We start from the raw sequence: 139990 nt of genomic DNA, 5'->3' as shown, positions 1-139990 counted from the left end.
TCTGCTCTTGAAACTTAATAAATGCCAAGCAGCTAATGTAAGGGAAGAATTTGTAAGGACTGTCCACACCCTGACTAATGGAAGCTAGATGGGTTTTTTCTCTAGTCCAGTCTGCCTAGTCCATCCAACTTTCCTTAGAACACTCCAATTCCCACCCTATTTCCTCTAGTGTTGAATTCCTTGAATCTACAAACTAGATAATAATATTTACCTATAGAAAATCCATTTGAGCAGTGAAAAAAGTGCTGATTTTTATGGTAAGGTGATACATAACTAAACATTCATTCATCCAATCAATAGATATTTATTCTAGTGAAAGGGAGAGGTGAGAGGGTCTATTTTCAGATCATTCTTCTGCATAATAACAACCACACCTTCAACATTTTACAATTATTAAGTTTTTTCTTTATGCTGAACACTATTGTAAGCATTTAACATGTCCTAATTTCATTTCTAAAAATTCTATGAGGTTTTTATTGTTTCTTTTGTACTAAAGCAGAAATTAAAGTAAAGAGAGAGTAAATAATTTTCTCAGGGTCATACAGCTGGTTAACTCATCAGCAGGATTAATTTCAGCAAGTAAGTAGATGGTTTTAAACCTTCAATAAATATCTTTAAATTAGGAAGGCACAATATGTCAAAAACTAGACTTTAAAAATACTTTTATCAGTCTGCTTCCAAACATCTAGTTGATTCACCTTGCTATCAAGGCAATGTTAAAAAAGGATTAGGGACTTCCCTGCTGGCACAGTGGTTAAGAATCCGCCTGCTAAAGCAGGGGACGTGGGTTCAATCCCTGGTCTGGGAAGATCCCACATTCTGCAGAGCAACTAAGCCAGTTTGCAACAACTACCGAGCCTGTGCACTACAACTACTGAGTCCGTGTGCCACAATTACTGAAGTCCGTCTAGAGCCTGTGCTCTGCAACAAGAGAAACCACTGCAATGAGAAGCCCGTGCACCGCAACGAAGAGTAGCCCCCGCTCACCGCAACTAGAGAAGGCCCGCGCAGCAACGAAGACCCAACGCTGCCAAAAATAAATATTTTTTTTTTAAAAACAGGATTATCTAGGTGTAGATTATTCGTCCTGATATGTTTGTGACCCCCAATTTCTAAGTTTTATCCTATCGCATGTGGCCATTATACCAGTCGATCAAGGCATCCAAAACACAGATAACAATCTAGGAAAATAAATAGTCTTTATTTTTAACTGGAGCAGCAGCCTCAGATCACCATCTCATAATCTACGCTATTGGACCAGACTGGAAATATGTCAGTTTTATCTATATCTTTTGCTCTTCTTCATAGGTCTGGAATGGAGCCAACCTAAATAATTCATTCTTTATTCTAGAAATCATTTTGGTTATATATACTTGGCTAGCAAAGATGGGGATGATCAACCTAGAAGATTTCCCCAAATCCAGTTACTCCTCCAGAGTCATGGGGTGGATGCTAAAAAGAGTACTGTGGCCCCAATCCAGTCCCATTTATAATTCACATATTCTGTACACCGGAATCTCTAACCCCTAGGAAGGGCCCAATTTGTGTTCTTTTGAGGACTCCATGCTTTCCTAAACCCATCTCAGAGCCTTTTATTATTTTAGGGGTGTCACAAGGGTTTGAGGGACAGCTATGAACACATTATTTTGTGTGACCTACAAGTAGTTTTCCTCAATTTCCGTCTCTTCTCATGGGATTACTCAATTGAGGTTTTTAGAATGATAGTGGCTGCAACTTTCGCTGAATTAGGTAAATAAGAAATCAGACACTCATTGACTATGCTACATAACTACTTGAACATCAGAGTACTTTAACAGCAAGGCATTGACATACTGTTTACTTTGTTGCAATGCCCTTACTGCCTTTCTTCACCTGTCTGACTCACACTACTCAATTTCATAAGATCATCATCTCCTCTAGGAAACCTCCCCTAGACCCCAAGTTGAGCTAATTATCCCTATTCAATGCTCCCAAAAGACCTTAAACTTATTTATGATCATTTTACCTATTTTCATTTAAAAATTATTATCAGTCATGTAAAATAAATTACTGAAGTTATTACAAAAATGCTATTGAAAATCTTATTTTCTACATCACTTTAGATCCTTCACATAAAATTTCAGTGAGATATTTCCTGTATAATTCAGTACTATAAATAGATTTTGTTTCTTCTGAAAAACTCATATGATTCCTCCTTTCTGATAATGAGAATTATATAACAGATTATGTGGAGTTTTTGTGTGGAAAAGGTAAGGCTTTGATAAATATTTAAAAAACAAAATGTAGATGAAGAGGGCAACCATCCAGTGAATTCTATAGCAAAGATGGATTATGAAGTCAAAATCCTGATTTGTTTCTCTCTTTAGTTCAGGTTCTTTGTTTTTGAAGTCAATTGTGTCAGTTTAGACCTGTTTAAATATTCCTAGTGAATCTGATTTCAGTAAGGGATGGATTTATTAAACCTGAAATTGTATTCCAAGGGCTTAATTAAATAGATTTAGCCTCATACAACTTCTCCTGAAAGCAACACTTCACGATTAACTTCCTTTCAAGTTGTTTGCACTCATCTCTTTTTGTCCCTCAATCTCCCTATGCAAGTTTCCTTTTGGCCTGGGAACACATATATGGATTCTCCATATTTCAAAACTGTACCCCTGAAATGCAGGGAGTGGAGGTGGGGTATTGTTGTTGTTTCTTCTCTGTCATTAAATTACTCCTAAGCATGTCACTGTTTTTTGCGATTTCCCATTACTTTGCTTCTCAATTTTAAAAAAATCAGTATTTAATTGGCTTTAAATCCTTTAGATTGTACGAATAAGATTTATCAACATAGCAGTGTGATGATAGAATTCAAGCTTTGAAATTTAGAAGCAGAGATCTGAAGATCTCTATTATATACAAATCCAAAGATCTCTATTTGGGTAACACAAAGAATGTTGTTAGTTTTTCATCTTTTTCATACTGCACAGATGTTATATCTCAGACTATGGGTAACTATAAATCATGAATAATGTGAAAGCATTACAAAGAAATGAACATGCGTTTTAGAACTAAACCTAGTGATGGATAGAATGCCTGGAAGGGGAGAAAATACAAACACGCTCTGCCGAGAGAACATATTCTTCAGGAAGTCATCACTCACTCACCCAAAACATTGTTGGTGGTGAATGCCATTTTCCCTTGTGATTAGGTGGTGCTCTCATGAACACTATCAAATCAAATCAAGCATTCTCTTGGAAGCACCTATGAGCCACATTGATTCATTCATTCAAATATGTATTTATTGGATGCCCACTTTTTACCAAGCACTCTTCTAGATGCTTGGAACACATCAGTGGACACAACCAACAAAGGTTCCTAGCTGGAGGTGACAGATAATAACAATAAATAAGTAAAGTATATGACTAGCAGAAGGTGATAAATGGAATGAAAAAATTAGAAGAGGATAAGAGAGATATAAGTGCAGTATATGTAAAATTGATGTGAAATGTCTCGAGGCAGAGACATTTGAGTAAGGATTTGAAGGAGGTGTGAGAACATTAATATTAGTATAGAAAAGTTGTTAGCAGAGATATGTCAAAATCATCAGGTTATGACTAGAGAGAAAAAAGCACAACAAACAAACAACAAAAAAACCCAACTCCAAGTCATTCTGACTCAATTTTATCTTCAGTTCTGAATGTTTCAAAGTGATTGCAGCCCTAAGGGAAGACAAGTAGGTTTTTGATTAGTTTTCAGCCCCAAACACAAACTTCATTTAAGGTCAAGGAGAGGTGGTTGTCTCATACACCCCCTTTAGTTATCATGAGCTGGAGCAAAAATTCAGTAGATGACCTTGAGAGCATAAGCAACTCACACCACATAAATGTGATATACATTAGATATCCAACATTAGATGCTCAAAGCAGGTACCAAAGCTTGACAGTTCATACAACACTTCCCAGGAGATTCAATAACAATACATCAAGATGTAATCTCCTCCAGAACAAATTCATCCTTCCCAAGATGCCAGAAATCTTTTATCTGCTTCGCAATGCTTGAAGTAATATATCAAAGAGTCATGAAAATGCCATGAATGTGAAACTAATTTAAATGAATCAAAGAAGGAAGGCAACATGTCCATAGATGTGTAGTTTAGGAACTGTGATCACGCTGAGACAATTTAACTTACTCAATGGAGAAGTGACAGTTGATAGATTAAATCACAATTATAGAGATCATATTATCTGAAAATATGAAATTAATAAATTCAAACACAGAGCTTTTTAAAATGTATTTCAGATAGTTCAATCTGTTGATGTTGTTTAACTTGTCCCCAAGGTCACTAGATACGGGGGTCTTCAATTACTGGCAAAATTTCAGCCATGTTCAGTCTTCTGTTCATCTTTGGTCTGACTTATACTGTATATCTCTTTATTCTTTTAATGAATTAGATAGAAAACTACCATTTATGGAACATGTATAACATAGGCACCATACCTGATGCTTTACGTGTATCATCTCACATTCTGATATGTATGTGTGTGTGGTTATGTAGGAAAATGCGGGAGGAGAAGAAGGAAGAGTAGCTACATTTTACAGGAGTTCAAAGAGGTTAGATGACTGCTCTAAATTCACTAGGAAATATTAAAGCCTGGATTCTCTCAGGATTTCTAGCACTGTTAAGCTGTCTGCTACTAGACAGAGGCTACTATAATAATTACTATTTCCATAGAATTTTATCGTTTATATTATTTACATACTTTGATTATATCATGATCCTAAGATCATTTAATTAATCTTGGTTTTCTTCAAAATTATCAAAACGCACTAAAGCCACATGCCTATCTTTTAAGTATAAAGTTTCATAAACTACATTTATATGACCAACTCTTTACATTTGCCTCTATCTCATGATGAGGAAAGAGACTGTATTTTTAGTAAATACAATAATGCAAAGTATGGCAAATTACTTCTGTAAGAGTGTTTCCTCAACTATAAAATGAGGATAATAATATCTATCTACTTAACTACTACCTCACAGGATTGTTGTAAAGATAAAATGTGGGGGCTTCCCTGGTGGTGCAGTGGTTGGGAGTCCACCTGTCAATGCAGGGGACGCGGGTTCGTGCCCCGGTCCGGGAGGATCCCACATGCCGCGGAGCGGCTGGGCCCATGGGCCATGGCCGCTGGGCCTGCGTGTCCGGAGCCTATGCCCCGCAATGGGAGAGGCCACGGCAGTGAGAGGCCCGCGTACCGCAAAAAAAAAAAAAAAAAAAAAAAAAGATAAAGTGTGATAATACTGTGTATATGAAAGAGTTTTGAATGTTATTTATAATAATGCATTACATTATTTAATGATTTTTATTAAAGGTCATTTCTAGGTACCTTTATAATACACTTTCTTCCTGATTTTCATTGCTTTTCAACTTACATAAATATATGCTTGATATTAAAAGTTTATCATGTATCAAAATCTATAGAGTAGAAAGTTAAAATTCCATTTCATACTCACCTTTCTCAATCCAACTAATTTTCCTTTCCAAGAGCTGATAATAGTTACTAGTGATCCTTGTTCTTGCAGATCTTTTAATATTCATTTATATTCATAAATTTAAATATATTCATTTTTTTCTAAATACATATCAATCAAATATATTTTACTTGACAATTTTTTGCTTACTTTTGTTAACATGTCCTAGAGATCTTGAATAGTTGTGTGGTAGTGTAGTACTTTATAATGGATAATTGAGCTATTTCTATTATGCATGTGTCTGTAATGAACACCCTTTAACATATATATATATATGTCTTCATGTACAAGTAAGCATATTTTAATAAGCTGAACTCCTATAAGTGGAATGTCTGGATCAGCGAGCATATTACTAATTTTAATAGTTATGGTCAAAAAATCTTCCAGGGCTTCCCTGGTGGCTCAGTGGTTGAGAGTCCGCCTGCCGATGCAGGGGACATGGGTTCGTGCCCTGGTCCGGGAAGATCCCAGATGCCGTGGAGCGGCTGGGCCCGTGAGCCATGGCCGCTGAGCCTGCGCGTCCGGAGCCTGTGCTCTGCAACGGGAGAGGCCACAGCAGTGAGAGGCCCGTGTATCGCAAAAAAAAAAAAAAAAAAAAAAAAATCTTCCAGATAAGGCTGTGCCAAGTTATACAGTCTCTAACAGTATACAAGCATCCTTTCCGGGACCTTTGCAAACATTAGTTATTATCAATACGTTCAGTTTTGCCTATTCTATGAGTGAAAAATACATGATTGCTATTTTCATTGTCATTTATCCTACAACCAATGAGGTGTTCTAATATTCTAATGTGTATATTATTGGATAATTGCATTTTTTTCATGAAATATGTTTTTGTGTTCTCTGTCCATTTTCCTGCGGAGTTGTTGCCTTTCCCCTGGTTTATAGGCACTCTATATATTATGGTCATATTTCTCCTTTTTATTTTATACATAGCAAATATCTTATTACAGTCTGTCACTTTTCTTCTATTTTTGTTTATGGTGTCACACACCAGAAAGAAGTTTCATAGGTTTATATAGTTAAATCTGTTAGTCTTTCCCATTTTGATTTCTGTTTTTCTGTGTTGCTTAAGGTCTTTCCTATCAAAAATTATAAAAATAGTCTCTTGTGTTTTCTTCTAGTACTATTGCTTTCACTATTCTTTGTGAGAATATAGGTAGCTAGTTTCTACCTCAAATCATATATAAAAAGAGTTCTGATTGATTAAAGATATATGTATCTGTCTATCATCTATCTCTTTAATGTTTCCCCAAATGGATAACCAATTGTATTAGCACCATTTTTTTCCATAATTGTGCAAGATTTGTATGTTTGTTTTGTGATTAACACTGCCTCCGATTCTAGGAGTCACTGTGCTGACAAATCACTTGTCTATCACATCCTCCACCAGCTTCTATTCTCCATCTTCTACAGAATACAGTATTCCATTAATACTCTCTGGATGCAATTTTAGGTACCGAGGACAAGTCACTGGGGGAAATGTTTGGGGCAGTAGCACCATTTTTTGAAGAGTCCATCCATTCCCCACTGATTTGAAATCACTTCTACCATATAATTAATCCTCATATATATTTAAATTGGTTTTGGATGACACTCTAGTCTTCATTTTGCCTTGTAATATTTTCTTGTCTAGCTCTAATACATATGAGTATATATATTATGTAATTGTAATAAAGGGGTATTTATATTCTTTCACTTAATACTGTAAACATATTTTCATGTTTCTAAATGGTTTTTCCTAATTATTATTTGAATGGCCATAATCTATTATTTACATGTTCTGTACCTTATTTCTCCCCTATTCTTGGACATTTCTATTGTTTGTTTCTAAAGATAATGCTACAATTAACATCTTCATTCTCTCTCTCTCTCTCTCTCTCTCTCTCTCCCTTCCTCCCTCCCTCTCTCATTTTATGGCAAATCCTTAACAGCAGAATTACTGCATAAATTGGCGTGAATATCTTTATCGATTTTGCGATGTCTTGCCATATTACTAACAGGACTTCTTCAGTTTTCAATATTCTCTGTAATATATGAATTTACTTATTTCACCGTGATCTTCTCAGTATTGAGTGTTATTTCTCAAAAATGTTTAATAATTTTTATTTCCTTATAATTTTATTTCCTGATAATCCTGTATGAAGTTGGTTATCTGTCCCATCATTCTGAGTGTATCTTGATTATTCTATATCACAGCCAGATAATTTCTCATTAAATAATGAACAACTTAATCTGTATTGTGAGCTTGAAAATGACATACAATCTTTTATTGCCACATGCTTCTATTTGTTAACTCACCAGAATAGACAACACATTGTGGACTATGGGATAATTGAGTTCCAGTCCAATAAAGTCCAATTTTAGACATTTACTTTTCTGGTTACCTGTGGCTGTGTACCAAAATCATCCCCAAATTTAATGACATATAACAACCTTTTGTTATGATCACATATTTTCCATGTTTTCAACAAGGCACCGAGGGCGTAACATTTTTCTGCTCCACTATAACTGGATAACTCAAAGGCTAAGCGTAACTCAGTGGCTGGGGGCTACAGCCATTTGAATGCTTAGTAACTCACATGTCTTGCAGTTGATGCAGAATGCTGGCTAGAACCTCAGCTATCGGTATTGGCAAACAGCTGGAACATCTCCACACGACTTCTCCAAGTGGCTGGGTTCCAAAGTCAAGTATCCTGAGAGAGAAAGTCAGGTGGAAACCATATCATTCATGACTTAGAAGTTGCAAAATGTTACTTATTTTGGTAGTCATAATCTCACCCAGATTTAAAAGGAAAGAACATAGACTCCACTTTTTTAAAATTTTATTTTATTATTATTTTTATACAGCAGGTTATTATTAGTTGTCTATTTTATACATATTAGTGTATATATGCCAATCACAATCTCCCAATTCATCCCACCATCACCACTCCCCTCACTTTCCACCCTTGGTGTCCATACATTTGTTCTCTACATCTGTGTCTCATTTCTGCCTTGCAAACCAGTTCATCTGTACCATTTTTCTAGATTCCACATATATGCGTTAATATACGATATTTGTTTTTCTCTTTCTGACTTACTTCACTCTGTATGACAGTCTCTAGGTCCATCCACGTCTCTACAAATGACCCAGTTTCGTTCCTTTTCATGGCTGAGTAATATTCCATTTTATATATGTACCACACTTCTTTATCCATTCATCTGTCGATGGACATTTAGGTTTCTTCCATGACCTGGCTATTGTAAATAGTGCAGCAATGAACATTGGAGAGCATGTGTCTTTTTGAATTATGGTTTTCTCTGGGCATATGCCCAGTAGTGGTATTGCTGGGTCATATGGTAATTCTATTTTTAGTTTTTTAAAGAACCTCCATACTGTTCTCCATAGTGGTTGTATCAATTTATGTTCCCACCAACAGTGCAAGAGGGTTCTCTTTTCTCCACACCCTCTCCAGGATTTGTTGTTTGTGGATTTTCTGATGATATCTATTCTACCGGGTGTGAGGTGATAACACATTGTAGTTTTGATTTGCATTTCTCTAATAATTAGTGATGTTGAGCATGTCTTCATGTGCCTCTTGGCCACCTGCACATCTTCTTTCAAGAAATGTCGGTTTAGGTCTTTGGCCCATTTTCTGATTGGGTTGTTTGTTTTTTTAATATTGAGCTGCATGAGCTGTTTATATATTTTGGAGATGAATCCTTTGTGCATTCATTCATTTGCAAATATTTTCTCCCATTCTGAGGGTTGTCTTTTTGTATTGTTTATAGTTTCCCTTGCTGTGCAAAAGCTTTGAAGTTTCATTAGCTCCCATTTGTTTATTTTTGTTTTTATTTCCATTACTCTAGGAGGTGGGTCTAAAAGGATCTTGCTGTGATTTATGTCAAAGAGTGTTCTTCCTGTTTTCCTCTAAGAGTTTTATAGTGTCTGGTCTTACATTAAGGATTTTAATCCATTTTGAGTTTATTTTTGTGTATGGTGTTAGGGAGTGTTCTAATTTCATTCTTTTACATGTAGCTGTCCAGTTTTCCCAGCACCATTTTTTGAGGGGTCTGTCTTTTCTCCATTGTTTATCCTTGCATCCTTTGTCATAGATTAGTTGACCATAGGTGCATGAGTTTATCTCTGGGCTTTCTATTCTGTTCCATTGATCTATATTTCTGTTTTTGTGCCCATACCATATTGTCTTGATTACTGTAGCTTTGTAGTATAGTCTGAAGTCAGGGAGTCTGATTCCTTCAGCTCCGTTTTTTTCCCTCAAGATTGCTTTGGCTATTCAGGGTCTCTTTTGTTTCCATACAAATTTTAAGATTTTTTTGTTCTAGTTCTGTAAAAAATGCCATTGATAATTTGATAGGGATTGCATTGAATCTGTAGATTGCTTTGGGTAATATAGTCTTTTTCACAATGTTGATTCTTCCAATCCAAGAACATGGTATATCTCTCCATCTGTTTGTGTCATCTTTGATTTCTTTCATCAGTGTCTTATAGTTTTCTGCATACAGGTCTTTTGTCTCCTAGGTTTATTCCTAGGTTTTTTATTCTTTTTTTGTAATGGTGATTGGGATTGTTTCCTTAATTTCTCTTTCTGATCTTTCATTGTTAGTGTTTAGGAATGCAAGAGATTTCTGTGCATTAATTTTGTATCCTGCAACTTTACCAAATTCATTGATCAGCTCTAGTAGTTTTCTGGTGGCATTTTTAGGATTCTCTATGTATAGTATCATGTCATCTTCAAACAGTGACAGCTTTACTTCTTTTCCAGTTTGGATTCCTTTTATTTCTTTTCTTCTCTGATTGCCATGGCTAGGACTTCCAAAACTATGTTCGATAATAGTGGCAAGAGTGGGCAACCTTGTCTTGTTCCTGATCTTAGAGGAAATACTTTCAGCTTTTCACCATTGAGAATGATGTTTTCCGTGGGTTTGTCGTATATGGCCTTTATTAGATTGAGGTAGCTTCCCTCTATGCCCACTTTCTGGAGAGTTTTTACCATAAATGGGTGTTGAATATTGTCAAAAGCTTTTTCTGCATCTATTGCGATGATCATATGGTTTTTATTCTTCAGTTTGTTAATATGGTATAACACATTGATTAATTTGCATATAGTGAAGAATCCTTGCATCCCTGGGATAAATCCCACTTGTTCATGGTGTATGATCCCTTTAATGTGCTGTTGGATTCTGTTTGCTAGTATTTTGCTGAGAATTCTTGCATCTATGTTCATCAGTGATATTGGTCTGTAATTTTCTTTTTTTGTAGTATCTTCATCTGGTTTTGGTATCAAGGTGATGGTGGCCTTGTAGAATGAGTTTGGGAGTGTTCCTTCCTCTGCAATTTTTTGGAAGTGTTTGAGAAGGATGGGTGTTAGCTCTTCTGTAATTGTTTGATAGAATTCACCTGTGAAGCCATTTGGTCCTGGACTTTCCTTTGTTGGAAGATTTTTTTTTTGTTGTTGTTGGAAGATTTTTGATCACAGTTTCAATTTCATTACTTGTGATTGGTCTGTTCATATTTTCTATTTCTTCCTGGTTCAGTCTTGGAAGGTTATACCTTTCTAAGAATTTTTCCATTTCTTCCAGGTTGTCCATTTTATTGGCATAGAGTTGCTTGTAGTAGTCTCTTAGGATGCTTTGTATTTCTGTGATGTCTGTTGTAACTTCTTTTTCATTTCTAATTTTATTGATTTGAGTCCTCTCCCTCTTTTTCTTGATGAGTCTGGCTAGAGGTTTATCAATTTTGTTTACCTTCTCAAAGAACCAGCTTTTAGTTTTATTGATCGTTGTTATTGTTTTCTTTGTTTCTATTACATTTATTTCTGCTCTGATGTTTATGGTTTTTTTCCTTCTAATAATTTAGGGTTTTGTTTGTTCTTTTTTCTCTAGTTCCTTTACTTGTAAAGTTAAATTGTTTAGTTGAGATTTTTCTTGTTTCTTGAGGTAGGGTTGTATTGCTATAAACTTCCCTCTTAGAACTGCTTTTGCTGCATCCTATAGGTTTTGGATTGCTGTGTTTTTGTTGTCATTTGTCTCTAGGTATTTTTTGATCTCATCTTTGATTTCTTCAGTGATCTCTTGGTTATTTAGTAATGTCTTGTTTAGCCTCCATGTGTTTGTGTTTTTAACATTTTTTTCCCTGTAATTTATTTCTAATCTCATAGCATTGTAGTTGGAAAAGATGCTTGATATGGTTTCAATTTTCTTAAATTTATTGATTCTTGATTGGTGACCCAAATCTGATCTGTCCTGGACAATACTCCATGTGCACTTGAGAAGTGTAATCTGCTGTTTTCAGATGGAATATCTTATAAATATTAATTAAATCTATCTGGTCTATTGTGTCATTTAAAGCTTCTGTTTCCTTATTAATTTTCTGTATGGATGATCTGTCCATTGGTGTAAGTGAGGTGCTAAAGTTCCCCACTATTATTGTGTTACTGTCAGTTTCCTCTTTTATAGCTGTTAGCATTTGCCTTAGATATTGAGGTGCTCCTATGTTGGGCGTATATATATTTATAATTGTTATATCTTCTTCTTAGATTGATCCCTTGATCATTATGTAGTGTCCTTCCTTGTCTCTTGTAACTTTGTTTATTTTAAAGGCTATTTTATCTGGTATGAGTATTGCTACTCTAGCTTTCTTTTGATTTCCATTTACATGGAAGATCTTTTTCCATCCCCTCACTTTCAGTCTGTATGTGTACCTAGGTCTGAAGTGGGTCTCTTGTAGACAGCATATATATGGGTATTGTTTCTGTATCCATTCAGTGAGCCTGTGTCATTTGGTTGGAGCATTTAATCCATTCATATTTAAGTTAATTATCGATATGTATGCTCCTTTTACCATTTTCTTAATTGGTTTGGGTTTGTTTTGTTAGGTCCTTTTCTTCTCTTGAGTTTCCCACTTAGAGAAGTTCCTTCAGCCTTTGTTGTAGAGCTGGTTTGGTGGTGCTGAATTCTCTTAGCTTTTGCTTGTCTGTAAAGCTTTTGATTTCTCCATCAAATCTGAAAGAGATCCTTGCTGGCTAGAGTAACCTTGGTTGTAGGTTCTTCCTTTTCATCACTTTAAAGATATTGTGCCACTCCCTTCTGGTTTGTAGTGTTTCTGCTGAGAAGTTAGCTGTTAATGTTATGGGAGTTCCCTTGTATGTTATTTGTCGTTTTTCCCTTGTTGCTTTTAATAATTTTTCTTTGCCCTTAATTTTTGTCAGTTTGATTACTACGTGTCTCAGTGCGTTTCTCCTTGGGTTTATCCTGCCTGGGACTCTCTGTGCTTCCTGGACTTGGGTGGCTATTTCCTTTCCCATGTTAGGAAATTTCTCATCTATAATCTCTTCAGATATTTTCTCGGGTCCTTTCTCTCTCTCTTCTCCTTCTGGGACCCCTATAATGAGGACGTTGGTGTGCTTAATGTTGTCCCAGAGGTCTCTTAGGCTGTCTTCATTTCTTTTCATTCTCTTTTCTTTATTCTGCTCCACAGCAGTGAATTCCACCATTCTGTCTTCCAGGTCACTTATCCATTCTTCTGCCTCAGATATTCTGCTATTGATTCCTTCTAGTGTATTTTTCATCTCCGTTATTATATCTGTTATCATCTCTGTTTGTTTGTCCTTTAATTCTTCTAGGTCTTTGTTAAACATTTCTTGCATCTTCTCAATCTTTGCCTCCATTCTTTTTCCGAGGTCCTGGATCATCTTCACTATCATTATTCTGAATTATTCTTAGGAAGGTTGCCCATCTCCACTTCATTCAGTTGTTTTTCTGCAGTTTTATCTTGTTCCTTCATCTGGTACATAGTCCTCTGCCTTTTCATTTTGTCTGTCTTTCTGTATATGTGGTTTTCTTTCCACAGGCTGCAGGAATGTAGTTCTTCTTGCTTCTGCTGTCTGCCCTCTGGTGGTTGAGGCTATCTAAGAGACTTGTACAAGCTTCCTGATGGAGGGACTGGTGGTGGGTAGAGTTGGGTGTTGCTCCTGTGGGCAGAGCTCAGTACAATTTTAATCCACTTGTCTGCTGATGGGTGGGGCTGGGTTCCCTCCCTGTTGGTTGTCTGGCTTGAGGAGACCCAGCACTGGAGCCTACAGGCTCTTTGGTGGGGCTAGTGGTGGACTTCAGGAGGGCTCATGCCAAGGAGTACTTCCCAAAACTTCTGCTGCCAGTGTACTTGTCCCCACGGTGAGACACAGCCACCCCCCACCTTTGCTGGAGACCCTCCAACACTAGCAGGTAGGTCTGGTTCAGTCTCCTATGGGGTCACTGCTCCTTTCCCCTCGGTCCTGATGCACACACTACTTTGTGTATGACCTCCAAGAGTGGAGTCTCTGTTTCCCCCAGTCTGTCGAAGTCCTGCAATCAAATCCTGCTAGGCTTCAAAGTCTGATTCTCTAGGAATTCCTCCTCCCATTGCCGGATCCCCAGGTTGGGAAGCCTGACGTGGGACTCAGAACCTTCACTCCAGTGGGTGGTTTTCTGTGGTATAATTGTTCTCCGGTTTGTGAGTCACCCACCCAACAGTTATGGGACTTGATTTTATTGTGATTGCGCCCCTCCTACCATCTCATTGCGTCTTCTCCTTTGTCTTTGGATGTGAGGTATCTTTTTTGGTGAGTTCCAATGTCTTCCTGTCAATGACTGTTCAGAAGATAGTTGTGATTCTGGTGCTCTCTAGATTCCATTTCTTGATGGAGAATTGTCAACATCACATGTAAAAAGAGGAAGTGGGATAGGTTTATTTATGCAAAAATATTTGGAAAATGTAGTCTGCTATATTTATCATTGTATTTCAAATTTTTGCTATTCTTTTCTGGCTGATTTTGCAAACTATTTACATTTACAGATCCATTTTTTATATTGAAGTATAGTTGATTTACAATGTTGTGCTAATCTCTGCTGTACAGATCCACTTGTCTTGAAATACACAGATTCACATTTTACATTTGCACTGCAGTTCTGTTGACCATTTATGGTGTTTTCTGAGCTATTCTATTGCCTTTTACTCTTTACTCAAAATAGTATTTAACAACATTCAGATGTTACTGTAGTTTCTGCTCCATTGCAGTGAGATCTCTTTTGTTGTTCACTTAGCTTATAAGGAGTCATGGTCATAATTTTAGTTCTATATCAATTTATGGTTAGTGCCAAACTTCTTGGCCAAATATTCAAGTAAGAGGAAGGAATCAGATTGGAGGATTGATAACAAAGAAACCTGAGGAAGAAATTGCAGATTGACATCTTGGAATGGGCCCAGAGTTTGAAAATTTTTATTCCATGCAAATGCCCACCAGGAAGTACCCACTAGGGAAGAGGCCCTAATAATCTGATGACAAGATGACCTATTTTGTGGGTATCAGTGAGAGCTTCTTTTCCTAGCAAACCCTAATACTTGCTCAATGAGCTTATAAACAAACGTGGTAGGAATCTAAGCTAAAGATGGAATGAACAATATGAAGTTTTTTTGAACAGAGCTGATCTGGTGACCTCCATAGCTGAGTGCCAACCTGCCAACAGCAAAGATTGATGCTGAGTTTTCAGTATGGTACCATACCTGGGAGGGAGCAACTTGTCACCTGGTATAAACTGATTACATTAATCACTGCCATTATGAAGTGGCAATGATATGTCCTCAGAGGAACAGATACTTAGTCTGCTTAGTCTGTATGCTTAATCTTATTTTCTCTGCCTGCCATGCTTTTGCCCAGCACCAAATTCTCAGAATTAACAAATGCCTTATTCACTGCCATGCCATCCCACATAACACTGTGTTTGAACAATGAACTCATTTTACAGCTAAAGTGGGAAAATGGGGAGTGTCCATTGGATTCACAGGTATTACCATGTGCCTATCATCCAGAAGAAGCTGATATTATTATTATAGTATAGTGTATACATTGAAGTCTCAGTTATGTCACATCCTCTAATACAGCTTCCAATATATGGTGCAGTTTCCCTCACAAACACACTTGGGTCTGTAACTCAAGGTGTAGAAGTGAGAGTGGTTTCACTTACTATTATACCTAACTACCTATTTGAATAATGTTTGCTTCCATATGCCATTTGTGCTTTGCTGGCCTAGAGGTATTAATACCCAAGGGATATTTCATGAGGGGACATAACAGTGGTCTCACCAAAGTGGAAGTCAAGATTGCCATCAGACTATTTTGAGGTCTTGGGGTTACTGAATTAACAGGTAAGAAGGTGAGTTACTGAATCAATAAGTGATTGATCCTGATTGTCAAATGGAAATGGGAGTTGCTGCTACATTATGAAGGCAAGAAAATATATTTAGAACCTAGGAGAACTTCTGGAAGTACCTTCCTTAATTGCTATATCCAATGGTAAAAGATAATAAAAACCATAGCAACACAATACATGCAGGAATTCCATGTATTCATATCTCTCTGTAAAAAAGATTTGAATCACCTAAAAAGGCAAAGAACCCCAACTATCTAAGGTGCTAAACGAGGATAAAGGAAAAATGGAAGAAGTGCTGGAAAAAATAATTGTAAGTGTCAATCAAAGGCTTTGTGATAAATTGTGGAAATTAGGATTATGATAGCTATTTTCTTCCTTGTGCTACTACGTCTTTATTTTCTTTACTCATTTATTTACATTTCCCCTACTACTTTATATAGTATGAGTGGTTACTTTTATTATTCAATCCTTGAATTACAGGATATTGTGTTGGGGATGTGATTTAAGGAGAAAAGGAATAAACATCACTCAGAAATAGCTGTAGAGACTGATGAGACTTTGGGTTTCCTCTTTTGGGAGTAAGTGTGTTTTAATCTGTATAAAGGCTAGTTTCATTGTGGCTGGAAGAATGTTACGGTTGCAATTGTTATTTGGGAGTTTAAGTCTCAACAGAATCGTGTTTATGAAAGTAGAATAGCCAAAGGTATAAATTGTAGTGGATATAGTGGATTGGCACCCAGAATGTATGTTAGCCTCTTTTCAAAGTACCTTCCAGAATGGCAGAGGCTGCAAAATTACAAAATAGAATTTTCAGGCTTCCTGTATGTAGGATTCTGAATATGAACTCAATTCTGTCAATTAGATGCATTCACAAAAAACTTGAAAAATGGAAGTGAGGGTAGAGGCCATTTATTTTCTGTTTTGGCTGATTGCTAGCCTAGACGGTATTTGTTTCTTGATCTCTGGATTGTATATAGTAACCAGTTCCTATGGCAGCATCCCAATTCCCCACTTTCTTCATTTTAGCATACTGCTAACGCTTGTTCCCTTGGAAAGCCTATTTAGCTACGTCATTCTGAGAACCATTCCTGAAGGCCCTGCCTAGAGGCTACTCATTCACCCTTATCACAACTGTATAGGCAACTAATTCTTTTTTTTATTAAAGAAAACATTTTTAATCTTACTGTACAGTACCTTGAAAAGTACAGTACAGTACAACAGCTGGCATACAGGGGCTGGCATTGAGCCAGCGAACACACATTCACATCTTTGAAAGTTTTCAGCTTGAAGGTTCGTATGTAGGGGACTTACTGTAGAGTGAAGTATACAGAAGAGATGAAAAAAACTTAAAATTTCACCACCCAGAAATTAAGATTATAATTTGCGTGTATCTTCCAAAGATGAAATGCACATGCATATATAAAGGTATATATTATTTTTACATCATTGGTATTGTGCTATTTATACATTTTCTCTTTCTTTATTTGCTAATTGTTAAGAGAATTTTCCCATTCCACTAATTTACCTTTAAACAGCATTTTTAAAAGCCGTATAATAGCCCATCATATGGATGTGCTGTTGATTTATTTAGCCTGTCTCCTACTGTAGGTCAAGTCCTGGCTTCCAGCTTTCCAGTATTATAAATAACAAATGTCCTTGTCCCCTAACTCTAGCCATTTGTTTTCTGTATCATATGATGTGGCATTTTTTTAATAATGCAGAGGCCAATTGCATTTATTGAGCTACTGCTGGGTGTCAGCCTCTCTGCTTAGTGCTTTTCCTTTCAGTTAGAAAGCCTCAGAGCCTCCTTGCAAATAGGCAACTAATTCTGTTTTAAATGTTTTTGGCGCAGAGGCAAGTGAAGAGAACACAGACTTCTCAGGTATTAAACTATTCCAACAGAAATCTTTGGATGTGGTTTATATATAGAGAACTGACCATACACAAAAACTTGAAGCCTAAGTTTTGAGGGAATTATATTGGCAAAGAAGTTCCAAGTCTGTTCTAGAAGCTTATGATTATTTGACTGCTAAATCAACCTGAAGGTCTCCAAACCTGTAACAGAAAGATGGCTGCAAAAATTGTGAAACACTCTCCACCTTCACCCAAAAATTAATTCTCTCCAATACCCACTTCAAATGCGTCATATAGCATAGTGGACAAAGAAAAACTTCCTAGAAGGCAAAGCTAAAGGCCATGGAGGATAATGAAGAAAGATATTCCTTCAAGAGTAGAGAAATACAGGATGTCAAATGAGCTAAACTAGAAGTTTACCCCATTTTTAAAATGAGGGTTCTTTACAATTTCTACCCAGCAGGATTTCATGATTTCTGTAGATCTGTGACTATTTCCCATCTTTTCCTCTTCTGAATGTGAGTTTTTATTGTAGTTATCCTTTCCTGATCCACCATCATATAATGGGATGTGTATGTGTGAGTGGAGAGGTGCATATAATACTTTTAAAAAATCTTATAGGATGCCAGACCACAGGAAGCCATATCCGGAAATGATGAAGAGGAATGCATTTCACCCACAAGTAGAGGACCTTGAGCTGTATAGAGTTACGAATGAGATTACATGAGGAAAAGAAACATGTTCTGTGTGTTATTAAAAGAGAGTACACAGGTTTGGGGGTTGCCAAAAGGGTGGATTGTATTAGAAACTATTAGTTGTCCCCAATATCCATTTCCTGCTTCTTCCACAATTAAAAAAAATTTTTTTTTAGTTGGACAAACAGGCAAAATAGACAGAATTCTAAGATCACCCACAAGATTCTTAACACTAGTGTACACACCCTGTATAACCCCTCACCCTGAGTACGGAAGGATTTGTGAATGTGATGGGATTTCACTCCTGTGATTAGATTGCATTACATGGTAAAGGTGCAGGTATTTTGCAAGAACCTGAACCTGAATTAGCTTGGAAGCAGATTGTTCCAGTCAAGCCTCCAGATGAGAAGAGAGCCCAGCCAACACCTTCATTTCAACCTGGTGAGATCCTGCGCAGAGGATCCAGTGAAATATTGCTAAGACTCCTGATCCACAAAAACTGTGAGATAATAAATATGTGTCAGGTTACGCTACTGAATTTGTGATTATTTGTTACACAAAAATAGAAAATGAGTAGAGGCACATATTTAAACATTATACTTCTATGCTTCTCTTGCAGTAGATGTGGTCTGTGACTAAATTCTGGCCCATCAGACAGGAGCTGAATTCAACTGTGCAACTTCTGAATCATTATTGTAAAGGTAAATAATGGCCATACTATTAATTCTTTTGAATATATACCCACAAGTGGAATTGCTGGATCATATGGTAATCCTATTTTTATTTATCTATTTTTTCTGGTAAAAAACATATAACATAAAATTTACTATCTTAACCACTTTTAAGTAGTGTTAACTATATGTACCTCATTGTGCAACAGATGTCTAGAAATATTTTCATCTTGCAAAACTGAAACTCTATACCCATTGAACGATTCCCTTTTCCCCATCCCTCCCAGCCCCTGGCAATCACCATTCTACTTTCTGTTTCTAAGAGTGTGACTACTTTATTTACCTCATTTAAGTGGAATCATACAGTATTTGTCTTTTTGCAACTGGCTTATTTCACTTAGCATAGTGTCTTCAAGTTTCATCCATGTTGTAGCATGTGACTCCCTTCCTTTTTTTAAATTTAATTTAATTTAATTTTATTATTTTTTTTTTTTTTGCGGTACGCGGGCCTCTCTCACTGCTGTGGCCTCTCCCGTTGCGGAGCACAGGCTCCGGACGGGCAGGCCCAGCAGCCATGCCCCACGGGCCCAGCCGCTCCTCAGCATGTGGGATCCCCCTAGACGGGGGCACGAACCCGCGTCCCCCGCATCGGCAGGCAGACCCTCAACCACTGCGCCACCAGGGAAGCCCCCTCCCTTCCTTTTTAAGTCTAAATAATATTCCGTTGAATATATATACCACATTTGTTTATCCATTCATCTGTCGATGGGCATTTGGGTTGCTTCTGCCTCTTGGCTATTGTGAATATTGCCGCTATGAACATAGGTGTACAAATATATCTTTGAGATCTTGCTTTAAATTCCTTTGCATATATACCCAGAAGTGGGATGCTGGATCATATGGTACAGTAGTTCTATATTCAATTTTTTGAGGAACCTCCAATACTGTTCTCTACAGAAGTTGAATCATTTTAAACCCCACCAATATTGCACAGGGTTTCAATTTCTCCATATCCTTACCAATATTTGTTATTTGGGGGAGATTTTGATAGTAGCCATCTTAATGGGTATGAAGCAGAATCTCATTATGGTTTTTCTTTTTTAATTTTTTAATTTATTTTTGCTGTGTTGGGTCTTTGTTTCTGTGCAAGGGCTTTCTCTAGTTGTGGCAAGCTGGGGCCACTCTTCATCGCGGTGCGCAGGCCTCTCACTATCGCGGCCTCTCTTGTTGCAGAGCACAGGCTCCAGACACGCAGGATCAGTAGTTGTGGCTCATGGGCCTAGTTGCTCCACAGCATGTGGGATCCTCCCAGACCAGGGCTCGAAACCATGTCCCCTGCATTAGCAGGCAGATTCTCAACCACTGCGCCACCAGGGAAGCCCTCATTATGGTTTTGATTTGCAGTTCTCCAGTAATTAGTGACCTTGAGGGTCTTTTTCATATGCTTGTTGGCCATTTGTATACCATCTTTGGAGAAATGTCTATTCAAGTCCTTTGCCCATTTTGTAATAGGATTATTTGACTTTCTATTGTTGATCGGTAAGTACTCTTTATGTATTCTTAAAGTACTCTGGATATTGTTGTCCGTGGTTTTGAATTCACATCCAGGAAAACATTGCCATTTCTTGATGCTAGCCTAACACATATTTTCTGCCTTGCAGAAATGCCTGGAAGACAGTGACCCACTTGTAATGTGCAGGAAAAAAAACACATCTAATTTTTTTCCCCCTCACTTTTCATAGGGACTGCTATTCTCGATGCACTGAAAGCCAGTCACCTTCTCTTTCTCAAAGGACTTCTCACAGTTTTTTATTTTCTCAGGCCCCCCAATCTCCTTCCTGCTCCTGCATGACTACAAGTGTTGAGTTGGAGGAGGAAGACAGAGTCCATGTTAGTTCACCATTTTGTCAAGAATTGGAAGTCCGACCCTTTTTATTACTTTCTTTGTGGTGGAAATGATTTGGTCTGACAGGATCTAATCACAATTCCATGGGTGGGTTGGAGGTTAGAGGTTAATATGCTACATGCTCTCTGCTCTTTACAAGCAATATTAAATAGTAAGAGTGCTGAGAGAGAGAATTCTTATAAGAATTTTGCAGGCATACTGTATTGTTGTGATAAACTTGTGAAATACAGCTTTCTTAGAAAAAATTGTAGAATGATTTAATGAAGAATACTAGTATAATTTGCTGATCCCATTTGCCTCCTGGAAAGCTGGGGGAGAGTCATTAATTTTAGGGGACTTCCAGAGCAAAGAAGAATTGGACCAAGAAGCTTATAGAAGTATACTAAGCAAAGGAAATTTTGTTACCAATCCTCAATGAGCATTTAACTCAAAGGCTTGTTGTGAGGATTATATGAATTATTCATGAAGAAGCACAGCACAGTGATTAAGAAGATAGGCATCAGAGTTAAGTAGACTTAAACTGTACTTCAGGTGATCTTGAAATATTTAAACTTACAAAGCTTCAGAAATATTTACTCTGTAAAATAGGGATAATAATAGTACCTTAACAATAAGATTCTTTAGAATTATTTGAACCACTTTATGGAAAATACAGAAACTTTGCAATTACATAGTTCTATTTACAATGAACCCTTGACAGCCTTTATGCTCTGATTTTCATATATATTACATCTACATGCATTACAAACTCCACCAGAAAATGCTGTAAGTTTTGCTTTAAAAAGTATTATGTATTTTAAAGAAATTAAAAGGGAAAACAGTCTTTTATATTTATCCAGATAGTTCCCATTATTAATCTTCATCCTGAATGCCCAAGTTTCCCTTGGTATCATTTCTCTTTAGCCTGAAGAATTTCCTTTAGTGTATCTTGTCGTGTGTGTCTGCTGGCAACACATTCTCTTAATGTCCTTCATCTAAAAATGTCTTCATTGCACCATCATCCTTGAAAGATGTTTCTGTAAGAGACATATATATATATATATATATATATATATATATATGTAGTTTTACCTTTTTTTTTTCTTTAAACACTCTAAAGATTTTGCTCTGCTGTTTTCTATCACTCGTAATATTTGCTGGGAAACCTGTGACCCTTAGAATTGTGGTTCCCTATGTGTAATGTGTCATTTTTCTGTAGCTGCTTTTAAGATTTGTTTTGGTTTTCAGCAGTTTAATTATGATGTGTCTAGGCATAGTTTTCTTTGAATTTATCCCATTTTATGTTTTCTGAGCAGCTTGAATCTGTAAATTTATGTTGTTGGTCAAATTTTGGTAAGTTTTTTTGGCTAGTTTCTTTAAATAGTTTTCTCTAATTTTTTCTACTTCTTCTGGGCTCCAATTATTTGTATATTAGACCTTTTGATATTGTCCTACATGTCCCTTGGGCTCTGTTAATATTTTTTCCTCATGCTTTTTCATATTGGATAATTTCTATTGATTTCTGGCATTTTTCTCTGTTAAGTCCATTCTGCTATTAGGCCCAGCCAGTGAATCTTTTTATTTCAGGGACTGTATTTTTCTTAAAATTTCCATTTGAATCTTTTATATTTGATTCCTCTGCTGAGTTTTACTATCTTTTCATTGATTACAAGTATATTGTCTTTTATTTCATTGAACATAGTTCAGTATTAGCTGCTTTGAAGTCATTGTCTAATAATCCCAACATTTTTGTCATCTGGAATTTAGCTTCTCTTTACTTTTTCCTTTGACACTAGGTCTCACTTTCTTGGTACTTTTAATGTCAAGTAATTCTGAATTGTGTGTTTGGCATCTACGAACGTTGTTTTAGAGTCTCTGGATTCTGTTTTATTTCTCTGCAAAGTACCGATGCTTTTGTTTAGCAAGAAATTAACTTGGTTTGAAACAAACTGAAGATTTTGTTTTGCTTGTAGTGGGTAACAACTCAAATCTTGCTTCAGTTCTTTTAACTGGAAGAGTAGTAGGTTTTTTATCTGAGCTGCTTGCATTCTGCCTTTATGTTATTCAAATCAAAATAGGGTTTTTTAAAAAAATGTTTTTATTGAATGATTTTTAAAATTCTATAGTGCTTTACAATTTTCAAAAGTTTCACGCAGATGATTTCATATAATCTCATAATAACCCCCTTTTCCCCTACTCCTATTGCCCCTCTCCCCACTGATAACCAACAACGAATTTGTTCTCTATATCTGAGTCTGCTTCTTTTGTTGTTTTACTCACTAGTTTGTTGTATTTTTTAGATTCCACATATATGTGATATCATACAGTATTTGTCTTTCACCATCTGACTTATTTCACTTAGCATAATGCCCTGCAAGTCATCCATGTTGCTGAAATGGCAAAATCTCATCCTTTTTTATGGCTGAATAGTATTACATTTTGTGTGTGTGAGTGTGTGTGTGTGTGAGTATGTGTGTGTGTACACCACATCTTCTTTATCTGTTTATCTGTTGATGGACCCTTAGGTTGCTGCCATATCTTTGCAATTGTAAATAATGTTGCTATGAACATTGGGTGTATGTATCTTCAAATTAGTGTTTTTGTTTCTTTCAGCTATACACCCAGGAATGAAATTGCATATGTCTGAGTTTTTATACCGGGGCACAAACCCGTGTCCCCTGCATCGGCAGGCGGACTCTCAACCACTGCGCCACCAGGGAAGCCCCGAGTTTATAGTTTTTATCTGTGGAAAGGATACTATGCAACAAATTCTATGTAGAGAAAAACAACCCATTATATGGGTATTTTTAATGCCATATTAGAAATGAGAAAACTGAGTCTTGGTGAAGCATCTTAATCAAAATCACAGAGCAAGTAAGTGACAGAATCAGTATTCCAATTCAGATTTTTCTGGTTCCAAAGTCTGTACACTTAACATTACTGTGCTTTATTAATCATCAAATAGACTCATATACAAATTATTACATCATCAGGCAGATGGTTTCAAGTGCTCTATTAACACAGTGCTAAAAATGAACTGGGTAGTAGAAAGTACATGGGTCTCCCGTTCAAGAATTCATCAGTTTCTACTAAACTTAGCTTGGAAAATCTATGTCAAGGTATCAGATGACAGTGAGCCAGCATTTTGGAAGGCAGGTAGGGATGGAGAAGCAATATTTTTTTAATGAATCACTGTAGATGTTTACTCTTGTCAAGTGTTCCTGACTACCTATTCTCTCTGCCTATCAGAGGAGTACAGTTCTCTTTAAAAGTTATAGAAATGGGCTTCCCTGGTGGCGCAGTGGTTGAGAGTCCGCCTGCAGATGCAGGGGACACGGGTTCGTGCTCCGGTCTGGGAAGATCCCACATGCCGCGGAGGGGCTAGGCCCGCGAGCCATGGCCGCTGAGCCTGCGCGTCCGAGCCTGTGGTCCGCAACGGGAGAGGCCACAACAGTGAGAGGCCTGCGTACCGCAAAAAAAAAAAAAAAAAAAAAAAAAAAAAATTATAGAAATAAAACCCATCAGTTACCATCCTGTCCCTGCCAAGCTGGAGAATGGAACAGAAAGGCCACGTCTTTCTGCTTAAACACATATTCATTCATTGTAATAGGTACTATAGTTTATACTGAACACAACTAGGCTAGTTGTTCCTCTGGGGAAGGTACTTGCAAGTTAATATTTCAACTGCACTGGCCCTATACTTTAAGATTTTCTTAAAAACATCAGTTGTCAGTATAAATTAAATATAGTTTAAATCAACATAATTCTATTTATCCTAGCAAGGAAGTGTTTTTTTTTTTAAAAAAGACTCATTGTCTTAAGTTTTTCACAGAAATAATCTTTGCATATTTTATACCACATACACGAGGTGATTGGGATTCAGTCTCTATCAGAAAAATTCTTTTATGTATCCTTCCTATGGCATTCCTTTGTCCTCTGTAACAGAAAATTACCAGCAGAAGCATTTCTCCTTCACCCAGTTCTGGTTCTCTTATCACAGTTCTATCCCTCTACCCTCCCTTCCTGCCCTGCTTGGGAATTTGAGAGGACAGGGAAACATTACTAAAAGTTTGCCCTCTGTCCAACACCACTGCATCCAACAGTATATGTGTCTAATCTTTTCACACAATTAACAGTTCCTTCCCCATTTCCTCTTTCATACTGTTTTTGTGTGGACAATGGATTAATGCCAAAAGTGATTTTCCCCTTCAGACACTTCCAGACCACAGAGACTTTAATCCAACTCACAGTAGGACTGAAAGTTTCAGCTTCTGTTCTAGCGCCCTTTCTACAATGCTGGGCCAGGGGTGCAACGGAAATAGAATGAACATTAACTTTTTCTCTACCTGTTTTATACTTTCCCTATTACCCTTCCCATACCAATCACTTGCTTACTTCTCAGCCCTGCTTCCTACATCTTCCCCTCCTACAGCCACCATTTTTGAAGTTGTTTTAGAAACCGCTGATATACATTAGTCCATTCCATCCTAACAACCCCTACGGAGACAGTAGTAATACTACTTACATTTGAGTATTTTCTATGTATCAAGCATTATTTTAAGCATTTAACATGTATTAACTCATTTAATCTCTGAAGCTATTATTATTCCTATTTTAAAGATAAGGAAGCTGATGTTCCATGCCTTGAATTACACTGCAAATAACTGGCAGAGGCAGGATTTGAATGCATGACTAACTCTAAAGCAGCCTTTATGATTTAATGAACAACTATTTAATCATTATTTTCAGCCCCTAATCCGGTGAACATTTTGCCATCTCATCTCTCACATCCTTATCCTTTACGCGTCCCTATGTTCTCTTCCTCCCTTCCTCATTCCCCAAGTCCCTCTGCCTCCTCATCCTACTGTTTGCCCACGTTCCTTTATTACTCTGTCCTCCCACTTTCCCTGACCTCCACATTCCTGTCACAGTCTTCCCAGTCCTTAAGGTCCTTGTCTCTTTCTTCTCTTGAGACGCTCGTTCGTAACATTCCCCGTTTCCTCTCTCTTATTTTTAAAATGTCCCCTCCTTCCGCAGCCCTGGTCCCTCCTGCCTCACGGAATCCCCTCCCCTCCGGTGCCGCCCCCTCACTTTCCCATCGACCAGCGGAGGCACGGCGGACACAGCTGGCGCGGCGCGTGGGGCGCTGGGGGTCACGGCTTGCGTGGCGCGTGGGAGGCGGACGTCTGAGGGCGCCGCGGGGTCCTCCGGCTCCCCGGCAGCCCCCGCGCGCGGTGCAAGCTGGGGGAACATGGCCGCTTCCGGTCTCCCTCCTGGGCCGGCGCGGGCCTGACCGCGGCCCCTGCCAGTCGCACTCCGCCCTCCGTTTCTCCAGCCCGGCAGCCGCGGAGGTCGCTGCAGGCTTTCTCTCCCGCTGCCTCCGCCGCGCCATGGAGAAGAGCTCGAGTTGCGAGAGTCTTGGCTCCCAGCCGGCAGTAGCACGGCCACCCAGCGTGGATTCCCTGTCCAGGTAACCGGGACGCCCAGGGCCTTGCCCAGCGTCCGAGGGGGATGAAGAGGGGCCGGGGCCTCGCTGGATGGTGCCCCAGCTCGCCGCCTCTGGTTCCAGAAGACTGCGCCGGAATTCCTTCCCTAGGACTGGGAACGTCTTCTTTCTCCCTCTCTGGGGGTTAGAGGCTGGGAAAGGGGAGGTTAAAACTCACTGCTTCTTTTTCGGCTCCTCTACCTTTTGTATTCCGAGGTCGTTTTATCCGCGGTTGGGGAAGCCCCGGTTCATTACATTCTCTAATCTTTCATTACTTCTTAATTCATTTTTTGTATAGCCCTCCCCCCATTTCCTCCCTGCCTTTCTCTCTTGACCACTCTTTCCAGAATCATCCTCCAGTGTTTTCTCCATTCGTCTTTAAGTCTTTGCTTTTTGGTTTCTTGCCGACTCTTTCGTCTCTTTCCCTTCGCTTCACTTATCTCTTTTACTATTTTCCTTACATTCTGATCTCCACCCCCGCCCCCCCCCCCTTTGCTTTAAAATGTAAGTAAAAATACCCACCACTGTGCTTCTCTGGTCTGAATCTTGCAGCTGAAAGTCATTATTCCCGAGTAACTAATGAGTGGTAGTTTTCTTCCTTCTTGGGCTACCGGTTCTCCAGGTTATTTCTCTTGTACCAGATGGGATTTTGAGGAGGACTTTACTATGCAGCTTTGCAGAGAGCGGTTGTGAATGTTAACTACACGTGTTTCAGACGCAGTTTTTTCCTTTGGTTTTAAAATAATGATTTAAAATTTTATTAAGAAATAATTGGAAGACCTGTATTTGTTATATGGCCACAATGAAATCAGGTTCTTTTCCATTGAAAAATAGTCTAGTTGTTATTAGAGAGTTATTAGATACTAAACCGCTGTGAAAACACTATTTTCACTTTTTCCTGTGAATAAATTGAAGTTGCTCTGTGTCTTCTAATTCACTTTGGATTCTGCTAGATATGGGTGATACTGCCGTTTTTTTTCCTGTGGCTGTTCGGGACCTCATTGGGAAATCATTAGCTGATCCCACCGTTCTAAATTAGATTCTCGTAAATGCGTTCATAGCAACCTGCCCACACTGTTTTCAGAGTCCTTAACAAGCACAGTGTAATTGTTGGTTTAATTGTCTTCTCTACTAGGCTATAAGCTACTTGAGGACAAGGATCGTATTCATCTTCATATCACCAGCATTAAACAGAGACCCTGCCTGTCAGAGGTGCTTAATAAATGTTTTTTTTTTAATTTGTATATTGAGTTAACCAGGAGAGAAGAATTTTTCTTTGTGTTTGATTATGTACAGTGTACATTTGTTTTAAGTATTTTTTAAGTTTATGTTTATTACTTGGAAATTTAGAAAGCTGGGGATTTACACTCAGCTGTAAAATCATTCAGAAAACAGGTTGGAAAATTACAATTTTATGGGAGAATTACAAATGACAACTATGGCTAAAGAACAAAAATGAGGCAACTAGTAATCTCATCCAAGGGAGAGGATTTGGAACCACAGGAGGCAGCATAGTGTTGTTAGAAAGAAAGTACTGGAAGTCAGGAGGCTCAGGCTCTTTTAAAGTCCTAGGCTCAGCTAGTGATTTGGCCTGTATCATTTAACCTTTCCAGTCTGCAGTTTTTTCATCTTTTGAAATAAGGGGGTTGATCTAGAAAACCTGTTAGGTCCTTTGGAGCTCTAAAATTCTTTATTTTAATGATAATACTTGATAATAACCTTTGTTATGAATTTTTGCAATTACACTAAATAAATGTCTGTTAGTATTACAAACTAATGTACCTACCTGTGCCACTTAAGCACAATTATTTTCTAAAAAAAAAAAAAAAAAGTCCAGCAACTTTAAAGTTTATATATATATATTTTTAACTTCTTAATGAAACATTATGTTACATATGAATTTGAGAAAATTAAGAACTCCTTGAATTTTGACTAGAGTATATTAGCTTCATCCCTTCCAGACAAAAATATAAGTATGACTCTACTTTCACAGGAAAATGCCAGCTTTTATTCCTCTTCTCTAGAAGGTGGAAAAATAACATTTGATTGTCTACTGTATACAGTCCACCCTGCTAAATTCTTTCATATCTTTTATTTCATGAATCATTACACCTGTTTGTGGTATTCTCTTTAATCAACATTATAGAAAAGCTGCATTGTAGACACTTGTTAGAAAGCCTAATTTTAAACTTAATTTAGGGTAACAGTCACAGATGATTCTAGTACATGGGGGACGGGGGTGGACAACTGTGGTTATAAAAGCAATGTTAAGTGGCTACCCAGATTAAGTTTATTACTTTTGTTAGCCTATAATAAAGCAAAATATTGGTGTTTGAACTGTATTATCTCAGCCTTTTGCAGAAATCTCACCCTTAAATTGTAGTTATGCTTTTGTTTTATACAATTAGGAAATTTTCATTTTCAAATTTTCAATTAGGAAATTGCCTTGTGAAATTGTTTTGATATCTCCTGTAGAATAATAGTTAATAATACTGTTCAGTGTGTTACAGATTGTCTTTTATACATTCGATTAACAAATTTCTGCTGAGTTTAGTTCCAAGGAAAATTGTTTATGCAAAAAATTATATTTCCTATTTGTTTGAAAATGGAAACTATTAATGCATCTTCAATTTGGCAAAAGACTTAAGTCAGATTTATAACTGAAGTTGGTAATATACTCATCTTTAATTTCTTCAAGTACTTCTGTTAGATGAATTCATTTTAAATATTATGTTTAAATGTGTTAATTTGTAAAATGTTTTACACTCTTCTGGGAAGTAGGAAGAATATAAATCTGAAAAATAGTACTGTAACCTATGTGGTTGCCCATTGTTTTTTGGAAAATGACACACTCCATTTAAGTTGGGTGACTAGCTCTCGTGGGATCTGTAGTTCACACTAAGCATATATTGAATCTTGATATTTATATATCTACTGCCTATGTATGTATCTATAAATCTGTAGTCAGCTCAGAATTGCCGTTGCTCTAGCTTTGCCTTCTAGGTCATCATAGGCCTGATATCTTTGGTCACAGAAGAACAGTTTCATTCTTAATATGATATTCACATAGCAGTTTCCTAATCAGCTGTATATGATTAGGAATTACATCATCTTGCATCCTTAAAAAAAGTAATTTTCTTTGGTGAGTCCTGCTTGGTATTGTCTACTTCAGTGAGCTGTTCAGCAGCTCTTGTATATCCTGCTATTGTCCATTCATCACACATGTTCTGCCCCACAGAGAGAGAGAGTTGTGAAAAAATTCACTTCAGCACACTGTTTATCTGGCTGTATTCCATAATTTTCTTCTTGTTGGTTTTGCTCTGATTCTTGTGTAGGATATTGATAAAACAACACTGTAGGCTGGATATGGTAGCTAGGGTAGGCCTGAGCCTTAGAATTGTAGAAGTTATACAGCAGAATTTGATACTATATTGGTACTATTCTGCCTTCTTAGGCTGGTTTTCCATTTTGTACACTGTTATAAAATGTACTGCTTAAGTGAGTTTCTTTGATTACTCTTTACGGTGCATAATCACATGTTAATATATCTGGTGCTGAATATGTGCTCAGTGAATGATTGAATAAAGAAATGTTGACTGAATGTTCACCCCACTTGTCTTATTTGCTGTTTCTGTTCAAAGAATTAAAAAGGGTTTTCTTATGTGGATTTGGCCTGTAAAGTCACAACTTCAGGTTCAAGCTGGGAAGTTACCCTTGCATGAAGCCTCTTGACACCCTGAGCTATTTTATTGGCTGCATTATCTTTTCTGTGCCCACTCCTGTATGTCTTCACAACATTGTTTCCTTAGCCTACCGGATTTTCCATCTGTCTTGATTACTTTGGTCTCTTTCTCTCTAATTTATTTTTTCAGTCATTTTATTTAATGTATATTTCTTTCATCCTATATATATATCCTCATTTTCTAATTACTCTGGGTACCACTTGTTTGTCTCAGATGATTTTGGGTTATCAGTTGATTTCTAGTCTGTATATTCATTAGTATTTATGAGCATTCTGTATTTACGTTTAACTTAGATTAAAAAAAATCAGAGGGGAGGTGCACATAATGTAATCAAAAAAGTAGCTCCAACTAATTAGATTTTTGAATTGCATGTCTTCCTTAAAATTATCATCATTCGAAAACAGTAGAACCTGGGTTTCTGTTTCTATGAGTTTTGATGGTACTTACAGCCTGAAGAGGTAGGAGAGTTTTTAAGATTTCTAAAATACATTTTGTCATAAGGTCTCATTTCTAGTTTCAGCCCCAAGGTTACTTAGAGGTGATGTAAGTAGGAAATATCCTTTTAGGTTGTTTTTTCAGTAGTGGTGATGGATTTGTATCCAATCACACATTCTTACCAATACTCCTTTTGACTCTTGGCATGTCTTCTGAGGCAGCTGGCCTGATTGGTGGTAGAAACTATAGGTACAGAACAAAGTGAAGCTAATAGGTTGAATCTCCAACCTTGGCCTTGTTACTAACACCTTGCATCAGACATTGAACATTTTGGTAGCCTAAAAATTACTTATTTTGGGTTTCATTGTAACAGGACCCTAAAAGAACCTTAAAGTTCTGTTAGATAAGATCCACTATTCTTGTGAACTAATCAGTAATTGTATATATCTTTCTGGAAGAACATTTAAATTACTTACCAATCAAAAGTATACAAGTTAATACTAAGGCTGAGACTGGGTCCTGTGTATGTTTTATTCTTTCTTCCTTATGCTATCATCAATAGTCTTCTATTAATATAGGTCAGTAGTTCCAGGACAGTAGCATCAGCATCCCTTGGGAATTTGTTAAAATACAGATTTCCTGGGCCTACCTCAAGTCTAACTGAATCAAAAGCTTTGGGGGTGGAGACCGCAGTTTGTATTTTAATAAGACCTCCAGGTGATCCTGATGCATGCTGAAATTTGAGAACCATTGTCTTGGGTCTTTTCCTGATTGTTGCCTAGTAACTCCATCAATATTAGTTGAAATGGACTAGATTAAGGTCTGTGTTAGAACTACTATAAGCCTGTTACTTAGCACTTTTGTAAAAATACTGACTGAAGTAGTGAGAGGTAAAAGTCATCTCTTGTGGATTTATTGTATCTCGCTTTTTGGAAATTTCCTGAGCTTTTTTCTTTCGTAGCTACAAGAAAGAACACCAAATCAAGAATACATGTTTTAGGGTTTTCTTAAAAATAGATCCTTGGTGAGATGCATTAGTGGTAACATACATATTAAAAAAGTATTATAAAGAATTCCAGGAGGCCATCACCTGAACCAATAAAGGATTATGTCCAAGGGAAGGAAATAACCCAGATACAGATGTTCAGTAAGCAGTGAGTTTATTTTGGAAAGCTGCCAGTTAATGCCATTGTATTCAAATTCATCAGGGACAAAGGTTGCATGTGATTCAGGACTTGACCATTCTCTAGATTAGTATAGAATATTTTCTCTTTTTAAAGGAAGTTAGTTTTGAATAGGTAAAGCACTTGCCATCTCTTGACCTACTCTATAATTTAGTTAAATCAGTGGGTAGGATTAAAACTATTGAGAGGTGATATGGATAGGGAGTGATTTTATAAGCCTGCATTCCACAGGAAGTCAGGTTAAAAGCGGAACTATATAAAATGAAAAGATTGATACAAGGTTTTTAAAATTAAAGGGACTAGAGAAGATGCCCTCTAAATGAAAATAATAACCTCAATTCCCTTTCCTATAGCTTTATTACACAGAACTGATTGTGCTTATCCCTCTTAATGTGTTTCTCTATATGTACCAATGTTGTCATCACTATAGACCACTAATGAGCAAGCTTCACAATTCTTCTCCTGGCCAAGTACATAGTACCCGTGCAGTAATTGCTGATGAACTTTCCTTCTTTCAAAGACTCTTTACTGGATGTGATTAACTCTTGACCTCTTTAGGTACTTCTTAGTCTAGATTAAATAAGGGCAAATGCTATGTTTTCAATATAATAAAAATTAACTTTTAAAATGTTTCAACCTATACACTTCAAAAAACCTAAATACACTTACTTGGAAAACTCTTTATTATTTTTTTAAAGTTAGGATTTAGGTTTAGAGTATAACAGAAAATCAAACTAACAGTGGCTTAAAACAGATAATTTTGTGTTTTTTTTTCCCCCCACGGTAAAAGCCCGGAGATAGTTAATACAGATCTGATATAGTGGATATAAAGTATCAAGGACACAGACTCTTTCTGACTTAGTGTATGTTACATTCCAGTGTTAGCTCAAAAACTGAAATTGCTATTGCAATGCTTTACCCATTGGATCTTCATTAGTCGAAAGGAAGGAGGAAGGGAAGAAGAGAGGCATGTTCCTCTATGTAAAGAATACTTTTTTTGAAGTCACATACCTCCTTTAAGCTTACATCCAGTTGGCCAGATCATGGTCCCATGGCCATACCTAGCCACAGCGGAGGCTAGGATACGTAGTCTCTTCTGGGAGGCTTTATTCTGAGCTGGACATTGGAGGTCTATCTCTAAGGAATAGGAGAGAATGGGTATTGGAGATAGCCAGCAGCTTCTTCCACGTATACAAATAAATCATCTTAAAGCAAGGAAAATATCTTTCAGTTCGAGTGTACAACACTTAATTTATGCCAAAGGCGTTCTTAGATTTGCCTGCAATGACCATAATAGAAAATGCTTGGAAAGAGGTGATATATCATAGCAGACCGAAATAGAGAACTGTATCTTGGAATGCTCTAAACTCTTGAGTTTATAAGCTTTTTACTTTTTTTTGTTTATATTATCTTGGGCCAGATTTTTATAATCTTAATCTAGGACCATAAAGGGGATAGACTTATTAATTGCCAGGTGATTAAGAGAAAGGCAAATAGAAATCAGATGAGAAATGATCAGCTGTTATTTCATTTGAAGAGCTCAAGGAGTTGCCTGGTAAAGTGGTGGTGGTATGAGGATGATGGCCTACACTGATTACTCCTCTGCAGTTTGGCGTTCATTTCCAAGCCATGTATCCATGTGTTGTATCTCCCCCTAGAATATTGCATCAGGTCACACTTAGGTATTTTCTCTCATTTCAGTTCAAAATCTTTGGTCTTCATAAGAGAAATAAAGCAGGCCATTTTGGGTTATGTTAATTTATGAATGCTTTTGCCAGTATCTTATGTTTATTTTTACATCTTCAACCTAAAGGTTTGATTGAAAATTCAGGGAACTCAGTGTTTTATGCATTTTTGTGTCATCTAACTTAAATATTAATATTTTAAGCATGTAATGTCAAACAGAGGAGTTTAATCATTTGGGGATAAGTAGAGAAGGGTAGAAGAGTCTCTTCTGGGTTGATACAGCATTATTCATTGGGCTCATAGGGTTTAATAGGCATGGGTTACAAATATATCCATCTCCTTAACAGAATTGCCATTACTGAAAACAGCAAGTGAATAGTTGTTCACCTAGGCCTTTGTTAGGAGGTCGTATATTAGCAAAAGGTGTAATAACTTTGGCTGATGATGCGCTAGTGATTATGAGCCTTAATTTTCTTGAGTTGAGCTGGGAAATGCAGCAAATGTCAAAAATAAAATTTTAATATGATATGAATGTCCTCTGTTACTAGTATTGGATAATACTCTTCCATTTTAACCAAAGGCAGTACCTAAAAATATGAACATCTGAGATAAGCTTTGCTTTTCAAGTGGTAGAAAGTTGTTGTAGTAAACAATTAATAGTATTAATATCAACAGTCCCAATAATAATAATATAAATAATAGCACTTAACATTTATTGAGTGCTTACTATATGCTAGGCATAGTGGTAAATCCCTTATATGCATTTTCTCATATAATCCTCATAACTGTATAAAATAAACAGTATTACTGTTTCCATTTTACAGATGAGAAAACTGAAGATTAGGGAGAGCAGTTTGACATTTGAACCCAAGTCATTTTTAACTTCAGAGTCTCTGTGCTGTAATGAGCTCATCATACCTGACGATCTGGTGCCCCAGCTCCAGGGCAAAACTTGGTAGTTAAGGGCAGTCCCAGGGCAGGTCAGTTGGGTTGTCTTGATGAGGAAATGAGTTTCCTTGACCAGCTGTACTGCTGAGCAGAAGGATAAGGTACACAATACATTAGTGAATTCAGAATGTCCATCTTTGGAGAGAATTTTCTCTAGCTTTGAATGTTTTTTCTTCTGACAGAAAATAGGATTTTTTTTTTCTTTGCCTGATGATTAAGAGGATAGTATCATTTTCATTCAGAAGAATAGTTTTACATTTTGAACATCAGATAAATAAAAAAGCAAGTAAACATGATGCCTCTTCCCAACCCTCCCTCCCCTGTAGGCTTCACAGAATACTTTAGAATACTTTACTGTAGGGTTCCTTAAATATCTGAATTCCCCTAAGTTCCTTTGTGTTTGTTTACAGTTAATGTGTTAAGAGCCATTGACATTTGAAGATCATCAGAAGTGAAGATAAAACATCTCAAAAATTATAATGTAAGTGAATGGGAAAATGGAAATAAAAAATGGATAGAAGGGAATATTGCCAACAATATTTCTGCAATTCATATATTACCCCAAATGCAATTTATGCATATGACTAACCAGTAACTTCAAACTTTAGTCCCAATTCCAAGTCCTAGTTCTTAAAATTCTGTTCTCTTCTACCTAGGGAAAACAGTCACTAAGTTTTAGTCATCAGTAATTTTCCATTAGGATTCTTTTGGCTTCCATATACTGTTTTTTGTTTTTTTCTCCTTAGTACTTTGCACTTTCACAGGGGGTTATGTTGTATTTAAAATTGTACGTGTGTAGAGACTGAGGTCTTCGCTTTCTAGCTGCTGATGTATGTTTTGCACAGTTTTAATTTTACTATCATTCTTTATGTTTCTTGGCAGAACTATGACCAGTAAGCTAGCTAGCCTCCTCCCTGCCTTCCCTTCTGTCTTTACCAGCTCCCTTCCTTCCTTTCTTACTCTCTGTAAGTATTTGTTTAACATAGATTATGTCCTGAACATTGAGCTAGATCCAGAATTCCTAAGACCTTGTTTCTGCAATAAGTTATGTCATCTTGTTATGTCATCTTTTTATACAGTTGGTACATTAGAGATCATGTAGTTAATTTCTCAAGTGTGGCTGAGGCCCGCCTGCACATCTCAGTCACTTGTGGTGCTTGGTGAACACTTAGCTTCCTGGGTTCCAGGCCAGACATTCTGAATCACTGGGAGTGGGCCCAGGAGTCTTTACTTAAAGTGAGAACCCCACCGATCCAGTTACTTTTTGGATTCTAGTACAGCTCTATAAGTTTGCAGTTGAGGGAACGACCTAGAGAAGTTTAATAACTTTACCCAAAGGCACCATAAGTGTTAGAAGGCCAGGAATGGTTGGGGGTGTTTTCTCCAAAGTCATGGAGATATTTAGTGCCAGAAGTGATCTGCTGACTCCTAGACTTCAAGTCACGTTGTGGGTTTTATTAGGCCAGAGAGCGTATATATATAAAATCATAGGCAGTTCATCACTGTTCCTGAAAAAAGTAACTAAAAAAATAACTGAAGAACATCAACTGTTGGTTTCTTCATCTTTAGTCAGATATATGACTGGTTCTGATTTTGAAATCACTGGGGTTGGGGGGAACCCCTGGTAGTCCAGGAAGAGGAAAAAAACCTTTTATTCCCCCCATGGCACTATCCCTACTTGGTCTTTAAATTTTATGCTTCTGAAAAGGAAGGATCTGATTTCCTTTTTGGATGATGGGTAGCTAGCATAGTGCTTTGCAAATAGTAGGTGCTTGATAAATAGTATGAACAGGTTACTGTTAAAACTTTGTTTTTTTTCCTTTGTATTCTATAAGCTATTATTAGTAGTGGTTTTATTTGCTTTGTACAGAAGCTGATACTTTGTATACCATGCCAGAGACCTTAAATAATTGAAGTCGTTTATATTTATGATACTCCATTGTTGTAGTTGATATTCACAATATCTCTGAGGGACTAAATTATTCTAAAGCATTTTCTGAACTATATGTATTTGAATTAATTTTAGTGTTGTATGTGTTTTATATTGTATTGTGTATGGTATATTGATAGTTACTGAATTGTCACCTTACATTAGTAAATGTCGTTATCCAATTTTCTTTGAAATATTCTGTAATTCTCAAATTAACGACTGAATTTAACTATAAAATGCTATTACTCAATTTTCCGGAAATTTTGGGACATGTTTTAACTGTAAGATTTTTAAAAAGACATTTTAAGATCACATATTCATTTCTAATAAGTTGTATTTTTGTAATTTAAAATTTTCTTCCCATGAAATATTTTTGTTTGCTCTTTTTGTAACCACAGACTTAAAATTGTAAATATGGTGGTTCTAAAAAGGAGTCTTATCACGCAGTATAATTCCTTCATTGTGTTCCTTGATACTTTCTTAGGCCTGTGGTTTTTAGTTCGGATTCTACTTCTTAACTATGACCCTGGATGAGTCCCTTGATTTCTCTGAGCCTGATTCCCTTATCTGGAAAAAGGGTAAAATGATACTTGCTGTCCTATTTTTACAGAATCGTTGTGAGACCTAAATATGGTGACTTATGCTGATGACAATAATTTAAAAGAATAGTTAATGCCTGTGTAGTGTGTACCATGTAGTAGGCACTGTTTTAACTATTTTACATATATTCATTTAATTTTCATAACAGTCCCGTGAGGTATAAGAATTATCATTATCCCCACGTTATAGATGAGGAATCTGAGGCACAGAGAGGTTAAGTAACTTCCTTGAGGTCACAACAGGGTGGTAGAACCAGAATTTAGTACCAGGCAATCTAGCCCCAGAGTTGGTAATATGTATGGAAGATAAATGTGTATGAGAGCTCTTTGACATTTGTAAAAGGCTATACTAACGTTAAGCATTATTATTCTAAAAGTACTTTAAAAGAGAGATGTTTTCCTCATCCTTTTTATACAGATAGAGGAAAAAAAGGCAAAAACAAGAAAGAAAAAACAACCAGCTTAATCTGGTAAATAGAGAATAGTATTCAAAATTAAGAAGGGATAAATCACAGAATGATGCCAATACATTAGATTTTTTTTTTTTTTTTTTTAAACATCTTTATTGGAGCATAATTGCTTTACAATGGTATGTTAGTTTCAGCTTCACAACGAAATGAATCAGTTATATATATACATATGTTCCCATATCTCTTCCTGCTTGCGTCACCCTCCCTCCCACCCTCCCTATCCCACCCCTCCAGGCGGTCACAAAGCACCGAGCTGATCTCCCTGTGCTATGCGGCTGCTTCCCACTAGCTATCTACCTTACGTTTGGTAGTGTATACATGTCCATGCCTCTTTATTGCTTTGTCACCGTTTACCCTTCCCCCTCCCCATAGCCTCAAGTCCATTCTCTAGTAAGTCTGTGTCTTTATTCCTGTTTCACCCCTAGGTTTTTCATGACATTTTTTTTTTTCTTAAATTCCATATATATGTGTTAGCATACGGTATTTGTCTCTCTCTTTCTGACTTACTTCACTCTGTATGACAGACTCTAGGTCTATCCACCTCATTACAAATAGCTCAATTTCGTCTCTTTTTATGGCTGAGTAATATTCCATTGTATATATGTGCCACATCTTCTTTATCCATTCATCTGATGATGGACACTTAGGTTGTTTCCATCTCTGGGCTATTGTAAATAGAGCTGCAATGAACATTTTGGTACATGACTCTTTTTGAATTATGGTTTTCTCAGGGTATATGCCCAATCCAAAAATGGGCAGAAGACCTAAATAGACATTTCTCCAAAGAAGATATACAGAATGCCAACAAACACATGAAAGAATGCTCAACATCACTAATCATTAGAGAAATGCAAATCAAAACTACAATGAGATATCATCTCACACCAGTCAGAATGGCCATCATCAAAAAATCTAGAAACAATAAATGCTGGAGAGGGTGTGGAGAAAAGGGAACCCTCTTACACTGTTGGTGGGAATGTAAATTGATACAGCCACTGTGGAGAACAGTATGGAGGTTCCTTAAAAAGCTACAAATAGAACTACCACATTAGATTTTTAATTTAACCATTCCAGGCTAGGAAGAGGAAGAGACGTTGAATGCTCTTATTTTCCTACAAAATGTTTTAGTGAGTGCAGGACAAAACAAAATAAAACACCTATTCACTTATATGACTGAAGTTTGTGCAGAAAAGTAATATCTCATTATGCTGATGGGGTCGTTACCAATTAATAGTAATAATTTGTTTTTCTCTGTCTTGGGAAAACAAAATGTCTGTCTAGATAGCCTAAAGAATGGATATGTGACTTCATGGTTTTAATAATGAATTCAGATTTGCATGATGGAGTGAGAAAATTACATGCAAGGTCATTTATCAAAGCATGAATTCCCCGTGTGTTTTCTATTGTTTGTCCAGTTAAAAGTGTTTGTTGAGCAAGCATTTACAGAATAGGTCAACTCTCCTCTTTTTAGTGTTTCTGCCCTTATACTTCAATTTGGATGGAAGTGTTCATTTCTAAAAGGAAATGCAATTTCAATGTAGTGTGCTTTGAGCTCTATTCTTTCAACTTTCAGTTTAGTGCCACATTTTTCCCAGCTAAATTGCTAACTTTTCCTCTCTAGGCTACTTATGAATCCATGTGAGTTTTAATTTCAGCTCACATCAGAGTTTGAATCAGGATTTTTGAAGGGGTTCTGAGAAACTCTTTTAAGGAGTTACTGAGGGTGTTGGGATTGGTGCTGGGACTGAAAGTCCCTCCTCCTGTCCAATTCTCATCCCATTCCCCGTGGACACACTCATTTTGGCTAGAATACTTTGGCTTTTACCTATTTATTTATATTTCCAGATAAGATCTTTGAAGGAATAATACTCTGCAGAAGAAAAACATGTATGTAAACCATTTCTATACAACCTGCTTTTTCACACTTTCTGTTGCATTACCAAGTAATATGCCCTAACTTTTAGTTAGGGAAATGTAGTTGATAGACCTGAAAATAAAATAATACAAATTAAACTGTATCCAAGGTCATGTGTACCTCAGAACCTAGGAATTTTCCAGACTAAGTGCCAACATGCACTGCACCAGCTGTCTCAGAGCTCAGATCTCCTTTGTTTCTCAGAAGAATACAAAATGTAGGCTCTCATCTGTCAATCAGATGCCATGATGGTAAGATCACTTATGTCATCTCTTTTATACTATAGATTGGTTAAGTTAAGAAATTCAGGTTTCTGGTGTAGCATTTAAAAAAATAATTACTATAAGCTGTAATTAATTTGTTGGGGGAGTTGTTTTTCTATTTTGGAGATCCTGCAAATATTCTGACAATACGTCTTTTGTATCCTAAGTGCATTATACACACTGCAGGCCCTTTTTTTTTTTTAATAAAATTTCCAAAAGAATGACTAATAGAGCATGAACAGTGCTTATGCACTGTAGTCCATTGTGTAAGTATTGACAGCAAAATTTGCATTTCTAGAAAAGCTCGTTCACAGTCAGAACGTAGAATACATTCTTTAATGTTCTTGGGCAAACATGCTATGTATGTGTTCAGGACATTACTTACAGGAGAATACTTTTTTGGAAAGAACCTTTTCTTTCCATGGAATACTGAAGAAAAATTGAATTAGCAGTAGGAGTGAAGCAGTTTAAATAAGGCAAGTGATTTAAATCTTATTGTAATGATTATAGTCAGTAATGACTGGAAATAAAAGAAATTAAATCCTCGGGAGGCATTGTTTACTAGGATATATGGAAAGATAGGTGACTTGTTTCTAGGTTGTTTTGAATTAAGAGTGTAAAATGTTGGTATGTTTATCTGCATCCCTAATTTTCAGACACACTTTTTTACTTTTGCTAGAAATGTTTTTATGGGATTTTGAAATGTTACATCAGGAGAACTAAGAGGAGTATAACTATATTTTTGGCATCATTTAGTGCTTGAATTTTATTGTGAAATACCACCAGTGTTGGTGCGATTGACAATAAAGTAATGTTAATTCCATTAACAGTCCAGCAAACCAGCAGAGTCAACGAGGGTCAGTGCTTTGCTAACAGTTACATTGAAAAATACTGGTGATGGAATTGGTTTTGTGATTGAAGCTTTGGGCCAGTCTTCTGCTTGAATCTATCAGAAGTTACACAGGATGCACGTACGCATGTGTGTGAGGGGGTGTGTGTGTGTGTATGTGTATAATATGTACATATTTATATGTATTAAAAAATTTTCCCCTTGATATTTGTGCTTAGTATTCAGTGATTCGTCCGTTAACTAAAACTTTTTTTTACGTTTAAAAGTTTATACGTTTAGTTATCTTAGTCAAATGAAGACATTTTACAGTGTACATCTGAGTGAAAAGTACTTTTAGGGCCAAGGGCTCTGCTTCATTTTAATTTAATTAGTGGGTTCCTTTTTAAAAGGAGACCCTTATTTCTGATTTCATACTGTTTTCCTTTCTGACAAGGGTACTCTTGTATTTCCATGATACTATTCATTGAGCGCTTTCTACCAGTTAAGTATTTAGTACGAATTGCTTTCTACAGGTCATGTTTTTTATCCTTACTATGGTCTTAATAAGATATCATTACCTTATTTTATAAAGAAAGAAATTAGGTTAAGTAACTTGCTTGAATTATTTGCTAAGCGGGAAACCAAGTCCTTGTGACCCTGCAGCTCATATTTTCAGCTACTGAGCACTTCTGAATCTGTGCTCTATGCTTTGTGTTCTCTTCTGTGTTTCCATTGCGTCCTTTATATCCTTTCAGTCCCGCATTTTACTATTATGAGATACTTAGATATCCAGCATCTTCCTTAGACCATAAGTCCCTTGAAGAAAATGAATCTGTTTTCAACACTGTCCCCAGTACATGATACATTGGTGATGTCAGTAAATGTCTATGAGAGGGGAGGGTATGAAATAGGAGACTTAGGAAGTTCCTGCCCCGCAAATGGAGGGGAAGAGTGTGAAGAGCCAGAGGGAAGATGGCTAAGAGGCCTTTAGTGGAGGTAGAGATTCTTAGTCTCCATCCTTGAAGGAAGCTGAGGGGTACTTTGAGGCATGGGAATATTTGGAATTGATAAGTGACCCCTGCTATCTGGAGACAGATTTTTCTGCCTTTGCAGCATTACCAGGGATGCTTGTAAGTTCACTAGTATTGAGGCAAGAAATACTTTTGTGGTAGGTACAAAAATTCATTTGTTTAGACATAATTGTCATAATTAGCAAGTTTTTAGCCTGATTAATTCTCAGGAATAAGTATAACTTAAAAAAATCTAACTGAAACAAACAAAAAAATTGAAAAGTGGAGAGTACCTTATTTAATACTATATATTTTGAAACGCATATAAAGAGTAATTTCTATCTTCCTACCAATGATTAGTTTGTATAACTCTGTTCGCCTAAATGCTACACTTTGACATAGTAGAACTTTTGAGACCGAAAGGGTGGAACATTGCTCTTAGGAATAGTGTAGCAAGGGAGAAAGATATTCTGTTGCAATAACAACAGACCAGTAAATGTGTGGGAAAGACTAAGAGTCAGATGATGGGATTTCTGTTTTGATCTTGTGGTGGAAAGAAAACTGCATCACTCTGGCTGAGATAGTGGCAGGACTATTGAAAATAGTATGACTAGTGCTGTCCTGTATTATGCCTCTCTTAGTCACTATAAAGCTAAGTTCAGTTCTTTCATAGGTATGTGTGTATGTTCATTTGGTTATTCTGTGGAGCCAGAAGTTAACATTTAAATAATATTGACTTGATTCCTTTAAATTAGGAATAAAGAGAATAATATAGTTTAGGGTAGAATAAGAAGTGGGTTAAAGAGGGGAGTTCTACTGGGAATGGTTTCCCATTTACAATGGCCATGGCTCTGCAAATTTGGATAAGCACATCTGAGAATGTAAATTGTTTGCATGTTCATATAATCTTTAACTGGTCTTCCAAAGGATTATACAACGGATCAGAATTTAGAATATCACGCAGTTTTATTCTGAGATATTTTGAGCCTCCTGAGAAAAGCAGTCTACATATGAATAAGTATAAAGAATAATTAGTATTAGTAACAAGAGTATTCCACAGTGCTGGTTATATTTTTATCAGTTTTGTAGCTTTTGAGAAAATATTCTCTCTATAACAACTTTATTAATTTCTAAAATGTGTGTTTTATTTATACTTTTTTTTTTGACATAGCACACTTCTCTAAGTACAGACATTACTGCTCTTGAGGGCAGAAATTGTTTGGCCTACCCTTGAGGTATTATGATTGTTTTTGTTCCGAAGTACACTTACCTTTCCATTATTCTGAACCTTATTAATAACCTGCAGGTTATCCAGGGCCAGGGAATGTTGTATTTATTTATGGCTTAGGTATTTGAACCTTGTCAGTGTTTTTTTGTACCTCCATTGAAGGATTTATAGGAACAGAATGATTATAATTTGATACTATTTCTTAATAACAATTCTGATAAAAGGTTTGGGTAGAAAAGTGCCCACACTAATTGAAAATGAATAAAATTTCACGATGTTGCTGCTGTGTGACGGCCTTTTCATAGGGAAAGTTTATGCAGTATACGTAAGAAATAATGTTGACGGAGAAGTCTTTGAATCACATTTTCATATGGGACAATAGTTCATTTCTATGTATGTATGCATGTGTGTGTATAAGAGGGAAGAGTTGGGGGCATTATGACTATCAAGAGCTGAAAGGGATATTAAAAATGGTAAAATCCAGTTTAGCAAATATTTCCAATAGTTAGAACCATAACTCTTCATTTATAATCCTAGAATTTTATCTCTAGGATTTTTATGCTCTGAATCATAGAACCTTAGATTTGAACTTTGAGACCATCTTGTATAGCAGCTCCACCCCTCAGGTCTTCCTTATAACTTGAATGTCATCATTCACAAAGCCCCTCACTTCCTTAACACTTGTGCTCCATTTTGGAGATCACTCTCATCAAAGAAAAGAGGCATTGGGTACAGGAAATGACCCTTTTGGTAGCCTGTCAATTAAATGGAATATGGATAGTGGAGAATGATTGCTTAGTTTGGAACCATAGTTGTATTTCTCATTTAAGCATACATTTGGAAGAATCCTTTTTGTCATTGAGGGCAGGTGACATTTCATGATTAAAGCAGATACTATGGAACGGTTATAGTTTAATTTGAATAGTAACACCACAATTCTTTTCATCTTGACTCTTTGAAATCACTCTGTGAAACTGTTATGAAACTAATGGTCATTAAAAAAAAAGTATTTGGACCATGAACCTGTGACTCTCTATGTCATCTTTTCATTTGTGTGCCTAAATTCTATCCAATTTGGCTTTTGTCAAAAATAAGATGATGTGATTTTTTTTTTTTTTTTCTGGACATCTGGTGACGTTTCCACGAGTCTTTTACTGTTTGTCATGATAGATTTGATCATCTCAAATATAAATAGACATTTATTTAATGTCTTTTCCTATAAATCAGTTATTCCTTTAAATTATTTTAGTGTAAATAGGTCTGGCTTACCATTTTAAATATAATGGATATGTCCTAAATGCTAATCTCTGAGGAGCTCTGATTTTTATTTGGGAAGTTTTCTTGGTACATAAGCATTTATTTTGCACATTTTACCTAACTAGAAAACGTAAGCTTGCTTGAAAACATTAGCAAAGAACCGTAAGAAATAGCTGTGACTCAAAGATGAATGTGATGAGGAGGGTATATATCCAAGGAGTCATCCAGGAGGAATGGTGTTAATGTGGAAAGTCTTCCTGAGAAGATGCCTTGCTTCTTAGATAGCCCCATGTATATCTTAAACATTTTAACAGTTAACTTCATTTTCCATATTTTAGTACATTATCAGTTGTTGGATGCTGGTCACTCCCCGCCCCCCTTAGTAGTGGTGTTTATATATAAAAGAATCTTAATGCTTAGATAGCATTTTCACATCATTTTAGAACTATCCAGTGAGATAAGAACAAGTATCAGTGTTTTTATCCCTACTTTGCAGTATGAAATTGAGGCTCTGAGAGGCTAAATGACTTTCCATGGTTTACGAGACCTAATTTTCCTTTCTCTTGTAGCTTAAGCTTACATGTCCTAGTTGGGGTGAGAGAATAGTTTGTGTGTTAGCATCCTCCAAAGTGTCCCATGCTTCATACTGTGAAGGTGCTTTGCAGTATGGTTACTTATAATAATCCATTATTAAACGCTTAATGGTAGACTTCCCTTTTTGGTCATGAAATGACATAGTACACGGCATTTGTGTTGAAAGCAGAAAGGATCTTATGTTTCCAACAATGATTTAATAATTGGAACTGGTTGCTAGAGGGGAAATATGAAATTTCCTTTTCCAGAAGTTATTTTTGCTTTCTTGTCATGTTTTAAATAAATTGTATTAAATTTTCTCTGGCAGAGACTATCTGATTATGGATAATTTAGCTCCTTGCTTCTTTAAGGATAAAATTGTTAGAGTTTCATTTGTTTTAATTCTTCAACCCTGTGTTTAACCTCATTCTGTTAAACTGGTGTTCTCTGATGACAGTAGGCAGCATCCCATTCCAGCCTTCATTAGATAAAAATAGTATTTTACATTGTTAAGGTGCTTCTGTCAGGTAATGTGCTAAGCTCTTTGAATGCATTATTTTATTTAATCTTTATCAGTATGTGAACTGTTTCTGGCATGTGGTAAGTAAGTACTCAGCAAGTATTAACTAAATGGAGGAAACAGAAAATAAATAAGTAAAACAAAAAGTATGTCAGATAGCAGTGAGTGTTTTGGGAAAAATAAAGCAGGGAGGATAAATAGAGAATGAGTGGGTGGGTTTGGAGTTGTTTGCAATTTTAAATAGAATGGCCAGGGAAGGTCTCACTAAGTAGGCAACATCTGAGCAAAAAAACTGAAGAAAGTAAAGGAAGAAATGGAATATCTAGGAGAAGAGAGTTACAGATAGAGGTAATGGAAGATATGAAGGACTTGAAGTGGGAGCTTGCCTGGTGTGTTTGAGGAACAGCAAGGGCTTCTGTGTTGTTATAGTGCAAAGAAGCAGAGGGGGGAATAGTAGAAGATGAGGTCAGGGAGGTAAGGGTGGGGGCAGATGTGAAAGCCTTTTGGGCCGTATTAAGGACTTTGGCTTTTGTTTTGAGTGAGATGGGAAGGTAGTGGAAGGTTTTTGGCCGAGGAGTGACTATGTCAGATGTTTCAGAAGGATCACTGTGGCTGCTGTGTTAAGAACAGACTAGGATGCAGAAGCAGGGAGAGTGGTTTGTAGGCAATTGGAATCATCCAGGAAGGAGATGATGGTAGTAGCCGAAGAGGAGAGAGAAATGATTGGATACTAGACATGTTTTGAGGGTTCAGCCAATAGGATTTCCTGATGGATTGAACATGTAGTGTAGGAGAAGAGTCAAAGTTGACTCCAGACTTTTTGGCTCAAGAAAGTATAGAAGGATAGAATTAACATTTACTAAGATGTTAGAGCTGGTTTCAGGAAGAAGAGCAGGAATTTGGTTTGGGGCATGTTGTTCACCTGGAGGTGTTACATAAATAAGTTATTGGAATCTGGAATTCAAGAGAAAAGTGTGGGATAATGCTATACATTTGGGTTCATCAATTTAGAGATGTTAAAGTTGTGAGACTGGATGAAATTATTAAGGAGGGGAGGTGTACATAGAGAAGATAAGTTTCAAGGACTGAGAGTTTAGGGGTACTGCAGTGTAAGGAGGTTCAGAAGTGAGAAGGAATCACTACAGGAGACCTGAGAGGAAGAAAGGCTTGTGATGTAGCCGTAAGAGTACAGTGTTTTGGAAGCCAAGGATAGAAAGTATTTCAAGAAGGAAGGATCAGCTATGTCAAATGCTGCTTATAGATGAGGACTAAGTATTGACAATTGAGTTTAGCAAAGTGGACGTTCTTGATGGCCTGACAAAAGCATTTTTGTTGGCGCATTGGAAGTGGGTTCAGAGAGAATGAGAAGTGAGGAATTGGAAGCAGTGAGTAGACATCTGTTTCAAGGAGTTTTGCTGTAAGGAAGCTCAGAGAAGCGAAGTGGTATCTGGAGGGTAATTTAAGAGAAATAATAGCATGTTTCTACGCTGACTGGAATGATTGAGAAGAGAGGAAAATTTTTATGATACAGGAACCAGAGGGAAGAATTGCTGGAGAGATTTTCTTGTGAAGATGAGAGGAGATAGTTCAGTGGAGGAGCTGGCTTTAGATGGAAGTATGGATGCTTTCCCTACAGTAAGAGAAAGGAAGGCAGAGTACGTATGCACTGATGCAAAGAGGTTGTAGTTGAGGGAGCCTGTGAAAGATCTATTTTGATTACTTCTGTATTTTTCAGTGAAATGGGAATCTAGATCACCTACTAAATTCAAGACGGAGAGGATGGTAGATGATGAGGAAAGAAAAGACCATATGAAATAGTTGTCTGGAAGAATGGGAGAACATATGGATTAGGGAAATGTAGTGTGTTTGCTGGGCAGTATTAAGGGCTTGGTTGAGGTGAGTGATCATGTATTCAAAGTGAGTCCAGGCCATATGGTTGTGTGTATTTCTCTACACTAATCCAACTGTATGGGTACAGATCTGGAGTAGGCATCGGGTTGGCTTAACTAGCATTTGGGTGTTGCCAGGTAAGTACCATGAAGCAGGCAAGGACCAGAGATGATTGTAATTACAGGCTATGGAATTTAATAAGTTGGGGAAAGAGAAATAAGGTCATGAAATAGAGACAGTGAAAGACAGTAGGAATAGTGGAGGCCTTGGTGGAATTGAACAATTAAAAGATGTTGGCTAGGGTCCTAGAGAGATGAGCTGGTAGTTAGTAGAATGTTTGAAATTTAAATTATGGAGGTCAGTTAACTGGGAATGCCAGTGTTTTATGACATTTGAAGTAGAATCATTAAGTTCTGAGGTAGAGTGGAGGACAAGATCATTGGTGGAGAGGAGGTAAGGCACTGAGAGGCCAGAGTGTTGGAATATTCATTTATATGGATATTGAAATCAATAAGAATTATGGCAATTGTGTTGATATTAGAAAGAGGGTGAGCCTGAAGCTAATTCTTCAAGGAGTGAGGGAGAGTGAGTTAGAGACTGGTCGTTGACCTCAGCAAGGAAGGGTAGAAGGTAGTATAGCCTGATGACATAAGATTGAATGATTGGGGTTTTTAGACATGGAGAGGAAGAATAGTCTGAAAGTGGCAATGGAGAACAAGGCCTAATTTCCAGGCCCAGTTGTGGGAGAGAGATATTGGTGAGAAAATAAGAGGGCTTATTTTTCCATTTGAAAGGGCTGTAGGGAGAGCAGTGTTCTCAGAGGGAAAAACGAGGCTTTAGTTAGAGTAAAAGGTAGGAGACTATTTAAGGGAGAGCAAGGTAGAGGATATTTTGCTGATGATTGACCTTGAAATTCAGAAGCACAGGAGTTGGGGGGGAGTGAATGGAAGATGAGATGAGAGGAGGGAATTAGTCTGGTGGTTCTGACTTCTTGTGGGAACTGTTGTAAACAGAGATAAAGGGTATAATGAAGTTAGTCCTTACAGTTTTTAAGATGGGATAATGGAATGTAGGGAGACTGAGTATTGAGGGAGAGGGAAGGGTGAGGTCCTGTAGAGATCACTCACAGTTCTGGGATCTACTCTTCACTTGCCAGTGATGTTGGGGAGGCTATGGAGAGATGGAGGCACACAGTCTTACTCTTCCAGAGCACTTGGATTTCTGATGTCCTTTCGTAACTCCTGCTGATGGGGGCTGGGGGCTGGGGGGAATGAGTGGTCTTATTTGGAACACAAGGAGCTGAATAAATGATCAATTATATGAGGTAGAGTTTATCATTTCCATTTTACACATGAAGAAACTGAGACTTAGTGAGGTAGAGCATCCTGCCCACAGCCACATGGCTGCTGAGTAGTGGAGTAAAAGGAGATGAAGCAGTCTTAAACGGTAAAGTAGATGAGTCAAGGAACAGTAACATTCTGAGATAATAGTAGATTGTCATTGGAGCTTTCATTTACTTTCAAGATTCTACAATATCACTTGGATTTATAGTGAATTCTTTTTTTTTTACCTCATTATATATGTATATTTTATTTTTGTTCTTATTATCACATCCTTTTCATACTGAATTCTAAATGGGAGATTTAATGAACAATCCAGTCTTCTCATATTGAATATGTTCCTTGTGTTTATTGTCCAAAAACTTAAAAAAAAATTATGGGAAAGAAACCCAAAGAAACTGCTTTCTGGTTGTTTTATTCTTAACCCACTTCTAAATCCAGTTCAGCTTTATCTTCTCCAGGGAGCATTCCTTGATTGGTCTCAGCTCAACTTCATCTGCATACAGTGAGCTTATGTGATAGAAATATTGGTGTGTGTGTGTGTGTGTGTGTGTGTGTGTGTGTGTGTGTGTGTGTGTGTGTGTGTGTGTGTGTGTGTGTGTGTGTGTGTGTGTGTGTGTGTGTGTGTGTATTTGTTTCATGTCCCTAGTTAGATAGTAAACACCCTGAGGGTATTTGTCCTTTTGGTTCTGTACTCCATATCAGAAGCAGTGTGATTTAGTCAAAATGGGACCTGATGTATCTGGCTCTGCTACTTATTTGATATCGTATTTCAAATCATTCACGTCACTTCTCTGGGCTGTATTTTATCTGTAAATGAGGGGAGTTTCACTAAAATCTTGGCGGTCCTTGAAAGTTATAATATTCTTTAATTAACTGGCTAACTATCAGAGTAGTTGGCTAACTGGTGCCTATACTTGCATTTGAAACGAACAATTAAAAACTATTATTTGGTATAACTGTGGTTACTTACTGTGCAGCTTAGTGTCATTGTAAGGTGTGGGCAGTAGCCAGACAGGATCAGAGTGAGAAATAGGACTGGAGAGAGAGAGGGTGGGGCCAGATAATACAAGTAGTATTTGTAAATGTAGGACTGAGAAGACTAAAGATGTTTGAAAATCGTTGGCACAGAGGTGATAACTGAAGCTGTGGGAATCCATGATGTTTCCGAGAGAGACTGAGGACAGAGAACAGAGCCAAGGTCAGAACTTTCAAGAGAATCTATATTTAGGGGGCAACTGGAAGAAAAGAACCTGGAGGAAGCCAGTACATTTTAATGACAGCGGAAATTTAGAGAGGAAAAGAATCCCAAGAGGGAGGCAGTGCCAGTAGTGTCAGATATTGCAGAGAAGTTAAGGAGGGCAAGAACTAGAGAAACTTCCTGAAGTCACATGACATCCAGAAAGCAGTATCATTAGAGCAGTAGAGGGTAGAATTATTAATGAACCTGACATAGATTCAGCAAATCAGTGTTGAGTTTCTACTGAATATCCAGTGTTGTATAAAGTCTGTGCATGTGTACACATGCACACACACATGCACACACACTCGCACACACACTCACTCTCCTCTCCTGAAGATGACTGGATGGGGCAGGATGAAGAACACAGGAGGAGAGACTTGCCTTGAACCTGAGAAGGGATGTGTTATCATCTAAGATAGGGGGAAAGAGTGGGTTTGGACACAGTTAAGTTTACTGAGAGAGAGACAATATGCCTTATTACCTCAGTTTTTCATTCCTATTAGATTATTGTTTCTAAAACATATAGATCTTGTTAACGTAGTAATTGATTTTACATATCTTATTAATAATTCCATTGGATTTTTCTCTTATTTTCCTTGACCTCTTTGTAGTATTATTATGTACTATGAACCACCAATTTAAAACACTCTTTTTGGCTTTCACTAAACTTTTTCTCTTGCTTCTTTCATATCTCTGACCATTTTTTTTCTAGACTTCTACCTCCAGTCTGTATTCTGTGGAAATGACTATAGTTCTGTTTACTAAATCTCAAATCTCTTATTGATTTATACATCCTGTTCCTGGGCTACATGATTCAGTTTCATGGATTTAGCTGTCACCTAACTGTAACCTCTCCAAAGAATTTCAAAACTGGAAAAGTTTTGTACTTCCACTTAATGAGCACTTGGGTACTTTGTAAGAGCTTCAAGTTCAACAACATCAAAATCTACTGCGTATTTTCACATACCCCATTCAAATTTGCTCTTTTTTCTGTATTTCGTGTCTTTGTCATTGTGCGGCCTGTTCCAAATGTCTATTAATGATTTAGTTCAATAGCCTGTTAACTAATCTGACTTCCTCTAGGGGTTTTCCCCCAGTTGGTGCTCCATCATGCCAGCAGAATCTCTCTCTGCACATAGAACTGATTATGGAACACTTACGCTCAGAAATGTTTGATGGCTTCCCATTGCCTACAGAATAGAATCTGAACTCTTATTGTGGTATCCTTCATAGAACCACAATTTCTATGGTTTCTTCATAGAACATAGCTCAGCCTTTCTTGCCTCCACCCCTGCCATGATCCACAAAGCCCAGTCACATAGGTTTCCCCAAGTAATCTAGTTACTTCTGCTGTTCTCTGTGTGGAATGTTTTTACTTTTCCACTCTACCATCAAATCCTGTTAACGGGCCGTTGTCCATAACAAAATGATGCATTTTTCAGGTCTGCCTCAACCTTTCCCAGTCACACTCAGTCCTTTGCTCTTCTACTCTAGAGTATGTTTTAAACCACTCTTATAGCATTTATCACAGTCAGTTTCATAGATAGTTGAATAGGAGTCAGCCTCTCCCATGAAGATTTAATTTGGGAGCACATCTAATGTTGCCGTATTGCACGTATCTTCACAGTGCACTCATCCAACACAGTGTAAGCAGCAAATCAAAATTGCCTGAATGAATGGATGAACAAATGCATCACCAGGTAAAATATAAAATCCTCTGGCCTACTGCTGCATGGGGTGCGGATGTTTCCCTGTGGATGCCTTGATGCCACCTCAGTCATAAAAATTCCAAGATGAAACTCATTAGCTCCCCAAACTACCTACTTCTCTTGCTCTGTAATTTGGCACACTGGTTTCTCAGTCAGCAGTACTTGGGTTCATATTTTGACCCTTTTCTCTCCCGTTCTCATCATATCAAGTCAGTTGCCAAGTTCTATTGATTCTGTCTCCAGTGTGCCTTGCATCCGCTCGTATTTCATTTTTCTGCTAGTTTAGGTCCTTAGTACCTCTGGCTTGAGAAGGTCTCCTAATAGTTTTCGAACAGATTTTCCTGCTGTTGTCATCCATTCTTTGACCTATTGTTAAAATGATCTTCTGAAAGCACAGAAACTTTCAGTGGCTTCTCACTGCTTTCAGAACTAAATATCTAGATACCAACTTATTTTTTAGAACTTCTACAGGCTAATCAAAACTTACCTTTTCTGGCATATCTCTGATCGAGCCTTATAAGTATCCCACACTTCAACCAAAGTGGTTTGCCTCTTACAATAGCTTTAATATGCCCTGAATTTCCTAATACTTTCTTTTTCTTTTCTTTTTTTCATATTGTTCTTTTGCTTAGTGAAATTGTTGAGAAAGTGTTGAACCTCTTCTATAGTCTAACTTCAAATGCTACCTCTTTCTTAAAACCTTTTTCAAGCCCCTAAGTTAAAGCTGTATATGAGCATTCCAATTTCCAAGCCCCTAAGTTCTTTATTTCATTCACTTTTCATATTCTGTATTGTGTTGTGATTTTTCTGTACTTGTATTAAGTACATTGGAGTGAAAGCTCACTAGGGGCAGCAACCCTATGTTATTTATCTCTGTATCTCTAGTAGTTCCTAGAACAGTAGTGTCTTGCATATAGTAGAATCTCAAGAGTATTGATGAAATTAAACTGAGATATGGGATAACCAAAAGAATATGCTAGTGAAGAGAGCTGAATTTATAGTATCAGAACTGAGAAAAGACCTTTTTAAAAAAAATAATCAGGTCATTAGTAACTATAGGAAGGAGCCATTTTAGGGGCTTGATAGAGGCAGAAGCCAGATGGGAAGGAATTAGGGAACGAGTGGGTACTAAGAAAATGGAACCATTGAGGATAGACAATTTGCTGTAATGTAGAAGGTAGCTAAACTCTTAAGAAATGGAATATGGCCTGCAGATTTGGAAAGAGACTTGTGAAGGAAAACCACATGCGGTGTTTGAAAGAAAAATGAGTGTGCTGTCAGAAATGCAAGTGCCAAGATTACTCCAAGTCATGCGTTTTCGTTTTTCACCTTGGCAGAGGAGAAGCAGTCCAGTGAGTCAGGCCACTGAAGCTAATAACGAGTTCCAGTGTACTGAGACCACAAGGTTAGATTAAGTGTGCGAATCACAGAATAAGAAGCCTTGTAACATAACCATGTTGGGCATTGGCAAGGGTGATGTTCCTGTCACTGAGTTTATATTCTTGTGTTCCAGTTCATTCTGATGAAATTATCTATTTAGAAGAGTTACTGAGCCAACCATATGTATATTTTTAAGGAGGTATCTCCCCCTAATTATTACAGGTATGTTTTGAAATGTATGACATTTGAAATAGAATCATTTAGCTCAGAAACCCTAATGGTGGAAGCTGTTGATAATGTATGGTAGGGCCAGGGAGGCAGATAGTGAAGGTCTTTCCATTGCACTTGAAATGACATTATGGGGGAGACTTCTGTGGCCCATCTGTAGTTAGTTAAAAAAAAAAAAAGGAAAAAAGAATCATTACTTAGCTAAATTAGAATATTTTTCAAGCATATTTTAAAAGATAGATATAGCTTCTGATAAAATCACTTAATATAAAAACAATGAAAATATTTAAAGAAATTGTGGCTTATATTTCTTGATAGGGTATCGTTTCTATTTATCTATAATCAGGGGCGTTGAATTTACACAGTGATAGCCCAGAGTTCCTGAAATAAGTATAGCTATTGGATTTAGTTTCCTTTTGACTCTGTTGTATGAAATACAATATTGGAATATTTCTATTTAGTTTATAAGTCTTAACTTCATATTCAAGACTGTGATTACCTAATTAGAAAAAACATACGTATATATATACTTATATAGACATACACCTTTTGGAGAATCAGTTTAATTTTTCAGATTTTATCTAGATATTGTGTGAATATTTCAAAAGGCAGAATACTCATTTCTGAAGCTCTGGACTATGTTAGAACTAAAAGGAATTATCTAGGCCACGGTTAACCTTAAAGTCCCTGACGTTGTAAACAATTCAGGGAATAGCTTTCATGAGATTTTTCTAAGAGGTATCTGACCATCAAAAAGCTAACCATTAAAATAGTCTAATCGGTACTTTTCACAGATAATGAAACTGTAATGGGGAGTGGGGATTAAGTCACTTGGCCATGGATACTGCTGTTAAGTATCCTTGTTTCTTAATTCCCAACTTTTTCTTTAATCATTCCAGTAGAAATAACAGTCAAAAACCAATTCCCACCAGTTGTTTAAGGATTATTTGTCATTCACTTAAGACATAGCCTCCTTAACAAAATATTTGCTCCAACGTCCTAAGAAATTTTTCAATGGAAATGGAATACTATATATGGTATATAAAGTAACATATGCACAGGAACTCCAGAAGGAAAATGAAACTTTGTTTATCTTCCCCTGCCTTGTTCTGCCCCCTCCAGCCCCGCTTTGCCACATTTCTTTTTTGTCTTGTCTTATGTTCTAGTCATGGCCTCTGATGAATTTGATTAGAATAATTCAATCTTTTGATCATTCTCATTTTTTCACTCATTAATTAGTTTGAGCAGTATTTCTTGAGTGCCTGTTCTATACCAGGTACCATGCTAGGTCTTAGGAATAGAATGGTGAGCAAAATTGACAGTTCTTCCTTCTTAAAGTTTGTAGTCTTAGAGGAACTAGTCAGGGAGTTTTGCAGAACTAGGCTCTCTGCACAGGTGCCAGCTTATTTAAGGATCTCAAAGAAGGCCACTGTGGTTGGACAGAAGAGCAAGGAGAGAGAGAGAGATGTACAAGAGGAGGCTGGAGAAGGAGGCAGGGGCAGATCATGTAGTTACTTGAGGCTAAGGTAAGAGCAGTGGGGAGCCATGGAAGGATTTCAAGCAGGGGGATGTCATGGTGCATTTTAACTTTTTGGCTATTATGAATGATGCTGCTGTGAACATCCGTGTACATTTGTATAGTTTTTTAAGTAGGCATGTTTTCATTTGTCCTGGATATATGTTTAGGAGTGGAATTGCTATGTCATTTGGTAACTCCATTTTACCTTTTAAGGAACTGCAAGACTGATTTCCAAAGTGGCTATATCATCTAACATTCCCATCAGCAATGTATGAGGGTTCCAATTTCTCCACAGTTTTGCTAACGCTTGTTATTGTCTTTTTGATTTTTAGCCACCCTAGAGGGTGTGGAGTGGTTTCTCATTGTGAACCCCTTGCCTTTTCCTAGCAAGGTTTTTAATTAACCCTGGCATTTAGGATTCTCACTGTTCTGGTACCAGGCCTTTTATGTATTTTGTTTGAGTCAGTGACTTATTATTCACAAAATACGCCCTATACTTTCCAAAACTCTTTTTAAAAATTTCTGTGTGTGTGTGTGTGTGTGTGTTGGGGGGGTGGGGTGGGAGGGGGTGTTTGTGGTTTGCAAAGCCTTGATCTGTGCCTTGCAGTCCTTCCTTAAAGACCCAGCTGAATTTCTTTCTCCTTCATTTGAACACATCGAGCCATGTGGAATAGTTGATATTTGACCATTTTACCTACAAAACAGCAATTTCAAATGGTTCAACTTAATGTATTTCTTCTTTTCTCTAATCCTCAAATTATTACCATTTCCTTTGAGTTTTTTTCTCCTGGCCCTTGTTTGTACCTCTCATGGTATTATTGATATGCTTATGTGGTGTAATGTCTCTTATCGGGCTGAAATCTCAAGGGCAGAGGCTGTTCTGTAATCTAGTATTTTGTATATAGTCAGGGTTTGGTAATTGTTAAAATTTTTTTAAAGGTATATGTGCATTATACAGTGAATCAATATAGACAAAAATGAATCAGTGTAAACATAGTACATTAATGTAAACATAACTGAATACAAATGCAAAGGTGTTGGAATGACTAGACTTTATTGAAAGGAATCAGTAAGAATAACTTAGGACTGGTTTATTGTGGAAAATGCACCTTCAAGATAAGTTTGAGGTGGTTAAAACCCAGAGTTGGTCAGAAGAGAAGACAGTTTGGAGACTAAATTAAAAACTATTCGGAGCGGAAACAGAGAAGAGTCTGATTCTCATGACCAGGGACAAGGAACAGGTTTGTCTGGCTGGAGTGAAATGTAAACTGGAGCTAGAAGTAGGTATGGTGGAGAGCCTTGGCACTCTGAAAGCTATTACGAGATTTAGTTTGATTTGGAGGCAATTGGGTACCAGTATACGCACTTTCATCATAATGAATACAGGTGCTACAGGATTGTTGGAGTGGTGCTTGAAGAACATTATTCTTGTAGATTTGAATATTATATATTAGAAAGTGATGAGACTAACATCCCTGAATGAATCCAGTTATGAGCTGATTCCAGCCTTTTTCAGCGAAAGTGTATTGAGCTACATTGAGACATGAAAATGGGAAATAAAAACCATATTCAATGTGAAAGAAGAGAAGGGAAGAAGAAAAGAAAATATAAACTGTTTCTTGATGGAAATGACTTCATGCAGTTGGAGTGTCTATCAAGTTGGGGTGAACAGTTTTGGGAAAGGTAGTTCTGTGGAAAACGTAATAGGCAACATGAACATTAATTTTTACTCATATTTTTCCCAGAGGTTATTTCTGATGACATAATTAGGTCTCTTCTGGTAGGACTGCCATGTCCTTTTTAGTACTTCTCAGAACTTTTGAGCTTTTTTTGTAAAGAAGAAAATTAATTTTATATTATCAATTTCAAATTGGAAATCTTTCACTTCTATCAGTATATCCAAGAAAAATTCCTTTGATGACTTTTATTCTCTGTGACTGTATTAGTCAGCTCAGGCTTGCATACAAAGCAATACTATAGACTTGTGGCTTAAACAACAGAAATTTATTTCTCACAGTTTTAGAGGCTGGGAAGTCTGGGATCAAGGTGCTGGCCGATTCAGTTCCCAGTGAGGACTCTCTTTGACTGGCTTGCAGGTGGCTGTCTTCTTGCTGTTTTCTTACATGGCCTTTCCTGGTGTGTGCTTGCAGAGTCAGGTAGGGATGGGGGCAACGATAGGCTTTCTCTCTTCCTCTTCTTATAAGGCCACTAATCCTATCGATCTTAACTTATACCTCACCCTTATGACTTCATTTAATTTTAATTATCTCCTAAAAGCCCTGTCACCAATTATAATCACTTTGGGGCTCATAGTGAGCTTCACTGTAAGAATTTAGCCGGGGGGGCACCATCAGTTCATGGCAACGTCAGACTTCATTTTTAAATTGCGTTCACAGTGCCAACACACATGCCCTTATAGTGGGAAAAATATTCATTTTTCTAATACTTCTAATATAATGTTGTCCAAAAGACATAATTCCTTATTTTGTGAATACCAGGTCTTTAATTGTAGTTCTTGCTGTCCCCTCCGCCGCCCTCCCCCGGTAAATCTGTGGGTACAGTCACTAGGGGACATTTGTATTCTGACTTGTAATATGTCACAGCTGAAAGTAGTATTAATGAGAGGTGAAACAGCAACCTTGCCATTATAATTTTTAAATTTATGCACCTAATCTTACTTGGGGTGGGGTAATTTCTGTGTAATAACACTCATTTGTCATAAATAATTACAGCTAATGTCGATACTTAAACATGGTGCTACATTTTTTTTAGATGCTTTACATATTTTATTGCGAGCAAGATAGGGAAACGATCTGTGGTAAAGGATCTTGGAATAGTAAACAATAACAAAGTGTCTGAGAAGAGGAGCTCTTAGATGAGTAAACACAATACAGTGTTACAGGTATTATAGAAATATGTACAGTGTACAGTGAAGGAAGAAGTAGTCATGTTTACAAGATGGATGGGGCAAAGAGGGCATGGAAGTGTACGAAGGACATTAGAGGCAAAGACAGCAGGATTAGCAAAGGTGCAGATGCATGAAATAGCTAAAGAACTTAGAGAATCTGCAAGCCATTCCCAGTGGGTTCAGATGAATAAGAGCTCCAGCTAGATATGTAGAACAAAGGCCAGATCATGGAAGACTTCAAGTGTTGTGCTAAGGAGTTTGGGCTCGATTCTGTAGGCAGTGAGTAATCACTGAAGATTTAAGCAGGGAATGCAAGTTAAAACCACAATGAGATATCACCTCACACCTGTTAGAATGGCTCTTATCAAAAAGACAAAACATCACAGGGCTTCCCTGGTGGCGCAGTGGTTGAGAGTCCGCCTGCCAATGCAGGGGACACGGGTTCGTGCCCCGGTCCGGGAAGATCCCACATGTCACGGAGCGGCTAGGCCCGTGAGCCATGGCCGCTGAGCCTGCGTGTCCGGAACCTGTGCTCCGCAATGGGACAGGCCACAACAGTGAGAGGCCTGCGTACCGCAAAAAAAAAAAAAAAAAAAAAAGACAATACATCACAAGTGTTGGTGAGGATGTGAAGAAAAGGGAGCCCTGGTAGACTGTTGGTCGGCATATAAAGTGGTACAGTCGCTATGGGAAACAGGATGGAGGTTCCTCAAAAAATTAAAAATAGAACTACTGTATGATCCAGCAATTCGACTTCCGGGTATTTATCTGAGAAAAACGAAAACACTAACTCAAAAAGATATGTGCACCCTCATGTTCATTGCAGCATTATTTACAACAACCAAAATATGGAAGCAACCTAAGGGTCCACTGATGGATGAATTGATAAAGAAAATGTGCTACACACACACACACACACACACACACACACACACACAAAATGGGATATTATTTACCATAAAAAGAAGGAAAACTTGTCATTTGCAACAACATGGGTGGATCTTGAGGGCATTATGCTGAGTGAAATAAGTCAGAGAAAGACAAATACTGTATGATCTCACTTATATGTGGAATCTGAGAAACAAAAACCGAACTCACGTAGAACAGATTGGTGGTTGCCAGAGGCTGGGGATTAGGGTGGGAGGGAATGGGTGAAATGTGAAGGTGGTCAAAGTACTTCTGGTTATGAAATAAAGTCATGGGGATGTGATGTACAGCATGGTGACTATTGTTAATAATACTGTATTGTATAGTTGAGAGTTGCTAAGAGAGTTGATCTTAAAAGTTCTCATCAGAGACTTCCCTGGTGGTGCAGTGATTAAGAATCCACCTGCCAGTGCAGGGGACATGGGTTTGAGCCCTGGTCTGGAAAGATCCCACATGCCGCGGAGCAACTAAGTCCGTGCGCCACAACTACTGAGCCTGAGCTCTAGAGCCCGCGAGCCACAACTACTGAAGCCCGCACGCCTAGAGCCTGTGCTCCACAACAAGAGAAGACACTACAATGAGAGGCCGCACACCGCAACAAAGAGTAGGCCCCACTCACTGCAACTAGAGAAAGCCCGCGCACAGCAACGGAGACCCAATGCAGCCAATAAATAAGTAAATGAATTTATGAAAAAAAAAGTTCTCATTAGAAGAAAAATTATAAATATGCACGGTGATGGATGTTAACAAGACTTAACTGTGATTATTTCATAATATATACAAACATGGAATCATTATGCTGTACACCTGAAACTAATATAATGTTACATGTCTATTATATCTCAATTTAGAAAAAAGTTTTAAGCAGAGGAATGATAGGATCAGATCTGTTTTTGAAAGATCACTTTGGTATTAGTTTAGGATGATATATTGGATGAGTAGTTGAGGGAAGAGGTGTCGAGCTAAGACAGTAAAAATTAGGATAGAAAAAAGGATGCATTCAGGAGATGATAGGGAGGTAGACTCTACAGGACTTTGGATTGATTGGATGTGATTGGCTTGGGGAAAAGATAGTGATGGTTTAGAAAAATCACTTGACATGTGGGAGTGTTGCTGAGCACTGCCCAGGACCTAGATAATATTTTCTAACCATGAGTTTTAAATGGCTCCAATGTGAAGATGTATTCCATTAGCACAGGAGAAGGTAGATAGTTATTCAATATATTGATCTGAATTTAGGGATTAGTTAGGGAAGTGGTGGTCAGTGGATAAGGATATAAGAATACTGAGTGTTTGGCGAGAGAGAGTATAAAATGTTACTGTGTATTCCAGGTTGGATGGGGAAGGAAATGAAGGGGGATAGAGCGATAAAGCATGAAGGATAATAATGACAAATGGAGGAGTTGAGGGATGAGTTGTCACCACTAGGTTGAAGATTAGATGAAGGGAAAGTTAAGAAAGTGAGATATTTGGAAAGAATAGCATCTGTGGTCAGATATTGGTTTCCTTAAGTTTAAGATTACAAAGGCTGGGTAGTTTCCAGAAATGATAAAGTACAGTGTGTGACTACAGAAGCACATTGCTAAGGTGGGGTTATAGATGAGTGATGTAGGAAGTGAGGAATTTTGAGCTAGGTTGTTGCTAGTTTGCCCTTATGGGCATTAAAATTCCCATGACGAAGGCACTTTTGGAGTAGAAAGAAGCTTTGGAGTAGAAAGAAGCTTTGGAGTGGAAAGAAGCTTTAGAGAAGAAAGTTGAGCCAGATTAGAAAGTTCTTACTGAGTGAGGAGGAGTAATTAAAAGGTGAGTGGATGATAGTTACAGAGAGGTTTTATACCCAAATCCCATGAACCTCAGAGGAAGAAGGCTTTTATGTATGAAGATGGAAAAGTAATACTAGTGTAGAAGCATGAGAAAGGAGCTGGGGAAATGCTGGCTTTACCGTTGGGCTTTTAAGATGTGGGACAAGAAAGTTTTCTCTAGAAAAGGCTGCAGTGAAGTGGATTCCTGGAAGGAGATCTCAGTTGAAGCAAAGAGGTGGAGGGGAGAATTTGGTTGAAGATGTAAGAGAATTTATTCAGTATGGAGTAAAAAGTCTAGTATAAAGGTTAGGAAAAGTTAGGAGCTGAAGGAAGACTTGGGCAGGGAAAATGGATGGAGAAAACACATAGTCGGACTAGAAGGTCTGGCATTTTTGAAGAAGTTCAGGATGACAAGGATAACAGGAATGTTTGGATTGAAATTTATGTAGTGAAGTTTATGGGCCTAGGAAAACCAAAGTGTCATTGGTTACTTAATGAGATTAGCAGACTGCAATCTTTGCTCTGAGTTCAAATGCCTTGCCAATTACTAGATTCTTATTCTCTAGCAGTTTATAATTTAAAAAGGAGGAGGCTGTGTAACCAAAGAGCTCTAGTCTAATGTGGAAACTGTTAAGTGCCATTTTAGAGTATAGGCAGAAGTGTAGTCGACTGAGAGTTTTGTTCCAGCTGGAAGACCTGGGGAAGATTTCTTGGAAAAGCTAGCCTTTTAACTGGGTCTTAAAGTGTAAGTAGGATGTTAATAAATAGATTGGGATAAATGGGCATTCTGTTTGGAATGGCATGAGCAAAGGTATGAATTCAGGGAAATACAGAGCTTGTTTGTGGAACAGTTCATAAAAGGTCAACATAGAGAGCTTGACCTCAAGACGAGCAATCGGGAAATGGAAGAGAGCAGTGGAAATTAGGTGTAGCCATGGTGATCAGAAGCATGCATAGAGCCCATATGACAGGAGAAAAATAACTGCTGAAAAATAACTGCATTCTGTGGCCACCTTCAGTCTGAGTAGCCACTTCATGTTTATACCAGAACTTTCAGGAGTTCTGGTGGTGGTGGTGGTGGTGGTGGTGGTGTGTGTATTTGTGTTTGCTGTAATCACAAGTATTCCCACCCTTGTCCCCTCCAGCCCCTCATTGTCTGCCTGGAGTTTAAAACCTTTTAGTGCTTATTCAAATGCAACAGTGTAGATCACAATATCTCCCCATGTTTATGTGTATCTGAAAAGAGAAGTTAATAATTAAAGGCTGTTTTCTACACTTTTGCTTGAAAGACTGATTCTTTGAGACTGCAAAGTATTAGTTGCAAGACCTGGTTTTGTTTGTTACCTTATTTCTCTTAAATTTGTTTATTTCATACTTTGGCTCTAAAGAACTATTTGGTGTCTTAATGGTACATGCTATAATATTCCTATTGATACTATTATTTTTAGGTACACAGTACCCATAATTCCAAATTGTATTTTATTGCCTTTACATGTTTTTTTCTGTTTTCCCAGAAGATCATATACATAAAAAATAGTACCATGCATTTCAACTTGTTCAAAATAGACTTTGTGAGGTGTTGATTGCTGTAACACTTAGAATTGTGTTTGGCTATACAGAATAGCAAACTCCATTAGTGATTTTAAAAATTGAACTTCATTTATTTTACATAACCAAAATTCCCAAAGTGTAGGGAGTTGTTGGTGTAGATTCAGCTGCTCACCAGGAAAGGACTTTATGCTCTTTTGTGTCCTTCGCAAGCCAGCATTTGCTCATGTTTACAGGATGGCCACAGTATATCCAAACTTTACGTTCTTGGTCCAGGTAAGAGAAAGTAGGAAAGGTTAAGGACCACCTTGCTATTTCTGCTCCTCTTTGTTAAGAAAATAAGAGGCTTCCATAACAATTAATAAACTGCCCCTTAAATCTCATTGGCCATAATTGTGTCACATTGTTTCCTAGACACAGGGGAGCCAAAAACAAGCACGTCATCTTGGGCTGGCCACAAACTGTCCTCACTAAAGTCAGGAAAGAAAGGGGTGTGTATATATATGGAGCAGGCAGCAAACAATATCTGTTAGAGTACTGTGCCTAAAGTTTGTCTATTTTACTTGTTATTTTAATGCACATGGAATATAATTACTCAGAAATTGGTACAGGAAAAAAGGAAGAAATCATTCTCAGCCTATCAGTTTCTCTTTCCTTGCATTATAAAACTAGATGATAGAATTCTTATGACTGCTCCTTTGTATAATATAGATTCGTGGATACAAAAACAAATTGCACAATTATACTTTGAAATAGTTAATAAAATAAAGAGATGTTTGTATTTGAATAAACAGTTTTGAAGTGTTCACACTGGAATGCCATTTTCATTCATTTAAGTGAAGTGACAGTTTATTTTAGGGGAGATGTTTTTCACACTGTATAAATATATAAAAACATTGTAGATAGCATTATCTTATACATGGAACACTGAAAACTCTACCAAAAGATCTGTTAAAACTAATAAGCACATTCAGGTTAAGTTGCAGGATACAAAATCAACATGCAGAAATCAGTTGTTTCTATATGCTAGCAATGAACTTTCCAAAAAAGACATTAAGAAAACAAATTCATTGCAGTAACATCAACAAGAATAAAATACTAAGGAGTAAAATTAACCAAGGCGGTAAAAGACCTGTATGAAGAAAACTATAAAACGATGGAAGAAATTGAAGAAGACACAAATCAATAGAAAGTTATCCTATGTTAATGGATTGGAAGAATTAATCTTGTTAAAATGTCGCTGCTGCCCAAAGTGATCTACAGATTCAATGCATTCTACTTAAAAATTCTGATGGCATTTTTCACAGATAGGAAAACAATTCTAAAGTCAGTATGTAACCACACAAAACCTGAAATAGCTAAAGCAATCTTGAGCACAAAGAACAAAGCTGGAGGCATCATACTTCCTAACTTCAAACTGTATTACAAAACTATAGTTATCAAAACAATATGGTACCAGCATAAGAAAATAGACGCATAGACATTAGAACAGAATAGAGAGCCCAGAAATAGAACCACACATGTATACAGTCAACTTGCCTTTGAAAGAGCACCAGGAATGCACAGTGGGGAAATGATAGACTCTTCAATTAATGGTGTTGATGAAAATGGATATCCACATGCAAAAGGATGAAATTGGACTCTTGTATTACATCACACACAAAAATCAACACAAAATGGATTAAACATTTAAAAGTAAGACCTGAATCTCTAACACTCCTAGAGGAAAACATAGGGAAAAAGCTCTTTGGTGTTGGTCTTGAGAATGGTTTCTGGGATTTGACACCAATAGTGCAGGCAACAAAAGCAAAATTAAACTATTGGGACTACATCAAAAACAAAAAGTTTCCCTATAACAAAAAATAAAACGAAAAAGTGACCTACCGAGTGAGAGAAAATGTTTTCAAATCCTATCTGAAGAGGGAAAAAGTGGACATACTGATCAAAAGGGATAAATTTTCAGTTATAAATTAAGTTCTGGGTACCTAATATATAGCACGGTGACTATAGTTAGTAATACAGTATTGTATACTTGAAACTGCCAAGACAGTAGATCTCAAATTCTCTCACCAGAAAAAGAAAGGTAACTGTGTGAGATGATGGATGTTTCAGTTAGCTTAATTGTGGTGATCATTTCACAATGTATACATATGTCAAAACATGTTGTACACCTAAAATATATACAATTTTTAGTAATCAAACCTCAATAAAGCTAAAAAAACCAATTAAAAAAATGAACTGACAGTTTTTTGAGGAGAGAGGATTTTCACATTGTAAAAATAGTTTAGTAATCATTATACACAGGTTTATGATGGACAAATTTTAAAACAAAAATATGATTCTTAAATATCACAACCTCAAGGTGGATTATTCCATCAGAATCTAATGAAGAAGTTTTGACTTTTCATGTGAGGGAGACTTTTAATATGTTGGGAATGAAACTTTAGAAAAATATATTTATCAGAACTTTAAGTTTCAATTCAAAGTATCTGAGATTTTTCTTCCTTAAATAATTAAAATTTTTTTTTTAGTTTGTGGCATAGGTATATTGTCACTGTATTTTTGGCCGCAGGGCATGTGGGATCTCAGTTCCCTGACCAGGGATTGAACCCATGGCCCCTGCGGTGGAAATGCGGAGTCTTAACCACTGGACTGCCAGGGAAGTCCTGTATTTTTGAATTTAAGAAACATAATACATGTTAACTGTATACACAGGCACTGAAGTCGATTTTAAGGAAAATAAAGACACGGTCCTCCCTCTTGGGGTATTTACATTTTAGTTGGTGAAACTAAATTTACATACCTGAGATCAGTAAACAGTAAAAGGCAGTATGTGATCAGGTATCAAAAGTTCTATAAGAATTTAAGAATAAAAGTAACTCTAGAGTGTGATTACTTATTGTAAAGGAAGAAGTGGATATTTAAGACAGGCTTGTTAAAAATATAGAATTTGGTTTGGTGGAAAGGTACAAGGTACAAAGACAGGCTCATCTTTCCATCTTCTGCTCTTCTGCTCATCCAGCACTGTCGAACTATTTGTAGTTTCTCAAGTGTTCTGTGCTCTTTGATAATTCTACACTTCTGTAGTGTTTTTTGTTTGTTTTTGGAATTCCCTTACTTGTTTGTCAGCCTGACAATTTCCTATCGTTCAAGACTCAGTTCAGATGTCACCTCCTCTGTGATGTCTTCCCTGAACTTTCCTGGGTAGAGTTAGGTGCTTTCTTTTCTTTTCTCCAAGTTCGTAATCATAGTCCTTCTTTCTCTTTCTCTTTCTCTTTCTCTCTGCCCTCACCCCACCCCATGTGTGTGTGTATGTAGTTATAGAGTTATCACATTGCACCATTATCTACTTGTCTGTCTCTTTCACAAGCTTGTGAGCTTTATGAACATGAGGGTTTTGCCATATTTATCTCCAAATCATAGTGCCTGGTGTAATGGTTTTGCACATTAGCCTGATCATTGGATGAATAAATGGATGGTTGGATAAAAAGAAAGAATTAACCTGGAGTGTATTCATGAGTACTGGGGAAGCTTGTCCAGAGGGAATGTGGATGGTAATAATACTTAGCCCTGTTCTTACCAATAGAGCTTGCAATTTATCAGTATTTGGAGATAAGATTGAATAGGCAAAGTAGGACTGGTTGGCAGTGGAAGTTTTAAGAAATAATAGAGTTACAGTTAATAAAATTTCTGAAATTGGTTTTTAACACGCCCATTTTTCAAACACACTGTGCTTTTGTATCTTGTAGTGCTTCCACTTCTCATTCAGAGAATTCAGTGCATACAAAATCAGCTTCTGTTGTATCATCGGATTCCATATCAACTTCTGCAGAGAACTTTTCTCCTGATTTGAGGGTACGTATACTGTTTCTAAGTTCTAGTGAAGTATTTTCTGTTAGCTGTTTGTGGCCACACTATCAATATAACCTTTAACTAATTAAGAAGGAGACACTGATGGAAGTCTCAAAGACCTGAGTCTTTATGTAATATCCCAGAACAGGCCATTCTTCTTTATTTGTAAAAGAAAAATGTATAATTCATCTCTGGGTTTGATATCTTTAAGATAATTAATGAATTTTTTTGTGATATAAAAGATTTTCATGAATACTCCCATAATGCTTTACTCTCAATAATAGTTAATATTTTTTGAGTACTTACCATGTGCCAAGTATTGTTCTAAGTGCTCTAATGAAATATCTCTTGTAATACTTTTAGCAATTCTGTGAGGTAGAAATTATTATTACTACCATTCTACAGATGACAGTAACTCAGAGAGAGATTAAATAACATGTCCAGGGTCTCATAGCCAATAAATTTAATTGTCAGTATTACAGCTCATGTAGTCCAGTTCTGGAGCTAAGTCACTTAAATATTTGGTATAGTTGCTACATACCTCATTATAGTATGTAGGTATTCCTCTATTTATTAAAGGTCTTGTTGCTGTGAAATTAACCGTATCAGTGATATCCTGTAGCACTTTGTACATTTTTGGATTCATCTGCTTTTCTACTGCTGCTTGTCTATGAATGTTGGGGAAAATGAATTTCATATGTAGTGATAACCTTTAAACCTTACCTCAAAATCTTTTTATTCTGATCAAGTGACTGCCTTCTCAGTGGTTATACTTTCACAATTTTAACTAAAACGTTGTTTTCATTAATGAAGTCATTTGCTGTTGAGAATATATTGAGAATATATCTTTGTCATGTATTTCATTTTCAAAACCAGAATCTAACAAATGTAAGAAGACAGGTTAGAAGCTTGTGTAAAGGTTTCTGCATATTTGCCATTATTTCTTGTGAAATGTCATAAAATACTAAATAGCAGGGTATAGCAGGACTTTAAACATTGCTACAAATGATAAACATTTATCTTTATAATCTGAATATATGTTGTGCTGGTTAAAAAGGCCTCATTATATCATTAGCTGTTATCTTGAAGCACAGCATACATTTAGGGCAGGGTTTATCATTAATAATAGTGGATATAAGTCCACTGTTGCTTTTCATTAATTTATTACTATTTAAAAATACATATTTGGTACATGTATCTAACCTTGGTTTAGTCATTATATTAATAAAAATACATTAAAGGCCTGTAGGCCTCTTGATAATTTTGAAATTTTTTGGCCTACTTCTGGTCAGATTTTATTAGTTAAAAAATCATCGTTTTTAACTTCTTGTGACTGATAAAGAACTCATATTAGGAATGGGAGAAATATCGCTTTTATTTTTAGCCTGTGCTTCTATTATTAATATTATATTTTACCTGCTGTTTCTTGCCTAAAATATGTTAAACCATGTGTGTATTCTTGTGAGTGTTAGCTTAGTTTTAAACTACTTAACTAGGCACGGGTGTGAATTGTCAGCTTCTCTGTGTGCAGACCCCCTTTATTTCCTCAGGATGTCACGTATACCATAATAAGAGTGACTGGCTTACATTGGGACAAAATAAGGGTCATAATGTTAATCTGCAGGTTAAATATTATAATTTATTTCTTATTTTTATTAGATAATTTTTTTTTTTTTTTTGCATTACACGGGCCTCTCACTGTTGTGGCCTCTCCCGTTGCGGAGCACAGGCTCTGGACGTGCAGGCTCAGCGGCCATGGCTCACGGGCCCAGCTGCTCCGCGGCATGTGGGATCTTCCTGGACCGGGGCACGAACCCATGTCCCCTGCATTGGCAGGCGGACTCTCAACCATTGCGCCACCAGGGAAGCCCTAGATAAATTTTTAATTTTAGAACAGGTTTAGATTTACAGAAAAATTGCAAAGATACTACAGAGTTCCCAGATACTTGACATCCAGTTTCCCCTATTATTAATATCTTACAGTAGTATGGTACGTTTCTCAAAATTAATGAACCAATGTTGATGCATTATTATTAACTAAAATCAATGCTTTATTCACATATCCTTAGTTTTTACCTAATGTCCTTCTTTTTGTTCCATGGTCCATCCAGGATACCACACTGCATTTAGTAGTCATGTCTCCTTAGGCACGGCACCTCTTGGCTGTGACAGGTTTTGCTTTCTTTCTTTGTTTTTCATGACCCTGTTAGTTTCGAAGAGCACTGGTCAGATACTTTGTAGAATGTCTGGTGTTTTACCCATTATTAGACTGGGATTATGTCTTTTGGGGAAGAAGACCACAGAGGTGAAGAGCCATTTTCATCATATCATATCAAAGATACATACTATCAACATGATTTGTCACTGTTGATGTTACCATTAATCACTTGGTTGAGGTAGTGTTAGGTTCTTTCACTATAAAATACTCTTTTTTCCCCTTCTTATCCTTATACTATACTCTTTGAAAGGAAGTAACTATGCACAGTCCATGCTTAAGGAGCCCAGACTCTACCTTGTTAGAGTGGAACACCTTTTATTTCTTTTGCATGAGAGATTTGTCTCTTCTCCCTCATTTATTGATTTATGCAATCATTTATTTATATCAGTATAAACTCATGGATATTTATTTTATATATTACAGTCCAGTACTACTTTGTTGCTCAAATTGTTCCAGCTCCAGATTGGGATTTCTTTCAGTCAGATCTTGTGTCCCTTTGACATACTCCCATCATTATGGTGTTTTGCTGTTGTTGTTGATTGTTTTGTTCGTTGTTTGTTTATCAGCTCTTCCTTACTTTCTGTCACTGCAAGATACTCCAAGCTCATCTTGATACTTCCTGCCCCAGTCCTAGAATCATAATCCATTTCTCAGGGAGCCAGATTTCTTTTATTGGAGAATGGTATTAGAAACCAAGACCTGGGCACTACGTGCTCCCTCCCTTCCTTCCTTCCTTCCTCTCTCCCTCCGTCCTTTCCCCAAAAAAGGTAACAAAGTACTTTTATTCTCCTTCTGAAGCAAAAGATCATTTGCATACATCCTATTTGGAGATAATGAGTCTGGTGATCATATATGTAAGTTTGTCTGGAGTAGTCTTATTTTATGCTGTTGTCCCTTCAGGTTTTACATTAGACACAAAAATGTCCTGGATTATTGACTCTCTTAGCACTAGGATACTAAGGGAATCTGTTAAATTTATACATCAGGTCCATGACTTCAGGAATTGTCCCCATTAGTGCCTTGTCAATTCAGCATCTTTCACAACTTCGTGGGGCCCTCAGATAATTTTTTTTTTTTTTTTGCGGTACGCGGGCCTCTCACTGTTGTGGCCTCTCCCGTTGTGGAGCACAGGCCCCGGATGTGCAGGCTCAGCGGCCGTGGCTCACGGGCGCAGCCGCTCCGCTGCACGTGGGATCCTCCCGGACCGGGGCATGAACCCGTGTCCTCTGCATCGGCAGGTGGACTCTCAACTACTGCGCCACCAGGGAAGCCCAACTCAGATAATTTTTAATAGACAAATGAAGAGACAATTGTTAAATGTTAAATTAAGGAGAAGATGGTTTTGGGCAGCCAAATGTTAACCGTACTTTCCACAGTAGAGTGCCTGAAAGGACAGAGAAAAAAGAAAAAAACTAATATGCTTAGGCTGACTGTTTTCCTGTTTCCTCATTTTAAAAGATATCCTTGATTATTAGATATAATCTTTACCTTAATCACAGTCTTTTTTTCAGTTGTGGAAGGGAAATGAAGGAGTAACATTTAATATCATTTTAAAAATGCAGCCTGATTTCAAATGTATGTGTAGGGTGGAGGAAAAACATACTTCTAATAATTGAAAAAAGTGTAGTGTGCTACCTGGATAAATATTTATACACGCCTTATCTCATTTAACTTTCACAACAATCCTGTGAGACAGATATCACTACCCCGTTTGACAAAGAGCAACCTGATATTCAGAAGAGCTGAATTAAATCATGTGCTTAAAGGCACACAGCTGGGTGTTGCCCTTGTATTGATATTTGGTCTCAGATTGGTCATATTCCTGTACAGCACATTATCCAGAGAGACTATTCTCCCATGATTTTGTTGCTAAGTTTTTTCAAATGTGAAGTGCAATTTTCTTAATTAAAAAGAATAACTTTAACACATTTTTGAGGTAGAAATAGCAGTTTTCAATATCCCTTAATAAGTGAGAATTGCTTTTCTAATTAATCATAAAAGATGGTTTTTCTAATAATATCTGATCTCTCCCCCTTCTCAATTTTGTTAGTTGATGATATTTTGCTTTTATTATATATACCTTTAGTGGCTATAAAATGGTAGTGTTCTAGTAAATTATAGGTGCAACTAACTGCAGACAGCTATGTTGTTCTTTGACCATGGTTTGGCTCTATTTATGAGATGAGGGGCTTGGTATGGTAGTTTGAACATCATCATTCACAGACGATTTGAAGTTGGTTAACCTCTAGGCTTTGAGTTCTCCACATAGCCTCATGTTTATCTCTGCCCTGAGCCTCAACATTTTAGAAGCTCTGTTAGTAACAACTTTTTTTTTTTTTTTGCGGTACGCGGGCCTCTCACTGTTGTGGCCTCTCCCGTTGTGGAGCACAGGCTCCGGACACGCAGGCTCAGCGGCCATGGCTCACGGGTCCAGCCACTCCGCGGCATTGTCGGATTTTCTCGGACCGGGGCACGAACCCGTGTCCCCCGCATCGGCAGTGCGGACTCGCAGCCACTGCGCCACCAGGGAAGCCCCAGTAACAACTTTTAAATAGAAGTGTAAAGAACATAATGCATTGAAAAGCTAATCCTGCTTCATTAAAAATATTAAATTGAATTGTATAGGTTTTCTGCTGCAGGCACCATGAAGTGACACTTTCCTGAAAGGTTAGTGTTGTAGTGGAGTAACAGCTGTGAAAGCTTCTGTTATGAATTTCTTAGTCAAGCAAGATTCTTTGCTCCTACATCAGTAAAGCAGAATGGAAAATCAGTGGGGGTAGTGGAGTATTCTAGATATCTTGAACTTATATTTACTCAGGTGGAATTCTATTTGTGGTACTTTTTCACCCTGTGAGCCTTGTTTGTTGTGGAAAAAGTCATATACAGATTTAATCCAGTAGATGTATTTCTAAAAAGTTGAGCACAAACTTAGGCTTGATAAATTGAATCCTCAGTAACATTAGGGTTTTCTCTTTGCTTCATTTGTTCTTCACTTGGTAGTGCAGCCTATTTAATTTCATTTAAAAAACTTAAAATCCTTTCATATAGAATTTTTAATAAATTATTTTAAAATAAATTTGCAATTTTTAAAATCAGACTTTCTTTAATAAGAACATATTTTTAAAGTTTGACAGTAGAATTAAGAACCTAGGGAATTTGTGTTTGGTTGATTTATTTGCTCACTGAAGACTAAAATCCCATGAAATACAGGATTTTAAAATTCAAATGCACAACTCTATTTATTTATAAATAGTATAAATTTTAATTAGTATTTATACTATTTAATAGTATAAATAGTAATTAGTATACCATTGGGCTTTAAGCGAAGTATGTTCCTTAAATGGTGGTGATTAAAAGATAAGGTAAAAGTCAGGCTACGCAGTACCCCCTTTCCTTTGTTGATGCCTGTGATATGGCACTTACACGGATGTTTGTCTACAATTCAAAATCAAATATTAAAATGAAATTGTATTTTTTTTTTTTTTGTGGTATGTGGGCTTCTCACTGTTGTGGCCTCTCCTGTTGTGGAGCACAGGCTCCGGACGCGCAGGCTCAGCGGCCATGGCTCACGGGCCCAGCCGCTCCGCAGCATGTGGGATCTTCCCGGACCGGGGCACGAACCCATGTCCCCTGCATCGGCAGGCAGACTCTCAACCACTGCGCCACCAGGGAAGCCCCTATTCTTTGTTTTTTATCTCTATTTTAGAAGGCCTATTTGATCTCAGAATATATATATATATATATATTTATATTTATATTTATATTTATATAGTTTATGTATACATAAATATATATGAGATAAAAGTTAATAATATTTTGGGTTTTGTTCTTAACCATCTGCCCTTGAAATATTTAATGGGCTTAAATCAAGCAAGTGTGATTGTCCTTTCAAAATTTGTGTTATATTGTTCATATTTCTTTATGAACCAAAGGTCAGAGATAATTGGATTATTTCTTATCTAGAGTGTGTACATGAATGTAATATTGACATATTCTGTAAGTATGCAAATCTAGTTGGAATGAGTTTAAGGCTCATAGAGCAGATGTTAGGTAAACAGAGAACAGTGTCTATTATACATAGTTATTTAAATAGCCAGAGCAAAACTGATTGAAGTTAGCACTTATTATGATTAATACCACCACCCCTCATACCAACATCAACTCTTGAGAGCCTAGGAATTGAAAAGAACATCTTAGCAAAATAAAGGATATCCACCAAAACTCCACAGTAAGCCTCATACTTAATGGGAAGATGTTAGAAGCATTTCCTTTAAACTTAGAAACCTGATGATGATTTCTATCACCACTTTTATTCAACATTATGCTAGGAGTCCTAGCCAGTAAAATAGGAAAAGAATAAATAATGTAAGAAATGAAAGGAAGAAACAAAACTTTTATTATTTATGAATGATTGTGTATACAGAAGACTTCAGAAAAATCTATATGTACAGTGGAAAAGGAGGTAGCAAATCCATGATTATTATATGTTAGGTACTATGACAAAGGTATACCTTGGGAGCAGAAAGGGCAGAACATTCTAAAGCAGTTTACATTATAAGTAAATAAAGTACTACTACATTTAAACATACTTAAAGAAAAAACTTGGAGGGCATTTACAAAAACAAGAATTTAAAGAAAAATAAACGTTCTGGAAAGAAACAGAGAATATACTATAAGATATATACAGATAAGATATATCTGTTGTCCTGTCTTGTATCCTTAGAACTCCATATTTGGAATGTGGAAGGTACCCAGGAAAAGTGTTTTGACTAATCAGTTGAAGAGAATGAGAAATACAAAGTTACTTTCTCTTTTAACAGAATGTCATATCTTTTGAAAAATGCTCATTTCCCCTTTACTTTCCATTGTTAACAGTCCCCTAGTTCTTATATCTGATAGGCTTGTCTTTGTCTGATGCAGCTAATGCACTACCATAAGGCTAATCTTCCTCTGACATCACTTCCATATGTGATACCCTGTTTAAAAATTCTTCAAAGGGATCCCCCTTTCTTACAGTAGTGAGTTCAGACTTCTAAGCCTTGTGTTCAGGGTTCTGTGTGTTTGATCCCATCACAACTATCACACTGTATCTCTAACTGTCCCCAAGTGTAATCCCACCCCGATAGATAGGGATTCTTCTTTTAGTCCCTTACACAATATGTGCTCATTCACACTTCCATTCATGATCACTCACTCACACATCTGGAATGTACTTCTCTTCTTCAGTGAAACAAATCATGGTCAGCCCATTTATCATAGACTCAGTCCCATCTCTGACCCTTCTAGCTCATTATGATCTTTTTTTTTCTGATGGGAGATATTTAGATAAAAATCAGAGAGGGAACAATGTTGAAAAAGCTTTGAAGAAATTATGTGAGGAAAATTTGGAAGAGAGACAGTCACTAATTCAATTCCTTCATCACACTTGGAAATGTTCACAGTTGTCTCATTTCCATGCTTAATAGAGAAATGACTTCAGACCACACCCTCATGATTTCCATTTTACTGAAACTTTTCTCTCAAAAATTACCTGACTCATATTTGTAAAATTTTGTATCTTTTATAATAACCTTGAGAGTTTTTTTAATTATAAAAGTAATACAGTGTACTAATTTGTGGGAAATAGAAATAGGATTAAGGAAAAAATAAAAATCACCAGTGCCTCTACTACTGTCACCATTACTCTTAGTATTTGGTACACAAAAGAATCTTCCTTAAAAGTTTTACGTAGAACTTTTACAGTTACAAGATTGGGTATCAGAGTAAAAGCTCTTCAACTCTACTCACCACAAGTTCATGATGTCAGCAGTTGGCTAAGCTATAGTAAGTAGGGTCTTAGATGCTATACTGTTGAGTAGTCTATAGCATGTTTATTGGGTTTGTAATTATTTTGATGTGATTTGCAGATTATATTGCAGGTATTATTAACCCCTTTAAGGCTTAAAAGAATAAAAGCTCTGAATTAACTCTGTTAAGAGTTTTAGTAAAAAGAGCCAAATAATTATAATAGAAACATATATAGAGATTATTAAAAAATTAGAATGCATGGAAAAATTGATAAACATAAAAGTATATTTAATATAGTCGTGATGCAATAGGAATAATAGTGACTATATTCAGTTGATAGTAAGGAGATAAAGAAAGTGTTTGTGCCTAAAGTATATTTAATTAGGTAGAACACTTATTAACATGATCCTGATACTGGAGTAGAGAATGTTTCACACTTCAAAGCTAAGCATAGTAAAAGTGCTGCTGATATAACTTCCTTTACAAGACAGAGAGGGTTCCACATAATTATCTTTATATATGCAGAAAAGGCATTTAATAAAGAGTATTTGACCAAATTTAACCTGTTTCAGGTTTTTAGAACTTTTAATTAGAAGGGAATAGGTACAAACTTCTTAAGCATTGTGCCTAATATTAAAACATTAGAAGTAGTCCCATTAAAGAACAAGACAGGGTACCTACTATCATGCCTGTGTTATTTAGCATTCTTTATAAGTAATGTCTGATGCAGTTAGATTAGAGAAATATAGTCTGCCCCCTGAATCCACAGGTTCCTTATCAGCAGATTCAACTAACTGCAGATTGAAAATATTTGGGGAAATAAATTCCAGAATTTTCAAAAAACAGAACTTGAATTTGCCATTCACCAGCAACTATTTACATAGCACTTAATTTTACTAGAATTTTTTTCAGTAATGTAGAATTGATTTAAAGTATGTGGGAGAATTTGCGTAAGTTATATGCAAATATTACGCCATCTTATAAAAGGGCCTTGAGGATCCTCAGATTTTGGTATCCAGTGGGGGTCCTGGAACCAATCCCTTGTGGATACCAAGGGACAACTGTACATTGGAGGCATATTACTGAAAAGGAGCATTCATTTTACCTGGAAGGTAAGAAAATCAAATGAAAATTATTAGAAACAAAAGACTAATCAGGTGACTGCTTACAAAAAGAAGCTTGGAAGTCATCTGTCCTAACAAACAAGTAAAAAGCCAAAAAGTTGAAATTTAACTCTTCTTAGATCCATCAGAGAATTGAGATCACAGGACAAATGGCTGTCTCCCAAATTAGAGAGACAGGCAGAACAGAAACCCGTCAGCAGAAACTGTCTCTGGAACCAGTAAGGGGCAGGACAACTTAAACTGTAATTGACAAATTGCTGGCGGATCAGCCTGGACAAGACTGAGAGTTAAATACTCAAGGGGGTCCCAGTCTTAGGGGGGCCTTCATAGTTTTGTGAGTTTTACCTATAGGAGCCCTACCAGGTTCTCACAGTGAAGACTGAGAAAAATCTCTCTTGCTTCTGGCAGAGGGAGGGGAAAAGCAGCTATTTTGAAAATGTCCAGAACATTCTGTTCTTCTTAACAAGGCCTGCCCTCAAAAGAAACTATTTTACTAGCCCAGCCTATGGGCTTTGTGAGAGCCTAACTGACCTGGGGGAAGGGAAATACCCAATTCCAGCCTCCTCTAACCTTCCCCATGGGAGAAGAGAAATACAGACTTCAGCACCCTCTAGCCAACCTGTCCTATCTGGGGGTGGGAGGGGTGGAGGGACAAAGAAGCACTTGTGAACATCACACTGCAGGGGCACAAGCTCACTAAAAGACAGAGGACTATGGGATTCAGTCATAGGACTATAGAACATTTCCCCTCCCACCTCCTCACCTCACTATGACATCATTAGGGACCTGTTTATCTCAGTTCTTTTTACGTGGTGCATCATGTCCAACTTTCAGCAAAACATTACAAGGCATACTAAAAGCCAAAATTGATATGTAAGGATCAACAGCTTTCTATTATAAAAATACTTATAAATATCAGGAAGGGAAAGGTCCTATTTATAATAACAATTAAAAATATAAAATATCCAGGAATAAACTTAAGATATAGGAAGAAACTATATGAAGAAACTTTAAAACTCTGCTGAGTAATATAAAAGAATACTTAAATAAATGGAAAGTCATACCTTGTTTTTTTGATAGAAAGGCTCAATATTGTTCAGATTTTAATTCTTGCTTATTTTGTAAATAATATGGTTAAGACTTGACAAGCTGATTCTCAAATTTGTAATGACAAAAGTCTGGAAACAATAGAAATGTTTTTTGCTTGGGGGATGGTTAAATAAATTATGTGTTTACAATTGTATACTATGTAGTATTTGGAAAGAAAAAATGGATTTTCATATGTGGATATGAAAATATGTTCAAGATAGATTAAAAAATTCAGGACAGAAGAGTGTGTTTAAGTTTCCATTTGCTGGGAATTGTTGGGGGAGGTCTGGAAGAAGCCGCGGATACATAAAGAGGGGTATTAATTAGAGGCAGGTAGAATGAAAACAGGGAGATATGTTTGGAGGCTGTTTGTACAATTCCAAGTAAAAATTGATAAAGGGCATGCACTAGGGTAATGACAATGCAGAGTAAAGGACAGGTTTGAAAAAATATTTATGTGGATGTAATGTGTTTAAGCTGCCTGAGTATTGCAGATTGGGGGAGAGAGGAGTCAAAGATGATGACTCCAGGTTTCAAACCTGGTGACAATTTATGGGTTCACTTCTTTTCTATCGGACTGCCCCTCCTTTGTGTACTTGCTGTTCCTCTCTCCTCAGCTAAACAAGGTGACCGTAATATGTCCTTCATCACTTGCTCACCCCCAAACTCCCTACTCCTGTCTTCCTTATGCTCTTTCTTTCTCATAACTTCAGCTATCGTCACTTTATGGATGACTCCCATATCTTTACCTCTGGTTGTGATCTCTTTCTCAGCCTCTGATCCATCATATCACTTGCTTGCTATACAGTTACAGTAGGATGCTATTATGTCATGGTCATAGTCTTAGTTCAGTCATACATGTGTTCAAGTTCATCTGCTGTTGTGAGGTATATGTCACCTTGGAAAAGTTGCTTAACTTCTCTAAGGGTCAATTACCCCATTTAGAAATGGGAATAAAACCACTACTTCTCTTTCAAGGTATTATAAGCAGTAAATGAGTAATGATCTTCTAAAAGCAGTGCATTAACCAGGTCAGGTCATGATGATGTCTTCTGTGTATGAGGTAAAATGAAAGTAATGAGATAATATTTTATCTACCTACCTATCTACTTCTGTTTGTTTTTGGCAGAAATTGATATAAGCCATCCTTTACTGGGAAGAAGTGTTCTTTATCACAGGATTATATCATTCTAACTTATTGGTTTTAAAAGTCTCCTTTCTTTTATGAAATGATATTGGTCATAGATGGTAGTTTTTTTTTTAATTTTTTAAAATTTATTTATTTTTGGCTGCGTTGGGTCTTCGTTGCTGCGCGCGGGCTTTCTCTAGTTGCGGCGCGTGGGCTTCTTATTGTGGTGGCTTCTCTTGTTGCGGAGCATGGGCTCTAGGTGCACTGGCTTCAGTAGTTGTGGCACGTGGGCTCAGTAGTTGTGGCTTGTGGGCTCTAGAGCAGAGCGCAGGCTCAGTAGTTGTGGCACGTGGGCTTAGTTGCTCTGCGGTATGTGGGATCTTCCTGGCCCAGGGCTTGAACCCGTGTCCCCTGAATTGGCAGGCAGATTCTTAACCACTGCGCCACCAGGGAAGTCCCAATGGTAGTTGTTTTTGTGGTTATTTTAATGTCCTAAGTTATTTTTTTTTAAATAGTTGCAGCCCTATGTTTTTTTTTTTTTTCTTCGGTATACGGGCCTCTCACTGTTGTGGCCTCTCCCGTTGCAGAGCACACGCTCCAGATGCGCAGGCTCAGCGGCCATGGCTCATGGGCCCAGCCGCTCCGCGGCATGTGGGATCTTCCTGGACCGGGGCACGAACCCGTTTCTCCTGCATCAGCAGGAGTCTCAACCACTGTGCCACCAGGGAAGCCCTGCAGCCCTATGTTATTCCCCTCCTCAGCCTCCACAGTTTCTCCTATTTACATCCTATTTACATATTAGTGTGGTGCATTTGTTATAATTGATGAACCAATATTGACACATAATAATATTAATTAAAATCTGTAGTTTACATTAGGGTTCAGTCTTTGTGTGGTACATTCGATGGGTTTTGACAAATGTATGACATGTTTCCACCATTACTGTATCATACAAAGTAGTTTAACTACCCTAAAAGCACTCTTTAGTCCACCTATTTGTCTCCCTCCCTTCTCCCTGAACCCCTGACTACCACTGATCTTTTTACTGTCTCCATAGTTTTGCTTTTCCAGAATGTCATATAGTTGGAATCATCTAATACATAGGCAGATTGGCTTCTTTTACTTAGCAGTATGCCTTTGAGATTCCTCCATATCTTTTTGTGGCTTGATAGCTCATTTCTTCTTATCACTAAATAATATTCCTTTGTATTGATGTACCACAGTTTGTTTATCCATTCACTCACTGAAGGACTTTTCTGTTGCTTCCAAGTTTTGGCAGTTATGAACACCTTGCATTTTAAGATTAAAACTTGAAAATTTTTCTTGATATTAGGTGTGTTATTCCTAGGGCTGCTGTAACAGAATATACAAACTGAGTGGCTTAAAACAACAAAAATTTATTCTCTCACAGTTCTGGAGTATGTAATAAGAAATATATATATATATACATATACATATATATATATATAGATCTTCATCCTTAAGTCTTGGTCAGAGCTCCTAAAACTTTTGTCATTTTCTAAGTGATAAGAGCCATAGGAGCATCTTTTGTTATAATATTTAGTTTTTGTCTCTGTTTCCAGAGTGATAAAAGTAAAAGCATCTTTTGTTATTCATAACACACCCCTTTGGATCACACCTGAGTTTATATTAATGAATGACTTTTGGAAAGCCCCTAAGGATGGGGCCTGGTTGTCAGGAGAATCCACCTTTGATTAGGTTTGGAACTTTCAGCCCCCTCCCGTCTCTGGGGAGGGGAGAGGGGCTGGAGGTTTAGTTAATCACTAATGGCCAGTAATTCAATCAATCATGTCTAAGTAATGAAGCTTCCATAAAAATACCCTTATCCATAAAAATACCCTTACTGACGGGGTTTAAAGAGCTTCCAGACTGGTGAACACTTTGAGGTTCTGGGAGAGTAATATGCCCAGACAGGGCATGGAAATTCCACACAGCCTCATACCCCATTCCTTGCCATATGTAGGTCTTCCATCTGGTTGTTTCTGAGTTTTGTCCTTCATAGTAAACTGGCGAATGTAGATAAGGTGTTTCCCTGAGTTTTGTGAACCATTTTAGCAAATTATTGAACCCAAGGAGGGGTTGTGGGAACCCTTGATTTGTGAACGATTGGTCAGAAGTACAGTTGGCAACCTGGGACTTGAGATTAGTGCTTGAAGTAGGGGGCAGTCTTGTGGGACTAAGCCCTTACAATGTGAAGTCTGCACTAACCATGGGTGATAGCGTAGTAACTGAATTATAGGGCACCCAGTTGGTATCCGCTGAGAATTGGAGAATTACTTGGTGTGGAAAAAAACACACATCTGATGTCAGAAGTGTTGAGAGTAGAGGATTGAAAAACAGTGATTTTTGTTTCTTTCTCACAATCTAAAATCAAGGTGTTGAGAGGGTTGGTTACTTCTGAGGGTTCAGAGGAAGAATCTGTTTGATACCTCTTTTCTTGCTGCTGGGGAGGACCAACGATCCTTGGTGTTCCATCCATTGGAACATCCATCACTCCAATCTCTGCCTCCATCTTCATATGGCATTATCCTGGTATCTCTGTGTCTTCTAGGGATGTCTTCTTATATGGACAACAGTCATATTGGATTAGGGGTCCACCCTATCCAGTATATCCTCATTTAACTAATTACATCTGCATTGACTCTGTTTCCAAATAAGGTCATGTTCCAAGGTGCTGTCAGTTAGTACCTCAACCTGTGTTTATTGAGGGGCACAGTTCAACCCATAGCATGAAGCGATGCTTTCCAGACTGTTCCTCTGTAGATACTCGCCCTTTTTTTGTTGTTGTTCAATCATTGATGGTGATGTAATATTATCCATATCTTACTAATTGTGGTTTCAGCTGAAAACCAGTGTCCTTGGCAGTGTTATAAAAAGAACGGGCTTCCTTGTGCTTGAATTTGGATGTACTTTCAAATATGTAACCAGTAAGATCCATCCCAGACGCCAGTCTGTGCCTCTTCAGAGTTTGGTTTGTATGATTCATTTGCATACTTTGTGGTTTGTCAGTGAAGTATAAAAATAGAATAAAGTGAAATTGATGTAAAATAATTTTATTTAATAGAATTATCCAATGAAGAGTAAGTTCATTTTTTTCTTCACAGTTCTAGTACATAAAGAAGCTGTGAGAGATAGTGTATAACTTCTACAGACTCATTTTTCCCTTTCAGGTGATTATAATTTAGTGTTTTGCAGATTTCAGAAAAATTCTTTCCTATCTTTCTGTCATCTGACATTCCATGTGAAAACTGACCCATAAACTTGCCAACTTCCAGATCATCATTATAGACAAGGTTTCTGAATTTCCTTTATAGTAATTTCCTGATCAGAGAGAAGGAGAGAAAGGGAGGTAGGTTAGAGTTGCATGGAAAGTTACTGAGCATTTCGAAAATAGTTTGATAAAGAGGGCATGGAAGAAAATGGGGGAAAAAAAAACATGGTTGGGAGAGAGCAAAACTGAATTATGTTTTAGGAATAAAAAATTATACATTTCAATCTGTGTGTTTTTTTCCACCAGTAAGATTTTAATGTGATCAGTACACTTTTCTTGATAGTTAAGAAAAGGATTAAATATTGTATTAGGTGCTAGTAAAGAGCAGATTTTATATAATCTTATCTATTGATATAGCCAGAGCTCTTGAGGCAGGCCAGCATCTAATGCATCTGATAGTAACAGAATGGATAGCCACTTAGTAACGTGACTTTGGTCCAGTATGAGAAAGTGTTTTATGTATTCCAGGGGGTTTCTTCTGGGGGGAATTTCTCTCTTCCTCTCATATCTGAGGGTTATATAACTTTTTCTCTGCTGAAGACAGTTCCATGTGAATGCTGACAAACTTAATGAATCTGTCTGGCTTTGCTGTCTTAGTTTCTCTACTCTCATTTTAGGAAGGTAGGACCCTGGTGTTTCTGAGTTGACCTCTTGTTTTGACCTTAACTCCTTTCTTTGTTTAATCTGCATTTCTTTTTTCGTTACTGACATATCTGAAATGCAATTCTCTTCAAGTAAAAAGCAGCCTGTATTACTCAATAATTGCTTGTATTTTTTTTTTTTATAAACCTAGGGTCAAATTTGATCACTTCTTCCAACAAGCTATTTCATATGCATCTTTATTTCTCCTACCACAGACTAATCCAGGATTTTGATATTTCTGTCCTAGATTATTATCCTTTCATCTTTATCATATACAGTTTTGTGCACCTTTATGACCATGCCGTTTACCTCTATCAGAAACCTGCAGTGGTTTTCCTTAACATGACTGGTCAAGTTTAAAATCCTTACTCTCCCCACTCCCCCCATATTTTATTATAAACATTTCCAAACACACTATTGAGTTGTATCAATTCTCTGTATATTCAATATTAACCCCTTATCAGATATATGATTTGCAAATATTTTCTCCCATTTGGTAGGTTGTCTTTTTTTGTTGTTGATGGTTTCCTTTGTTGTGCAGAAGCTTTTTAGTTTGATATAGTCCCACTTGTTTATTTTTGCTTTTTTTGCCTTTGCTTTTGGTGTCAAATCCAAAAAATCATTGCCAAGACTGATGTCAAGGAGCTTATCCTTTATATTTTCTTCTAGGAATTTTATGCTTTCAGGTCTTACATTCAAGTCTTTAATTCCTTTTGAGTTGATTCTTGTGTATGGTGTAAGATAGGAGTCTATTTTCACTCTTTTGCATTTGGCTGTCCTGTTTTCCCAGCACTATTTGTTAAAGAGACTGTCCTTTCCCCATTACATATTCTTGGCAATTTTGTTGTAACTTAATTGACCATAGATGAGTGGGTTTATTTCTGTGCTCTCTATTCTGTTCCATTGATCTATGTGTATTTTTAATGCCAGTACCACACTGTTTGACTACTATAGCTTTGTAATATAGTTTGAAATCAGGAAGCATGCCTCCAGCTGTGTTCTTTCTCAAGATTTCTTTGGCTATTCAAGATCTTTTGTGGTTTCATACAAATTTTAGGGTTTTTTTTTGTATTTCTGTTGAAAAATGCCAGTGGAATTTTGATAGGGATTGCTTTGAACTTTCTATGTTTTTAGTGTTAAAATTTACCTCTTTTTATATTGTGTATTCATGAAGAAATTATACTGGCTCTAGTTATTTTTAATAGTCTTTTCCTTTAAACTATATAATGTTGAAAGTTATGTGGTTAACACACCATCCTGTTACAGAATTAGAATTTTCTGAACCTCACTGTATATTTACCTTTATCAGTGAATTGTATATTTTCATGTTACTATTAGTGTCTTTTCATTTCAGCTTGAAGAATTCCTTTCAGCATTTTTTGTAAGGTAGATCTAGTGGTGATAATTTTATATGGCTAATCTAGCTTTTATTCATCTGGAAATGTCTTCATTTCTGAAGGATACCTTTGTTGGATAGAGTATTCTTAGCTGGCAATTTTTTCCTTTCAGCACTTTGAATATATCATTCATTCCACTCTCTCCTGGCCTGAAAGTTTTCTGCTCAGAAATCTGCTGATAGCCTAATGGGGGGTTCCTTTGTAGTTTACAATCTTTATCTTACGGCTCTTAGGATTTTCTCTGTCTTTGATTTTTTTTTTTTTTTTTTTTTTGCGGTATGCGGCCCTCTCACTGTTGTGACCCCTCCCGTTGTGGAGCACAGGCTCCAGACGCGCAGGCTCAGCAGCCATGGCTCACGGGCCCAGCCGCTCTGTGGCATGTGGGATCTTCCCGGACCGGGGCACGAACCCGTGTCCCCTGCATCAACAGGCGGACTCTCAACCACTGCGCCACCAGGGAAGCCCTGTCTTTGATTTTTGACAGTTTGAGTATAATGTGTCTTGGAGAAAATAATTTTGAACTGAAACAATGAGGGATCTATTAGCTTTATGAACTTCAGTGTCCAACGTTCTCCCCAGGTTTGGGAAGTTTTCAGCCATTATTTTTTTTTAATAAGCTTTATTCCCCCTTTCTTTTCTCTTCTCCTTCTGGAACTCCAATGATTCTGCTATTGATTCTTTTGATAGTGTTCCATAGATCATGTAGGCCCTCTTTATTCTTTTTCATTCTTTCTTTTTTGTTCTCCTCTGACTGGGTTATTTCAAAGTTCCTATCCTCTAACTCATGGATTCTTATCTTCTGACTGTTCTGTTCTGTTGTTGATGCTTTCTTTTGCATTCTTCATTTCATTCGTTGAATTCTTCAGCTCCAGAATTCATGTTTGGTTCTTTTAATGATTTCTGTCTCTGTTTATTTCTCATTTTGATCATGTATTGTTTTCCAGATTTTGTTAAATTGTCTCTTTATTTTCTTGTAGGTCATTGAGTTTCCTCAAATGTCTATTTTGAATTCTTTACTGGATAAATCACAGATCTCTGTGTCTTTGCCTTCAGTTACTGGGGGATAATTGTGATCTTTTGGTAATGTCACAGTTCCTTTATTCTTCATGTTCCTTGTAGTTTTACATTGCTGTTTTGGCATTTGAAGTAAGTTGCTTCCTCCAATCTTTACTAGCTGAGAGATACTTTTTGTTGATCCTACTTGTGTTCTGGGGCTTTCTGTGACCTTGTATGGGTACATCAGCTCCACACTTCTTGCTCCCTCTGGTGGCAGAACTGTTAAGCTTGTATGTCTTTAAATCTTACTGTGACCCAGGCTGGCTGTTGGTTAATCTCTCTTTCATTTTCCAGAGGGTGGTGCTACAGCTCAAGATTGTGGTTTCTCTCTTTCCCATAGACCCTGGCTTGTTTTCTGTGTACACTCCCTGTCTACCTGAGCTTACTCTCACTGTTGTTGCCCTTGGAAATGTGAACAAGGAGCTGGCTGCAGAGTGGGGACGGTCTGGATGTGGCCTTTGGGGAATTGGGAGTTCTGGTGGGTCAGATTAGGGGATCTTTGGATGAAGTTTTTCCAGTGACTCATGGTGGCCTTCCTCCTGGAGTCTAGAATGCAGAGAACCACATCCATTTAATGCCCTCTGGTATTCTTACCTGCCTCTTCCCTGAACTCCTCCCTTCCCCCAGTCACGGAGCTCTTGCTTTAATAATACTCTGAGGCTGTGGGAGAGAGGTGGGTTTCTTTAGCAGTGTCCCCACAGCTGGGAAAGCTGTGTGCTCACTCACTGTTTTCCCTTTTCCCCAGAGGGATTCCAAACCTTTTTCTCCAGGCTGTGCCACCTTGGGGGGAGGGGTGATACTGGCAAAGGTCCTCTTACCCTAATGGGTACAAACTTGTTATTTTTTTGTTGTTGTTCCCACTGGAGTGCTGGAACTTCTTTAGAAACCTGAACTTCCATAAAGCCTTTCTCATCTGTGGGTATTTGCTCATGTCATTGTTTTCCAGGTACCGCAGTTAAGAGGGGTTGGAGTCAGTTCACAGGCTCCTGCTGGTTCTACAGCCTGTATCAGGTTCTGTCTGCTTTTTACACGATGCAGTGGTGGGGGAGACTCCTTCTAGGTCCCTCGGCATATGGTGCTGGATCCCATAGCTCCCATGGGGACACTTTTGTTCATGGATAGATACCAAATTTTAGATGTTAAAGGACAATGAAAATGAGGGATGCCTTATGCTACCATGGAGCTAGCATCACTTCTCTTGCTGCTTTCTTTAGAATAGTAAGATGCTTGCTATTCTGTAGCTAAGTCTAGAAGTTAGTAGGTCAAGAGTTAGAGAGATATATGGTTACCTTTATGACATGCTGTCTCAAATATTAATCCCGGTGTATTTTAGAGCAGAGGAATAAAGCACCATGTGAATAAGCCATTGTGAGAAGAGACAGTGCAAATTTATGTTGATGCTTCTCTTAAGTGAATAATAAGTATTTCTTATATTTTAACAGCATCTTGCAAATCCCTTTATGATGCAGCTATCTCATTTCATATTCACAAGCCTGTAAGGTGAATATTAATATTACCGTAATAATATAAATGATGAAACTAAGACTCAGAGAGGTTAGTATGGTGGCTACTGCCACCAAATGGGTTTTCTTTTCTGTTTTTTGGCTGGAAGGCAGTTAGGATATAAAAAACTTGTCTTCACTGGGTACCACAAATTTCTTACATATAAGTTTTAATTTTCATTCCCTTTTTCACCTTAATTACTGCCTTGGGTAATTTTTTTCTTTTTTCAAAAGCAGGACATGTGGGTTACATTTTTGTTGACTTGGCATATCTGAGAATGACTTCCACATTAGAGAGGTCACAACATTTTCCTTCAAGAATCTGATAACATTTTCTTACTGTCTTCTAGAATATGGTTTTACAGAGAAACTTGAAGGTAGCCTGATTTTGCTTTTGTATGTAAATTCTTTCTCTTTCTAAACATTTTTGTCTATATTTTCACAGTTTGTCTTTTAATTACAGTTCAAAAATTTTTGCTGAGATACACCCATATATGTCTGTTCACTGATTTTTATGTGGAACATGATAAACTATTTCGATCAGCAAACTTAGAAAATCTTTACTCATTTCAAAAGCATGTTCTTCAATTACATATTGGATTGTTGCTTCTATCCTGTTTTAATTTTTTCCTTTAGGGAATAGAATTCTTTTATTGGTTATCATCTTCTCTCATGATTTTTATGTCTGTTCTTTTCTACAAATTATTAGAGGGTTTTTCACGTTTGCCCTGTACATAAATGCTGTCTTCTGAATAATCCATTCAGTTCTTTATTAACTCCAGCACAGATTTTACTTCTGCTGTTACATTTAAATTTTTTTGTAGTAATTCCTTATTTTACCCATTTCTCTTAGTTTCAGTCTCTCCTTTCTATTCCTGTTTCCTAGGGGATAGGCTGGTTTCCTTTTGGGTATGCAATATAGTTTATACATTGTTTCTACTAATGCTTATAGGACTATTTTCAGAGAACTGCTCTTTTTTTGAGCTTCAGGCTGATACTACCTTTTTCTTGTCAAACAATCTTTTTTTAGGCCCAATTTTTTTTTTTCTCTTCTGTTTCATTAAGGATAGATTGGTTCAGAATCAGTATTTGCCAGTAAACAAAGGGTCTGGATTGCCCTTGGCCCTGCTTTGTGTACTTGTTTGAGTTCCCTTCTATATCTTGAGCTCTAAAGTGAGTTGTTCATGTATAACCTCCAGTGTATGCCTATTATTAAAAGTCTGTCATCTGGTGCAGATTTTCCAAACAAAGCTGTCCATCTTGCTTCTCTTCATTGTCTTGCTCTCTGACATTCTAGTCCAAGAGTATATGAGAGCCTATGATTCTCAGCATGCACTACTTGCATGCGTTTCCCTGTGTCTTTTCTCACTTTGCAAAGCTTTACTTATGAAGATTGTACCTCGTCATACACCTGTGCCTCTGCCAGAACTGCCTTTCTCTCCACACCTGTCTACAACACACATATTTTCTGGGGTTTGCAGCTTCCTTCCGAGTACAGAAATATAGAAAGAGAGGAAATCATGGGGAACAACACTGTAGCAACTATAAGAAGGTATACCTGTGCAATAGAGAACTAGTGCCCAGCTTTGGAAGTGACATAATCATTGTATTGCCAAATCAAGTGATCGACAGTGGGCAAAGGATAAAGCAGATTCCCTTTATGTGACCTTTCACATGTGTAACCTTGTTTGGTTTCTTCAGTATACTGTGTGTTAGTTATTATTCATATCTTTTGACCTAATTGTTTTCATAATTAGTAGAAATTCTTACCAGATTCTGGCAATCTTGTTAGTCTAAATTTTCACTATTATTATTAATTTTACTATTATTATTTCTATAAATAGGAAATACTTATTAAGTATATATTTTGTGTCAACACTGATGTAAATGCTTTAAGTGTATTAACTCATTTAAGTTATAACAGCCCTTTTGTGGCATACTGTAATTATCACATTTTATAGGTGGAAAAAATGAGGCATAAAGAAGTTGAACACTTGTCTAAGAGTACTTAGCTAACGTATAGCACAGTCAGGATTTGAAGCCAGGAAGTCTATATATTTGCATAGTGCAGGTTTTTATCCTGTTTTTCTGCATCTTCATGGGCCCGCCCTTTCTCCTTCATTCCCTACTTCTCTCTCTTCCTTTTTTCTTAAGTTTCTTTTATGACTGCATAAAAGACTATATCAGGAACTGGCAATGAGATACCATTCAAAAATATGACGTTTTTTGAGTTTTAGAATGTGGAATATTAACAAAGTATGTATGTGTGTATATATTTTAGTTCTTTAGTTATTGCACTAAGGTGACTTTCTGAAATAAATTTAAAAATTTTCAAAAGTATGAATTTGTTTAGATTGCAAATTTATTGAACAGAAGTAATTTGTTCTCTGTAGTTCTTCCTTTATTTGCGTTAGGTGAGCATTGGGCTGTGGCAGTAATGTCTAACCCTTTTGTGTAATCCTCCCTCAGCACCTAACTTAAACTAGGGAATGACTTGACTATCAGTAAGAATTAGATTCATTGCATTAGTGCTGCCAATATGGGCACCACTAGATAGATGGCTATTGAACACTGGAAATGTGGCTGGTCTGGTTGAGATGTGCTAGAAGTATAAAACATACTCTGGATTTTGAAGGCTCAGTATGAATAAAAGAATATAAAATATCTCATTAATACTTAAAAATATTTATTATGTGTTGAAATGACAATAGTTTTGACTTACTAGATTTAATAAAATGTTATTAAAATCAATTTTTGACTGTTTTTTCTTTTTCTAATGTGACTATAAGACAATTAAAAATTACATATGTGCCTCGTGTTATATTTTTATTGGGAGTTCAAAATTGTATAAGTTATGGTACCTCTTCTCTAGGGGTCTAGTACGGAAGAAGATAGGCAATTAGAGTGGTGTGGTAAGTGCCAGATAGGAGCTCATGCATGGCAGACATCTAACTCAGTTTTGACGGCCTGCAGAAGGTGACCTTTAAGGCAGTGGTAATGCCTTGTTTTTTCTCCCTTTTACCTTCTTTTGAGGACTCTTAAGTCTACTTTTTGGATGGAAGGAAATAAAAGTCAAAAGCTATTTAAAAAAAAATTGAGAATCTTTTTTCTAGTAGTATTGGTTCTCAGTCTAATGAAACAAATTGAGGTTGAAGTAGAAGGCCTGAGTCTGCTCACAGAGACCACTGCTCCGCCCTCCCCCCAGACAGGCTGGGACAACCAAATGGATGGTAGTGCCTCTTGCTAAGTATGGAACACAGATCAATTTTAAATCTGTTGAGTTCAGAGTGTCTGTGAGACATCTAGATGGAGAGGAACATTAAGCAATTGGATGTATGGAACTAGAGTCCAAGAAAAATCTCAGCTGACAATGTAGATTGAAGTTAGGTAATGTCATAGATAAGGTATGAAATCAACAGGAAGTGAGTAAAGTGAGAAATGGACAAACCTTGAAGAAATAGGGAGGGTTGAGAAAAGGGCATATAAAGGTCATTGAGAAAGAATGGCCAGAGAAGGAAGAGTTTAGCCAGGAGAGTGTACTTTCAAGAAGCAGGCAAGTGCAGATAGTATCACATGTAGCTAGGAGAGGAGATAGAAATAAAGACTGAGAAATACCCATTGTCTTTAATACTGAGGAGGTTATTGGGGAGAAAGCAGGTTCCCTGGAAGGGGTTGGGTTAGGTCGCAAAGCCAGATTGCAGAAGGTTGAGGAATTAATGGGAGGTAAAGGACTGGCGACAGTGAAGGTTATTGTGTAGCAGTGAAAGAGGTGAAAGGGGAGGCTTTTGGCAGTTAGCGGGATGTATCTAGCATAGGACGACAATTGCGATATTAGCATATGACAGTTGCGATATTTAGCATATTACAATTGCGATATTTAGCATATGACAGTTGCGCGCCCACGCACTTTTTAGCTATAGGATCTTGAACAAGTTAATTCTGGCCTCTTTCCTCATCTAGGAAATGAGGATGATAATACCTACTCTTACAGGGCTGTTGTAGGAGTCAGTGAGAAAACGTAGTGTTTTGTGTAGTACCTTATACAGAGTAGGCACTCAGTACATGTTTTGTAGAAAAACAGCAACTTCACATGTTACACATGCCAGCATTATAGTCTTTATAATTTGATTTAAAGCAGTATATGTGATATAGTTTATAACTTTAAATAAGACCAAGCATACACAGTTGAAATTTGAGTAAAAAATTAGCCTTTGAATAAAAAAATGTTTCTTTTCTTGCTCTCTCTTCCCCTTTCCAATCCAGGTCCTGAGGGAGTCTAACAAATTAGCAGAAATGGAAGAACCACCCTTACTTCCAGGAGAAAATATTAAAGACATGGGTCTGTAATGGTATTTTTTGTCGAATTTCCTCCTCATTTGTGACTGTACAGACTATTTAGTACTCTGAATGTACAGAGAACAGGCTCACTGCCTAGACACCTCCTGTTTGGTGGACTCATTACTGCCAGCCTTCCCAGCATCCAGTGTGTTCTGTAAGCTTAAGTCTAGACCTGTTGGTTGTGTTTGGATTTGGACTACTGGGAAACATGAAAGTTGAATGATATTCTGCTGCTTTTCTGGTTTGCTTTACTTTCACTGAAAGTAGGTGACTTATTTTAAAAACTGTTGCTGAATTTCGTGAAAGTAAATTTCATTATTTTGAATTACTGCAGTAAGATAGTGGGTTGCATAGATAAAAAAATTGTCACTTTGTACAAGTAATTTTTCTTAAAGCACATTCTCTCTTTTTGCTTCTTTATTTTTTCCTACTCTGAATAAATTTGTCAGTTTTCGATAAATATATTTCATCGCCATTGCAAAGCAAGCCGTTTGCATGTAGGTGCCTTTCTTTGTCCAGCCTAAATAACTAAACATTAACTTATTGTATGGACTGGAAACTGGAAACATACTTTTAAGCTATTTTTTGGTCCTCCTGCTTTTATTTTGTTCCACTTAACATGGTGATCTACAAAATACCCATAGCTTTTTTAATTTTTAAGATGTTTATTTATTTATTGAAGTATAGTTGATTTACAGTATTAGTTTCCGGTATACAACATAGTAATTTGATATTTTTATAGATTGCACAACATGCAAAGTTGTTATAAAATATTGACTATATTCCCTGTGCTGCACATTACATCCTTGTAAATTATTTATTTTACAATTGGTAGTTTATACTTCTTAATCCCCTTTACCTGTTTTGCCCCTTTCCCCACCCCTCTACCCTGTAAAAACCACTAGTTTGTTCTCTGTATCTGTTTTGTTATATTTGTTCCTTTGTTTTTTTAATTCCATGTATACATAAATGGTATGGTGTTTGTCTTTCTCTGTCTGACTTACTTCATTAAATATAATACCCTCCAGGTCTATTCATGTTCTTGCAGATGGCAAGATTTCATTCTTTTCTAGGTGTCCATTGACAGAGGAATGGATAAAGAAGATGAGGTATATATAGAACTACCGTGTGACCCAGCAGTTCCACTCCTGGGTGGAAAAAAAAAACCCCAAAACACTGATTCAGAAAGATACATGCACCCCAGTGTTCATAGCAGCATTATTTACAGTTTCCATGATATGGAAGCAACCTAAGTGTTTGTCAGTAGATGAATGGATAAAGAAGCTGTGGGGTGTGTGTGCGTGTGTGTGTGTGTGTGTGTGTGTGTAAAATGGAATATTACTCAGCCATAAAAAGGTGAAATTTTGCCATTTGCAGCAACATGGATGGACTTGGAGGTCATTATGCTAGGTGAAATAAGTCAAAGAGAGACAAATACTGTATGATATCTCTTATATGTAGAATCTAAAAAGTACAACAGACTAGTGAATATAACAGAAAAGAAGCAGACTCACAGATATAGAGAACAAACTAGTGGTCACAGGTGGGGTGAGGGAAGCGGGGAGGGGCAATATAGGCGTAGGAGATTAAGAGGTACAAACTATTAGGTATAAAATAAGCTACAAGGCTATATTGTACAACACAGGGAATATAACCAGTAATTTAGAACAACTATAATGGAATAAAACCTTTAAAAATTGTGAATCGCCATATGTGCACCTATAGCTTACATAATATGGTACAGAAACTATACTTCAGTTAAAAAAAAAAGAAAAGAAAAAATTGTATGCTTGTGTTCGTAAAAGAACTCTAAAGAAATAACGTAAGATGATTGAAAAAAAGATGTGGTATGTTTATATATTTATATATATACAATGGAATATTATTCAGTCATTAAAAGAAAATACTCATAGCTTTTGAGAAATAAAGTAATATATAGGAGAATACAGTAGATGGTTTTTCAGTCAAAGTAAACACCACCTTTCATTTGATTATCAATCATAATTTTAAAAAGCACTTAAATGCCTGATTTCCCCTGGTCACATGTCATTTCCTTGTGTAAAAATAAGCAAGGCAAAGGGGACCTATCCCTTAAATGTGTTGTTATTGCCTGAGGTACATTTAGTTCCTTCACACTTAGCATTTCTCTCTTCTTTCTTTTAATTCTTAATTGAATACCTCCACATTCCTTTTTCCCCCTCTACTCACCTCAGGTATCCTAAGCTTGTTCTGCTGAGCTACCTACTAAGTTAGGTGTTATGTGTTATTACCACTGGATATTATATAATAACAGTAGTTATCACTATTAAGTGCTTGCTGTCTCATTAAATCATCCTCACAGTGATCTTCGGAGGAAGATATTAATGCCATTTTGTAGATGAAGAAACTAAGGCATAGGGAGACTACCTAGCTAGTAAAGTTATAGCTAGCATTGAGACAATTTTTTTCCCTCTTCTGAGCCTAAAGCATATGCTATTTCCACTATGATAAATGACCTTATGAAAGATTTTCAAGTTACCACTCAATCTCTTTTGTTGTCTTCCTTTCCTTTAGATAGCAACACTCCAGTTAGGACTTCATCCTTGGCTCATTTCCCTTTGCTCTCCTATTTGCTCTTTTTAGTTGATCATATCTAAATTAGTAGCTTTACCTACCATGTATTTACTAATGACTCCAAAATTTGTTACTTCTAGTGTGAACCTCTGTCTTAATACGTATAAAACAAATGCCTGTGTCTTAGACACATGCCCTTGGATATTCTGTAGATATCCTCAGCATCTCCAAAACTGTCATCACCTTTATCTCTAAATTTACTCCTTTTCTTTTTTTTTTTTTTTTGCGGTACGCGGGCCTCTCACTGTTGCAGCCTCTCCCGTTGCAGAGCACAGGCTCCGGACGCGCAGGCTCAGCGGCCATGGCTCACGGGCCCAGCCGCTCTGCGGCATGTGGGATCTTCCCAGACCTGGGTACAAACCCATGTCCCCTGCATCGGCAGGCAGACTCTCAACCACTGGGCCACCAGGGAAGCCCCATCGGCTGCTCTTTTTTTCTGAACTCTGACATTCAATCAGTTACCAGATCCAGAGGAGGAATCTCTAGAAATTTCTTGAATGATATCTTTTTCTTTCATTTTCATGAGCCCTTGGTATAATATTTATGTACATTGAATTTCAGGTACCTATGAGAAACTTGTAGGAGTTTGGGAGAGAGAGCAGGGCTGGAAGTACATATTTTGAAATCATCAGAATATGGATATTAGTTGAAAATGAAAGGAGGAAGATAACCCAGAGAATTATGGAGTAAAAAGAGGGCCAAGAACATAGCTTTGGTAAATGGTAGAAGAGGAACTAGGGAGGGAAATTGAGAAGGAATGAACAGAATGTGATATATAAATTAGAGAGATCCAGACTATATACTTACCTTGTCCAAATAGTTACTTTCTTCTGTATTTTAGTTTAGGTTCTTCTCTGCATTGAGTGCTGTATCAACATCTCTACCCATTAAAAGGATACCAACCACTGGGGCACAACTCACATGGCTGTGTTCCTTGAGCCTTCTCCGATCCCATAACTTAATGGACTTTCCTTCTTTGTATTACTTAGAGTATGTTTTTGTGCCTCTTTCTGCACAGATTGCATGCTCTCATATATTACATTTATTTGTATATATTTTGCATCCTTATAGATATGTATTCTCAAAGTCATTTTGGTCTGCCTCATGGAAACTATTATCGATTCTTTGTGAGCTCAGGGAAAATTTGAGAGGACTGGTAAACCTAAGCTCTTTTGGTACCACTAGGCAGTATCAGTATTGCGAAATTTAGAGGAATAACTAATATATTAAATAAAATATTCTGATTCAAAGTCATCTGTATAGACTTGATTATTCTTCAAAAAATTAAATGTAATACAAAGGATAAGGCTGGTAACCTTGAGTGTATTACTTCATATAGAAAAGACATTCTTAGTTGGTCTAATGTAAATCTGCAGTTTAGACATTTTTTAAAAGAGTAGTGTTAGGAACATCAACAGAATGCTTTAACAGTAGCAGCAACAGTCTCAGGATATTGTGGCCTGCGCACATCAGCAGTAGAGGTGGCCCCAGACGGCAGTATTTCACCCTTTAACACAGGAGACAGACTGTGCTACTTGAGTGGCTTAGCTTTGCATGATGTGGTGGAAGGAAATTTGAATTTGCAGTCATAGGAATTGCATTCAAGTCCTAATCTTAGCAGTTACTGGTTCTGAAACATTAGATAATTTGTTTTACTTCTCTGAGCCCTGGTATTCTCATCTAAAAATTGTAGGTAATTAGAGGTTTTATATTTAAAGGTTGTTTTGAAGGTTAAGGGAGGTACTCAGGTAAAAAGTACTTTATAAATTCTGAAGTGCTAGGCTGTCAGTGCTGGTTGTTACTGTTGTCATTCACTCTGGTTAAGATTCCTAATCACAGTCTCTCTTCTACTTGGTACAAACTCTGCTAGGCATAAATTCTCTCTTCAGAGTGACTTAGCTGCCACCAGCCTGAGGAAGAAGGATAAAAGGGACAGAGCAAAGCCAAGCCTAATGATGATAATAGTAACATAGCTATAAACCCTTGGGTTGGCCAAAAAGTTCATTGGGTTGTAAGTAATTTTCATCAAGAACTTTATTGAATAACGTATTCATTAACCAAACGAACTTTTTGGCCAACCCGATATCTCGTAGAGTACTTTTAATTTTGGAAGCACTTTCATGTATATTATTTCATGATTTTAGAATAAAGGAAGTTGTAACAAAAACTTTGGGCTGGGACTAAGAGGGACATATCCTGTAGTAGAATATAGAATAATAAGACTGATTTTCTTGTGTGAGTGAAGAAAATTGGCTCTGGAAAAAATCAAGAAACGTCTTTAGTAACATTGAATAAAGCTTTCCCAGTTGAGACAAAAATTCATAAGGGAAAGAAAATGTCTGCAAGGCAAGCTTATGTATCTTTCTATAATGATTGGTTTATTTAATTTTAATAGCTTCCCTCTAAATAAAGCATTGGAAATGCATTGGAAACAATGAGTCAAATAATTTAGCTCATACTTGAACATTCCCAAGGGAGCTATTTTGAAGGTTAGAAATGTTTGTTGGAAGATCAGTCTCATTTCAAATTCCATACAAAGCGGTCAGTCCTTCAAAGTGAGGAATAGAAAGCAAAGTCAAGGAAGTTGCAATACCTTATTAAACATATTTCATGTTCCTAAGTTTTCCCAGAAGTCCCTTGAAAGGTTCTTAGAAATTTTTTGCTCCTAATTGTGACTTAGTTTCTTGGAACAATGAAGATGTTCCTTTATCTGCTGCTTTGCTACACTAATGACATAGCAGGGATTTATGAATGTTTCAAGATACAAAAAACCTTTGTATTGCGCATATGAACTCTACCATATTAAATATTATTTTGAGCTGGTGGTAGCTGAGTTACCCTGCTTAATTAACACGTTTTAAAAAGCGATAATACTGTATAGATTCATCATTTATCATTTAATTAAACAATGCTTGTGATTATTTCTCTACAAAGTTTGACATCTGTTGCTCGTTCAGGAATATAATACCCTCTTATTGTACTGTTATTTTTTCTAAGAATCTATTTCATATGTTTCATTTTCTGTACAGTATTTTCCCTATAAATATAATCAGGTCAGGAGTTTCTGTTATTATGTTTTAGGTATTGTATAGTTAGAGGAATGGTGACACACTAGACTGTGGCTAGAAGAAGACCAGCAGATTGGAGAGATGATCTAGGAACTATGATTAGATGTTTGGTGACTGTGACTTGAGACATTTACTGTTGTTCCCACCTTTACCACTACTCCTCCACTCACTACTCCAACTGCCACACCTCATCTGTCCATCAGGGAGAGTGGCCATCTTTGTTTCCTTGTGTCTGTCTCAGGGTGAAAGATGTTCCTCTGCTTCTTCAGTCCTTCCCATTTATTCTACATTCCTTCCCCGGATTAGTGTGTGGTTAGAAGCTTGGATTTGGCATTTGAGGTCTCTTTGAATCACTGATTCTGTGATATTTTTGATCATAATTTAGACTAGCAATCAGAATTCTTTTAAATTTTGTTTGTGAAAAGATGATAGTGCAGTTTTTAATAGTGCACAATGTATAGTAAATTGTGGGCTCTTTTCCTTTTCAGCCAAAGATGTAACTTATATATGTCCATTCACTGGTGCTGTACGAGGAACTCTGACTGTTACGAATTACAGGTTATATTTCAAAAGCATGGAACGGGTAAGGCTTGTTGGATCAGATTTTTATATGTACATCTGTATGTTGTTTGTTCATTCTTTGGTCATTGTTAATTAAAGCATTTCTAGTTAATATTTTTCTCAGCTATAATTGTACAGTATCAGTTGCTCAGTTTTAATTTTTTTTTCCTTCCTTTAGGATCCCCCATTTGTTTTAGATGCTTCTCTTGGTGTTATAAGTAGAGTAGAAAAAATTGGTGGTGCTTCTAGTCGAGGTGAAAACTCTTACGGACTTGAAACTGTGTGCAAGGTAAATGTTGTAATACGTATGCAATTTTTTTTTTGTTTGAAAAGCTTTCTATTAAATAGATATTTTAGAAACTTCCAAAATATCAAATGGATTTCATGCTAGAAGTGTCATTCTGGTAGAAGAAAATAACATTTAGGAGTAATAAAAAGGTGATTGGTCGTGAATTAGACTTGAATTTTTTGGACTGAACACAAAGTACTCTCACATTCATTATTTCATTTTTGAGCCTCATAAAAATCTTGAAGTAAGCATGATGGACATTATTACCTTTAATTTACAAATTAGAAACATAAGGCTCTGAGCAGTTAAGGCTCATAGTACTTTGTAGTGGAGGAACTGATTGTGATACAATCAACTCTCTTTCCTATTTCTAGTTCTCATAATTTTTCTGCTTCTAAAACAATGGTGAGGAAAACTTCATGTTATAGACCTTCTGTATTTTCTTATCTAACTAGTATTCCTTAAGTGCATTGATACTTGAATGAGAGTTAGATTGTTATAATCTTAACATTCAGTCATAAATATTTAATACCATTGCCACTTCTAAGGTCACTGTTCTCCTTACTATATAGCCTAATTAACAGCTGTGTACATCTCACTTCTAGATCATCTTTTTCCTTTCTTTTGCTGTTCTGCGAGTGCCAAAAGAGTAAAAGCAACAGCATATACGTAACTTTCAAGATCCTTTCTCATGACAATCTTAGAAGCTTTATGAATCTAGTATTAAAGCTAATGACTTAGTAATTATTTGTGTGGTTTTCCATTATAGTTGGAAGGGCTCTAAGAGTATAATAGCTGTCAGTTGTGTGACAGGCACATTGTCTCCTGATGGCTCTTCTGTGGTCTAAAGAGTAAATAGAGCATAGAATATAAGAGGACATGAAAGAGGGTGACTGAAATTTTGATCATTTTAAATATAACTTTTTCCATAGAACAAGACCATTATCAATAAACCCAAACATTTGTAGGGCCCCTGCTATGGTACTTTTGGAGAGCTCTGTTTAACAGACTGATTATGAATATCTCTATTAGTTGTAAAGGTATTTACTGATGAAAAACAAAGTATCAGCTTAGGTTCTCACACATTTGTTTTAAAAGGTGGTAGAGCTGGCATTCTAATTTTGGATCAGATTTATAATAAAATGTTCTACTTGTTCATGTTCTGTAGGTGCATTGTAGTGGAGTGTCTGTGCTCAGTTTTACAGAATGCAGTGGAATAAAGCTATTTTGAATTCTGTCTAGATGAAACCACTTAAAATGAATAGTCTTGAAATTATTCACAATCCCATTTATTTTCTTAGTGCTATTAAGATCTCAGTAAATTGGAACATGAATATCTACATTCAGCCTGAGCATAGGAAACTGCTTGAGAACAAATAAGGGAAGGGAATTTTGCTCTTTAGATCTGACTTTAGAGCCTGGATGATATCAGTCAAACTATTCAAAGTTTTTGCTAGTAGATAGTTGAAGAACTTGGGACGTGGACTGGAGGAAGACCTTTAGGCAGAGTTTGGTTCTATCGGTCTAGTAGTAGGAGCCTAATGAATTGAAGATCCAATGGAAATGAGTCCTGGCAAGGGATTGTAAATAGGCAAGTGATCACCAAGCATAATGGGAATGAAGACATTTATGAAATATAACAACAGCTAATCAGGTTTTTAATAGGGAAATTCATAACAGACATTGAGCTTTCACAGGGAAAGGACATAATTTTTTTTTTAAGATTTATTTATTTTTGGCTGTGTTGGGTCTTAGTTGCGGCATGTGGGATATTCGTTGAGGCACGCGGGATCTCTTATTCCGGTGCGTGGGCTTCTCTCTAGTTGTGGTGTGCAGGTTTTCTCTTCTCTAGTTGTGGCATGTGGGCTCTGTAGTTGTGGCGTGGGGGGGTTCCAGAGCGCGTGGGCTCTATAGTTTGTGGCAAGCGGGCTCTCTAGTTGAGGCACGCGAGCTCAGTAATTGTGGTGAGGGGGCTTAGTTGCCCCATGGCATGTGGAGTCTTAGTTCCCTGACCAGGGATCAACCCGCGTCCCCTGCATTGGAAGGTGGATTCTTTACCACTGGACCACCAGGGAAGTCCCAGGGCATAGTGTTGATAGTGTGTATCAGCCATGTAATATCATGACTTCAGATATAGTATCTCTAATCTCCAGTGCCTACATGAGATGCTGGCTCCTTCAGTGGCCTTTTGTTCATAAGCAGAGGGAAATTTTCCGTCCTCTGAATTCTGCCTTGTATCAGAGTATCTTGTGTTTATTTTTGTTTCTCTCAATAAGGCATTGTAATTTCCCTGCCTCCAGGAGCTGTTGTCTATTTTTGTATCTCACATTCACTCACTTTTTATTTAATGAACAAATAGTTGCCTTATTTGTTCATTAAATAAAAAGTGAACAAACAATGATAGGTGACTTGGATCATAACTCTTTTCTAGGATATCCGGAACTTACGGTTTGCTCACAAACCTGAGGGGCGAACAAGAAGATCTATATTTGAGAATCTAATGAAATATGCATTTCCTGTCTCTAATAACCTGGTAAGAGGTTTCTCATCTTTGAAAAAGCTATATTATAATTATTGGTGTAGTGTCAAGAAACTAGGCTATTTAGAATCTCTCTGTTTACAGTCCCACTTTGCCAGATGTCTAGTTTAGATTTAATCTATAGGACAAGCTTTTTAAGATATAAAATGAGGAAGCTGGACTAGCTGATTTCTGAGGTCCATCCCTGCAGACTGACATTCTGTCATTATATGATCTTTCTATCCAGGGTATTTCCATGATGAAAAGCTGTATGTGGTTTTCATTAGGATGTGAAATCTTTTTAATTGAGAGCTGAGAGTTAAGTCTAGAAATTTCAGGAGGGAAGAGTGGATAAATACTTAGAACTGAGTTCCTACTGTGTGCTATTAACAGTACTAGGTTTCCTCATTTATTTTATATAATCTAACTTCTACAGTAGCTTCTGTGGTGCTAAATATTATTTATCCGTATTTTAAAGTTGAAACCAGGAGCAGGTAAATAATTGACTCAGTGGCGTAGTTAGTAAGAAGTAAAATTTAGAATCAATCCTGGTCTTCTGACTCGAGTTTGAGTGTTTATCATCATAGTTGTTCCTGCTATTCTGTCTACATTAATGATAAATTAAAGTTTCTTTTTTGGTACAGATTGCAAGCCCCAAATTAAAAAGTTTATTCAGTATGTTTTAGAAAATGTAGCATAATCCTTAAAGCTGCTTAACTGCTGATATCTGTGATGTCAAACTAATTAATTATATCAGGAGATGTCTTTTTTATGTAATATCTTTCATTATTTAGAAGTAAACCTAAAACAGCTACCAAAGATATCTGAAGGAAACATGGTGATATGTTAGCATTTGATAAATCTTGGTGGCAGACCTTTGTGCTTTTCTGTGCTTGAAAATATAAAAAAAAGTAAGTTTTCAAAATTATAAAACAAAAGCTAAAACAACAATATAAAGAAGAATATCAATATAAAATATCCTTACAGATAAGTAAATGAAAACATGGGGTATGATAAGGTTACATTTCTGATTCATTACCTTCTTAAATGTCTTTTTTAGCTATTAACTCTTTACTTTTTGTAGCCTCTTTTTGCTTTTGAGTACAAAGAAGTATTCCCTGAAAATGGGTGGAAGCTATATGACTCTCTTTTAGAGTATAGAAGGCAGGTAAGTACTTTTTTTTTTGAATTTCAATATTCTGTATTCTTTTCATTACAACAGAATGTTCATGGATAGAAGTGAACAGCTTTATATAGTTTTGTGGGTTTTGTTGTTTCTTTAACAAAGGCTAATCTTGATTTTTTTGATTGCCTTTCAGTTTCTTTAAACAGCTTTTCAGACTATGCCAATGATCTTTCATGAATCTTTACTTATCTAAGAGTTTACAAGTAAATCAGTTTATTGAAAAAATGTTTAATAATTATAAAAATAAAATTGTAAATATATTTACATTTTAATGTTTTTATATGTCATTCGCATTATTCACTCAGATTTTTCTTTTTGGGTATCCTATAATTTAATTCTGAAAACATTTCCTAATAATTCTACTACTTATAATTTAGCTGCACATAAAATTTTGAAAGTTCTGCATTTTCAGAGGACACACTTCTACATAAAATGTTAATAAATCAAATCTGATAGTATACAAAAGAGATAATACATCATGACTAAGGTGAGTTTGCTTAATATTAGAAAACCTAATAATGTGATTCACCACAGTAGGAGATTAAAGCAGAATTCTGTCTTGAAATCTGTGTTATAGTGTATCATTCTCCCTATTCTTCCTCAATATACCACTTCCCAGAGTTCCTATACTGCAGTACTTAAACTCTACCAAAAATAGTCTTTATTTTTAACTTTCCACATGTTCACTGTGCATTCTTGAGAATTTTTCAGACACATTGATTGTTTCTTGGTAATTATTAGATTTGATATTCAAATTATTCTAGAATTCAAATATGACAAACATTAGGCTATGATTTTTATATTTAGATTTTAAACATTGCATTTTAATTACTATAAAGCTTCTAATTTTTTAGGTTTGTTTCAGAAAGCCAGGAAGAATAAAAAACCATCACTAGAGAACTAAAGATATCCAGATGGTTTGAAATTGATTTTGTTGCTCAATTGCATGTGGCAAGTAAAATTTAAAATTAGTTATAAAACCATCAGTTATAAAACCATTCAGTTATAAAACCATCAGCTGGAAAAATATGAAGCAGAATACAAAATAAATGGATCAGCTTTTAAAAACCAAGAGTCTACACGTAACATTGCAAAATTTTTGCTAAACCAAAAATCCAGTGTCTGAATTAGGTGGCAAAGCAATCAGAAAATCTAACAAATGTGTGTAGAACTGTAAAAATAAAGAATATTCTTTGGGAATCTGGGCAAAAATTGCTGTCTGTTGTAGTAGCATTCAACATAGAACTTTGGAAAGGAGATGAGATAACTGTGTCCACGAAAAGAAAGAAATTAATATGAAAAAGAATAAGTTGAAGAGTGAGTGCGAAAAAACAACCCGATCAAAAAATGGGCAGAAGACCTAAATAGACATTTCTCCAAAGACATGCAGATGGCCAACAATCACATGAAAAGAGGCTCAACATTGCCAATTATTAGAGAAATGCAATTCAAAACTATAATGAGGGCTTCCCTGGTGGTGCAGTGGTTGAGAGTCCACCTGCCCATGCAGGGGACATGGGTTCGTGCCCCGGTTCGGGAAGATCCCACATACCACAGAGCGGCTGGGCCCGTGAGCCATGGCCGCTGAGCCTGCGCATCCGGAGCCTGTGCTCTGCAACGGGAGAGGCCGCAACAGTGAGAGGCCCACGTACCACAAAAACAAAAAAAAACAAAACTATTATGAAGTATCACCTCACCCTGGTTAGAATGGCTGTCATCAAAAAGTCTACAAATAAATGCTGCAGAGGGTGTGGAGAAAAGAGAACCTTCCTACACTTTCGGTGGGAATGTAAATTGGTATAGTCACTATGGAAAATAGTCTGGAGGTTCCTTAAAAAACTAAAAATAGAGTTACCATGTGATCTGGAAAAGATGAAAACTCTAATTCAAAGAGATACATGCACCCTAATGTTTCATAGCATCACTATTTACAGTAGCAAAGGCATGGAAGCAACCTAACTGTTCATCAACTGATGAATGGATCAAGAAGATGTGTGTACACACACACACACACACACACACACACACACACACACACACACAGGAATATTACTCAGCCGTAAAAAGGAATGAAATATTGCCATTTGCAGCAATGTGAATGGACCTAGAGATTATCATACTGAGTGAAGTAAGCCAGGCAGAGAAAGACAAATATATAATGTCACTTACATGTGGAACTAAAAAAGTAATACAGATGAACTTGTTTACAAAACAGAAACGACTCACTGACATAGAAAACAGACTCATGTTTACCAAAGGAGAAAGAGGTGGGGGGAGAGATAAGTTAGGAGTATGGGATTGACAGATACACACCACTGTACGTAAAATAAACAACATTGATTTACTGTATAGTACAAGAACCTATATTCAATATCTTGTAATTACCTATAATGGAAAAAAATCAGAGAAAATATCTATAACTGAATCACTTTGCTGTACATTTGAAACTAATACAATATTGTAAATTAGCTATACTCCAATTGAAAAAAAGTAAATGAACAGCTGTACACGTTCAGAAAGAGAATTATGAGATTAGGAAATGCAGTAATCAGAATACAGCATTGAACTCTATACTGAATGGTACAGATGCTCTATGGTCTTTGATTTACTAGATTAATTTGTTGGCTTTTTACTGCAGAGTTAGACACTTTGTCTCTGAGTCAACTAAGTTAAAGTCTAGTGGAGAGGACACTGTATTTGGTGTAGTTAGAAGACTTTTTTTTTTTTAATTTAAGTTTATTACTGAAGAAAATGAAGATAATCTCTTCTGTTTGTTTCTTTCCTTGTTTTCATTGAGGTATAATTGACATACGACATTATAGTAGTTTCAGGTGTACACCATAATGATTTGATATTTATAAATATTGCGAAATGATCACCACAGTAAGTCTAGTTAACATCTAGACAGTGTCACCAAAAACAGTTACAGGATTCTTTTTCTTGTGATGAGATCTTTCAAGATTTATTCTCTTCGCAACTTTCAAATATACAATACAGTATTAACTATAGTTACCATGCTGTACAGTGTATCCCTGTGATTTACATTTACTTTATAATTGGAAGCTTGTACCTTTTGGCTCCCTTCACCATTTCGCCCACTCCTGACCTCCTGCTTCCAAGCTTCCAACAACCAACCATCAGTTTGTTCCCTTTATCTATGAGCTTGTTTTCTTGTTTTTTTTTTAAGATTCCACATATACGTGAGATCATCATACAATATTTGCTTTTTTCTCTCTTATTTCACTTAACATTGTGCACTCAGGTTCCATCCATGTTGTCACAAGTGGCAAGATTTCATTCTTTCTATGGTTGAATAAAATTTCATTATATATAGAGATCTCACTCTCTTTATATATATATACACACATATATATGTGTGTGTATATATATATATACACACACCACATTTTCTTTATTCATCAGTGAGCACTTATATTGTGTCCATATCTTGGCTATTGTAAATAATGCTACAATGAATGGAAGCATATATCTTTTTGAGTTAGTGTTTTCATTTTCTTTGAATAAATACTCAGAAGTGGAATTGCTGGATCATATAGTAGTTCTATTTTTAATATTTTGAGGAACCTCCTTACTGTTTCCCACCAACACTGCACAAGGGCTCCCTTTTCTGCACATCCCTGCCAACACTTGTGATTTCTTGTTTTTTTGGTGATAAGCCATTTTATTTTATTGTTTATTTATTTATTTTAAAAATTATTCATTTATTTTTTAGTACATCTTTATTGGAGTATAATTACTTTACAATGCTGTGTAATTAGCCATTTTAACAGGTGTGAGGTGATATCTCATTGTAGTTTTGATTTGCATTTCCCTGATGATGAGTGATCTTGAGCATCTTTTCATGTGTTCGCTAGCCATGTGTATGTCTTTGGGAAAATGTTTATTCAGATCCTTTGCTCATTTTTAATCAGATTTCTTGTTGTTGTTTTTAAGTTCTTTATATATTTTGGATATTAACGCCATATCAGGTATATGGTTTGCAAATATTTTCTCCAATTTCATAGGGTGCCTTTTCATTTTGTTGATGGTTTTTCCTTTGCTATTCAGGGTAATCTCTTAATGTAAATGTTGAGTCTAAAAATAAAGCATCACAGTATTCCTTTTTTCTTCTTTTAAATTAAAAAAAAAATTGGATGCGGTAATACACTCTGTATAAAATTCAAAAGGTATAAAAGGGTATACTGAAAGGAAGGTGTCCCTTCCGGCCAACATTGTTCCCCAGCCATCCCAGTTCCTCTCCCTTTAGGAAATAATGTTACTCATTACCCTTATATCCTTTCAGAGATTTTATGCTACACAGCTTGTATGATGTGTATACAGTATTTTTTTAAAGCAGATAATAGCATTCTGTACACACTGTACCCTTCTTTTTCATTTAACATATTTTGGAGATTATACCATCTCAAAACACATGGCCTCTCTATTCTTTTTTTCTTTAAAATTGATATATAATTCACATACCATAAAATTTTCTACTTTAAAGTGTACACCACTGTTTTTTTGTTTGTTTGTTTGTTTGTTTTTGTGGTACGCGGGCCTCTCACTGTTGTGGCCTCTCCCGTTGCGGAGCACAGGCTCCAGATGCGCAGACTCAGTGGCCATGGCTCACGGGCCCAGCCGCTCCGCGGCATGTGGGATCTTCCTGGACCGGGGCACGAACCCGTGTCCCCTGCATCGGCAGGTGGACTCTAAACCACTGCGCCACCAGGGAAGCCCTACATCACTGTTTTTTAACATATTCATAAGGTTGTGCAGCTGTCACCACAATCTAATTCCAGATCATTTAGAAGACTCAGTTTTGAATCCTACCTCTGGCACTTGCTTAGCTCTCACACTTAGATATGTGCTGTTGAATGAGTCACTCATGTCACAGTGCCTTTATTTTTTTACTTGGTGATAGGAACTGCCTTATAGGATTGTTTGAAGGATTAGTGATACACAGAAAGGCACATTATAAACCATAGAAATCGATCCAAATTATTATTGTATTTGTTACATTGTAAAGCTCTAAATACAGAAGTCATGATTGGTTGGCTTTTTGTGTGCTGCCGCTGAAACACAAAATGAAAGCCACATTAAATTTGTAGACCTATACCTTATAGTGCCTAAAGAAATTAGATTATATATTTTTTAAATGGGCAAAGCTGTTAGTAACCATTTGTTTGTTGTGTAAGAGAGTATTTCTTTAATTTTCTCTTGACACATGTAGTGATTATACAGAGGACCCTGAAATTTGTGGATAAGGTCAAGAGAAATCATCAAGTTGCTAAAATAGTAAAAATCAGTATATAGAAAATGAGCATGGTCTTCTGCAGAAATAATCATATGGTAGATACCTTGCTTAACAAATTTGGAGAGCACTCAAGTACAGTAAAGGACAACAGAATTTATCCTCAGAAATGGAATGTAAGTAACTAGGGAAAGCTATAATCCAGTTAATTTGGTTATAAATTGACTGACAAATGGTTACATTAACTGAAGGGCAGTGATCTGCATGGAGAGAAGAAAGATGTATGCCAGAGATCAACAGTTGTCCTTATATCTTTAGCACTGTCTACAAAGAGTGTATATGCTGACTAGCCAACTCCAGTTTTCTGCTTGGAAGGCACTTCTTTAGTTAGGTGTGTCAGCTTCTCTAAGAATGAGGAGGACAATAGCCATTAAGGTAATTTAAGTCAATGATTCTACTCCCACCCATCCATTTTTCTGAAGAATATGACACAACCTCAGTGGTAACAGTTCTCCCTGGTAGTGATTTTTCAAGGATATGGGAAGGCAGTGAGAGAGAGATGGGAGTTACCTACCTGTGTTAAAGATGGTACACTAGGATCTCAGGAGATCTGACCCTCTCAGCTTTGACTCCATATTTTCTAAGAAAACGTCAGAAACTAATTTTGCTTCTTGTAGAAGCTTCCTTGTGTTTCATTGATTTTATTCATTCACACATTCATTCATTCATCAAATTCATGTAGCACCTACTGTGTACTAGTGGCTAAAACAGAAAGACACACTCCTGACTCCCAAAGAACATATGTTTAATGGAGGATTCAAAGAAGTAAACTAACAATCAAAATACACAGTGATGAATATTGTGAATAATAGAGCAAGTACTCTGGTGATAGAATATGAAGCCATCTGGAAACTGAAGGTGTTTGGTATAGGCTAGACTAGAGTGGCCAGAGATCAGTGGGGAAAGCAGGAGTGTGAAGGTCTTTGCCAAGTCCCATAAAGGATTCTATACTTTATGTGAAAAGGAATAGGTAGCCATTGATAGTTTTTAGGCAGAAGAATGATGTGATAGCTTTTGCATCTTAAAAGAATTTTGAGGCAGTGTGGAGAATGGATTGCAGAGGGACAAAAGAGAAGTGACAATGGCCCGAATTAGGGAAGTGACAATGGCCTGAATTAGGGAAGTGACAGTGAAGATTGAGAGACATGAGCAAACTTTTTTCAGGCACTTTTGGAAGAAAAAAATCATAAAAATTAGTCATTCATTGGAAGTAGAGGGTGAGGGAGAGTTAGAGGTGGTATCCAAGTTTCTTGGTTGAGTACCACCTCTATAAACTTACGAATTCATTGTTTTCATTGTACATTTTTTATTATAGCATGAACATTTATTTTAAACATCTCTTACTTAAACCTTTTTTTTATTTCTGGAAATAAGTAAGGATCTTACCTGAACAGTTATCTAGAAAGTTGAGGAAAGCAGGAGGGAAAGAGAGATGTAGATCATAGGAAGCAAGTTGGGACCAGGCTAATTAAATGGGGTAAATGGTATTTAAGGCACTAATGAAGAGACAGACCTTGGCTAGGGATAGGTGGAAACTCTCTTGATAATATTTATCACATGATTACTGGAAGGGAATTTTCCTTTCTTAATTTTAATATCCTCCTGGGTGTTCGGCAACAACTTTAGAAATACCCCTTTAAAGGAGAGTACCTCCTGCCCTTTGATTTCAGATTTTTATAACAATTTTGTGAACCAGGATAGTAGAATTTTTCTTGAGGCACAGTGTTCCTTTTTTATTAAAAGGATAGTTTTAGAATGTACATGGAATTCTTTACAACTTCCTTTGGTCAAGTTACAGTTTGTGCCACAATTTCTTCATCTATAAAATGACGGTAATGAAACCTGAATACAGTAATATGTGTGTGGGGGGGGGCGGGGGGAGGGAGGGAGGGATAGAGAAAGGCTGCTGGCATAGTGCATGCACATAGTAGGTGCTCAATAAATGGTTTTTTTTTCTGTAATTTGGTTTCTTTCAGTTTTGTCTTTTTCGGTTTATTGAGTTGTCAGAAGTAATAAAATTAAAAATATATGTATTTTCTTAATTCCAGCCATTTAATGTAATGGCTCTATTTTCTATGGAATGGAGGATGGAAATTTTAAAGTGTTTTATTAAGTAATCCTATATGTGAAGTGGTATACTAGTTATAAATATGGCAAATATTTAAGGACCAAATGAGTTTAATAATTGGTGTGTTTTTAAAAAATTGTTTTAAGTGTTTCTCTTGCCTCTTTTTTGTTTTTGGTTTTGCCTTCTATTACTTCCTTGTTTTTTTAAATATGTTTTATATCAGCAACATTTTATTAATACTGTAAAATTCACTTTAGGTATATAAGTGATAAACATGTATGTAGCATTCTGGTGGACTCTTGGTGCCTGCCCTCAGAAATTTCTTTGTATAGATGAATGGCAGCAGAATTACTCACCAGTCAAACTGTATGAGACTGTGTTCTTTTTAAAGACAAGAACATTTTCAGTCTTACTGTTTCCTTGCTTTTCATTTGATGTGCTTAGGACAGACCCAACACTCAATCAGTATTTAATGATTTAATAAATCTATTAACGTAAAATTGAATGCCAAAATGAACACAGATCCCTGTGTTAGAATATCTCATCCTAAAAGCCTGGTCACCACAGGCAGACAATAACTATTCCAACAACTTAAGTGATAGATAGTGGAGAAAAGAGAAGTTGAATAGGAGGCTTCTGTTCTGATGTTTTAAAATATTTTTGTTGGGCAGTAATTTGTCTTATGTTTTATTTCACATGTAGGGAATTCCAAATGAAAGCTGGAGAATAACAAAGATAAATGAACGGTATGAGCTTTGTGATACATACCCTGCCCTCTTGGTTGTGCCGGCAAATATTCCTGATGAAGAATTAAAGAGAGTGGCATCCTTCAGATCACGGGGCCGTATCCCAGTAAGTGCGAAGCTGTGCTGAAACTTTCCCATTGCTTTTGTACTTCACATAATGATGAGGATGACAAATGGGAGAATGGTTGCAGAATTAAAAATAGCTACAGCGGCAGGTCTTCTCTGGGGATATTAGAGAATGTGTTATTTAGTAAAATTTAAACCAGAGGAAAAACTTAGACTAAAGACGTTTCTGGAGAATTTGAGATGGATATTAGAGAGCTGCATGGTTCTTAACTTGAAAACAAAGTTGGCTCTGTATTCACTATTTCTTTATCTTATTATACATCTTTGGTCATGGTGATAAATGCTTTTTTTCCTTTAAATCCTAGAAAGAAGAAAACTTTACAAATTTGTGATGAATTACTGTGTTCTAGAAAGATAGCTCAAATAATTTTAGGTACAAAAATTCAGATTCTGAAGACTTTATAGTTGGACAGTTTTGCTGATACAGTACTCAGACTTTAAAAGTGGGGTTTACTTAGCCCCGTTTTAATCTATTTTTTTTCTAGAGACCACACTTCCAATAATCAGTGACTTTCATAAATCAATATCTGATTAATGAATTAGACCAAGTTTTCCACATGCTAGTATTGGCTTGAAAGAAAGGTGATGATTTTCATAGCAGCCTTGTATATCCTTTTATGGCTAGCCTTTGAATCCAATTAGAAAGCAGAGTTTTATAGAGTAATGATTTTCAGAAGGATTATAAACAGGAGCATGTAAAGGGTGTGTTGCCACTTTTTTCCCCCCATTAAGGTTTTATCATGGATTCATCCTGAAAGTCAAGCCACAATCACTCGGTGTAGCCAGCCCATGGTAGGGGTAAGTGGGAAGCGAAGCAAAGAAGATGAAAAATACCTTCAAGCCATCATGGACTCCAATGCCCAATCTCATAAAATGTTTATATTTGACGCCCGGCCAAGTGTTAATGCTGTTGCCAATAAGGTGAGATCGTCTTCCAGCAATTAGGATTATAGTTACAGTTTCATGAGTTTGGTGGGAGCCACAGTGCACTAGAAAGACTTTGGGCTTTTCAGTGATAAAAGTGTAGATTCTAATCCTGACTCTTCTACTTGATAGTGTAACTTAAATTTTTTTTTTTAATTTTATATTGGAGTATACTTGATTAACAATGTTGTATTAGTTTCAGGTATACAGCAAAGTGACTCATTTATACATATAAATGTATCTATTCTTTTTCAAATTCTTTTCCTATTTAGGTTATTACAGAATATTGATCAGAGTTCCCTGTGCTATACAGTAGATCCTTATTGGTTATCTGTTTTAAATATAGCAGTGTGTACATGTCAATCCCAGTATAATGTGGAGTCAGTTATTTAATCCTTTTAGTAACTTTAATTTGCTTATTTGTGAAATGAGAATCATAATAACTAACAGGGTTGTTTTAGGGGCAAAACTCACCTGATAAAAAATAGTGCATAATTCTGCTTACTTACGTAAGAAATAAGTATTCATCAATTACTAGTTTCTCTTTCGCTTCTCCAAACTGGACAATAAACTGAGCTTGTGACTGACAAAAGAAGTCTGCACAGCACTGTTGTAGAAATCATGCAGTGTTCTCAGTGACCAGTGCTGCCCTCTTCTGGCAGCCCTCCACCTGTACAAGCTATTCAGACTGAAAACTTGCAGTTAGCTGGAGCAGTGGTCCTGATTTCTGCTATAGAATAAATATTAGCATTGTGGAACTAGAAATTCTAGTCCAGAATTGCCAAAATCTACCTTAGGAGAAGGAAAGAGAAGAGATGCAATTTAGCTTTAAAAAATTGCCTCACATACAAGCAGAAAAAAACCCCAAAAGTCCCCCCAAAACTAAAACACCCCAAATCCTATAACTAAATAAGAAACACCATTAAATCTTGGTTATACATCCAGGCCTATGTGCAGATGCGTGCACACATATATTTGAGACAGAATGGGATAATTGCAACTTCCTTTTTTTAATTGGTGCTGTTTCTTTCTATGCCAATAAATATCTGTAACATGATAATTACTAACACCAATTGTTTTTGGGTATTTAGGTTCTTTCTTTTTTTTTTTTGCTATTATAAACAGAGCTGGGGTGTCCATCCTTAAATTAAATTATGGATCATGTACCTAATTACTTCTGTCCTATTTAGTGTTTTGAGGACATTGTGAATTTCAGACATTCTCTGTTAAACTGTAAGTATTTCCCCTTAAAGGAGAAATGAGGCAATGTGTATATGAAGCTGGTACCCCAGAGACTGGCATGTATTTTTCCAGTAATTACTTGTTCCCTTCCGTAAACCTAATACCATGAATTAGCAGGAATGAGACTTAAGATGTTATCTAGGATGAGAGATGGAGAGAGGCATATAAGGCAGAAAAGGGGGTAGAGCAAAATATTACATTCCTCGTCTTTTTTTTTTTAACATCTTTATTGGAGTATAATTGCTTTATAATGGTGTGTTAGTTTCTGCTTTATAACATAGTGAATCAGCTATACATATACATATATCCCCATATCTCCTCCCTCTTGCGTCTCCCTCCCTCCCACCCTCTCTATCCCACCCCTCTAGGTGGTCACAAAGCACCGAGCTGATCTCCCTGTGCTATGCAGCTGCTTCCCACTAGCTAGCTATTTTACGTTTGGTAGTGTATATCTGTCCATGCCACTCTATCACTTCGTCCCAGCTTACCCTTTCCCCTCCCATGTCCTCAAGTCCATTCTCTACATCTGCATCTTTATTCCTGTCCTGCCCCTATGTTCTTCAGAATCTTTTTTTTTTTTTCTTTTGGATTCCATATATATGTGTTAGCATATGGTTTTGTTTTTTTCTTTCTGACTTACTTCACTCTGTATGACAGACTCGAGGTCCATCCACCTCACTACAAATAGTTCAATTTCGTTTCTTTTTATGGCTGAGGAATATTCCATTGTATATATGTGCCACATCTTCTTTATCCATTCATCTGTTGATGGACAGCTAGGTTGCTTCCATGTCCTGGCTATTGTAAATAGAGCTGCAATGAACATTGTGGTACATGACTCATTTTGAATTACGGTTTTCTCAGCATATATGCCCGGTAATGGGATTGCTGGGTGGTATGGTAGTTCTATTTTTAGCTTTATAAGGAACCTCCATACTATTCTCCGTATATACTGGCTGTATCAATTTACATTCCCACCAACAGTGCAAGAGGGTTCCCTTTTCTCCACACCCTCTCCAGCATTTATTGTTTGTAGATTTTTTGATGATGGCCATTCTGACTGGTGTGAGGTGATACCTCATCGTAGTTTTGATTTGCATTTCTCTAAAATGATTAGTGATGTTGAGCATCCTTTCATGTGTTTGGTGGCAATCTGTATATCTTCTTTGGAGAAATGTCTATTTAGGTCTTCTGCCCATTTTTGGAGTGGGTTGTTTGTGTTTTTGATATTGAGCTGCATGAGCTTCTTGTAAATTTTGGAGATTAATCCTTTGTCAGTTGCTTCATTTGCAAGTATTTTCTCCCATTCTGAGGGTTGACTTTTCATCTTATTTATGGTTTCCTTTGCTGTGCAAAAAGCTTTTAAGTTTCATTAGGTCCCATTTGTTTATTTTTGTTTTTATTTCCATTTCTCTAGGAGGTGGGTCAAAAAGGATCTTGCTGTGATTTATGTGAAAGAGTGTTCTGCGTATGTTTTCCTCTAAGAGTTTGATAGTGTCTGGCCTTACATTTAGGTCTTTAATCCATTTTGAGTTATTTTTGTGTATGGTGTTAGGGAGTGTTCTAATTTCATTCTTTTACATGTAGATTTCCAGTTTTCCCATCACCACTTATTGAAGAGTCTGTCTTTTCTCCATTGTATATTCTTGCCTCCTTTATCAAAAGTACGGTCACCAGGGCTTCCCTGGTGGCGCAAAGGTTGAGAGTCCACCTGCCGATGCAGGGGACACGGGTTCACACCCCGGTCCGGGAAAATCCCACATTCCGCGGAGTGGCTGGGCCTGTGAGCCATGGCCGCTGAGCCAAAAAAGTACGGTCACCATATGTGCGTGGGTTTATCTCTGGACTTTCTCTTCTATTCCATTGATCTATATTTCTGTTTTTGTGACAGTACCATACTGTCTTGATTACTGTAGCTTTGTAGTATGAAGTCTGGGAGCCTGATTCCTCCAGCTCCGTTTTTCTTTCTGAAGATTGCTTTGGCTGTTCCAGGTCTTTTGTATTTCCATACAAACTGAAATTTTTTGTTCTAGTTCTGTGAAAAATGCCATTGGTAGTTTCACAGGGATTGCATTGAATCTTTAGATTCCCCTGGGTAGTATAGTCATTTTCACAATGTTGATTCTTCCAATCCAAGAACATGGTATATCTCTCCATCTGTTTGTATCATCTTTAATTTCTTTCCTTAGTGTCTTATAGTTTTCTGCATACAGGTCTTTTGTCTCCTTAAGTAGGTTTATTCCTAGGTATTTTATTCTTTTTGTTGCAGTGGTAAATAGGAGTGTTTCCGTAATTTCTCTTACAGATTTTTTTACCATTAGTGTACAGGAATGCAAGAGATTTCTGTGCATTAATTTTGTATCCTGCTACTTGACCAAATTCATTGATTAGCTCTAGTAGTTCTCTGGTAGCATCTTTAGGATTCTCTGTGTATTCTCATGTCATCTGAAAACAGTGACAGCTTTACTTCTTCTTTTCCAGTTTGGGTTCCTTTTATTTCTTTTTCTTCTCTGATTGCTGTGGCTAAAACTTCCGAAACTATGTTGAATAATGATGGTGAGAGCGGACAACCTTGTTTTGTTCCTGATCTTAGAGGAAATGGTTTCAGTTTTTCACCATTGAGAATGATGTTGGCTGTGGGTTTGTCATATATGGCCTTTATTATGTTGAGGTAAGTTCCTGCTATGCCTGCTTTCTGGAGGGTTTTTATTGTAAATGGGTGTTGAGGTTTGTCGAAAGCTTTTTCTGCATCTACTGAGATGATCATATGGTTTTTCTCCTTAAGTTTGTTAGTATGGTTTATCACATTGATTGATTTGCGTATATTGAAGAATCCTTGCATTCCTGGGATAAACCCCACTTGATCATGTTGTATGATCCTTTTAAAGTGCTGTTGGATTCTGTTTGCTAGTAGTTTGTTGAGGATTTTTGCATCTGTGTTTATCAGTGATGGTGGCATCTTTCTTTGTGGCATCTTTGTTTTCTTTCTTTGTGGCATCTTTGTCTGGTTTTGGTATCAGGGTGCTGGTGGCCTTGTAGAATGAGTTTGGGAGTGTTCCTCCCTCTGCTATATTTTGAAAGAGTTTGAGAATGATAGGTGTTAGCTCTTCTTTAAATGTTTGATAGAATTCGCCTGTGAAGGCATCTGGTCCTGGGCTGTTGTTTGTTGGAAGATTTTTAATCACAGTCTCAATTTCAGTGCTTGTGATTTGGTCTGTTCATATTTTCTATTTCTTCCTGGTTCAGTCTTGGAAGGTTGTGCTTTTCTAAGAATGTGTCCATTTCTTCCAGGTTGTCCATTTTATTGGCATACAGTTGCTTGTAGTAATCTCTCATGATACTTTGTATTTCAGCACTGTTAGTTGTTACTTCTCCTTTTTCATTTCTAATGCTGTTGACTTGAGTCTTCTCCCTTTTTTTCTTGATGTCTAGCTAATGGTTTATCAGTTTTGTTTATCTTCTCAAAGAAACAGCTTTTAGCTTTAGTGATCTTTGCTATCATTTCCTTCATTTCTTTTTCATTTATTTCTGATCTGATCTTTATGATTTCTTTCCTTCTGCTATCTTTGGGGGTTTTTTGTTCTTCTTTCTCTAATTGCTTTAGGTGTAAGGTTAGGTTGTTTATTTGAGATTTTTCTTGTTACTTGAGGTAGGATTGTATTGTGATAAACTTCCCTCTTGGAACTGCTTTTGCTCATCCCAAAGGTTTTGGGTCATCGTGTTTTCATTGTCATTCGTTTCTAGGTATTTTTTGATTTCCTCTTTGATTTCTTCAGTGAACTCTTGGTTATTTATTAGTGTATTGTTTAGCATCCATGTGTTTGTATTTTTTTACAGATCTTTTCCTGTAATTGATATCTTGTCTCATAGTATTGTGGTCGGAAAAGATACCTGATACAATTTCAGTTTTCTTAAATTTACCAAGGCTTGACTTGTGACCCAAGATGTGATCTATCCTGGAGAATGTTCTATGATCACTTGAGAAGAAAGTGTATTCTGTTGTTTTTGGATGGAATGTCCTATAAATATCAATTAAGTCCATCTTGTTTAATGTAACATTTAAAGCTTGTGTTTCCTTATTTATTTTCATTTTGGATGATATGTCCACTGGTGAAAGTGGGGTGTTAAAGTCCCCTACTATGATTGTGTTACTGTTGATTTCCCCTTTTAAGGCTGTTAGCATTTGCCTTACATATTGAGGTGCTCCTGTGTTGGATGCATAAATATTTACAAATGTTATATCTTCTTCTTGGACTGATCCCTTGATCATTATGTAGTGTCCTTCTTCATCTCTTGTAATAGTCTTTATTTTAAAGTCTATTTTGTCTGATATGAGAATTGCTACTCCAGCTTTCTTTTGATTTCCATTTGCATGGAATATCTTTTTCCATCCCCTCACTTTCAGTCTGTATTTAATCCATTTACTTTTAAGGTAATTATCGATATGTATGTTCCTATTACCATTTTCTTAATTGTTTTGGGTTTGTTATTGTAGGTCTTTTCCTTCTCTTGTGTTTCCTGTGTAGAGAAGTTCCTTTAGCATTTGTTGTAAAGCTGGTTTGGTGGTGCTCAGTTCTTTTAGCTTTTGCTTGTCTGGAAAAGTTTTAATTTCTCCATCGAATCTGAATGAGATCCTTGCTGGGTAGAGAATCTTGGTTGTAGGTTTTTCCCTTTCATCACTTTAAAAATGTCCTGCCACTCCCTTTTGGCTTGCAAAGTTTCTGCAAAAGATCAGCCGTTAACCTTATGGGGATTCCCTTGTATGTTATTTGTTGTTTTTCCCTTGCTGCTTTTAATATTTTTTCTTGTATTTAGTTTTTGATAGTTTGATTAATATTTGTCTTGGTGTCATCTTATTTTTTAAGTCATTCCCATGCATATTTCACTACAGAAATCTCTTTTTTTAAAAGACTCTGATATATTTTATCTATTGGGACATTTTTCTGATATGTGATAGACAACAGAAATCTAGGAAGGCATAGACAAAGCAAAGAAATAAAAATCACTTATAATCACTAATCTTTGATATATTTTCTCCCACTGTTCTGTGCATTTATGTATTGTTATATTTCATTGTTTTTCCTCTCTATATGAATTATTTCTTTTCATGAAATATCCCTGAAATAACTTTAATAGTACTCATCATACAGCTATATCATTGTGCAGTTAATCATTCTTCTAATATTAGGTCTTTAAGTATTTAGTATTTTAAATATAGCTAAAATAAGTATCTTTCGTTGGCATCTTTATTTCCATAAAATAGTTTTGTAGATATACCATTACTATATCATAGTTTAAAGTATGCATATTTTTAAAAGTTTTGTTACATATTGCCAGCATTCTTCGGGAAGGTTAGTTTACCAGTTTGATATATTTTTTTCCTGCCATTTTATTGAGATATAATTGACATAGAAAAGTGTGTATGTTTAAGGTGTACAACATAATGATTTGATATATGCATATATTGTGAAATGATCACCCCCCCTAAGTTTAGTTAACATCCATCACCTCACGCAGTTACATTTTTTTTTCCTTGTGAATTTTCAAAGTCTACTCTCTTAGCAACTTTCAAATATACAATATAGTATCGTTGACTATAGTCATCATGTTGTGCATTACATCACCACTACTTACTTATCTTTTAACTGGAAGTTTGCCCTTTTTTACTGCCTTCACCCAATATCCCCACCATCTCCCTTTTAAAATTTGCAAAAGTATATATCCTTATTGCAACAAGTATTTTTTTACCTTTGTAGTAAGAACATTTTTTATAGCTTTGTCAGTGTGAATATGACAACTGCTTTTGCACCATGAGCCGTATCAAGAATTAAAACTGTACTAGCCACTAAGTCTTCCATGTGTGCCCTACAGCAATTAAATTTACCTTCTACCCCTGCTAAAAGTAACCACTATCCTAACTTTTACAGTAGTCTTCTTACATTACTTTATACTTTTATTACTGAAGTGTATACATCTCTAGACTCTTAGCCTTGCCTTTTCAAGTATTGTATTTGATATGTCTTTTAAGTCTCTCTTCATCTATAGTCTTCCCCTTGCCCTTCCTTTCTCCTTCCCTCCCTCCTTCACTCCAATATATTTTATTGTAGAGTTTTCCACAGTCCAGGTTTTGCCGATTGTATTATGGTATGGTTCAACTTTCTTCTGTTCTCTGAATTTCCTTCACATGAATTCAGAGGTTTATTCAGATTCAGGTTCAACTCCTTTGGCAAGGCTATAGGGGATATATCAGGAGGCACATAATTTGTGGCTGATTCTTCTTTTTGGGATATCAGCAGCTGTTCATGCTCTGTACCGAGATGTGTTAATTCACTGGGGTTGCCAAATGGTGATATTCTGATTTCATGATTTCCTTTTCAGCTTAGTTGAACTCTTTCTGTAAAGAAACACTTTCTCTTATCTAAATTTTGGTTAACCAGCAGTTCAGTTCATATAAGAAAGCCAGGATAAATGCTTGATTCTTTTTCCTTATTTATCAGTTTTCCCAAAAATGAATTTACTCCCTACCATCCCATGAGGGTGACTAATTTTTTTAAGTGTCATTATGAATGCATGTATTTATATGTAGTCAACAATTTCTAATTCATTGCAGATGGTATTTTTGAAAAAAAAAATTCCCACCTTTGGTCTGAGGGGCACTTTTCAAGTTACCTCCTGAGTTCTTTTGACATAACCATAGTAATCTTTGCTATCTGGTATGACAAGGTATACCAGACTCATCAGGAAATCTTGTATGTTTCCTGCCACAGGCTTAGAATAACCATTTCTCTAAGAAGTTCTGGTTTCTGTTAGTAGGAAGTGGTATTTCAAACCATAATCTGGGTGCTAAGGATAATTATTTGCTGGGTTGGTCTAATTTCTAAGTCTTTTCAGTGGATAGAGCTAGGAGACATATGTTTTTAAAGATAAAGTATTATACCTCATGAGTTCATACTGGTGCTTTCAATTTAAATTCAGTACTAGAGTTTTTACATAACTTCTTCTAAGTTACATGTGTATCTTCTTCCTTCCACACCAGAAATCCCGATTCTCAAAGACAGAGGGGATAATAACATTAGTATGCTACATAATTACTCATTTGCTTTATCCCACCATGGTCTTAGAATAACAGTATTAATAGTATCATCACCAGTACATTTACTGAAAAGTTAAATTTTTTTCCATTTGCTCCCATTTTAAAATGAATTGTATTATATTTATGTCATCAGAGCATGTGTAGACTTTACATAGTCTCCCTTTTGTACACATACTTTTTGCCTTTTACCCCTGACTTCTACAAGTAGCTACATATTTTGTGCCAATAACCAATTCTTATATGGATGTCTTTCTGGTCTTTTTCTTTTGTCTGGAGTTGTTCTCTTGTAAATGTTTCAGCAAGGCTCATAAGAACTATATTCTGAGTATTTGTATGCTGATAGCAGCTTTATGTCCTTTATATTCGAGTTAGTTTTGTAGGGCATAAAATTCTTGGCTTACATTTGATTTTATTGAATGTCTTAAATATGTTGCATTTTTTTTGGCATAAAGTTTCAAAGTCTGATGATAAACTAAATTTCCTTTCCTTCTAAGTCACTTTTTTTACTTGGATTTGTGAAAGATTTTGTTTTTTCTTTTTCTTTGGAGTCCAGTTATTTTGCCAGAATATGTCTTCATGTTTTGTGTTCTGGGTCTATATTATCAAGTATACGTGTATGCTATTTTAATTGGTAATTTCCAATTAAAAAATTTCATGAATTTTTTCTTTAATCATAGTTCTTAGTATTTGTTTCATTTCCATGTATGGCTTGCTTCTTCTGGACTCCTGTTATTCCTGTGCTGGCTCTTCTTTGCCTATCTTCATCATTTGCCACTTTCTCTTGAATCCTTTTTATGCTTTCTATTCCTGTTTTGGTTTTATATTTTGCTTTTCACTGTCTGTTTCTTTTAATTTAATATCCATTGTGTTTATTTGCTCTTGAGTTTCTTCTAACTTAGTCTTTATTTCTGATTTTTTTTTCTTTTATTTCTAATTTGTTCCCAAGTCTCATTTCATTTCTGAGTTTCTCTAATAACTCAGCTGTTAGACTGGGCAGAACCCTTCCTGGTTTCAGTGGTACTTCTTAGATTGATCTGTTGTTCTTCCCTGTAGTTCTGGAGGAAGAAAGCTAAAACAAGGAAGCAGAACAAACACTACAAATTATAAGACTCTCTTGTGAGTCTCTTGTTCTCCACTCCATCTTATATCCATTTGTTCCTTCACACATTTGCCGACAGCATCTAGATCTTGTGACTGTTGCTGGTTTTGGGGTTTGATGGAATGCTTTGTCCTCCAGTTCTGTCTTGAATGATTTTTGTGTGTTTTTGATTTTACTATCTAGTTGCTCTATTTTTTAAAATATCAGTTATATTGAAATATAATTCACACGCCATAAAATGCACTCTTGTAAAGTATGTATTTCAGTGTTTTTATTATATTCATAAAGTTGTATAACTATCTGATTCCAGAGCATTTTCATTCTGTGTGTTTTTGTGACAGGTTCTGTGTAGTTGCTACTACTGCCATGTTTCTAGGATTTGTTGCAACAAATTTGAACGTCCCTTTACCCCTTGCCTGTCCTATCCCACTTTCCAGAAGTAATCCATGTTAACAGGTACCTAATGAAACACTGTTAATTTTGTACCTGTACCATTCTTAACTCCGAACTATTTCCCAGACTATCAGTGTCAGAAAGGAAACTTGAACTTCCTTTGGTAATTTGTTGTTGGTTAAGAGGTGAGTTTTGTTGTTTTCAAAGGTGTAATCTCTTAATTTTGTATAACTACAGTGGCTGTTCCTGTATCTTCCTAATTTTTTTTCCATTAGTGCTCTAAGAAGCATGATTTTATCCATAAGACAGGATGCATATTTTATACATAAAGTAGGAGAATATTTTTTTCTTAAAATAGAGAAAGATTCAATCCAGAAAAATTTAGTTCTTCAGCCATAGCTTATTGTGAACACCAAATATTTCTCATTTTGTTCTGTACTTGTAGATTTACATCTTTGAAAATAGTGATAGTATTATAATACTCTGTGCTTTTATACTTGTTCAGTCTTTTTGTTTAATAGTAGTTGTGTGGTTATAATAGAAGCCAGTCATTATGATTGCAAAGCACTTTGCAAATATTAAGATTAAAAGGTGAAGAGGAAGGGAGGTGAAGAAGCATGGGCCAGGGGTAAAGTAGTCCCTGCACATGGAGCTTGCTGGTCTGGTGACTTCAGTCTTCTTTATGAAATTATGTTTGAGTAGGACTTGAAATATGGATAGGGAAATTTTACCTTCATTTATGTTATCACATATAATTTTAACAAAAGGAAGTCAGGGTGAGAGTATATTCTTGTTTTATGAAGAACATGTGATAGAGCGTGGTTGTGTTAAGTTGCCTTGAGCCAGCCACATTTTCCTGTGGAGTTTTCCTACCATCAGTAATGTGTATCATCTTTGATTCTATTGGATATTTTGTGGCATTCTTGGGGATGTCAACATACAATGGATGTTCATTCATTTATGATTTCCTGTGATGTTTGCTTTTTTTTTTCCAGGCAAAAGGTGGAGGTTATGAAAGTGAAGATGCCTATCAAAATGCAGAACTAGTTTTTCTAGATATCCACAATATCCATGTTATGAGAGAATCTTTACGAAAACTTAAGGAGATTGTGTACCCCAACATTGAGGAGACCCACTGGTTGTCTAACTTGGAATCTACTCACTGGCTAGAGCATATTAAGGTGGGTATGTTATTATTTCTTTAAACTATCATAGGATATCAAACAAGGACTTTCTCTGCCCTTTTGTCTATATCGGCTCTTTTCTTACCATTGAAATCAAGATGAAAGTATCTTTTTAAACAGCGAAAAATTGATAACTGCTTTGATAATTAGAACTACTTTTAAGTTTTGGTGCCTGAATGAATTAATTTTCTGTATTATGCATTTGGTTCAGTTGTACTTCTTTTGTTCCCTCTCTTTCCCATCCTATCTGAATTCCGCCCATCCTTCAGATCCCAGCTAATATTTCATTTCTTCCATGAAGTCTTCCCAGATTGCATTCGTTTTCATTTTCTCTGAACTTTTCACTTTACTTTTGCTTTCCAGCTAATCAGGTGTTACCATGCACTTGATTTAATTACTTTTATGTGTCGCCCAACTTATATTGCTAATTCATGGAGAGTAGGACAGGCTAAATCATATTTCTTCTTTGTCTCCTCAGGAGCCAGGGCAGCACTATATGATATGAATAAAGCACTCAATAAATAATTGTTGCATGGCTTGTGAAAACCATTCTGGTCAGGCACATGAGGTGAAATAGTTAAATGAAGGATACCATTTGAATGCTAAATGATTTGGAGACTACCGTGTGAACCCTAGCTTGCCTAATATGTTAATATATATAATGTTTTTTGTTTTTTGGTTTTTTTTTTTTGCGGTACGTGGGCCTCTCACTGTTGTGGCCTCTCCCGTTGCGGAGCACAGGCTCCGGACGCACAGGCTCAGTGGCCATGGCTCACGGGCCTAGCCACTCCACAGCATGTGGGATCCTCCCGGACCAGGGCATGAACCCGTGTCCCCTGCATTGGCAGGCAGACTCTCAACCACTGCGCCACCAGGGAAGCCCAATATATATAATGTTTGAAGCACCAAATGTTATTTCAGTTAATATAGTTACAAATATTTTCAGATAGTGTCTGAATTTCAGTAAGATACCTTACCAAACTATAGGTTTCTATAATATATATGACCACATATATTCATATTATGAAATAAATGGAAATGAGATTTTTCATGTTAAGAAGGAGCAGATTGTACTCACATTAAAACCTCTAAAACTAAGACAGAATTGAAAGCTAAATTGACCTAATGACAATTATAGACTATTTTGATTACTGTTTCTCTTCTAGAAACATAGAAGCTTGAATGTAGCAAAGTGTATACACACTCTTTTGTTAAAGAGAATGGTCACAGGACCATCTATTACATTGTATGATGTATAAGTAGAAAACCATAAGACTTGATTCAGAACTAACGTAAATTGCAGCATTCTGTAAGTTCCAGGTCAATTTTTAGCAGGTACAACATTCTCTCCAAAAATCTGGCTATAGGGCTTCCCTGGTGGCGCAGTGGTTGGGAGTCCGCCTGCCGATGCAGGGGACACGGGTTCGTGCCCCGGTCCGGGAAGATCGCACACGCCGCGGAGTGGCTAGGTCCGTGAGCCATGGCCGCTGAGCCTGCGCGTCTGGAGCCTGTGCTCTGCAACGGGAGAGGCCACCACAGTGAGAGGCCCGCGTACCAAAAAAAAAAAAAATCTGGCTATAACCGAAATAAGTTTCCTTAGAAGTTTAAGAGGTACAGTTGTGTCTGGACCACTTTCTCCTCCCCCAGTCCTCACATCTGCAAGGCTTACCCACTTACTTTCTTTAAATCTCTGCTCAAATATCACTTTCTCAAAGATGCCTTTCCCAACCACTTCATATAAAATAGCAGTTCTGCCAGCACTCCCTAGACCTAGATGGTGCTTTTTCACTTACTGCCCTCTGACACACTGTGTATTTCTTTCCTTATTTGCACCTGGCTGGCCTCACCTAAGTAGAATGTAAACTTTGTTAAGCCAGCACTTTGTTCTGTTTGCTGCTCTATTTCCAACACCTGGAGCTGTGCCTGCCACATGGTAGGGGACTCCGTAAATGTTTATCTTTTGAATGAATGAATGAATCAATGAATCAATGAAGATGACCACTTTGGATAACTCTTTCTTGTCAGTCTTAACTCTCCAGCTGTTTTAATCCTTTGGGTCAGTGATGTGTAAGTTTGGATATACATTTGAATTTTAGGTAGAAGTTATTTAAAATAGTAAGTTAGGATTAGTGGAGAATGGGGACCAGGTGTTTGTTTTTGTTTTTTTTAATGTTCACAAATGACTCTGATGCATAGTTAAGATTGAGATTGCTTCAGAGTACCCCACTTCCAGAATATGCCTACAGTTATAATCAAAAGGAGGTCATCATGAGATTCTCTAAGCCTAGTATATCTTTTCGTTCATTCTTATCTATGTTTGTGTAATTATGCTGTTCTTTAAGTATGATTTGGCCATTGCAGAGAAAAATGTGGCTATATTGTTCATTTTAAAGGATACCATACTTTGTGTTTCTTTTTTGGTTACATCTAATTCTGTCTAGTTTTAACTCAAGATCAGCTTCAGGAAAGGTAAATTATTTTGCAGAGTCTCTGCATATTTAAAAAAAAAACCTGAAATTATTTTAGATACCAGTTAAATTGACATGGTAATATATTGGTCTGATCAGAATTTTCCATTCATACTGATAGAAAAAAAAGCAGCTTACTCTGAAGTTTTATACTGTGCTTGCTGTATGCTATATGATGTATATAAAAACAGTAGAATAAGTGCTATAGAAGCTGTAGAATATTTTAAAATATCCAACTTTATGGCTTTCATATTCTAATTTGGTTAAGTATCAACAGGTAAGACTAAAGTTGGTGTATTATTTTTATTTAAATGGATGATGTTGGAATATTTGAAGATTCTCAGAAATAGATCTCTTTAGAACTTAATCCTTCTTTCCTCTTACTCATATTTTTGATTTGTTTAGAACTCAAAGGCACCTTTTGTTTGGATATTTCATTGTGCAGATTAATAGGAGTCTGCATTTATGAGATTTTTTTTAGTTTTAAAAGCAAAATTTGTGTATCTTCTACCATTCACAAAAATTCTTTTTGGGAAGGGACTGATGTTTTTTTCTCCACATGGTATTGAGACAGTCATCTCTAAACAAAATTCTATTAGTAAATTATGAAGAAGGAAGCATTTAATTTTTTAAAAAATTAATTTAAAAAATCTGTTTGCAGCTTATTCTCGCAGGGGCTCTTAGGATTGCTGACAAAGTAGAGTCAGGAAAGACGTCTGTGGTAGTCCACTGCAGTGATGGCTGGGATCGCACAGCTCAGCTGACCTCCCTGGCCATGCTCATGTTGGATGGATACTACCGAAGCATCCGAGGATTTGAAGTCCTTGTAGAAAAAGAGTGGCTAAGCTTTGGACATCGATTTCAGCTTGTGAGTAAAGAACCGTGACTCATTGTATCACATATGCATGTCATGTAAGGCGTGTGAAAATCATGCCTTTACTCACTAGATATTCATCTAAATCTGATCCTTTGTTCTAATGGGTAAACTTCCCAAGAGAACTTTGAGCTTGTTTTGGAAGCACTGGGTTATCCTGATGTGGCTCTGCAGTCTGGAGCCAGGGTTAGCTGTTTGTCATGCTCCTGACCCAGTCTCTTCCATACTCTCTATCGGAAATAGGAGATACCCTTCTGTGACTTCCACCTTCAAATGATAGTTCAGAGCAGCATGGACTGTTACGGAGCTACAGGGCGCTTCTAGCTTTTCCTGTAGACTTAAAAAAACGTGAGACTGGCCTATTATTCTTAATTTAAAGTAGCCCTACAAAGTAACACTACTCACACAGGATCAGGGTCTAAAACAATTTAGACTGGGACTAAAAGAAATAACAGAGAAAAAATAATTTAATTTAGAGTTGGGAATAAAATAGCTTTTCTGTTACCCTTAATGACCATATGTATGGAAAGTGTTGCAGTTAGTTTTATGGAAATGACAAATTTTTGTGCCCTCTATATGACTTAAAATTTATTTTGTTGTTATCATTCGTATCAAGTCTAAAAGTTGGAAGGGCCTCAGAGTCCAGGGAATGTCTTCTCTGGTGTCCCCGTGAAATGGTTGTTTGGTTTCTTCATTAACACCTCCAGAAATAAGCAGCAAGTCCCTTCCTGAGGCTGTCCAGTCTCACTGAAGAAAGTCTACCTACTACAAACTTTTTCTTCATATGAATTAAAATTTACTTCTCATTTTCTTACATTCCCCTTTGGAGATAAGAAGAACAAATATGACTACTAATCCAAATAAGATAGCCCTGCAAATATTTGAAAGTAGCTGTCTTCCTGTGTCAGTCACTTCAGTTCTGGCAAAATGTCCGTTTTCTTCAGTCTTTTCTCATCCTGATCCCCTCACCCTCCCCTTTGTCCTCTGGACTTTGCTCATGGCTTTCTACAAGTGTGGTACCCAAAACTGTAGTAGTTCCTAAAATAGAGGAATGGGGTTATTATGTCCCTTTTAAAGGATACTGTGCTTTTGTATTTGCTTTTTGTTACAACATACTTTAGATTCATGTAGCTTTTAATTAAATAAACATTCAAGTGGTTTTTAGCTGTGTTTCTGCTAAACTCTAAATTTGGAATCAGCAAACTTGGGAACAGTTACCTTGTAGGCCTTGGTTCTCATGTATGCCCATCCGTGGTATGTGTTAGTTGTAATCATAGAATTTAGAGAGTGCGGAGCAGGAATATTTTCCCAGGAAAGAGGAGCAGTGTGAGCAAATGGTGAGTGTGAGTGTCTCACACTGGGTGGGACTGAGTGGCTGGAGTAGAGTCGAGGGAGGGGCAGGTTTAGAAAATCTGGAGATGAGAGTTAATATTGTTCAGAGGCCTTGAAGCCCCTGAGAGTGTGATTTTTGGCAGCATTTTCCTAGATTAGCTGAAAGACTTTCTGAAATATGTTTGCTCAGATGCTGTCTCTAATGTTAACCGTTAGTATCCAGTAGCTACCAGCAGTGTTTATGAAAAAACTTGCAAGAAATGGACATTTAAAGGTAGTCTGCTCTTTTGAACTTGAACTGTTAAATAAAATTGGTCATCTGGAGTATCTATTCAAATAGCTCATGTTTTTCAATTCTCTATAAAACGTACTTACCATGAAAAGACCATTAAAAAAAAAAAAAAAATGGGGCTTCCCTGGTGGCGCAGTGGTTGAGAGTCCGCCTGCCGATGCAGGGGACACGGGTTCGTGCCCCGGTCCGGGAGGATCCCACGTGCCGCAGAGCGGCTGGGCCCGTGAGCCATGGCCGCTGAGCCTGCGCGTCCGGAGCCTGTGCACCGCAACGGGAGAGGCCACAGCGGTGGGAGGCCCGCGTACCGCAAAAAAAAAAAAAAAAAAGAAATGAAGAAGAATGAAGTTTTAGTCAGCCAAAGCCGTACATGTTCATATAAATATAACCAAAATCATAAATATTTCAGACTGTTTGAAGTTGCAGTGGATTCCTAAATTATTGAATCTGGTTACCTACTCCATTTTTTCCCCCTTAGTTGTTATCTGAAAGCAGAATTTGACAGTTAAAGGACATCTGATCAAGAGGGTATGCTCACATGGTTAATACAGGGCAATGATTCTCAAACTTTTTGATTTCTGGACCTCTTTCCTTTTTTAACAATTATTGATGACCCAAAAGAACTTTGTTTATATCTATCAGTATTTACCATATTAGAAATTAAATTTTAAAAATTTAAATATTATTTAAAGAAATAAATCTGTTTTCTTAGTCCATTTGGGCAGCTATATTTCTCACAGTTTTGATGGCTGGAAGTCCAAGTTCAGAGTGCCAGCATGGCCTTCTGGTGAAGGCCTTTTTCCGGGGTGCAGACTGCCAACATTTCGCTGTGTTCTTGAATGGTAGAAGAGGGCTGGGGCCTCTGTGGGGTCTCTTTTTTTTTTTTTGTGGGGTCTCTTTTGATAAGAGCATTAATCTCATTCATGAGGATTCCACCCTCATGACCTAGTTAGCTCCTAATACCATCACACTGGGCATTAGGATTTCAACATGTGAATTTTGGGGGAACACAAACATTCAAACCATAGTACTATTATATATTAACATAAATAACATTTTAAAGAAAAATAACTATATTTTCCAAAACAAATAAAGAAGTTTAATGAGAAGAGTGACATTATTCTACATCTTTTGCAAATTTCTTTAATGTCTGGCTTAATAGAAGATAGCTAAATTTCATGTCTCCTTCTGCATTCAGTCTGTTGCAATATGTTCTCTGTTGGTTGAAGAAATGAGGAAAATCTGACCACACACAGATATGTAGGTTGAAAAATAGAGAATATTTTAATTTTTTTCAGGGAATTGTGGATATTTTTCTTTGATACTGTGCCAAAACTCGACAAATGGTAGTTTCTTAGCAGTTAATTGTAATGTGGAATCCAAAACTAACTCAATGAATTTTTCGTTGTTTGTTCTATTAAATTCCTTTGGTCTGTCTTGCACTTTGAATAAATAGATCTCTTACCCATGCATGATTTTGTAACATCAAGTGTTGGTAATTTGGAAAATACTGGCTTACTGATTTACACAGCCCTTCCAATATTAATGCATTTCATTACATACTATAGTCACATTTGTTAATACCGCTACTGATTTTATCAGAAAAGTATTATCAAACTCATTGTAGCAGATAAAAATTTCCCCCAAGTCTAATTTTCACTCAGAAACTTGAATTGTATCATTGGTAACAAATACTGTCCATTGTTTTCCTTGAAGTGACGCATTCACTTTTGTACATTTTCAAAAAAATGTCTGCAAGATATTCAGGTCTTAATAATCATAGTTCATATATTGTTCTTTCAAGTCAAAATGATGTTCCATGAAAAAGCCGTGTTTCCTACCATCCTACTTAAGTCTGCAGCAGAAGCATATTATGTGTATTTCCCATTTTGTTAATAGGATACTTAAAAATTTTGTACTCAGATGGGGAGATTTAATAAAGTTAATAACTTTTACTGCTTCATCAAGGAAACTGGCTTAAGAGAGATTGGCTTTTTTTTTTTCCTTCTTTTACTGCACGTGTTTGGCAAGGAAGAATATAATAACTGCTAGTATAGATTGATTTCAGTGCCTTGCTTCTTGATTCCTACTAAGGTACCAGAAGTTTTTATTCTTCATCACTTTAACACCATTAGTGCAAATGTCAACACATTGAAAAAGGCAAAACGTGTCTTAGTAATATTATAAAAATAGTTTTGAACTCACAGACCTGCCCTGCTGCCGGAAGTCTGTGGACCATACTTTTAGAATCACTGTTTTTGGTTACAGAGTAGAGGTTTATCTCAGTCACTGGGGGCAGAAGTCTTCAGAGGAGAAAAAAAAATTGAGAAAGTAGGTGAGTGCATGCTTGAGGGGAGATGTCAAGCATTTTTTAAAAGTTTTCAAAGATTTGTGCTAATGTGATTCTTTTTGAAAGACAGTCTGGAGCTCAGATGCAACAGGTCCCCTTCATGCACTGGCCAAGGTGTTAAAGGAGAAGGGTGCTTCCTGAAGCTAGTGTACAAGGAACTGTTAATATTCAGGGCAAAATCTACAGAAGAAAAATCTGGGCTCTGAGGTCTGGCTGCTCCTGTGTTCCATTATCAGCCTTTTAGGATCTGAGTTTTGTTTATTAAACTGAGTTGTAATTCCTGTTACAAGTGTCTCATGTTAGGAAATAACCTGGCAGTTTGCACATTGAAATGTTAATAGAGATTTCTGCTTGGTGGGATTATGGTAATTTCTGTTTTCCTTGCAGTGCTCTTTTAAAAAGATATTATGAATTTTTAAAAATATTGAGCAAATATTACTTTTCTTGGAAAATAAAACTACTTTCAGTAAAAGCTGAAAAATCCCACAAAGCTTATATAATATTTCATTCTTTGCTTCAGAGACTTGGCCATGGAGATAAGAACCATGCAGATGCAGACAGATCACCTGTTTTTCTTCAGTTTATTGACTGTGTCTGGCAAATGACAAGACAGGTAATTTATCTGGGATATCCATTCTTACATCTCTCTTTTAAGCTGTCCAGTCAGAGTTGGATTTGATCACTGATTATCTTACATTTCATGAAAAATGGAAATTCTTGTAAGTTTTCTAGGTACTAGAACTATTACCTATTATTACATTATGAATTAAGTTAAACGATATTATTTGGAGGTAGTATTAAACACTTGACAATTTGATTCCATTAGCATTTCAATGCATGGCATTGATAATAACCCCTGAGAGGTTTCCTCTTTTGTTTTGGACAATTAGTGTTAAATAATGGCTTTATATTCACCCAGAAACTCATCTGTACATTGCTAAAGGAGGTAAAGAAATGAAATAGGCTAGGTAACTCAAGCGAAATGAAATCATGTTTTAAGCACTTTCGATGGAAAAATGTATTTAGATGGGAATTATGGCAAGGTATGTATGTAATAGATTCAGTTCTTTTTGTTTTTAGGTATGGAAAGAGAGATTATGTTCTTTTAGACTTAATCAACATTCTAGCAAATGATTTGAAATATTACTGTAAATAGATTTAGTCTTTTGGAAAGATACCAGAAGAGATTGAAAAACACCTGATTTATTATGGGATCACTTCACTAATGAGGCAAGGAATTGGTGTCTTAAAAATGTTTAACTCAGGAAAAATAATCTCAGAACCCAAAAGTTAGATACAGTTCATTGGTGTATCAGTTAATTATTTTTTTTCAGTTAATTATTTATCCAAGAGTTTTATTAGACCTCAAACAACTGGGAGCCTGGTTAGTTTTTCATTAGACTGCCACAGGAACATAAAGCAGTTGCTGGCTCTGCTTGGCTTTAGGATTGTGTTCTGGTTTCAATAAAATACTCTTTATTTCATTAAGAGAAAAATGGTGATCCTCAAGTGAAATACAATAATTACATATCGAATAGTTTATTTTTCTCCCATAAGCATTTCAGTTTGGGTGGATTGTTTTGAAACCTGCTGGCTTAAATGAAGTGTCGTAATAGATATGACTACGGTTTGTTAAGGCTGGTATTTTAACACGTGATGCAAATGTGTATACAATTCAGTTTTGTTCTACAAATTAGGCCCTTGGCATACTAGGGGGAAGGGAGACACAACATGCTTATTAGTTTAATAATGTTTACTGCTTCTTGGAGTAGGTTTGAATTTTTCCTTTGGAACTGCCTTTGAGATAGTTTTTGATATATTAGCTATTACAAATCCTTATCAATCCTTTTTTTTGGGGGGGGGGGTGTTTGACCATAAACAATAGGACCTACTTTTGACCATTATCAATCTTTAAGTAATATTTGACAGTGTTGGTAAAAATCAAATATGCCATATCAAAGGACTACAGAAGTCATCATTGATGGTTAAGTGTACTGCTTTCTGGGGAACATACCTTGAAGGGAGCAATGTGTGTGAACTATTAGTTCTGGTATATTTGTTAGAAAAACAAAATCAGTCCCATTTACCAATTGTTCACATAGAAGAGTACATGACAAATGCATTTCTTTCTTAGTAGTTGTGTTAACTTTTTATATGCTGTATATCTAAAAGCAATTTAACTAATTTTGAGCTTAAGTTAATAAATAATGTAATACCAGTTTAATCTTGTTTCGTTGATAGAACTTAAAATACCACTATAGTTGTGAGTCTTTATTGTAAATGTCTGCTTATATTTTTCTGTATGATATTTTCTTCCTGAGCATTGAATGTGTTAGATAGTAATAATGTTTATTGGCAATCGTCAGTTTTATGACTAATTGAATGTGCAGAGATTTAAATAGCAAATTTGTTAAAATGGGACCAATAATGTAATTAGCCAGATTCTACAGCTCCTTCTGCCCTCATCCTCATCCTCTCAGTCCTGGGATCAGGAAGCAGTTGATAAAGGGCCCTTTAGAGTTTAAACATGTAAGGAGACAAAATATTCCTCCTCTGCTCAGAATTTTAAAAACAAGAGCAGCAGTTACTACTTTATTTAAATAATGCTCTAAAATAATGCTATTTTAGTTTTGTTGTCAGGAAATGCTCACTGATTAAGCCATCTTCTCATAACTGAGATAATAGTTTTGCCACAAAGATGAAAGACTAATCATAGGCTTAGCTCCTTTGGCTTGCTATGTAATGAGTCAGGGTGCATTCATGGTTGACTAACAAATAAGGCTGTTAAGAGTGTGTATCAGTACAGGAGATGGGGCGACTTCCCTGGTGGTGCAGTGGTTGAGTCCGCCTGCCAGTGCAGGGGACACGGGTTCAATCCTTGGTCCGGGAAGATGCCACATGCCGTGGGCTAAGCCTGTGTGCCACAACTACTGAGCCTGTGAGCTACAACTGCTGAGCCCGCGTGCCACTACTGAAGCCTGTGCGCCTAGAGCCCATGCTCCGCGATAAGAGAAGCCACTGCAATGAGAAGCCCATGCACTGCAATGAAGAGTAGCCCCAGCTCGCTGCAACTAGAGAAAGCCCGCACGCAGCAACGAAGACCCAATGCAGCCAAAAATAAGTAAAAAATTAAAAAAAAAAAACAACAGTACAGGAGATGGGATTTGTTCTGTAAATGAATGAATGAGATTTGACAAAGTTTCTTACAATTGATTGGCTTTATGTTGGCATGTGCTTTATTACCTGCTTCATTTGCTTCACAGCCACAAAAATTATTATTCAAGAATTGTTCAAGAAGATAAATTGTTTGAGAAGATAAATTTGCCACGTTACCGTGCTTATAAATTTAGGAAACTTCAAGGCAAAGTTGTTTTCATCCCTGTCCCTTTTGCATGCAGTTCATACTGTTTTCCTCCACTATGGGGTAGGGATCATTCTAAGAAAAATTTGGCACCAATATTTATTTCCCAAATCCACAATCCAAATATTCATGGAATTCCTTTTCACAGTCCTGTAAATGGTACAGTGCTACATAGAAGCTTTCAGATAATTCTTGAAACATTAGATGGATAGGATGGATTATACTAAATCCCTTACCCTCCTTCCTGGGATCTGTAATTGGTCCTTGATACATTCCCCCAAAATTGTGTTGTTTGTGTAATAGCAAGACATCCAGTCAAGCACTTGTCCTAGGTTAAAGAGACAGTGAATTTTCTTTTTTTAGAAAGAGGCTGCCAGAGTACTGGATTACAAGATATCCTGGTTTGAGTGCATGTTCCTTGAAAAGATAAGTAGGTTGGCTTTTAAATGATCTGCATGTCTGCCTTGGAATTTATTTTTGTGCATTGCTGACATTTTCTGGAGACGTCGATATTTTTTTGTGTAATTCCTAGAAACAAAACTATGTTGAAAATTTAAAGAAACATCTTACTATGTTGCTTATGGTCATTTTTGGCAGAGAAAGACAAGTCAGAATTTATTAGGCTCAAGTTGAGGGTTAATTGATATAAACGGATGCAGAAACATCAAGATCAGACCATTCAAACTCTTAACTGTACAAGAAAAGGAGATATTAGGAAAAATTATCTCAGAAAATAATTTTGAACAGAAGACCAAGCAGATAATGCCATAATGGCTTAGAAATATATAGTCTTGAATATTGTTCAGCCTAATTTTAAGAAGTATTACAAAGGATCTGCCAGTATACAGGGATGAATATGCTTGAGAAAATGTCTTAATAATTTTGTGTGTTTGTGGTGTTTGATTCTGCAGTTTCCTACAGCATTTGAATTCAATGAATATTTTCTCATTACCATTTTGGACCACCTATATAGCTGTTTGTTTGGAACATTCCTCTGTAACAGTGAACAGCAGAGAGGAAAAGAGGTAAAACATGAGCCCTGACCCTCCCCCCGTATCCCTAATATGTGCTTTCTCTACTAGAGTGCATCCTCTGATGGATTTCAACTGAACAGTTGTTCTTTTGGATGATTCCTTTAGCTATATTTTATTTTATATGCTGTAATATGCTTCTTTCCATACATCTGAACCTGATCTATTTTAAAGCACCGCTGTCACAAGGCTGAATATGCTAGCCAGCTGTCAGTTGAGTTTACGGGTAGGAAGCAGTGTCTCCTAAAGAGAACTGAAGTATGTGTAGTCTTAGGAGTGCCCATCGCTCCTAAGTACCTGTCACTCCCTGCAGGATGGAAATCCATCAAAACAGGTGCAGAAAAATATAATTAGCAAAAAAAAATGTATTTGAATGAATGGACAGCTCACTTCCCCAAATATATTCTGCATATGTATGAGCCATTTTAAAGGTTTTTTTTAAATTGTAAAATAATACCATAAAACATTCGAACACTGAAAAGATATTAAGCAGAAAGTTAAAATTTGTTACCCCACTAGCCCAGAGTTACCACTTTTAAGTGGTTGATATTATTTAGAAGAAACCTTGTAAGCATTACATTTCAGGTTGTCTTCCTCAAAACACATCTGTCCTATGTATGAAATTCTAAATTATCTTGATTAGTGTCTCCCTCTGCTTCAGTTTTCATTCTAAAAAATGTGGCTATAAAATAGTTTCTTCATGTTTTTCTATAAAGCCTAGTAGCAAAGAATGCTTGCTCTGGAGCCAGGCTGCCTGGGTTCAAATCTTGGATCTTTGACTTACTGTGTGAAGTTGGGCAAGTTAATTTAGGCTTCTGTAAAGTAGGGATAATAGTACTTATTTACTAAAGTACTTAATACTGCTTACTGTTGTGAGGATTACATAAAATAAGCCATACAAAACACCATAATAACTGCCATGTAGTAAGTGCTTCCTAGACTAGAAATTCCTTGACGACCGGTATTAAATTTTTTAATTCACCATTACATCTTCAGTATGTAGCATGCAGTAAATATTTCCGTGCATAGTAGGCAGTCAAGAATTTATTGAATGTCTCATAAACAGTTGACATTTGTATATAAAGCTATGCATTTACTTACCATATGACCTGGTAATCACACTACTGGGTATTTATCCTAGAGAAATAGAAACTTTTTGTTCCCACAAAATTCTGATTTTCTTCCCACAAATGTTCATACCAGCTTTACTTACAGTGGCTGAAAACTGAAAACAACCTAAATGCCCTTCACCTGTGGTATTTCTATATGATGTAGTACTACTCAGCAATAAAAGAAACAATTATTGGTACAAAAAAAGAATTTCTTGCATGTTAGGTAATTAATAGATAACTTCCAAAGATACTTTCATTTTTTGAGAGCCTCAGATAGGATCCACTATATCTTTAAAAAAAGAAATGTTTTTAAAACTGAGCTATAATTTGCATTCCATAAAATTCACTCTTTTAAAGTGTATAATTTCGTGGGTTTTAGCATCTCTAGAGTTGTATAGGTATCACCACCATTAATTTCAGAACACTGAAAAGAAACCCCATACCTATTAGTAGTTGCTTCCCATTCTTCTCTCCTCTCAGACCCTGGCAAACACTAATCTGTCTCTTAATTTGCCTCTTCTGGACATTTCATATAAATGAAATCAGTCAGGGTGTGGCCTTTGTGTTTGGCTTCTTTCACTTAGCATAATGTTTTCAAGGTTCCATTTGTAGCGTGTATCAGTACTTCATTCCTTTTTATGACTGAATCATCCATTGTATTGATATACTGCATTTTATCCATTTATCAGTTGATGGTCTTTTGTGTTGTTTCTACTTTTTGGCTACTATGACTGATGCTACTTTGAACATTTGTGTACTGGGTTGTGTGTGCATGTGTTTTCACTTCTCTTGGGTATATACCTAAGAGTGGAATTGCTGGTATTGTAACTCTGTTTAACTTTTTGCAGAACTGCACAGTTTTCCAATACCCTCTAATTTTAATCTAAGTGGGGCTGTCACCACAGTGTCTTGAGTTCTCTCTCCCTCTGAAACAATTTAAATGAACACAATGTACCTCTTTACAAATTCCATCTAAAGTATAATTAGCTTATGTAATGGAGAATCTTTTTCCTTCTTATAGAATCTTCCCAAAAGGACTGTGTCATTGTGGTCTTACATAAATAGTCAGCTGGAGGACTTCACTAATCCTCTCTATGGGAGCTATTCCAATCATGTCCTTTATCCAGTAGCCAGCATGCGCCACCTAGAGCTCTGGGTGGGATACTACGTAAGGTGGAATCCACGGATGAAGCCACAGGTATGCCCTGCAATATACAATGAGAGTTTTTATCCATGCAGTTGTATGAATTACATTCGTCCCCTTTAAAGCAGCTAGAAAAATTATCTGTGCATATTTAAAGCTTTCACTTTTTCCTGTTAACAGTTTTAATTGCATAGTAGAAAAAGCACTACATAGGGATAATCAGTACACTTGGTTCTTATCATGACTCGCTTGTTTGGCCTTGGACAAGTCACTTCTGTTTTGTCTTTTTTCCCCTCTTCTATAAAATGAGGGCGCTGGACTAGAGGTCTTGTTTTAATAGGCTGGAGAAAATAGCTTTAGGAAAGTTAAAAGCCTAACAAAATTCTGGTTGATTTTTAAAAAATGTTATGGAATATTTACTGCTTAGAACTGTTTAAAAGACTAAAAAGTCTGCAACTAAATGACAGGAAATCTTTGAGTATTGGCTTTTAGATTACATTGTTACTTAATTATTTGTTGTATTTGGCTAAGTACCAGTTTCAGGGTATTCTGTGGAAACACTTGGGGGGCACTAGGGAAGCCAGTGAAAAGAGCAGTGGTGTCAGAGGAGTCCCTGAAGTTAGTTTTCACTGATGTTCTGGAAAGGTGGGTGTGGTTCCCATAGCTGAAAACACACACATTGCAGCATTGAGGGAAGGAGCTCTATACTGGAATGACTTGACTTTGGGTTTGTTTAGGATTGCCTAGTTAAATAATTTTAGGGTGTGCTGCTCTTGCAGGAGCCCATTCACAACAGATATAAAGAACTTCTTGCTAAACGAGCAGAGCTTCAGAAGAAAGTAGAGGAACTACAAAGAGAAATTTCCAACCGATCAACCTCATCCTCGGAGAGAGCCGGTTCTCCTGCACAGTGTGTCACTCCTGTACAGACTGTTGTGTGAGAGGGCTACTGGATGGGGCCATCGGTCATCGCCATGAACTCTGATTACAGTGGCAGCTTCATGAGGAGAAAGTTTCTGAATATAGAACCCATCTGTGAGAGAACTTAAGTCACTTTATTTATTTTAAATCTCTCTAGGATGAGTTTAGAACTGTAGCAGTGCAGGTGGTTTAAGTGAAATAACCCCACATGTAATTACATGTTTATGACACTAATCTTATAAGTCACCCAAAGAACATTAAAATGCTTCAGTCCTGGATCCACAGTGGGAACAAGTTTCTGATTTTAAAAGGAAAATGCTGTCTCAGAAATCTTGGTATGTGGTAAAATCAAAACACAAACTACTTCAGAAATACACTTCTTGATGGAAGAGCACTCATTGCACAGAAGGAGGAGCATCAGTTTTCAAACCAAACCAATACTGACATTTCATGGCATTATACATACTGGGCTTCAGTGTCATAATCAAGATCATTTGATGCTCCTTTGCCCATCATGGGTTTTTCCTTTTTGTAGTAAGTGATTTACTTTCACCATTCAAAACTCGTGTTCTTCATATAATAAGGCAAAGTCTTGAGGATATTATGGTGTAGTAATAGTTGAAAATTATTGCTGTCATTATTTATGTACTTAATTTAAGATGTATTAGATAGCTGTTCCAAAATGATGCCTTACAGATGTGCTTGGGAGGAGGATGGAGAGGAGAAAGTGGTAGCCATCCAGGATTTCAAAGAATTCCACATCCTTCAGATTAGTTTCCATTTGCACAATTACTAGAAACATCATGAAACATATTTAAAAAACTCATCTGCCCTACTTTATTATAGTTACATTTTTTTTTTGAACACAGAGAAGTTAACTGGCAAATTTTGAGGCAGTATGTAAAAGTTTAGTAGGACTGACATTTTTTCTGAAGTCTGTATAAATAGCATATGGTGAGAAGTACTGTGCTCAAATTTTACATGAAATATTTGACTATTACTTTCCTTTGCAAATTCTATAACTCCACTGAATGATTAAGTCTACCAAAGGATTTATTGCATGTAAAAATGTATTAGTCTCAATGCCAGTAAAGGAAATCCTGCTTCACTTCTTGGCTGCTACAGTAAGAATTCAGCGCTGGTATAAACACTTGACTCCCTGGTGTCTATTTTACTCTGTATAAGAGCCATATGTTATGTACTGTAACACAAAGGAGCTTCTTGTCCCTTGGGTCTTTAATTAAAAGAAAATTTCAACTGACTTTTAAACTTTGTCCTTGTTCTAAGTTGTTTGCCTTAAGTTTCTTTTGCAGAAATGTTATTTGGAATTTTTTGAGGAAAGGGCTGTTTCATAGCAGCTGCTCTAAAGGAAATGTTCAGTTTGATCAGATAAATCAAATACTCAAAATCAGTGTTTTTTCACTTGTTAACTCACTAGTCTGAACCTTTTGCCCTGCTCTTGGTTTTGCAATGAGTAAGTATAATTTCCGTTATTAGTACATCCAGTATTAGCAAAATTGGTACCAAAATGATTTTATCATTGAAATTTGTTATAAGAAAATTTATAACAGTATTTAAGTGACCAGTCTGTCAGTATTAAAGCTAAATTTTCTATTCCAAATATTTTATAAATCCATTCTCTCTGTGCATTGTTCCATTTCCCTCCCTTAAGCCTTTATCGTCTTGGTCTGATGCCACATAAAAGAATGTAGATGACTGAAGAGGTTCAAGAATTTAAAACTTCTAGTCTTAATACCCTCATATTCACTTGAAATTCCATTCAAAGCAATCTAATTCCATTCAGAATCTAAATTCCATTCAGAGCAATCTAAGTGCAAATCTGTCACTTCTCCTTTTAAAACTTTCCAGGGGTTTCCTTTTACCTTTTGCAGGAGTCTCCAAAGTGGAGTGCCTTTAAGATGATCCTTTAGTGAAGACATCAGCATCACAGTGACACCAGTGCTTCCTTTTCTCTCCCTTCGACTTCTAACGAATCAGACATCCATAACTGGACACAAGTGCCTCTGCACAGCATACCAGGACACCTGAGAGAGATTCATCTCTGTATCTGAAATTGGGTGAATGAAACCTCAAAAGAGGCTAGGGAGCCAAGGGAGATGTGGTGACACTGGCTGTGGCGGCAGCAACCTGTCCAGCAGAGGAGGTGGAAAGTGCAAAGGGTAAGTATAAGTCTACTCAGCTTGTGGGCTGCAGTTGGAGGGTCCCATTGCTTTTCAGCGACACCCCAGATTTCTGAGGAGAGATCTCCATGACAGACCAGTAATGAGTAAAGGAACTGAAACAGTAATCAAAAAAATCCCAACACAGAAAACTACAGTACCAGATGGCTTCAGTGGTGAATTCTACCAAACATATAAAGAAGAATGAACACAACCTTCCTCCAAACACTTCCAAAGTATTAAGGAGGAGGGAACTCTTCCAAAGTCATCTACAAGGCCAGCATTACATTGATACCAGAACCAAATGAGGATACAAGAAAACTACAGACCAATATCCCTGCTGAATATAGACGCAAAAACTCTCAACCAAATATTAGCAAACCAAATTCAAGGACACACAAATAGGATTATATACCATGACCAAAGTGGGATTGATCCCTTGTATGCAAGGATGATTTAACATATGCAAATCAATAAATGTAATAATACATCACTTCAATAAAATGCAAGAAAAATATGATCATTTCAATAAATGCAGAAAAAGGATCTGACAAAATACAACATCCTTTCATAATAAAAACCTTTAACAGATTGGGTAAAAAAAGAATATACCTCAATATAACAAAGGCTGTGTACCATAAACCCACAGCTGTTAATGGAGAACAGTTGAAAGTTTTTCCTCTAAGATCAGGAACAAGACAATGATGCCCACTCTCACCACTCATATTCATTATAGTATTGGAATTCCTAGCTACACCAACTAGGCAAGAGAATTTAAAAAGGCATCCAAATCAGAAAGGAAGAAGTAAAATGTCTCTATTTGTGATGATTTGGTTTTATATATAGATAATCCCAGAGTCAACCAAAACACTGTTGGGACTAATCAACAATTTCAGTAAAGTTCCAGGATACAAAATCGTCATACATAAGTCAGTTGCATTCCTTTACACTAATGATGAAGCATCTGAAAACAAAATATTGATAAAACTATCCCACTCAAAATAGCACAAAAACAATATACTACTGAGGAAAAGTTTAACCAAGGAAGTGAAAGATCTGTACAATGAAAACAACAAGGCTGCTGAAAGAAATCAAAGAAGACACAAATGGAAAGACATCCTATGTTCATGGATTGGAAGAATCCAATGGAGGACTTTACTAGATGTCCTTACTACCCAAAGCTATCTACAGATTCAGTGCAGTTCCCATCAAAGTGCCAAAGGCATTCTTTTACAGACATAGAAGAAAGAATCCAAAAATTTTTGTGGAACCACAAAAAAACCCCAAACAGCCAAAATAATCCTGAGAAAAAAGAACTAAGCTGTGGATATCATGCGTTCAGATTTCAAACTATATTACAAAGCCACGGTAATAAAAGCATTATGGTACTGGCACAAAAATAGACACATTGACCAATGGAATAGAATAGAAAACCCAGAATTAAATCCCAGTCGTCACCTAATATTTGACGAGGGAGCCAAGAACACCCAATGGGGAAAGGATAGTCTCTTCAAAAAGTGGTGCTGGGAAGCCAGAGAAGAACACATGCACAACAATGAAATTGGATGCCTATCTAACACCATTCACAAAAATTAACTTGAATAATGATAAGTGCTGTGAATAAAACAGGCTAATTAGATAGTAAATGAGATGAGGGGGCAATTTTTGATAATGTAATCAAGTCCTGCTTTGAATATATTAACAGAAATCATAATTTAAAAAACAATAACTTGAAATGGATCAAAGACTTAAACATAAGACCTGACACCATAAAACTTCTAGAAGGGGAGAAGCTCCTTAATACTGGTCTTAGCAATGATTTTTTGGACATAACGCCAAAAGCACAAACAAAAGCAAAAAACAAATGGGACTACATCAAACTCAGAATTCTGCACAGCGAAAGAGACAAAAAATGAAAGGATAACCTACTGAATGGGAGAAAAATTTTTGCACACCATATATTAAATAAGGACTTAATGTCCAAAATATATGTAAACAATACATACAACTTAATAACAACAAGAAAACCCAATCCAGCTAAAAAATGGGCATAACTAAATGGACATTTTTCCAAAAAGGATATCAGAATGGCAAACAGGTACATGAAAAAATGCTCAACATGCCTAATCTTCAGGGAAATGCAAATAAAAACCATAATAAGACACCTCATACCTGTTAGAATGGCTGTCACCAAGAAGTGACATAACGGGTGCTGGTGAGGATGTGGTGAAAAGGGAACCCTTATACAGTTGACACTTAACACAAGTTAGAACTGTGCAGGTCCACTTAGTTTTTTCAGTGAACTCTGAGTTTGGTTGAATCTCTGAATGCAGAAATGCTTTTGTTCAAGTGTTCAACTGTACATCTACAAGGTTCAACTGTACATCTACAAGTACAGTGTTCAACTGTACACTGTTGTGGGAATGTAAACTGGTCCAACTACTATGGAAAACAATATGGAGGCTCATCAAAAATTTCAAAATTGGTCTTCCCTGGTGGCGCAGTGGTTGGGAGTCCGCCTGCCGATGCAGGGGACGCAGGTTCGTGCCCCGGTCCGGGAGGATCCCGCATGCCGCGGAGCGTCCTGGGCCTGTGCGTCCGGAGCCTGTGCTCCGCAACGGGAGAGGCCACAGCAGTGAGAGGCCCGCGTACCACAAAAAAAAAAAAAAATTTCAAAATTGAGCTAACATACTTCCAGGTAAATACCCAAAGGAAATGAAAATAGAATTTCAAAGAGAATATATGCATTCCCAGGTTTACTGCAGCATTATTCACAATAGCCAAGATATGGAAACAACCTAAATGCCCATCAATAGATGAATGGATACAAATGATGTGGTATATATACACAATAGAATATTATTCAGCCACGAGAAAGGAAGATATCCTGCCATTTGCAACAACATGAAGGGACCTTGAGCACATTATACTGATATAAGTAAGTCAGAGAAAAAGACTGCATGATCTCATATGTGGAATCTAAAATAGTCAAACTCAAAAACCAGTAAAATGGTGGTGACCAGGAGATGGAGCTTAGAGGGATAAGATCGATGTTAAGGGTACAAACTTGCAACAAGCAGTAAATAAGCCATAGAGATAATGTATAATATAATGAATATAGACAATATTATACTAATGTGATAAATATCACTACAGTGGCAATCATTGTACACCTTGAAATTTATACAATGTTACATGTCAAATTTGTTCAATTAAAAAGAAACCCTTATAATAAAGATGTTTCTAACACAGCTACTTGCAAGCTGTGTTCAGCACAGTGTCATTATAGGGACTGGAAGTGATACCCACCCATTTTGTAATGCATGTTAAGAGGACATAATAAAGATACTTCCTGCAAAGCTAGCTGAAGCTGTGTTCAGCAGTGTTATTTCAGTGCATGCAAATGATACCCATTCTGTAATGCATGTAATGAAAAACACTTGTAATAAAAGTGTTTCTAACAAATGTAAATCTAAAAAAAAAAAGATAATCCATTGAGGTGTGTGGAAGCCTGGGAGGGTGGTCTTAGCACTTTTTATATATTTACACAAAACTTTTGAGTGGAGAGTTCTATGTTTTATAACTTTATATTTATCTGTGAGTATTGGTTGCATAGGTGTACCTTTTTCCTTTATGATCAGGGATATAAAATTTAGAGGCCTGTGTGGTTAAGTCGAAGCTCCTGAGCCTCCTGTCACTTG

General features: G+C 36.7%; 1 protein-coding gene across 8 annotated transcripts; it reads left to right on the top strand.

Annotated features, from left to right (window-relative positions):
- The first annotated feature begins 25690 nt into the window (after positions 1–25690).
- MTMR2 (myotubularin related protein 2) lies at positions 25691–136805 on the top strand. 8 transcript variants are annotated; one of them, XM_049714147.1, is made up of 18 exons: positions 26219–26281; positions 27432–27508; positions 34703–34773; positions 50987–51059; positions 65130–65235; positions 88732–88807; positions 94976–95070; positions 95227–95337; positions 97769–97870; positions 98940–99023; positions 107123–107272; positions 108025–108213; positions 119039–119224; positions 122357–122563; positions 127061–127153; positions 130813–130926; positions 133066–133242; positions 133950–135370. In XM_049714147.1, the coding sequence occupies exons 4-18, from the start codon at positions 51040–51042 to the stop codon at positions 134127–134129; spliced, it is 1890 nt and encodes a 629-aa protein (XP_049570104.1). In that variant the 5' UTR covers positions 26219–26281; positions 27432–27508; positions 34703–34773; positions 50987–51039; the 3' UTR covers positions 134130–135370. The 8 variants fall into 8 exon arrangements, with proteins under 8 accessions (XP_049570103.1, XP_033276222.2, XP_004265502.2 ...); XM_049714148.1 differs by lacking the exon at positions 27432–27508 and having other exon boundaries at positions 26142–26281; XM_033420334.2 differs by lacking the exon at positions 50987–51059.
- The last annotated feature ends 3185 nt before the right edge of the window (positions 136806–139990 follow it).

This window comes from Orcinus orca, chromosome 8, assembly GCF_937001465.1.
Source record: "Orcinus orca chromosome 8, mOrcOrc1.1, whole genome shotgun sequence".
Lineage (NCBI taxonomy): Eukaryota > Metazoa > Chordata > Mammalia > Artiodactyla > Delphinidae > Orcinus > Orcinus orca.
The sequence above is the reverse complement of the archived record's forward strand: the minus strand, read 5'-3'. Positions and strand labels throughout refer to the sequence as shown.

Bases quoted from the DNA above. Each gene is read 5' to 3' on its own strand.
- MTMR2 (XM_033420331.2), top strand. From the start codon at position 25,830: ATGTCCCCTCCTTCCGCAGCCCTGGTCCCTCCTGCCTCACGGAATCCC. The intron at 99,024-107,122 runs GTAAGTACTTTT...TTTCACATGTAG, and splicing joins TTTTAGAGTATAGAAGGCAG to GGAATTCCAAATGAAAGCTG. The intron at 130,927-133,065 runs GTAAAACATGAG...TCCTTCTTATAG, and splicing joins AACAGCAGAGAGGAAAAGAG to AATCTTCCCAAAAGGACTGT.